This window comes from Lycium barbarum, chromosome 3 (genome assembly GCF_019175385.1).
Source record: "Lycium barbarum isolate Lr01 chromosome 3, ASM1917538v2, whole genome shotgun sequence".
In the NCBI taxonomy this organism is placed as follows: Eukaryota; Viridiplantae; Streptophyta; class Magnoliopsida; order Solanales; family Solanaceae; genus Lycium; species Lycium barbarum.
The window spans coordinates 147,769,142-147,912,865 of NC_083339.1; the positions used below are offsets into that span (position 1 = coordinate 147,769,142).

General features: G+C 34.3%; 11 protein-coding genes and 2 long non-coding RNA genes across 24 annotated transcripts in view; 4 read left to right on the top strand and 9 right to left on the bottom strand.

The window, feature by feature from the left end:
* Nucleotides 1-15,737: 15,737 nt before the first annotated feature.
* On the bottom strand, nt 15,738-23,699 carry LOC132633511 (3-oxoacyl-[acyl-carrier-protein] synthase II, chloroplastic-like). The gene is made up of 14 exons (XM_060349983.1): nt 22,930-23,699; nt 21,560-21,762; nt 21,237-21,440; nt 20,827-20,937; nt 20,617-20,712; nt 20,471-20,516; nt 20,301-20,380; nt 19,777-19,845; nt 19,580-19,664; nt 18,378-18,532; nt 18,151-18,231; nt 17,315-17,374; nt 16,251-17,193; nt 15,738-16,163 (listed from the first exon to the last, which is right to left on the bottom strand). The coding sequence occupies exons 1-13, from the start codon at nt 23,261-23,263 to the stop codon at nt 17,071-17,073; spliced, it is 1,647 nt and encodes a 548-aa protein (XP_060205966.1). The 5' UTR covers nt 23,264-23,699; the 3' UTR covers nt 15,738-16,163; nt 16,251-17,070.
* A 5,510-nt stretch (nt 23,700-29,209) lies between these two features.
* On the top strand, nt 29,210-32,997 carry LOC132633512 (peroxisomal (S)-2-hydroxyacid oxidase GLO4-like). 3 transcript variants are annotated; one of them, XM_060349984.1, is made up of 13 exons: nt 29,210-29,417; nt 29,616-29,800; nt 30,164-30,312; nt 30,381-30,505; nt 30,593-30,639; nt 30,758-30,835; nt 30,930-31,054; nt 31,186-31,243; nt 31,700-31,762; nt 31,988-32,081; nt 32,180-32,280; nt 32,526-32,630; nt 32,709-32,997. In XM_060349984.1, exons 2-13 carry the CDS (start codon nt 29,780-29,782, stop codon nt 32,886-32,888), a joined length of 1,146 nt encoding a protein of 381 aa, XP_060205967.1. In that variant the 5' UTR covers nt 29,210-29,417; nt 29,616-29,779; the 3' UTR covers nt 32,889-32,997. The 3 variants fall into 3 exon arrangements, with proteins under 3 accessions (XP_060205967.1, XP_060205969.1, XP_060205968.1); XM_060349985.1 differs by having other exon boundaries at nt 29,216-29,417; nt 32,012-32,081; XM_060349986.1 differs by lacking the exon at nt 29,616-29,800 and having other exon boundaries at nt 29,214-29,417.
* Nucleotides 32,998-33,692: 695 nt separating this feature from the next.
* On the bottom strand, nt 33,693-34,918 carry LOC132631542 (uncharacterized mitochondrial protein AtMg00810-like). Its single transcript, XM_060347112.1, has 3 exons — nt 34,706-34,918; nt 33,813-34,621; nt 33,693-33,765 (listed from the first exon to the last, which is right to left on the bottom strand). Exons 1-3 carry the CDS (start codon nt 34,916-34,918, stop codon nt 33,693-33,695), a joined length of 1,095 nt encoding a protein of 364 aa, XP_060203095.1.
* A 3,546-nt stretch (nt 34,919-38,464) lies between these two features.
* On the top strand, nt 38,465-44,412 carry LOC132633513 (peroxisomal (S)-2-hydroxyacid oxidase GLO4). 5 transcript variants are annotated; one of them, XM_060349989.1, is made up of 12 exons: nt 38,465-38,664; nt 40,462-40,621; nt 40,695-40,819; nt 40,911-40,957; nt 41,109-41,186; nt 41,276-41,400; nt 41,564-41,621; nt 42,160-42,222; nt 42,406-42,475; nt 42,574-42,674; nt 43,353-43,457; nt 43,565-44,411. In XM_060349989.1, exons 2-12 carry the CDS (start codon nt 40,479-40,481, stop codon nt 43,742-43,744), a joined length of 1,095 nt encoding a protein of 364 aa, XP_060205972.1. In that variant the 5' UTR covers nt 38,465-38,664; nt 40,462-40,478; the 3' UTR covers nt 43,745-44,411. The 5 variants fall into 5 exon arrangements, with proteins under 5 accessions (XP_060205972.1, XP_060205970.1, XP_060205973.1 ...); XM_060349987.1 differs by having other exon boundaries at nt 38,466-38,664; nt 40,468-40,621; nt 43,565-44,410; XM_060349990.1 differs by lacking the exon at nt 38,465-38,664 and adding an exon at nt 39,873-40,242 and having other exon boundaries at nt 40,468-40,621.
* A 951-nt stretch (nt 44,413-45,363) lies between these two features.
* LOC132633514 (oligouridylate-binding protein 1B-like) lies at nt 45,364-52,070 on the bottom strand. Of its 2 annotated transcripts, none has more exons than XM_060349994.1 (12): nt 51,853-52,070; nt 48,873-48,925; nt 48,553-48,655; nt 48,330-48,406; nt 48,189-48,250; nt 47,990-48,077; nt 47,620-47,695; nt 47,503-47,533; nt 47,227-47,343; nt 47,013-47,095; nt 46,576-46,752; nt 45,364-46,061 (listed from the first exon to the last, which is right to left on the bottom strand). In XM_060349994.1, exons 1-12 carry the CDS (start codon nt 51,955-51,957, stop codon nt 45,783-45,785), a joined length of 1,251 nt encoding a protein of 416 aa, XP_060205977.1. In that variant the 5' UTR covers nt 51,958-52,070; the 3' UTR covers nt 45,364-45,782. The 2 variants fall into 2 exon arrangements, with proteins under 2 accessions (XP_060205977.1, XP_060205976.1); XM_060349993.1 differs by having other exon boundaries at nt 47,013-47,098; nt 51,853-52,066.
* A 6,355-nt stretch (nt 52,071-58,425) lies between these two features.
* Nucleotides 58,426-64,395, bottom strand: LOC132633515 (uncharacterized). 3 transcript variants are annotated; one of them, XR_009579668.1, is made up of 7 exons: nt 64,207-64,395; nt 63,686-63,766; nt 62,774-62,819; nt 61,100-61,278; nt 59,797-60,850; nt 58,748-58,859; nt 58,426-58,673 (listed from the first exon to the last, which is right to left on the bottom strand). It is a non-coding gene; the product is annotated as an uncharacterized LOC132633515 (long non-coding RNA). The 3 variants fall into 3 exon arrangements; XR_009579669.1 differs by having other exon boundaries at nt 59,797-59,957; nt 64,207-64,380; XR_009579667.1 differs by having other exon boundaries at nt 59,797-59,937; nt 64,207-64,368.
* Nucleotides 64,396-75,628: 11,233 nt separating this feature from the next.
* Nucleotides 75,629-78,495, bottom strand: LOC132633516 (protein TIFY 10c-like). 2 transcript variants are annotated; one of them, XM_060349996.1, is made up of 5 exons: nt 77,960-78,495; nt 77,192-77,342; nt 76,473-76,927; nt 76,107-76,164; nt 75,629-75,983 (listed from the first exon to the last, which is right to left on the bottom strand). In XM_060349996.1, the coding sequence occupies exons 1-5, from the start codon at nt 78,063-78,065 to the stop codon at nt 75,860-75,862; spliced, it is 894 nt and encodes a 297-aa protein (XP_060205979.1). In that variant the 5' UTR covers nt 78,066-78,495; the 3' UTR covers nt 75,629-75,859. The 2 variants fall into 2 exon arrangements, with proteins under 2 accessions (XP_060205979.1, XP_060205978.1); XM_060349995.1 differs by having other exon boundaries at nt 77,942-78,488.
* Nucleotides 78,496-100,136: 21,641 nt separating this feature from the next.
* On the bottom strand, nt 100,137-104,008 carry LOC132634389 (uncharacterized). Its single transcript, XR_009580132.1, has 3 exons — nt 103,791-104,008; nt 101,495-101,547; nt 100,137-100,543 (listed from the first exon to the last, which is right to left on the bottom strand). It is a non-coding gene; the product is annotated as an uncharacterized LOC132634389 (long non-coding RNA).
* An 8,708-nt stretch (nt 104,009-112,716) lies between these two features.
* On the top strand, nt 112,717-116,415 carry LOC132633517 (pollen receptor-like kinase 3). Its single transcript, XM_060349997.1, has 2 exons — nt 112,717-114,484; nt 115,329-116,415. Exons 1-2 carry the CDS (start codon nt 113,182-113,184, stop codon nt 116,042-116,044), a joined length of 2,019 nt encoding a protein of 672 aa, XP_060205980.1. The 5' UTR covers nt 112,717-113,181; the 3' UTR covers nt 116,045-116,415.
* Nucleotides 116,416-125,601: 9,186 nt separating this feature from the next.
* On the top strand, nt 125,602-128,976 carry LOC132633518 (exocyst complex component EXO70A1). The gene is made up of 3 exons (XM_060349998.1): nt 125,602-126,252; nt 126,928-127,142; nt 127,353-128,976. The coding sequence occupies exons 1-3, from the start codon at nt 125,856-125,858 to the stop codon at nt 128,634-128,636; spliced, it is 1,896 nt and encodes a 631-aa protein (XP_060205981.1). The 5' UTR covers nt 125,602-125,855; the 3' UTR covers nt 128,637-128,976.
* A 2,754-nt stretch (nt 128,977-131,730) lies between these two features.
* Nucleotides 131,731-135,964, bottom strand: LOC132633519 (uncharacterized). Its single transcript, XM_060350000.1, has 5 exons — nt 135,614-135,964; nt 133,834-134,752; nt 133,318-133,413; nt 132,605-132,741; nt 131,731-132,170 (listed from the first exon to the last, which is right to left on the bottom strand). Exons 1-5 carry the CDS (start codon nt 135,811-135,813, stop codon nt 132,002-132,004), a joined length of 1,521 nt encoding a protein of 506 aa, XP_060205983.1. The 5' UTR covers nt 135,814-135,964; the 3' UTR covers nt 131,731-132,001.
* A 1,243-nt stretch (nt 135,965-137,207) lies between these two features.
* LOC132633520 (sm-like protein LSM1B) lies at nt 137,208-140,987 on the bottom strand. The gene is made up of 5 exons (XM_060350001.1): nt 140,619-140,987; nt 138,921-138,989; nt 138,727-138,842; nt 138,574-138,636; nt 137,208-137,667 (listed from the first exon to the last, which is right to left on the bottom strand). The coding sequence occupies exons 1-5, from the start codon at nt 140,677-140,679 to the stop codon at nt 137,590-137,592; spliced, it is 387 nt and encodes a 128-aa protein (XP_060205984.1). The 5' UTR covers nt 140,680-140,987; the 3' UTR covers nt 137,208-137,589.
* A 1,632-nt stretch (nt 140,988-142,619) lies between these two features.
* LOC132633521 (uncharacterized) overlaps nt 142,620-143,724 on the bottom strand; it is a 7,600-nt gene continuing 6,495 nt past the window's right edge. For both annotated transcript variants that reach the window (XM_060350002.1, XM_060350003.1), the window contains exons 12-13: nt 143,593-143,700; nt 142,620-143,080 (exon numbers count right to left, since the gene is read on the bottom strand). In XM_060350002.1, the coding sequence (XP_060205985.1) occupies nt 142,760-143,080; nt 143,593-143,700 (429 nt within the window). In that variant the 3' untranslated portion in view covers nt 142,620-142,759. The remainder of the gene's footprint in view (nt 143,081-143,592; nt 143,701-143,724) is intronic.

A 143,724-nucleotide genomic window follows, 5' to 3' on the forward strand; every position in this document is an offset into this window, starting at 1 on the left:
TTTTTCACATCCTCCGCTAAAACTCTACTGAATCTACTCTTTTTACAATCTCATATTCCTTTCTACATCCCCAGTGTCTCCATAACTCAACACTGGGGCATCTTTGAAGAATTTACATAGTGCCTAGTAGAGTCCTACTTATGAGAATGTTGTGCACCACATTTATAATTAGGAGGCTATAAGCATATGTTCCATTCTCGTCACCTGTCTACAACCCCCGCAAGATTATGAACTCACAAAAACTTTCGAACTACACATGGCCTGATTCTCGTGCAGCCCGAGATATGTAGGCAACTCGAAACTGAGATTCGGCCATAATTTCCCATAATTCCTTCGGTCCTCGTAATATTTCCCATCAATTTTCCTAAACCGTACTTTCTTACAAACCCATATTCGTCGGTCCAAACAAAATTGGCTACTACGTCAACTTCTTCGCCCGAAGATTCTTACATCATCTCCGGTCGAAGAGGGGCATCTGTTGACACCCAATTTTGTCCCTCTCCTATTTCATTTACCCGGGTTTCTAAATTTACTAACGAGCTAAATACTTTATTTTCACTACTATTATTTTCACTACTCTTATTTTTTTTAAAACATTACGAGCATTACTTTATCACAAATTTTAAACGGTTAGTCATCGTTTCATTTTCGGGTCCGGAATCGTTAAATTAATTACAAGACAACACTTTGTAAAATCCTTACTTTCTATATACTAATTACTATTTATCTTCACATAATAAATATGGTACTAGTTATTAAATTAGAAGCCCGAAAATAATTAAAATAGCGGAGGAAGGATCAACAATTTTCAGCCAATTAATGGCTTAAAATACAAATACAATATTATTTTCATACCCAAATAAATAACCCACACTTTTTATACCCAACCCACATTTTAAACCCACATTTTCAGCCCATGTTTAAATTAATGGGCCAGCCCAAACGGACCAGCCCATTACCCGCGACCCGACCCATTCTTAATTTCCTAATCCCTAATCCCTCTTCCTCTTCTCCCTTTCAATCTTCTTCCGCCTCCTCTCTCTCTCTTTCTCTTTTACCTCATCTCCGCCGCTCCTCTGTCTCCTCTTCTCCTTCGCCTCCCATCGCCGCCCCCCCTCATCTCCACGCTTCTGCACCTCCACTATCCCGTGTCCCCCACGTTTCCCGTTCTCCCACCTTCATCTCTGCCATCTCCACCTTTTTTTTGTTCCCCACGCCTCACGTTCTTCTCCATTCACCCACGCCTCTGTCGCTTCTGTCGCCCTTGTCCCCCGCTTCCTCTCTCTCATACGCTCCTCTATTTTCTATAAATAGGTCCTAAGTTGAATCAGTGGGGGGGGGGGGGGGGGATCAAAAATCGACAGAGAAGGATTTTGGAAACCCAAAAAATCCTCTACAAAAACATCAATTTTAATCAACAAAAAGGGAGCCAACAATAACTCTATTTGCCTTTCCCTTTCCTCCGTTTTAAAATTCTAATTACTTTATAGGGTTTAGATTCGGATTCGTCGCGTTCGAGTGTAGATTCGAGACATCGATACCCACTTCACTGCACCCACAAAAGGTCAGTGCGTTCCTTTTATTCCGAATCTAATGTCTGTGATGTGTTCGTGTGTTGTTGTTTCAGTCGATTTAATTTTAGCAGCTTAATCATACCCTGCATGTTCATGTTTGGTGAGTTTAGTTTTTTTCGATTTAGCAAATATTCTTTCCTTAAGTAGTTTCCTTTCAGTTTCAGTAGCTTAAGAAATAGTCGTATGTTTCTTACATGTTTGTTTCAAGTGATCGAACTTCAGTTTAATGATTTGTAGCATTAGGTGTGCTCAAGATTGGTTAATTTGGTTTCGGTTTTAAAGATGTTTGTATGTTCATGTCTCAATTTGGTTTGGGTTTTTTGCAGTTTAATAGTTGGTAAATTTAATATACAAGGGGCTGAAAAGGTTTCAAGTCAGTCGCATGAAGTTCTTATATGTAAAAAAAAAAAAAATGAATTCGAGGTAGCAGTTAAAAACTCTAGTATGATTATTCAAGCTTATGTGCATCCAGTTTGATGTAGAAATTGCGTTGAGCCGCTTTACATTAAGATAATACACCTTAATCTCTTAGCAAAACATTCATATCTATTCTCTGATATCGATCGGGAGTTAAGCATAAAATTGTCTCGAACTCAAATGATTAGTCAATATCTGTTCATTTGTTTGGATTTCTTTGTGGCTCATGATGTATCAATAGAAGTTTAGGGTCTGGTTTGTTCCTCCTAAGTATCGTTTGAACTGCTTTATACTTGTTTTGACTCTCCAGTAACTTACTTAAGACTAAACATTTGAGTCTTGTGTGCTAAATACTTGCCTTATTTTAAGTCAGGCAACTGTAGGCTGGTTTGAATGCCCTGCCATATATGATTAAGGCTGTTTGAAACATCATACTTGCTGGACATTCTAATGTTTCCTCTTATCTGTGTTTTGGTCCTTATATGTTGAGTAGTATAGGGCTCGTTTAGATTAGTGGATTTGATCGCACGATCCTACTATGGTTTCTGTTTTAGCATCCTATGTCGGGAGGATTACTATGGTTTTCTATTTTAGCAACCTTCTGATCTACTATTAATTTAGTTTTTAATGTCCTCTGAGACCATTTGTCTGTTTAAATGAGGTAACACTTCTTGGATACTGTTTCTGTTTGCTGAAAGGGATATCCGACATCTCCATTTATCATGTTTGTCACCGCCTCATGCTTGCCTTCGCATTCCCATGTCCAAATGTCGCTTTAGCCTAAAATATGCTTATGAATTATTGCCCATTTGTACCCTCTTCATAGTTGTGAATGAAATGTTGGCCATCAACCAAAATGTTGATCCTACACTGCTTGCGTTAAACTGTCCCCAGATTTGAAAATCTGTCCCTTAAGTTGCAATTTATCTCTTCTTGCTTCCTATTGTTTGGACCATTTCCTGCTAATTTTAATTCTGTTGCTCCGTGCTTTGTTTTCCTTGTATGCTATATTTGTCACACCTTCATGATATATGCAACCTGTCAGGAAAATTATGCATCGTTCTATAATACTGCCTCTTTCGTTTACGTCAAAATCCTATAGGCCTTTCTTTCTTCTCTCTTTACGTCATTCTCTGTTTCTTTGGTATGTTCTGTAGACTTGGGATAAACGGAGTAAATGCATACGACACTGGTCCTTTACCCTTACTATGACTTGAATCCGACGCATTCACATACTGCCAAACCTGCTTCCATTACGCTTGATGCTTTCCTCTTTGTTTTTCCTTTCCCTAAATTCTTTCTTTCATCCCTCTGTTTTTGTGTTCTATAATCTGGATGTAATGCCCAATGTTGACACTTCCCCATTCTGCCTACACATACTGAGCCATATCACTTGCATAAGGATTTCACACTACTGATTGTAAGGAATTAAGTGTATCACATGCTTAAGTCATTATATTTCACTTTCATGCACCTCTATTTTGTCTGAATCTGTACATGTTTGTTCATTTGGTCTCTGAGGATAGTTGTCTTTCTTATCAGCATCTTAACTGATATGATCAATGTAAGGACTGGCCTAATGGACCCTAAGATGTGTTTACCCTTTGTGAAGATTTAATTGGAATCTTGGTCCATATTAGTCCAATCTGTTTGTCTCACTGCTATGTCCCTCTACAATTTGGTATTTGCTTTCTTGCATCCTGTAAATGCTTCTATAAATGTCTACAATCGCCATAAGTCCTTGCTTTTCTTGTCATGTGTTCAATCAGCCTCATGATACTTTATTTGATCCATGTTGCTGTTCGTTGACTTTGTCCGCTGAACATTAAGTGCTTTTCCTTAAAATTGGTCAAGGCAGTTTGGGCATATGACTGAATGTGTATTCATGTTGCTTTCCTTAATCTTTTCTTCATGAATGTGTATACATGAGATATACTCGACTATACACAGTGTATACATAATCTATCGATTTGTTTTGAGTTATATTTTACATGTTTAAACCCTGTTTATTGATTGTATACTAATCGTTTTTCTTTCGTGTTTATGCATGACTATCGCATATGAGTCTCTCGGACTCGTCTTCCTCCGTGTTTGGTGTTGGGCTAAAAGCCCAACATGGCCTCTTCTTGTCCAGCTTGCCACAGCAACAACAACAAAAAAAGGGATTTTCTGGGCTGCAGCAGCAGTCCATAAATGGACTGTTCCATTTGCTCTTTTTCCTTCTATCTTATTTTGTTGTATTTCTTATTTACCTTGTATGACTAACGTTTTATCTTTTAGGTAATTTAGATAAATTCTAGACATTAAGAGTTTAGTTTAATAATGGGTAGTTAATTCCACAAAATTACATTCATTTCTAGTCATGTTCTAAACTACTTATATAGTATCTATAACATTTATTTGGAGTAGTTTTTAAATAGCATGACTATATATTTGGGTTTAAAGAAACATTTCTCATTATTACCATCCTAGGAATTTGAAAATATCACCAACACACAAAATATGAATCCAATTGTATTTTATAAGCGTTTTCAAGATTTACTCAAATTATACACTTTTTTAGCTGAAATTGGTTAAATAAAGAATAAAATAAAAAAATAGAAAGGAATTCATGGCCTTTTCATCATACTTGAGAATATAAGTTCAGGCATTTTTCATACTATCATATTCATATAATATCTCTTACTTAGAGGTTACATTTGCCACATTATTTTTAAAGAGACTATTATTCATATGCAAATCATTCTATTTTCTACAAATCTTATTGTTGAATAACATTACTATATTTTTCATTTAAGGCCTTAGCAATATTTTTGAGTCTCATTTAACATTTAGAATCTTCTTTTACACAAATTATTACTTTTCCACAAGTATTATACATTTCTACTCTCGTTTAAAATTTTAACAACGTTTATAAGTCGTATTTCAAAATAGCATTAAAGGTACTCTTTCATACGAGTTATTATTATTTTTTATAAATTCTATTTCAAATAGCATTCTTACATATTTATCTATAACTTTAGCCATACTTATAAAATTACTTTTCTTTTTTTTCTATAATACTATATTTATACTTAGCCTAATTAAATTTTAGTCCGGTCGGTTAACCATTGTTAATGGGTCTTAAAAGGTGCCTAATACCTTCCCTTTAGACTAATTGAACCCTTACCTAGAATCTTAAGTTTCGCAGACCTTAAACAGAGTTAGCTTTAAACATAGCTTTAATAAACTTTAGGTGTCCTAATTCACCATAAATAATTAGGTGGCGACTCCTTAAAAAAACAATAAACAGGAATCTCCAATACGTCATACTTCTTTACTTTAACCTCCGGGTTAAAATGGGGTGTGACATCTAGTACCAACAATTAGCAGGTGAAATTCTTAGGTTAGGCCAGAGGCGCTCTAGCTCACTTGACCTTAGGGGCTCTCTTAATTATACTCTCTCCGTCCCAAAAAAATTAGCACTTTTCACTTTTATATGTCTTTTAAATATTTTAAATTATTAATTATGGTGGCTTATAGTACCTTTTATGTAATTTCCAAATATGTAAATTTTATTTCAAAAAAATTAAAAATTCTATATTCAAACATACGGTCAAAATTAAAAAGTTTGACTCTCGAAACGCGAAAAGTGTCAATCTTTTTGGGACAGAGGGAGTAAGACGTTTAGGAATGGGCAAAAAGGACGGTTATAAAGCATCTAGAGAATCTATATTCAGCTAGTCATAACTAGAACTCGTAGGTTAGAGAGACGAGGTTAGGGAGACGACACTAGTTTATTGACCCAGATCATGGCATTAGACCGTTGGGAGGGAGCTTGGCACACTGAGAAGAATCTTCTTAGCACCTGTCGATTTTCCATCACTGGTGAAGGGACGTAGGTCATAAGACTGGCCCTGTTGTACCTGAGCACAGGCCACCACTTTTACCAGATATAGGTCGGAACGACGTAAGACCCCGTCACTAGAACCCAACTTTTAAGCGGCTAAGGTCCAAGGGGCTACCACAGGAAGTAAGCTTCACATGTAACCTTAAGGAATACGGAAAGCAATCCGGAATGTCAATTGCATGGAAACAAATGTTATCTAGGTTGATTTTAATTCTTGTTGCGTTCCACTTTCACTGTGGTAGTTGAACTGGCTTTAAGGATCCTGCTGGTCTCTAGTGCTCAGCCTTAACCAGATTTGTCATTTTCAATTCCTTAATTAAAAAGAATCACTATCATGAAGTTTTGAAACGTGAACTCAATGATATTCTCCTGTAAAATTGAAAACTTAATAATAATAATTTCTTAATTACGTGATTGAAAAGTAATACGTGATATTACTATGTAAAAAAGCAACTTGTGTTTGTTCATTCGAGAACATCCAATATATTCTTTTTTTAAAAGGAATAATTTGTCTTTATGTGGTTTCATTCAAGTTCATAAAATATACTGCTTCTGTGAAGTTGAGAAGATATTCAAGTCAATTCCTATCCAAAAGCGGAAAGAAATAAAAGGAAACTTTTTGCTTTGTTGGTTTTCAAGTGTTACTGGGATTTAGATCCTTTCTAGGAAAGGATTAGACCTAGTAGTATAAATACATGCTAACTAGGATTTATTCAGGACAAAACATAGAACTTAAAAGTATTCAATCTTGTAACTTGCTTTCTCCCTTGATATTAATAAAAGTATCGACCGTTCTCCGTGGACTAGGATCACATCGATTCGAACCACGTTAATTATTGTGTTTTTATAGTTTCTGTGCTAACAATTAGTATCAGAGCCTACATGTTGTGACATCTAGGAGACGAGGAGACTATGGCATCTATGAAGTTTGAGGTAACGAATTTTGACGGGCGAAGTAATAACTTCAACTTCTGAAAGATCAAGATCATATCATTGTTCCGGAGAGAAGGATCAGTCTATGCTTTGGACGACTCGTATCCCGAAAATACAAAAGAGGCCGAGAAGTAAAATATTGAGATGGATGCGTTTAGTGAAATTCAATTATCCTTATCAGACAGCGTGTTATGTGAAGTCAGTACCGAGAAAACAGCTGCGAGTTTGTGGAAGAAACTTGAAAATCTCTACTAGAAGAAATTAGTAACAACTAGAATGTTGTTAAGGCAGCGTTTACATACGTTCAAGATGAAGACAGGTACAACTTTATAGGATCATCTCGATGCTTTTAATAAATTGGCTATGGATCTTACTCATGTTGATATTAAAGTGGGAGATGAAGAACTAGCGTGCACTCTACTGTTTTCATTATCACCAGTGTACAAAGACGTAGTTAATTCAATGATGTACAATAAAGAGGTGGTCACGTTATAGATAGAAAGAGGACCATGGTGAGAGTTTGAAGGTTAGAGGTCACTCGAGCCAAAGAGGGAGAGGCAAATCAGTAGCTAGGTCAAAGTCTAGGAAAATGGTGAGTAGGAAGGATGTTGAATATTAGGGTTGTCATCAAAAGGGTCACTTTGAGAGGGATTACCCGAATAATAAGATTGATAAAACAACAAACAGTGCATCTACAGTTCAGGTGGCTCAGACATCTGGAGAAGATTATGTGCTAACTGCTTCAACAGATGACATTCAGACACACAAGTGGATTTTAGATTCAGCTTGTACCTTTCACATATGCTTCAGAAAAGATTAGTTTACTATCTACGAGCAGAAGAATGGGACTGCACTTATGGGTAACGATGCAGTATGTGAAATAGCAAGCATTGGTTCAGCCCGTATACGGTGTCATGACGGAATCATAAGAACATTGTCTAATGTTCGACATGTTCCTGATATGAAAAAGAATCTGATATCTTTTGGTCCTCTGGATAAGCTCGGATATAAGCATGCAGTGAAGGTGGAATCTGCAAGGTGACTAAAGGTTCTCTGGTCATGTTGAAGGCCAAACTGGAGGGTGGTCTTTATGTACTTATGGGCAGCACCATTCTAGGTACTGCGAATGCTGCAACCCTCACAGTTATCAGATGATGACAAGGCTAAGATGTGGCATATGAGATTAGGTCACATGAGCGAGAGGGGGTTGGCAATTTTGAGCAACTGAAACCTTTTGTAATGTGAGAAGATTAGTACACTTTATTTTTGTGAGAATTGTGTCCTTGGAAAGCAGAAACGGGCCAGCTTTAGCACGGGCAATCACAAAACCGAAAGGGTACTTGACTACATTCATTCAGATTTATGGGGTCCATCTCAGGTTCCATCTAAGGGTGGAAAGAGGTATCTTTTTACTTTCATTGATGATTTTTCACGCAAGGTTTGGGTATACTTCTTAAAGGCTAAACGTGATGTCTTTGAGAATTTCAAAAACTAGAAGGCATTAATTGAAAATCAGTGTAACAGAAAGATTAAGTGTCTTCGAACAGATAATGGCTTGGAGTTTTGCAATGAAGAGTTTGACAATTTCTGCAAGATTCATGGTGTATTGAGACATAGAACTGTTAGGTATATACCACAACAGAATGGAGTAGCCGAAAAGATGAACCACACTCTTCTTGAGAAAGCACGATGTATGCTCTCTAATGCCAAGGTGCCTAAGCAGTTCTGGGCGGAAGCAGTAAATACTGCTTGTTATGTTGTTAATTGTTCTCCGGCGTCAGCGATGGACTTCAAAACTCCAAATGAGGTATAGTTAGGTAAACCGTTTGATTACTCGTACTTAAAAATCTTTGGATATCCCGCATATTATCATGTAAGTGATGGAAAACTAGAACCTAGAGCTCAAAAAGGTTTATTTATGGGATATGCTGAAGGGGTAAAGGGATATATAGAATATGGAGTTTAGATCCTCTTAAGTTTGTAATAAGTAGAAATGTTACTTTTGATGAGGCCTCTATGCTTGATCCTGGAAAGACTTTTATTGAGTTTGCAGGACAAAAAGTTCTTACAACAGAAAATGTAAAACTCACCGAGCAGGAGGATCAAGTGACTCAGGTGGAGTCCGATAATGAAAAAGCTCACATAGTAGTACCTGAAGGTGAACCATACGGTATAGCTACTGGAAGGGACAAATGAACTCCGAAGCCTAATCCAAAATATTATCCTCGACCTTCGCAAGCTAATCTTGTGGCCTATGCATTAGCTGTTCTCGAGAAGGAAATAAAGGATCTGGAACCCCCAAGCTATACAGAAGCTACTATGTGTGGTGAAGCTAATCAATGGCGTTTAGCCATGACCGAAGAGATGGAGTCTCTGCACAAAAACCAGACATGGGATTTGGTGAGTCTACCAAAGGGGAAAAGAACTGTTGGTTGCAAATGGGTCTTTAGAAAAAGGGATGGCATTCCGGGTGTAGAAGATGCTAGATACAAAGCGAGATTAGTTGCTAAGGGCTTTTGTCAGAAGAAGGGAATCGACTGCAATGAGATTTTTTCACCAGTCGTAAAGCATAGCTCAATTCGTTTGTTACTAGCTTTGGTTGCCCATTATGACTTGAAGCTTAATCAGCTTGATGTCAAGACTGCATTCTTACATAGTGAACTTGAAGAGGTGATCCTCATGAATCAGCCCGAGGGTTTCCTTATTGAAGGAAAAGAAGACCAGGTTTGTCAATTGAAGAAATCTTTGTATGGTTTGAAACAGTCACCACGACAGTGGTACAAGAGATTTGATGCGTTCATGATTACTAAAGGTTTCTCGAGAAGTGCATTTGATAGCTGCGTGTATCACATGACGTTATCTGGTAATTCAAATATTTATTTACTGTTATATGTTGATGATATGCTTATTGCTGCTAATAGCATGATAGGGATAAATGATTTGAAGAAACTGCTAAGTAAGGAGTTTGACATGAAAGATTTAGGTGAAGCTGAGAAAATCCTTGGAATGGAGATTCACAGGAAAAATGGTAAGGTACATCTCTCACAGAAAAAGTATATTGAGAAAGTAGTTCAGAGGTTTGGCATGAATAAATGTAAACCCGTTACTTTAACGTTAGCACAACATTTCAGACTTTCTTCTTTGATGGCAACACAATCAAAGGAAGAGGTAGAGTACATGTCAAAAGTTCCTTATTCTAGTACAGTTGGTAGCATTATGTATGCTATGGTTTGCACTCGACCTGATATTGCTCAAGCAGTGAGTGTGGTAAGTCGATTCATGTCTAATCCGGGTAAGACACATTGGGAAGCAATTAAGTGGATATTGAGATATCTTAAAGGTTCTTCGAATGTTGGTCTAACTTTTTGTAGGATGAGAAATGAAGGTTTCTCGGTGCTTGGTTATGTGGATTCTGATTTTGCAGGTGATCTTGATAGAAGGAGATCAACAACGAGCTATATCTTTACCCTTGCAAGTAGTGCCATAAGTTAGAAGGAAACTCTCCAGTCTATAGCTGCTTTGTCCACAACAGAAGCTGAATATATGGTAACAGCAGAAGCAGTAAAGGAGGATATATGGTTGAAAGGTTTGATGTCAGAATTGAGTAGGGTTCAACATAAACCAACTCTAAAATGTAATAGCCAGAGTTCTATTCACTTGAAAAAAAATCAGAGATTTCATGATCGCACCAAACACATTGATATCAGATTCTATTTTATTCGTGATGTTGTTGAAAAAGGCACAGTTAAGGTCTTGACCGTTGGCACAAAGGACAACACAGCAGATATGTTGAAGGAGGTGGTTCCTCTTGTCAAGTTCAGTCATTGTATGAATTTGACAGGATTTCGCATCAACTGATGCGTCAGGATGGAGAACAGCAGGGCAAGGTAGAGCTACTAGTATGTACAAGGTTTCGGTTAGTGTTTCTTGTTTCCTACATGGAGTTAGCTCAAGCAGGCTTAGAGACATTGGACTAAATGACGTTCATATGAAAGCTTGAAATTCATCTTAAGGTGGAGATTGTGAAGTTGAGAAGATATTCAAGCTAATTCCTACTCAAAAGCGGAAAGAAATAAAAGGAAACTTTTTTCTTTGTTGGTTTTCAAGTGTTATTGGGATTTAGATCCTTTCTAGGAGAGGATTAGACCTAATAGTATAAATACATGCTAGCTAAGATTTATTAAGGACAGAGCATAGAACTTAAGGGTATCCAACCTTGTAACTTACTTTCTCCCTTGATATTAATAAAAGTGCCGGCCGTTCTCCGTGGACTAGGATCACATCGATCCGAATCACGTTAATTACTGTGTTTTTATCGTTTCCGCGCTAACACCTTCCTTATAATTTTATGAGAATATGTTTGATTTGAGATATATTTTTATATAGTCATACAAATATTATGTCATCTTTAAAATCACATATATTAAGAACACTGGAGTATTTAGCATAGCCAATAACTTTTTTTCTTTTATAAGTTATGTATCTAATTAAATATTGACATAGAAAATGAAACAAAACGAGTATAATAACAAACTTGTTGCATGAGGCCCGGCATGCTACAGAAGTATTAAATTTAATTTTTTAAAAATATCACTTATGTTACATATTTTCAATTGCATAATTAATTTAATCTATTGGCACGCGCATCATTATCTTAATGGTAAGTCTTTTATAATTATTAGAGTTTTTCAGTCACATAATTAAATAATTTATAAAAAGCAAGTTATTTATGAGGAAGAGTTTGGAATGAATTAGCAAATACAAAGAAATACAAGATTTGATATTCACTAAAAAAGCAAAACTTTGGAGGCTTAAAACAAATAAAGGGTATGTTCTAGGGGTGCTTATCGGTCAGTTTATCGGTTTACGGATTATAGACACGCTTAACCATAGACTCGCTTAACCGATAACCAAACCAATAAGATATTTGTTATCGATTTTAATCAGTTTAGGTCCTTAACGGTTCAGTTTTCGGTTTAACCGATAAGAAAATAATTTTTTTTCTTTCTCTTTTGTTCATATACATTGCGTTCATGCATGAAAGTCTACACAAATTACAAGCAGAAGCAAATTCAAAGACATTATTGCTAAAACAAACATGTTTTCTTTCTGGTCGAGTTTGAGAGAACTAAAGTGTCGCTTGCAGAAATAAGGTTCTCGAACGAAAATTTAGGAACTGGAGTTTTGTATTTAAAAGCTAAAGTCACTAATATAATTAGAGATAAAAAGGTAGTTTTAAAATAATCTTATTGGGTTATCAGTTTAACCTTTCACTAAAACCTCAAAATCGAAAACTAGCCCGGTAGTCCAATAAAAATATTTACAAAACCATTTAAAAATTGTTAACCCAATAATTCGATACGGATAAATCAATAACATTTTTCTTGGTTCGGTTCATCAGTTAAACCGGATTTTTCACACTCCTAGTGCGTTCAGTATGGAGGAAAGCATTTCAAAAAATATTTTTTCAATTTTTTTCATGTTTGGTTTTGTAGAAAAATAAGTTCCTTAAAAATGAGAATAATAACTTTACTAGTGATAGTAGAAAAATTGGCAAGCTAGCATCAACAGGTTTAAAACCCCATGATAGCAATATTGTTTCCGTTTAGAAGGACAAAAATCAGGAATAAAGAGATAGAGATTAAATTAGGTCTTCAATTGGATATTCTTTTTCTTTTACCCCATCCCCCCCCCCCCCCCCCCCCCCCCAAGGCCAGGAGCTTTCCTTTTTTGCTCCGTTGATGACTCGAACCCACAACCTTCGAGTTGGAGGTGGGGGGTGCATACCATTTGAGCAACCCCTCATATCTTCATTTGAATATTCAATGTTGCAGTTAAAACTTTTTACCTATTGGACATGTGTTGGCTAGGTGTTGTACTTATTGGACTGACTAGCTTTAAAATGATTGGACAAATTTGTAGTGAAATGAAACGGAGAACCACCAAAAGATTTGGTGCAGCGGAAGGGGCTACTTCTCTCTTAATCAGAGGTTTCGGGTTCAAGTCTTGGATATGAAAAAATTCTTGTTAGAGAGCGCTTCCCCTGAATGGGCCTTATGCGGTACGAATCTGAATTTAGTAGGGCTTCAATACGGATACCGAACACCAAGTGGAAAACCAAAAAAAAAAAATAGATAAGGGGACAACTGTTGTTTTTTATGAAAAGGACAGAGGAAGAAATACATAATAGTGATTTCCTTAGTAAATACACGTGTTTATTTAGAAGCCAACGGTGATGGTATGAGATAAGACCAAGTACAAGGTACCATTTACATAGCTTATTGTACAAATCTTCACAACCTAAGTTGTCTTTTTAAGATAACATCACAGCCTAACCTTTGGGATATATTAGGAATTTCTCCTAGAAGGCCCCCACTAAAGGTTTGTGAGGACGACAAAAAAATACACGTGTTTATTTAGAAGCTAATGGTGATGGTATGAGATAAGACCAAGTACAAGGTACTATTTACATAGCTCATTGTACAAATCTTCACAACCTAAGTTGTTTTTTTAAGATAACATCACAGGCTAAGCTTTGGGATATATTAGAAATTTCTCCTACAAGGCCCCACCAAAAGTTTGTGAGGACGACAAAAAAATACATGTGTTTATTTAGAAGCTAATGGTGATGGTATGAGATAAAACCAAGTACAAGGTACCATTTACATAGCTCATTGTACAAATCTTCACAGCCTAAGTTGTCTTTTTAAGATAACATCACAGCCTAAGCTTTGGGATATATTAGGAATTTCTCCTAAGAGGTCCCACCAAAGGTTTGTGAGAACGACAAAATATACGTGTTTACTTAGAAGCTAATGGTGATGGTATGAGATGAGACCAAGTACAAGGTACCATTTACATAGCTTATTGTACAAATCTTCACTGCCTAAGTTGTTTTTTTTAGATAACATCACAGCCTAAGCTTTGGGATATATTAGGAATTTCTCCTAGGAGGCCCCTCCAAAGGTTTGTGAGGACGACAAAAAATACATGTGTTTATTTAGAAGCTAACGGTGATGGTATGAGATAAGACCAAGTACAAGGTACCATTTACGTAGCTCATTGTACAAATCTTCACAGCCTAAGTTGTCTTTTTAAGATAATATCACACCTAAGCTTTGAGATATACTAGGAATTTCTCCTAGGAGGCCCCATGTACTCACACCTGGACAATAAATATCCTACGTAATTTTTTTTTCTTTGCCTATTCAGCTGTTGTTTTGACTTTATTTTGAACTACATATGTACTTCATTTGCGCCTTACTTTATCTTATTTTCTCCTTTAACTATGCTTAACTGCACTTTCATTTGCGCCTTACTTTATCTACCGATTTTTTCCTTAAACATGTAGTAGCATTTATACCAAGTTTATAATGTTATGTAGTGGTAAGAAAACTGCAATTGACTCTATATAATTACGAAATAACTTCACATTTGATTTTGAAGATCAAATCTGAAATCATGGGAGCATAAGCAATCAATAAAGTCCATTGGAAGTCCTCATAATTTTTTTTAATGAAAATTCATTATCTTTTTTTACAACGCCAATTAATGAACATAAAGAATGTTAGATAAGGATTATTTTAATCTACTTCATTTTTTATATTTGTTTGATAAGAAATGCACGTTTGTCTCGTCTATTATATATTTTTGCCTTCTTTATCAAAATAATCAAAACGCAAGAAATAAAGGTCTTAAATAACTGAATCATGACTTTAAATTAATAGATTTAACTAAAAAAACATTAAAGGTGTTTTTTAATGAGTACTTTAATATACTATTTTAGTAATCTCATTTGAAAAATAATTAAGCCAAAAACAATAGTGAAGTTCTTTTTCTTCGAAAAAATCTCTAATGATTGTTTAAACGTGTTTTTTTTTTTCCTTCTATGTACAAGAGAGTAAAAGAAATTTAAATTCTCTTATCAATATTCAATAACTGATCAAGTCTCTAGCAAGTTGGTATTTGATGCATCAAGACTGTTCTACATTGGTTGCTTCGGGAAAAGTTTTGCATTATAGGATATTACTAGAACATGCTATGTCAACAACAACGTAATTGTTAACTGATTAAGTTTTCAATACAATCAGCTGATTATGTTAATAGTGACATACAATAATATGTAGTAATTGGCAATTTAGACAATAAAGAAAACAACTTACTGAAATATATTAACGGTGAAAAGATTCTTTACACGATTAGCTATACTCATAAATAAAATCCAAATGACGTATCTTTCCCTTGTCTATTTTTCTTTTCCAAATGACGTATCATTCCCTTATCTATTTTTCTTTCACTTTGTTATATTTCCAGAGCCATTGTTGTGTGGTCTCTTTCGAGCGGTTCCTTCCTTTCTTTTTTCGATGATTTAAAGGCGACAGCTCTTTTCACTAAGGAATTGGGGCTTAGAGCTATGAGCTATAACACATACGCAAGAAGGAAGAATGCCTTAATGGACGGGCAGAGGCGGATCCAGGATTTAAATTTTATGGGTTCAATCTATAGAATTTTAGCATTGAACCCATTATATTTTTAAAATTAGGGGTTCATATCTACTATTTATTGCAATTTTAATAATTTTTTACACATAAATTTAGGCTCCGCGTCCAAAGTTTGGGGTTCAGTTGAACCCCCAACCTTATAGGCTACATACGCCTCTGTGGACGGGTATGCTAAGGAAGGGGAGTCGCTTGCTTGTTTGGTGTGTTTGGAATCGGATTGTTTAAAGCTACCCTTTCTTGAAGAAAGAGAACCTAGGCGCAGGTCTTGGTGTATTTTGACATGATTCTCAATACGCTATCTAAACTAGGAAAGTCGGTAAGGAAAGGTCGGACAAAAAAAGCTCTACTTTGGGTAGTTGGAGCACAGTGGAGGAACTAGAAATTTTTACTAAAGAGTGTCCAAAATATAAAAAAGTAAATATATGACGAAACTAAGGGAGTTCAATATATAGTATATATACATAAAAAAGTTCTTTTTACGTATTTACATAGTGTAAGGTGTCAACATTTGAACGCATGTGGCTCCGCCACTGCTTGAACAATTTTTTTTTCTTCCAGTACATATCTCGACTTTTTGGAGTATCTCGACCATTCAGTAATTGTTACTTTTAGAGTAATCCGGGCTCGGTGGGTCCTTCTTTACAAGCGTATATAAGTAGTTTCCATTCCTAGATATTACAATTTCATTTGGAGAAATAAAAAAAAAAGTGAGCAAATAGCTTCCTTCTTTATACTTTATGTTTTCTTAAAGTCCAAGCAGATGAGATGAGTTATGGGCAGCCTTTGTGTTTTGGCTGCTGAAGTTCATACGTAAGAACAGCTATAAAGATGAACTGAATATCGAAATACCTATTAAGAAAAAAGGTAATACTGTTATGAAATAATAATAAAAATACCAGACGAGATGTAGCCAAATACAGCAAAAAGAAATAATACCTCACTGTACTACTTCACGTCTTTGTTGCACGCTTCCGATAATTGAATATTTTGAAGCTTCATCTCTATTACTAGCTAGATGTATATTCTATCTGGGGCTGTAAATCTACTAAAAACAATAATCCAATTTAGCACAGCATGGCAAAAGGATGGGTGTACAGTTTCCTCGTTCGTCAATTCTAGAAGTTTAGTTTACGTACAGCTTGTTATGGTAAGATACTCCTTGACAACGTTAAATAGCAAGCACCATCTTATTATATTTCCACATCTTAACCAATCGTAAAACAAATCCTCCAAATGAAGCCTTAGGGGTGTATATGGTACGAAAAAAAGGTCAGTTTTTGACAAAATATTTTCCATGGGGTAATAAGGAAAATGACTTCAATCAGACAGCTGAACACACTCATGATCTCCGTTTCTTCCTCTTTTACCATTCTGTTTTGAAAAAGGTCTTTAATCTCCGTTCTTATATCAGTAGTTTAAACCTCATCCTGAACCTTCAAAATAGTACATTTTGCTTGTGTGTGATAATTAACTGTGTGACAGTTCAAAATGTCGTAAAACTTATTGCAATGAATTTATTTAACAGTCTTATTAGCTTAGGAGTTAGGACCAATCGTCAAAATTACTTGAACATTTACCAGACTGCTTAAACTTCTGAAATTTATCACAGAACATCCAGTGCCTGCTTTTCTTTCTGATGACTTGTGAAGATGAAAAGTTAGTTTTCTGGCTTTCGTTGACATGCAGAAATCTTTCAGGGGCTACTTGATGAAAATCAACACAACGTTACATGCTTTAAGCATAATATTTGCAAGCACTAGACATTCTTATAAGGCGCAAATAGAATAGACGAGTTGTGTCCTCCAAAACCAAATGAGTTAGAGAGCGCAACTTTGATATCCAAGCGCTCCTTCTTAGAGCCCACCAGCACATCCATATCCTGATATCATGTTTTGCAACATTAGAGCATAGTCAACTAATTAAAGTCAATTACAATGCAATATTAGACCTGCAAGTGTTAATGGCTTTCTTAATAGCAACAATATTAACCAGATACATACCAAGCCTTTGTCAGGGTTCTCAAGATTGATGTTTGGATGGATCCATCCTGTCTGTATGGCCTATTGTTAAATTCCAAAAACCAAATATTAGCAAACTTCCATCTAAAAGTTGAAGGCTCGGCCAGAGTGCAGAGACAGTTATAATTACTTTATCAGTTAGAAACTTCTTCATACTTCCACGTGGTAAAACGAACTTGCAGATTGCTTCAACACTTGGCATGCCAATCTAAGAACCTTTTTTCCCCTACTGGCATCCAGTACCAATCTATTTTAACTTAGAAAGTCCTGATTCTGATGGGAAAAGCACAAAAGATCATGTATGCTTAGCTTGTGCTGTCTCCGCCCATCTTATAGATCTGGTTGACCTTCAGCAAGTTTTAAGAGATGGGTTTAAGAGTTACTGTACTATAGTTTGATTCACCTGTATCTATCTTTTTTTCATTTATTCACTGTATAGCTGAACCATTCATAAACACATGGATTTAACTCTATTAATGACTAAATGCCCACTTCAATAGCTAAAAGTTGCATATTAAGGCACTACGAATATGTTATGAAGCAAAGCAGCAGCAAGGCATCATTCGAAGAAGTCACATTACATCAGACAGCCGTCATTTTGCAATAAATTGACAACTTAATAAATATATAACAACTATACCTCGGTTCAAAACTAGTGGGGGTAATTCACTAATTCATAACTATTTTCTGACATTAAGTGTTTTGGGAAATAACACACAAGGTACTTTTACTAATAAAAAAACCTACCCCTATTGAGTTTGAAAGTCCAACTAAGCTTGTATGAGCAATTTGTATGCAACAATCTTAAACTTTATTACCTTAACTGTAGCAATGGCTTCCACTGCACCAGCAGCCCCAAGGAGATGACCAATCATGGACTTCGTTGAATTTATTTTAAGCTGACAGGGAAGGAAATCATTTTGAGAGCATTAGAAAGAAGTTGCTGAGAACAAGGTGTATAAGTGTACACCTCCCCCCCCCCCCCCCCCCCCTCTCTCTCACACACACAAAAAAAAAAAAAAAAAAAGGCGTATACGAGCATTACTTCAGCGTTCTTTCCAAAACAATGAAGAATGGCCTGGTATTCTTTCAGGTCAGCAGCTGGGGTTGATGCAGCATGAGCATTTATATAGTTGACATCTTCACGCTTCACCCCAGATTGAGCCAAGGCTTTTTCTATGCAGAGAACAACTCCACTTCCTATTTTGTAAGGCATATATAAGAAATCAGTAAAAATATAAGACTTCCATGCTTTAGAATCGCTACATACATGGCATCAAATCGGCTGATTTACACAAATGTCCCTTTTTTAGGCCACCATTTAGATTTTCCCCTATTTTTAAAAGTTGTGCAAATATAGCCCATGAAAAATTACCCTTCCGGACAATGTTAGACTCAGATATAATGTTTTCTTACATATTGCTCAACCTTGCAGACAAACATACTGTCATTTAATGTTTGCCATAACTTACTGAATTTTAGATCGTGGTCTAATGTTTTCTCATAAGATTTTTAGTTGGCTCAAAAGGGATCATTAGACCATGCTCTAAAAGGTCCATAAATTGCAAAAGAAATAAAAAGATGGTCATTTAATAAATAACTGTCCCCGAAAGGGACAACAAACGAAAATTTCACCATCAAATTCGAGCTGGAATACCAGCAATATGCATCACTACCAGCAGAATAAGGATCAAGGAAAACCCCATCGCTAATTTCAGGATATTAGATGTTATGTGTCATAATAGCATTATGTGTAGGGTACGTGTATACAGGAAGTGAAACTTTAGAAGTATTTGATTATTGATCATGCCTATACTGAACTTATAGGTTAAAAATTATTACTTTCCCATCTCAAAAAACTTGACCTAGTTTCGTTTAATCCCCCACAAAATTTGACCTCTTACCATTAAAAAAATAAAAAATAAAATTCCTTCTAACATTTCAAGCCAATACAAACTAATCTTTCAAATCTGCTGTTGACATTTTTTATTCAACTACCTACGACAATTTCACATTCCAAAATAACACTATTTTAAACACTTACCTATCCATATCACTAAACAAAATCTTTTTAAGACGAATAACTTCTAATCTTTAGGCTAGTAAAACCAGGTCATGACTTTTGGGACAGAGGAGGAAGTAAAACTCGGAATCCAATTTAGTGATTTCATATACAATCTTTCGAGAAATATGAGGCATTGTTAAACTCAATTTTATTGAAGAGCTTAGATAAGTATAAAAAATTACCTTCTGGATGTGGCTCTATCATGTGATAAGCATCACTAGTGAAGCTTCCACCCAAAAGCTCGGCATATATTTTAGCCTTTCTCTTCTGTTAATTAATCAGAATAAAAACACAATACAGCTGCAATCAACTGAATGGATCAAAGTAACACCATGTTATGAGATGCATACTTCTGTGTATTGGTTAAGTAGAGGCATACCTTTGCATGTTCTAGTTCTTCTAAGAGTAGGACACCCGATCCTTCCCCAATCACAAATCCATCACTGTCCTGCTCCATCAAGAAAATAAATGCAGCTTCAATAGACAGCAGCACAATATCAGAAGGATCTTTAAGAGCAAAAACTAGGAGAATGGTTACCAAGCTACTAAGCGGTAAGAAATTTCAGAAGGGAAATAACAAAGTACTAGGAAACATGACTCACAATTGGAAGATACTCCCTTTTCTTTCCTAATTAAAGTAAAAAATATACATTTGTCGAAAGTTGCAATGATCAGTACATTTTCATGCTCAAGAAGCTTATCTTTAGAAGAAAAAAGGCATAGTCCATGCTTAATTCTTCACATACTGACACTAATGCTGCTGATTTCAGAATACATCAAGTACAACAACAACAACAAACCCAGTGAAAAATACATCAAGTAGCCTAATTTAATTTATCCATCAAGAACTTTTGTCAACAGTTGATTGAAAGGGCTAAGAAATAGAGAAATTTGATGCAATACCACATCCCAAGGTCGTGAAGCCCTTGTTGGATCACTATTCCTCTGCGACAGGGCTCCACAAGCAGTGAAACCTCCCAAACCTGCCACCAATCACGGTTTAAGGATGGCAACTTTGAGAATAACAGATAAACTACATCATTCCCCACATTGTTTTACCATATTTAACCAACCTATAGGAATAATTGCCGAGTCTGAGCCCCCACAAAGCATCATATCCTGCAAATATCCATGTTATGATATAGGAAATGTTATTATACTTCACATGGTCTGGAAAATACACACTGAAGACGTGGAGTAAGAGTATTCACCCACTTACTGCTTCACCTCTAATTATATGATTTGCAGCACTTAATATACAGAAGTTGCTTGTTGCACATGCAGTGGAGATTGAGTAGCTTGGACCCATCCAACCCTGCAGTTGGTACAATCAACTTTGGATAAACAGCTCTTTCAATCATTTTTTTTAAATAAGGAGAAACAGTTCTTTCAATCATATTTTGATCTCATCCAATAATAAGTAACTTACCAAATCTATTGCAAGCATAGCGGCTCCCATATTGGTTGTTGCAAAAGGTACACAGAAAGGATTCATCTTTCTGTACGAAACCTGTAAAGCCTCAATGCCATCATGGAAGACCTGATCAAATTGCAAATAATCTATTATTGGGAGATGAATAAAGAGGACTCCTAATATGCTGTAGAATGGTAAATGGCAACTGTAGTACCATGAAATACAATCTGAACTGGACCTCATTAGTGATTACTTGATTTTTACAGATTACGAGTTTTAAGACTCTCCTCAGAACAATTTCATCTCTGCTACAGGACATTCTTTGAAACAATGAATAACAAGAGCTTCTCTTTTATGGTTCTCGGAATGATTATTTGATTGTAACAGGCCATATATCTTAAGCAAGTTAATTTGTAATTTGTTACCTTCATTCCCCCAAGGGCAGAGCCAATTAGGACTCCACATCTAGCCTTATCCAAGTCCTGCAATATATCTTCTGTGACCCCAGCATCTGCCAAAGCTTTCTTTCCAGCAGTAAGCATATACAGCATGAACTTATCTGCTCTTTTCGAAAGTTTGGGTGCAACCCACCCATCAGTCGAAAATTCCTTGATTTCCCCAGCAATTCTCTGTCGCAAAGAAGACTGCTGTCAAACATCTAGAAAGATATTTGGGGTAGTGAAGAACATTAAGCAAAACAGAAGATAGAGAAACAGTTGGACGTGCTAAAGCAATCAAGGCAAATTACACTGGGAAATTCAGAACAGTCGAATGCCTCAATCTGACTTATGCCACTTTTGCCTTCAAGAAGATTACTGTAAAACATGTCTGGATCATGACCAATTGGTGATACTACACCGACCCCAGTCACAACAACTCTCCTGTTCTTCAGGGGTTTCTTCTTTGACGTGGCTTCCTTTGCAGGTTGCACAGCCACAGCCATGGTTTTGTCTATAAATACATCAAATCAAAAATAGCAGTTCATCACATTGTTGGAGTCATGCAATTTAAGCATTTTGCGGAGACATATACTAGACAAGTTTGATAGGCAAGTGAAACATACATTGAATGATATGTATAAACAAAGACAACATGCCTTCATGTCTACAAGTTCCAGTAGGTAGTTCTCTCAGTGTGTGCGAATCTCATTCACATTTTCATCACACAACACAAACACCATTACAAAATAATTAGCAAAAGCTCATATATTTATAGATATTGCTATTTAACGCACCAGTTTCAGATGTTTAGATATTCAAAACGAAGAAATATAGTTTATATTTTACTCCTCGGTCTCATTTTAGGTGGCGTTGTTTGACTTAGCATAGAGTTTAAGAAATTAAAGAAGACGTTTGGCATGTAAGCCAAATATATGCAAAGTACCAAAATCATCATTTTAAATGATTGGTGGTGAGAGTTTCACATGTCTTTTCATTCAAATGAATGGTGGTGAGTGTCTTTTCATTCAAATCATAAAATACGAATTCCAAAAGTAAATAGTTTCCAAAAAGAAGAAATGTGTCATTCTTTTTGTAAAGCACTAAAAAGGAAAGTTTGTCACAGAAATTGGAACAAGTGGGAGTACAAGATAACAACAATAAAGAATTGGGGCCAAATTGCTGGCTATCCTCTTAAATCATCCATAACAAAACTTCACCAAAGAAGGGTTTAATAGATACATTTTGCATATACATGAGGTGTTCAATAGGTCACATGTTGAGTTGAGGTACCAAAATGAAAAAAAAGGGGCAAGTTTGAAGGGCTACTTATGTATTCAGCCAAAAAAAAAAAAAAAGAAACTTGGTTTGATTTGCTAGTACATTAATCTCTCTACATTTCCACACACACTTTGTATGAAAAAAGAAAAACTTTTTGGTGTGGTGATCAAACAATTCATTAATAAATTATTAAAAAAAAAAAAAAAAAAACTTTGAGTTGGACGAGTTGTGTTTATGATCCATTATTTAGTCCAAATTGACCCAAATAACCATTTTGACCCACCAAAATTTAGCCTAACATGGTAATAACATAGAATATCCCCAAAATACAATGGGTAGATTAAGTCAATCTACAAATACAGTAATTAAGTATTATATCAAGAAAATAAAGTGAAATTACCAGAATTGGCAGCAGTACGCATCCTCCTTTGCCTTCGATTCAATGGCACCTCCTTTAACCCAAAAACAGAAAAAGCATTTTCGGCAAAGAAAGAAGATAATCCCTTGGAATTATAATACTCCTCACACGGCTCAAAACCAAAGTAACAAGTCATGAAATTGTGCATTCCAGAATCATTTATAGCCTTGCTAATTGATTTTCTTCTCCTAGCAGACCTACCAAGCAACTTTGAAGACTGAAAAGTTTTCAAAAATTGGTCTTTGTCGCTTGATACAGACATGCAAGCTGCTACTAGCCATGTACACAGTGGAGAGGCCACACAAGAAACCATCATTTCTTGAAATAGTCAAATTTAGAGCATAAAAACACTGACCTATATGTGAATTTCGATCATAAACTGGACATATGTTATCAAGAAAATCGAAAATCTTTGGAATGAAGTGAATTTTGAAGGTGATTATTGGTGGTTTAAAAAAGGAGTAAAACTGAAAATCTTGGATCAGATATTTGTTTTGGAGAGAAATCACGAGTCTTCTATTATAGAGAAGGTCCCATGAAAGTGCTATAAGGGCCGTTTATTTAGGATTCCTACTAGTGTATTTCAAACAGTCAACTTCACCGTACCAAGGAAGTGAACAAAAATAGGCTCGTTTATAATTACGTGCGACTTTAATACTGACTTAATGCTTAAGTAAGCCAAATCCCAAGATATTACTCTGCTATGTCGACTTGGAGCTGCCATCCTTTATGGGCTTGAGCCAGATCTGCAACCTATTTAAAACAAACAAATAAATAAATAAATATAATCATCTTGTATATATCCAACAAAAAAAAGGAACTTGAATTTCGGGTTTCACTCTAAGTGAATAAAATATTCTTCTTCCATTCCAATTTTATAGGAAGGTAATTGCAAAATGCATCTATCCCATATAGAAGGCAGAATAAGCTAATCCCTTAGATATTCTTATCTATCTCATCTCGGTAACCAAACAGACCCCTAAGGTGTTATTTATTATATTTAGTATAGCCAAAAATCTTTTTTTTTTTCATAAGTTTCATGTCCATTCAAACATTAACATATAAAATGAAATGACAAGAGTGCAATGTTATTATATATTCTGAAAAGAACTCCTCCTTTTGTTCATTTTTACTTGTCACGTTTCGCTTCTCGGGAGTCAATTTGGTTAATCTTCGAAGCTAATTTGAATTAAATTAGTTCAATATTTAAAGATTAAAATTTAGATGTTTGAAAACTATATGAAAAATATACTATTGCAATTCCTTTCATATTAATATGAAATTACATCTAAAATATTGATTAAAGTCCATATAATTTGACTCTCAAAAAGCGAAACTCAACAAGTAAAAGTGAACGGAAGGAGTAAGAGTGAATGCTTAAGACTTGTGCCATCTTTTCTTTAACCGAAAATATGAATTTAACTAAACGATTAAAACGTACGTATCGAAAAGGCAAGCTTCACTAATCACTAGTACTAGTCTCGCCCCACTTTACCGTCCTAGAAAAACCAAAGAAGAATGAATGGTTAATGCTTAAGCCGCAGATCCCACAGCGACAAACACTCACATTTCTGTTGAAGTTAGCTAATGATTAAGCTGGCTAAGTGGGTGTGAATGAGAAATGGAAGGAAAAATTGAAATTTGGAGAAGTAACTTTTCTAAGTGTTCTTTCTCCCACATTGGTGGTAGAAAGTAACATATGTGTGCTTATATATAGAAGCACTTCTTCTAGCTCTTAAAGAGTTGAGAAGAGGATTCCCCTTGCGTCGTCATTGCTCGGCTCGACTTCGGATTTGAATTTGGTTAAATGATTGATTGATAATCTTTTTAAATCAAATTTATTTTATTCATTTTCCATTTCTGCTAAAAAAATATAGTATTTCACATGCTATAAATACAGAGGCAATGCAAAGGCGGGATTAAATTCCTTAAGGACACACAGTAAATTCTGTGGACTCGGATATTTAGTTTCTAAATAGTTTTATCATTTCTGATTTTCTGTTTTCGTCATTTTCTTTTCTCATTTTATTGAGATATTGTTTCGTTGTTTGAACCTTCTTTTGCTAACATCGTTTGTTGCTTTGAGCACAGTTTGGATAACAATTTCTAATATGCTTTGGACCCTTGAGAATTCATGGCAAATAGTTTAGTAGTTGCATTGCAATGATACTAATTTGATGCAGCTCCACGAGCACATCACGTTAATGAGTAGTAATACTATAAAATCCTTTGCCTGCTTGTATTCAACAGGTTTCAGTTGACACTCTTTCATTGAAAAATTACATTATATAAATTGATAATTTTGGCTAAAGAGATAATGATCAAACAAACACCTGAACTACCACTTTTTTTAGCTTCGCACCCTAACTATCAAATGTTTCTTTTCTGACTTGAACTATCAGTATTTATGTATTAAAACACACCTCGAAGCTGACTAGGCCAACTATCATTTCCTTTTCCTATCTGAACTATCGCCATCAGATCAACTAGGTGTGTTTTAATACATAAATTGTGATAGTTCATTTAGGAAAAGGAAATAGCTGATAGTTGGGGATTGAAATTCACAAAAAAGTGATAGTTCATATGTGTTTTTAACCATTATCTATTAATTTAAATAAAATTTTAATTTTTTATGTATATATAATATTTATTGAATTCCCTCAATATTTTTTGTATGTTTATTTTTTCATATTTTGACACCTCTTAATAAAAATTCTAGTTCCGCTATAGCTTGCAAGAGAAAGGATAAATGCTTTTGCAGTGGTATATTCCTTTAAGCCGCACATTATGTCTCGTCATTATTGTGTGACGACAAGTGAAGTCGTCTTCGGACTTACGATTATTATTCGGCCCCGGCTTTATTGTGTGTATATGAGGAGAATAGTTTTCAGATCTTTGAGGAAAATTCCCTTGAATAATTCGCTAGGAGGAAAATGATATTTCCTTAACCAATTTCCTCATCTCAACTGTCAAGGCAAACCCCAACCCGATTCCACGCACATCATTTTTTTGTCTTTCTTTTTGTAATTACAATTGCATGTCTAATTCAAGTCTTGATGCCACAATTACAGACCATATTTTGCAAAAACAAAATCACCTTGATTATAAGTACATGTTTATGTTTTAGGATGAGCTAATAACACAATTTGAGTCTCCAACAACTATTCTACTAATTACATATCCACTTGCTCACATCTCAGAGAATTGCGATAGATTTAGAACCAGCGTAAAACGAATTAACCTATGATGAATTTTCACAATGCATAATATGTTGCGATGTGTTCACCGAGGCACGTGTTATATCGGCACCTAACTATATGTCATAAAGAATGTGCAACAGTGCAAGGTATTCCATCACATTGCTGCATGTATATGAGGTAGTATGCTGTTGGGTTGGGACAAGTTTAACAGTAGCATATGCACCAAGACGATTCATTAGCCGACCGCAACACATTTAAGGCTGAAATGCATAGTCTTATTGCTGTTGTAGCAACCTAACTATTACTATATATACCGCGATCACTTCGTTATACTACTATTAAATCTTATAGATTTTTCGGGTTGGGCGAGACTGTAGATATTTAAAACGAAAAGCCATAAGGGAGAACAACTTTTGATAGGCTTGAAGTTGTATTAATAGAGCGAGTTAGCCACTTTTCAATCATGTGATAAATAATCATTGTCATGAAGTTTCAAATTTCACATGTGAAATTCATTAACAATATTATGAAGTTTCACCTATGGAATTGAAATTCTACAATAATAGCGATTTTTTAATTACATGGACTAAAAAGTGATTATTTGTGAATTTTACACCTTGAAGCTATATATCCCTATACAACCGCTAATTCCCTGAAGTTTAATATGAAGCTCAATATAATAAAAAGGCCCCAGCTAGGGGTGTACATGGACCAGATTGGTTTAGATTTTTCAAATACCAATCCAAACCAATTGCATCAGGTTTTTTAATTTATAAACCAAACCAAACCAATAAAATTCGGGTTTTTCAACTTCAGATTTTCTCGGGTTATTCGGGTCTTCATACAAAACATATGACTTTTTCTTCAAATATTTCTTTAGTCCTAGTAAGATACAACTATATAACTAAGGTTTCTTAAGAAAATAACACAAAATGTGAGATGGGGGATGACATCGTATTAAAATATTCAACAAAAAAAAAAAAAATCGGTTAAAATAAGTATTGCTAATTAATAAGCCATAAAGAAAATGACTTTAATCTAACTACTAAGTTATGCTAAAATAAGTATGGCTAATAAGTATTAATTACATGACAAAGAAAAAAATTAAACTATGTATTTTTACGCTCTAAACCAATTATGCAAAACTAAAGAATAAATATTCAATATTATTGTCATTCCTAGTGTTAGAATTGAATTTCTTTTGTTAGCATTAGTGTTGAGTTGGTTTTGATTTGGATTTTATTTGAGTTACTAACATCCATGAGATATAAAACTTATTGACATTCAAAATTCAAAGTTTCAGCTTAAAATAATATGATAAAAGACAAAAAACTATGAAAAAATTTCAGAAATATTTACAAATTACATTACAAATAAATATTTTTATGCATAAATTATTATTTTTATTGAATACACGTAATGTTGGTTCGGTTTGGTTCGGTTTGACTTTTTTTTAGTTAAAACCAAATCAAACCAATTATGATCATTTTTTTTTCAACACCAAATCATGTCAAACCAAACCATTAATCAGATTTTTTTCTCGGTTTAACTCGATTTATCGGTTTGGTGTGATTTGTCGGTTTGCTTTGTACACCCCAACTCCTAAATCAGAATGCATTTTCTTTGCAAATATTGAACCTTCTTTCCAAATTCAATGGAAATTCCAAAAAAGCGGCCCAATGGGCCTCATTCGGGCTTGGGAGCTTTTCTCACTGCGTTGTCCTCAATCATATGAGCCCAACGATTTGTCTGACTATAAACTAGTCCGTGTCAGATAAAAAGACAAATTCTCTCGGAAATCAACTTTATAGAGCATGCACAGAGTTACAGAATGGGAAAATCACACGGATGCAAGTTTTTAAAGAAGTAATTTAAAAGAATTATAATTACTTTCAAAAAATTATACAAATACAATTTACTTCAATTTATTTACATAGTTTACAACTTTTTAGATTCTGTAGTATCTTTGTAATACATATTTTTAGGAGTTACTATCATTAATGCATATACTTTTTTTACTTTTTCTTTCTTTCAAATAGGAAGAGACATGAGAGAATTAATATAACTTTCCAAATAAAATAAAATTAGATAAATACTATTTTTTCTTTTTGGGAAAAACATTTTTTCAAGTCGGGTTTATACTAGATATTCATTTGTAAATATTCCCTATGTGTCTACAATTTTTAATTTGAAAAGAATCTATTTATAATAAAGTTCATTCTAAATTAGAAAATATATATTAATTAAAACTTAGCTTTTCTTTTCTACACAGTGTGACCCCACGACAGCCTAGGAGAGAGAGAGAGTGAGATTTTGGAAAGGAGTAATTATATTTAATACGTTACCATTTATTAATGTAAAATTTTAGGACTAGCCATAATTGAGGGAGGATTGATAGCTTTTAAGGTATACTATGTTTATTACTCTAATGGCACAATAAGTAATATTGAAAGTGATTGTAATTTGTATAATTTACTTTTCTTGTGAAAGTTCCCTAAACTTTATGACTTACCATTTTCTCCCAAATTAGATATTTCTCCTAAAGTTATACTTGTGAAAGTCCCTTTCACCTTTCATTTCCCCCCTTTTCTCTCTGCCTTTCTTTCTTTCTTCATTTCTTTTGTTGTTCTTTATCTGATTTTGACTTTTGCATCATTGCATCGATACGGAAATCCCATGAAGTTACAATTCTTAGGCAATCACATGAAATGGACAAAAGTAGACCCTTTCTTTCACTCGTATAGATTAGAATACTGAGCCGTTTGGATTGGCTTATAAGTTGCTTATAAGCGTTTGGATTGACTTATAAGTTGCTTATAAGCTGTTTTCAGCTTTTTTGAGTATTTGACTGACCAGCTTAAAGTCATTTTATGCTTAAAATAAGCTCAAAAAAATAATTGTGTCTATTTAATTTAGCTTATTTAAAGCAGCTTATAAGCCAAAAAAATAAGTTAGACTACCAACTTATTTTTTTTAGCTTATAAGCTACAAACAGCTTATGAGCATAAGCCCATCCAAACGGGCTCTTACTATAGTATTAAAAGACAAATTAGAAACTTCCAAAATCACTGATTGAAATGCTGCTAATCATTTGCAAGTTGTGTTAAAGAAAGTTATCCAAGTTGATAAGTGGATTGTGCACGCAACCGCAATTCAAAAGGCTATCTCTAATTAGTTCAACTACAGCCATTAGCTAATTGAGCAGTGAACTTCTAAGTGCTAGAAAACAGGGTGTGAGTGGAGACGTGAACTCTTCTCTGTATCCTACAGGTACCATATGCTTTAAATTGCAAACATTAAATTCTGATCTGAGTTTTTGTTTTCTCCATATGTATTTGTTCTTCCTTCTGCAAATATATTATATGTCTCGATACATAGACCGATTCAGAATTTTAAGTTTGTGGATGACAATTGAGTTTGGGATAGGTTATCCATACATATTAACTGGATTTCTTAATACAAATACAGGGTTTGAGCCAAAGTTACTAACTTCTGTCGAGCCTATAACTTCAACGCTAGATCCGCCCCTATCTCAACACGCCCCTCAGGAGTGGAAACATAATTTTGCTTTTTGGGTGGTGGAGAGATTTGAACCTAGGACCTCTCGCCTCCTCTAATACCATATTGAAGTAATGGACCATCTCATCCAAAAGGTTAAACTATCACAGGAGCATATTTTTAATTACTTAAATTATGTCTCCTCAACAACCAGTTTCACAATTTTCTTGTTTGTTGTTTGTTCCTGTCTATGCTTAGCCACAGTATCTGGTAAAACTTTGGATTTCCAAATTGGATGTGATATCCGAGTCTGAATTATATTATGGGCTAGTTCATTATCCTGCTACTCTTATGTGCATGTAGTGTCAAGTACTCCTATCTTTTGATCTTGAGTTTATGTTCTGGAGTAATTAATTTGTTCGATAAATTCAAGTTATACCTAAACAAACCTGAGGGATATTGAACACAAAGTTCAACTATACGAGACGGATTTAATATAGGAATGCTCGTGTGTGCAGGCTAAAATGATAGGGGAACCAGTTAATGTGAACGAATTTCAAGAGCTAGCTAGGGAAGCTCTTCCAAAGATGTATTATGATTTCTTTGCTGGAGGAGCTGAGGATCAGTGCACACTCAAAGAAAATATAGAAGCATTTCACAGAATCACGTAAGTTTGTACGTAGTTCTTGCTCTTGATTTGGAAATGGCAGCGCTACTAACCTTTCTGAAACTCAGTATTCGGCCAAGAATACTTGTTGATGTGAGCAGAATAAACATGTCAACTGTTATACTCGGTCACAAGACATCAGCTCCAATTATAGTTGCTCCAACTTCGTCGCATCAATTGGCACATCCTCAAGGTTCGGATAAAATCAATTAGTGCACTAGTCTCTTAGCGGAACATGTGGTGTGGCTCTTATTCCAAAAAGCTGTTGTATTTATGCCAGGAGAAGTTGCAACAGCTAGAGGTGCTGCAGCATGTAATGTTATCATGGTAAAATATTCATTTCCAATTTTGGTGCCTCATCTAAAAGCTTAAGCTGTTAAAGCACATGTTGATTACTTATTTATATTACGTCTCAAAATGGATGACTGAGTTCTCTTGATTATAGGGAATGTCATTTACGTCCACATGCACAATCGAGGAGGTTGCTTCAAGCTGCAATGCTGTTCGCTTTTTTCAAACCTATGTAACTCTTATTATCCCGAACTCTCATCATCATATATCTTCACTGATTTTTGTGCTTCTGTTAACAGATAGGGAGTTTTTTTTTTTGTCAATAGGTTTACAAAAGGAGAGATATAACAGAACTTATGGTGCATAGAGCTGAAAGCAATGGCTTCAGGGCTATAATTCTCACTGGTGATACTCCGAGGCTTGGCAGAAGGGAGGCTGATGTAAAGAATAAGTAAGTTATATGTCCTTTTATGCTTAAATTCTTTTCAATCTAATCCGGAAGAAGTCTGTTTCATCCTTTTAATACTTAAGGAGTTTATTTTAGTAATACCGTGTTTGATATACTAAGAGTCGGAGTTGCAGGATGATTTCACCCAGGTTGAGGAATTTTGAAGGTCTTATATCAACTGAAGTTGTTTCTGTAAGTAAAACCATAAATATTCTGGCTTTTTACTAAAAGCAATTACTAGACAAAGTACTACTCCCTCTGTCCCAAAAAGATTGTCCTCCTTTCCTTTTTAGTCTGTCCCAAAAACATTGTCACCTTTCTATATTTAGAAACAGTTTAACTTTATGAGATGATTTACAGTCACACAAATATCTAAGGTTTGTTTTGGACCACACATTTCAAAAGTCTTCCTTTATTTATTAAACTTTGTGCCAAGTCAAAAGGGGACAATCTTTTTGGGACGGAGGGAGTACATGTTAAGCTGAAACAGACAAAACTTGAAACTCATTAAAGAAAGACAAAACTTGAAACTCATTAAAGAAACAATCTTAGTTTGTAGGAATAAGCAAAATTCCATTATTCATCATAGATATATAACTTGAATGTAGTGTAGACTATGCTTACTAATCCGCTTATACAATAATGCAGGACAAAGGCTCAAATCTTGCAGCATACGCTGCAGGAACTCTTGATCCTTCGCTTTGCTGGAAGGTACAAGATTTAAAATTAAATATATGCGTTCCTTAATACCACATTAGAAGATATTATGAAAAACAGTCTTGATCCATGAACTCAAATCTCGCAGGGTATCAACATATGGTAAAATATGTAACATAGCTGAGATACAAAGTACATTTGAGAAGTATCAGATCTAGTTTCATGGTTTTTAAAGTTCGATAAGAATATGATCCACTGTGTTCTTTAATCCTTTCACAGTCACATTCTCCAAAAACTTCGCAGGATATAGCGTGGCTAAAATCAATTACCAAGTTGCCAATTCTGATCAAGGGCGTTCTCACTGGTGAAGACGGTATAATTATTATTACTGTACAAAACTTCAAATTCTCCTACCAAGATTCACTAAGTGAGCATTTAATCTTGAGATTTGGCATATTCTATTTTTCTCAGCAATAAAAGCAATTGAAGCAGGAGTTGTAGGAATTATTGTCTCTAACCATGGAGCTCGACAACTAGATTATACTCCAGCTACTATTTCTGTTCTTGAAGAGGTGATTTCCTTCCTTAAATGTTTGATATCTTGTACTAAATAAAGTACACTAAATAAAAGTGTGCTTTGTTTAACAACTTGAGTTTTTAGATGAGATGATCACACGCTTCAACAATTTGAAATGTTAAAAGCTTAAGATTTATAAATTTGAAATTTCCTCTTTAATCCAAATATAGCAAACACATCTTTTTGGCATGTCCTTTGCTTGACTTTCATATATTCCTCCTTAATCTCTAATGGTTTTAGGTGGTCCAAGCTGTTCAAGGTAAAGTACCGGTTCTGCTTGATGGAGGAATTAGGCGAGGAACAGACATATTCAAGGCGTTAGCACTAGGCGCCAAAGCTGTTCTGGTAAACTTAAATGCTTTAAAGAAATGGATTTAACTCATATATGCTGACAGTGTATATAATTTTTATATATTCTTGCAGATTGGTCGACCAGTCATCTACGGCCTAGCAGCTAAGGGGGAGTCTGGGGTAAAGCAAGTAATTGAGATGCTCAAGAGTGAACTGGAGCTGACAATGGCTCTTGCTGGATGCTGCACTGTGGATGACATTACCAGAAGCAATGTTAAGACAGAGAAAGAGAGATTCCTATGTAGGATGTAGTTTTCATCCTCTGTTTCTTAAATGAGTTCAAGATGTACGTACAAAAATGCAGTTAATTCTATTTGATAGCATTGCTTGGTAACCTATAATCAACGGTCCTATTTCTATAGACCTACTTGTTGGACTCTTAACTTCAAATTCCGAAGTATAGGAGACGCAATAGAGTCGGGAAACAACAAATGCCACCGCAGAGCTCAAGCTTAGTTAAATAATCAAGGTGTTTCCTCAGATTTGGCTTCGTAAAAGAATTTTTCTTGTGTTCGCAATATAAGCTTGCCTCACAGTTTATATAAGTTATTTATCATTAAAAGAAAGTACACCCTTTAATTAGTTTGTCTTACTTTCTTTTTTAAGTGTGTTTAAAAATCCAAACCATTTTGAGGTGATAGTATCTGCCTCAGCCATAACCATACATGTTTAGGTGAGTGAGTAAAACTTGTAAGCCAAGAAAGAATGCCATGAAGTACGAAAGTAATCCTGAAAGTGAGCGAATATATTTTATTAATTTTGAACACTGGCATTGTTAAAACACATTGACAATTGGGTCTATGATTACTTGGACCTTGACTTAATTGGGTTCATGCCAACACCGCCCCTCAAGCTGGAGGGTGTGCACACTGCCAGCTTGCCCAACAAATTTTGATGTAGAGGTCCTAGCAAAGCCTTTGTCATAATATCAGCCAGCTGATCAGAACTGCGAGCATAATGAAGAGAGATAAGAGATGAGTGCAAACAATCACGAACATAGTGGCAGTCAATCTCGATATGCTTTGTTCGCTCATGGAATACTGGATTTTTAGCAATCTAAAGAGCAGCCTGGCTGTCACGATGAATAGGAACAGGCTTTGTAATAGAAAGACCAGCGTCACCAAGCAGCCTAATCAACCAAACAATCTCATCTACCACCTTGCGTAAGGCCTATACTCGGCCTCAGCAGATGACAGGGCAATGGTGGGTTGTTTCTTGCACTTCCAAGACACAAGGCAACCACCGAGAGTTATATAAAACCCAGTAACAGATCTTCTTGAAGTGGGACAATAAGCCCAGTTAGAATCAGAAAATGCCACAAGAGAACAATCAGAAGAAAAGTTCAATACAATACCCAAATCAGGAGCAGACATGAGATACTTCAGAACATGGAGAGCAACAAGCACGTGTGGTACTTGTGGACAATGCAAAAATTGACTAAGGTGTTGTATAGAGAAAGAGATATCACGCCTAGTATGTTGTAGAAAATTAAGCTTGCCAATGAGTCTCCTATAAGAACTAGGATCATGAATAAGGTCACCGACATCTGAATCCAACTTGAGAGATGAGTCCAAGGGAGAAGAAATAGGAGTGAAATGAGAACAATGAAACTCCTCTAGTAAATCAGATGTGAACTTGTGTTGATTCATAAGATAACCACCTGAATGAGGAACAATTTCCAAACCCAAAAAATAATGGACAAGACCCAGATCTTTGATCCTAAATTGAGCATCTAAGAATGCTTTGACACTGGTCATTTCAGCAATATCAGATCCAGCCAGTAATATATTATCAACATAGACAACAAGAACAACTAAAGAATCCCCTGAAGACTTGGTGAAGAGGGAATAATCATTTTTGCTAGATATGTAGCCTCTGGAGACTTCATACAGTTTAGAAAACCACTGTCTAGAAGCCTGTTTGAGGCCATATAGTGATTTCTTGAGCTTGCAAACCAAAGGAGTGGATGAAGAGGAAGAAGAAACCTAAAGACCAGGAGGTATTCTCATGTAAACATCCTCATGGAGATCACCATGGAGGAAGGCATAGTTAACATGAAGTTGAAAAACAGTCCAGTTTCTCTTAACTGCTAATGACAAGAGACACTTGACAGTAGTCAATTTTACAACTGGAGAGAATGTTTTAGTGTAATCTATGCTTTCCTTTTGGGTGTCACCTCTGATAACAATTCTAGCTTTATACCTCTCAAGTCTCAACAGTGCCATCAGACCTTTGCTTGATCTTATATACCACTTGCAAGGGATAGCACGTGTAATGTGCATTAACCAGCTTATTCCTTTAGTAGCTTTTAGTTTATGTTACACGATGATTTTGCTCTTGCATACAACAAAACTTTATTGTTCATTATTGTTTAAAACCTTGATTTGAAGCCTTGGATTAAGTTTTCCCCTTTTAATTTCATATGTACTTTCTCTTTATGTTATTTTCTTATTTCTTTCTGGTGCAAAATTAAGAATGAACTTTTAGTATCCATCGATAGATCTTACAACTGTTTTGGCATAAATAACCATAGCATTCACAACAAGTAATCATACTCGCTCAAAATGTTCCCATCGTTAGCTAAATTGGGAAGAAAATAGCTAAATGCCTATGAAAGACGATTAAAAATTTCAAGTGGGGCCAATGCATTCAAAAGATGGAGCCCGTGCTCCCAACATGGTGACTAATTCTTTTTAAAAGTATATTTTCATGATTATTCAGTGTAAATTAAAGGATGTAAAATTATGATGAAATTCAAAAGTGATGCTATTAGAAGGATTAAAATCTCTCAATATAATCTTTTACAAAATAATAAAATATCCACATATTTATTATTAATTTATGAGTTTAAGACTAAACGATGGATGATTTGTGTGACAAATAATTAAATTTAAACATTAAGTTATAAAAGTATTGTCGCCTCCCTTTGGGTCAAGCTATTTAATTTTAATTTTAAATTTAAATTTCGAACATCAAATTTCATAACTTTGAGAGTTAATAAAATAAATTTAAATTTCATAGTGACATTCTTGTTAGAATCTCATTATGGTAATTGTGCCATATATAATGAGATAGATGTAGTACAAAATAATTAGTCTATCCTTAATTTATAATTTCACTATCATAAGTTTTCATTAATAAATTTTAGTTATTTGATATTTTCAATTAAAAATGTTAATGCATCAGTTTCAGTGAAACTTTAAAACTAAAATAAGGATTTTTAGAATATTAAATATTGAAAATTGTTATAGCCCAAGACAAAACAAATGTTCATTATTCCTTTTTATCATGAAGGTAGTAAAAGCCATACAGAGATGTATCACAAATAAATATTACTGAGATGTACAAAAGTTTTGTAGAAGGAAAAATGCAAATATTTGTTAACTGCTGCAGAAATTATTTGATATACAAAATTAATCCCACACATGTTTATAAATGAAATGAAATCAAACAACGAGAGTAAGTTAACTGGCTTGAAAAGAGAATTGAATTGTCAGGCATTTGCAAATAGGGCTCACAGCTAAAAAAACTGAAGCACTCACTTTTTAGCTACACAGGTATTACGGAAAATATCATTGAGACCGAGGGCTTTTCCGTCAATTTACATGGCGGGAAGCTCCTCTCGGATTCACTTCTATCGCTTCTATACTAATTAGTAGGAGAGTCGGCTCTTCATAACCACTCTCTCTCTCTCTCTGAAGGAAGGAAGGATATTAAAGTCATAAGTAAAAATAGTTTCGATTTTGAGGTTATCTCGGTGTTGGTGTTGGATGATGATGAAAACTAATATGGATCTTTCCGATCTATCAATCAGCCGCATGGGTGAAGAAGTTCTCACACTCTCTCCCCGTAGCCTCTTCCTCGGCATATGGACGTTTTTCTCTCAAAACTTCAACGCCGTGGTTTCATCTTTCAAAAAGTTTAGGTGGGCCTGGCCATGGTACCGTGGTGGGCGTACCCTTTATGGTAATGATGTATGGTGGTCTATTTTTGGTAATCTTTCCTGGTTTTGCATGTGCCTTGCTCTATCGAATTTTATGGTTGATCCAAGTCGTAGCATGACCTTGGCGGCTCTCCACGTGATTTTCTCTACGGGGGCCCTAATAACTCATTTCACTTTGATGCACTCGATTGTTTATTGGTATCGCGACATGCCTTTCAAGTTAATGGGTGCCAAGGCGAAATTTATGATTGAGGTCATCCCTATGATAATAGCAGCAGCCTTGCATCACCTTTTGGAATTCAATTATGGGTATCTCCTTCTACTGCTAGTCTTCACAATATATTTTTATACCTTTGCGCACTTCATGCACGTAGCCTATGACATTGGAGGAAAAGACGTATTGTTGGGATTACTAGTGCCGGTTTTTGGTTACATGCTGAACGTAGAATTGTTACTTAGAGCTTTGGCTTTGAGCTTCTGCGTAGGCTTCAGTTTCTATAGATATGTGACATACATATTGTGCTCCTGAAGTACCTGCCCATTCTAAAAAGGAGCTGGAGCGGCTGCCTTGCTGATTTGAAGGTGTTTGTAGAAGGACAAATCTTTAGCATCTCATATATTATAAGTTAGTCTGTTGTCTTTCTTTTTGTCATGTGATGAGTCTTTGATTCACATATTATGTTCTAGCTTTTTCCCTTGTCATTGTTAACCTTATCAAAGGAAAAAAGGCAGAATATTTAGAATCAATTTCTACAGGATCATTGGCCAGCAATTGTGTATTTAACAAAAAAAAAAAAAGTAGGAGAGTCGGTCAACTCATGTGACTCTATGGCCTCATTTGTTTTCATTATGATTAAAACGTTTGAATCTGAATGCACATCTGAATGATTAAGATGTTATCTTTAGGTCTGAATACTGAATGATTAAGACTGTTTGTTTTTTCAATATCTTAATGTGCATAATGTATTTATTTAAAAATAATAAATATACAATTCAAATTAAAAAGTAACTAAATAGTAGAAAATAAAAATACAAATTTAATTAAAAAATATTATTTGATTAAAAAAAATGAAACATTTATGTTTACTAGTCATGATGGAGATGTTTGTAGTCTTTGTAGGTGGTGAGTGGGGGGTGGAGGGGTGAGTGGCTGGTGGGTGGTTGGGGTGAGGGGTGGGAGGTAGTGAGTGCGGAGTTAGTAGGGAGTGGGATTGGTGGGAAGTGAGGGTGGGGTTGGTGGGAAGTGAGGGTGGGGTTGGTGGGGGTAGTGGGGAGTGGGGGTGGGTGGTATGGGGTAGGGGTTGGTGGTGGGGGTAGTGGGGAGTGGGGGTAGTGGGGAGTGAGGGGTGGGTGGTATGGGGTAGGGTTGGTGGTGGGAAATGGGGGTTGGTGGTGTGGGATAGGGATTGGTGGTGGGGAGTGGGGGTTGGAGTGGAGAGTGGGTGGGGTGGGGTTGACGTGGAGGGCTGGGGTTGGAGCTGGTGATAAAAAAGTTTCATACAAAACTACCTCTTAATATCATTAAGACTTGGTTCAACATCTTAATGATTAAGATCTATTTAGACCCAATATGTGTTTAGATCTTAATGCGAATAAATACACTTAATGGCGTAAGGTTTGAACCATTCAGATTCAGACCTTCAATAAGTGCAAACAAATGAGTTCTATATGTGAGTCTTTCCTTATGCATTTAAAATTAAAATGACCAAGATAAGAATTATGAAATCCACGGGAAGATACGAAAAAAGATGATGGACTACAATATTTTACCTTCACTCATTGTCATTTGCCATGTTTCTATCTTAATTGTCAGCACATGCTTTTGTTCTTTTTTATTCACTCCTCTAGCATTTGTATAATCCCTTGAAACAGATGAGAGATTATAATACTGCTAATGATTAGAAAAGGTACTAAAAGACAAAACACACAAACAGATAACTTAGGATATTGCTAAACATGTAACAAGTTCTGTTAGAAAAAAAGCGGTCCTTTAAATGAAATACAACAATTCTTCTAAGCTGAACAGCGTTAAATATTTATGCTGACTTAGTTTTTCTAAGTTCAACTACCACGAAGGAGAAGGAGGTACTGTACTAAAACTGTTTTTTACTTTCCAAAACTCAAATTATTTTTTCCTCCGTATTTGCTTTGTTTCTTACAGAATCCCACAAATTGCCATCTTCCATTAAAAAAAAAAAAAAATCCCCTGTGGAGGATCACCACCCAACTTATAAGTAAAGAGAGACCAATTTAACAAATTTTCACGTTTGATGTTTGTTTCGTAGTGTTATTGGTCACCATTTTTTATACGACTTGCAGTTTGAAATAGTAAGAAAGCTTCTTCCGTTTTTAAAAAGAAAAACTCTGGAGATATATGTACTGCTATATTTTGATCAAATGATGTGATGTCTGAATATGAATCATAAAATGGTCTAGTTCATTATCACGATGCTCTTATATGTATTTAATGCTACCCCTTTGATCTTGGATTTATCTTCCTTGTTACAAAGGATTCGTTCTCTACCTAAAGAATTGAGTTGATTTATCAGATTGTCACTTAATTGATACTAGTTGTTATCTCAGGAAGTCCTTCCTTTGTTGAAGAAAATTGAATTCAAGAAGAAAGGTGACTTTCTGAGATAATAACTATTAGTTGAGCGATCATATGAGAAATCAATCAAAAACTGAGTGATTAAATGGCATACTTGGCAAACTGTTCATTTTTTCTGTAATGGACTGGTACTAATAAAAATGAATTTGCGATTGAAATAGTAATTGAGACAAAAGGCAGATTTATTGATTCAATTGTGGTACAATACAGTGGAATTGAGAATAGAAGAACTAGGAATTGATGGACCAAAATGGAAAGACAAATCCAATTAATCCACAAGCTCCAAGTAACCTGTTAATGGAGATTAGGGTTAGAATAGAAGAGAAGAAGAAGAAGAAGGAAGAAGAAGAGAGAAGAATAGAAATGGGTGAGAAGATCAATACCAGAAAAATGGATAACTGCCTGGGCCTTTCCCCCAAAGCTGTTATTTAATGGCCCAACTAATTATTCTAACTGAATGGATCTCCACCGTTGATTGCCTTCTGATCTTGGCCGTTCCTTTAGGTGACACAGCTGCCCACGTGGATGAGTGACCCAGTGATCCATTGACACGTGTATCTACTTACACCTCAGACTAAAATCCCCAATTCACTTAGAGCCCGTTTGGATGGGCTTATAAGTTGCTTGTAAATTGCTTATAAGTTGTTTTCAGCTTTTTTGAGTGTTTGGTTGGCCAGCTTAAAGTCATTTTGTGCTTAAAATAAGCTCAAAAAAATAATTGGGCTCATTTGACTTAACTTATCTAAAGCAGCTTATAAGCTGTTTGCAGCTTATAAGCTGTTTGCAGCTTATAGGCATAAGCCCATCCAAACAGGCTCTTAATTCTCCTCAATTCGAACCCTAATTTCATTTCCACATTCATTAACATTTTCAAAAGTGGAATTTGTTATATGAAATCTCTGGCCTCACGAAGTAGTAGCTCAATGGTTAGAATGTACCACCCACCTATCCCTGGTTATTTGGGGGATGAAAAGATTGACGCTTTTCCGAGTCTCTTGATTCATTGTTGTCGTACAAGTAGGGATGGAGCTAGAGTTCCAGTTACGAGTTCGGTAGGAACCAGTAGTTTTGGTCAAACACTGTATGTGTTCTAAGAAATTCACTTAATATGCATAAATAGTTTATTCAGAACCAATAAGTTGCCTTTTCTAGAATTCAGAACCCATAAACTCAATAATCCTGTTTTGACACTTTTAATATGAAGTAGATAGAGGAAGATCAAAGATCTTACAATGCGAGGAGTGGAACATATCAATGCTTGTGTTGTGCAGGTGCAGGTGCAGGCTAAATGGCAGAGGAACCAGTTAATGTGAAAGAATTCCAAGAGCTTGCAAGGCAAGCCCTTCCGAAGATGTACTATGATTACTTTACTGGTGGAGCTGAGGACCAGCACACGCTAAAAGAAAATGTAGAAGCATTTTATAGAATCACGTAAGTTTGTAATTCCTTTCTCTTTAGTTGTCAGCGGACGTAAATATCCAGCACTAACTTTTCAAAAACTCAGTATTCGGCCAAGAATACTTGTTGATGTGAGCAGAATAGACATGTCAACTACCATACTAGGTTACAAGACGTCGGCTCCTATTATGATTGCCCCAACGGCCATGCATAAATTGGCACATACTGAAGGTTTGTATTAAATCAATTATCTCCCTAGTGGCTTAGCTTAATGTACTATGTACGCAGTTCTGATTCCAGAAAGCTGTTGTATTTATGCCAGGAGAAGTTGCAACAGCTACAGGAGCTGCAGCATGTGACGTTATTATGGTAATATTTTCCCGAAGCAGATCAATTTCCTGTTCTGCCGTGTGGATACTGAGTTAGGGGTGTCAAATGGGCAGGTTGGGCTGAATTTGTGCAGCCATATTTTCATGGGCTAATTTTGACACCCCTAATTACTGAGTTCTCTTGGTTATAGGGACTGTCATATATGTCAAGCTGCACAGTGGAGGAGGTTGCTTCTAGCTGCAATGCTGTTCGCTTTTTCCAAATATACGTAAATGTTTTCTTAACTATCATGATCTCCATGTATCTTTACTTGTTTTTGTGTATTGAAACAGAAAGTTAAATTTCTTTTGTCAATAGGTTTATAAAAGGAGGGATATAACAGCACTTATGGTACATAGAGCTGAGAAGAATGGGTTTAGGGCTATTATTCTTACTGCTGATACTCCGAGGCTTGGTAGAAGGGAGGCAGATATTGAGAATAAGTAAGTTATATATCCTTCTGCTACCATTCAAGTCTAGCGAACAAAGTTTTTTGCGGTTCTTATATCATCTTATCTGGACAGCATAGCTTCAGAAAATTTTAGGAATTCCTAAAGGTTTTGGTAGTTCTATGTTGATCTAGTAAGAGAAGCGTTAAAATTGCAGGATGGTTGCTCCTCAGTTGAAGAACTTCGAAGGTCTTATATCAACTGAATATGCTTCTGTAAGTAAAACCATGTATTCTGGCTTTATAGACAAAATCACCTGTTAAACTGAAAGAGGAGAATTTGTAACTCATTTAGGAAACAAAATTTATTTTCTCTGACTAAACTGTCCCTAATTGGCTGGTTTTCCCTACTAAATATGGTGTTCTTTCTGAATGACCTCTTTTCACTAGTTGTTATTACGCTTGACTTTGAGAAAACATACTTCTGCTTATTACAATGTACGTAATTGCAATTAAGTGATTAACACAAGCTTTGCCCTAAACCTTGCTTCTCCTTTTCCCCCCTTTTTGAGTTTTTTCTCGTTTGAACCTGAAATTACATCCTCAGTACGATAGTTTGTCTACAGAAGTTATCCTATTTGACTGCACTTATCTGCTACTTCTGTTTGTTGAATATGGTGTACAATGCTTCTGTACTCATCTACGTGCTGCTGCTTTATATGCATTCACGTTCATGTTCATTAGTTTGATATGCAGAAATTCCATTATTCATGTTGTAGATCATGCTTCCTAATCTACTAATAAAACTCTACAGGACAAGGGCTCAAATATTGAAGCCTTTGCTGCAGGAACTTTTGATGCTTCTCTTTGTTGGAAGGTACAAAATTTGAAAGTTTATTCATTTGTTCCTTAATACCACATGAGAACACAGGTCAAAATAAGTAAAATTTCTGAGCTACAAAGAACAAAAATAAGAGAATCAGATTCTCATTTCTTACTAAATACAAATATCATCAACTGCATTCTTTTCTGAACCTTTTATGCTCCAAAAATTTTGCAGGATATAACGTGGTTAAAATCAATTACCAGCTTGCCAGTTCTGATTAAGGGTGTTCTCACTGGTGAAGATGGTATAATTATTATTACTGAACAAAACTTCAAATTCTCCTACCAAATTTCACTAAGTCAACATTTAATCTTGAGACTTGGCATATTCTATTTTTTGCAGCAATAAAAGCAATTGAAGCAGGGGTTGCAGGAATTATTGTCTCTAACCATGGAGCTCGGCAACTAGATTATGCTCCAGCTACTATTTCTGTTCTTGAAGAGGTTATTCCCTATCTTCCTGATATGTTTGATGTTGTCTTTTACAAAAATGTTGGTAAGTTAACTGGACTAGCTTTTTAGACTCTTAACGGTAATATTTTGAGGAGGAAATTAGTTAAAAGGGGTCTTTACAAAATGAATAGAGGTATATGACCCTCTGTATACATGGGCAATTCTGAAATAACACAGAGGCGATCTGTTATATTTGGTATAGGGTCATTGAATAAAATATACTAGGCCTTTGTAAACAATTTAAGCACAAAAGTTTGTCAGTATAGAACTCTCAATGTAAATTGGCTTTTCAGTTTTACATTTATAGCTTATGGAAAGAAAAAGAAAAAGGAAGGAAGCTTTATGATCTTGCTTCCTAAAAATAAAGCCACAGATATAACATACTTTGGAGGAAATATGTAAGTTTTATGACCTGTCAAATATATAGCAAGGATTCCTGGACATGGTTGAATGCGGCTGCCTTAATGTTTGAGTTCCACAGCAAGATCAAAAGGGTCCTTACAGCTAGTTATTGGAGTCATCTACGTGTCTCAAATTCACAAGTTTAATCCTTTGTATTTGAATGGACATCTAATAAAATTTGGTTGAAATCCAAACTCGAGTCACAAGTCCAAGCGGACCCCTATCATTTTACATGTGTATTATACCCACATATCTCAATGGTTTCAGGTTGTCCACGCTGTTCAAGATAAAGTTCCAGTATTTTTTGATGGAGGAGTTAGACGAGGAACAGACATATTCAAGGCCTTAGCACTGGGCGCAAAAGCTGTTCTGGTGAACTTACTTGAAAAAAATTACCTGCTATTTATTCAGTTTTTAAGCTCTACCTTGTTCCTTCCATGGATTTGCTCTTTGACTTAGTCTAAAACATATTCCTCCAGATTGGTCGAGCGGTTGTGTATGGCTTGGCAACTAAGGGGGAGCGAGGGGTAAAGCAGGTTATTCAAATGCTCAAGAATGAACTTGAGTTAACAATGGCCCTTTCTGGTTGCTGCAGTGTCGACGACATAACCAGAAGCCATGTGAAAACAGAAAAAGAAAGGTTCCTTTGTAGGATGTAGTTCCCTATCAAAAGCAGCTTGCTTCAACTCTACAATTGTGTGACATCATACTTGGTGGTAACTTTTTAGGTGAATAAAAAATTTATCAATAAATGTTTCAGCTCTAGAATTGTGTCACATCCCTTATTCCTTTTCAGCTCTAGAATTGTGTCACTTCCCTTATTCCTTTTCATCTTTTCTCTTTTTTTTTTTTTTCTTCTTCAATTGTGGATTGTGCTCAAACATTGAAAGCTGTGATTTGGAATTCTTTAAGGTTTGCCCAGTGCAATTCCACAATTGAGGTCTAGGGAGAGTAGACTGTACCCAGCCCTTACCCCTACCTTGTAGATATAGAGAGGTTGTTTCCGATAGACCTTCGGCTCAAGTAAAGCATTTGAAAGTTGTTGTTTATGGGTGATTCTTATTGTAAATGTTCTCGTTTCCATAATAGTTTCCTCTTTTTGTTGTATGTACAATACCTTGAAGTCTGAATGAGTCATTGGTGAGTAGATTTCCTTTTTACAACCACTAAAATTTGCACGTTGCATTTGCTCCTGTGTTCTCTATGTAGCGTGCCAAGAAAGAAAAAAAAAGATAAAAGCCAAACCCAGACTGCTGAGAGTGATGACTAGTGTCGAAGCTTCAAAACTTTCAGACTCGGTAAGAGAATCAGAGTGTCAAATGCAGACAATACCACACGTGTTTTGGGTTGCCTATATTTAAAAAAGGAGAAATCCTCAAAGACCAGTTAACGCAACTTTTGTTTACTGCAAAGTTTGAACTCAATAAGGTAAATATAGTCACATTGTCACACGTCATGTATTATGCTCTTACCAAAGCTCTGATGACAATTTATTTAAGCATAATAGTAAGGACAACTAATCGTGCGTCACCCTTCTCAGGCGACGCATCCACAACGCAAGGCAAAAAAATCGCTGCTTAATGTGATTTATTTTTCTTCATTTTGATGTATAAAGTTTGTTCTTTGGGACAATATTTTCAACAACGTAAGGCAAAAACACGTTATAAAATGGACTATTCAATGGAAACATCTTTCTGACAACATATAACCTGCAATATCTTTCTGACAACATATAACCTGCCTTATCACGTGCAAACTTGATGGAAGTTCACCTTCAACCCAGTTAGGTTGGTTCTCATCTTCATAATGCATGCAGAAACATATTCAAGTTTCGGCAGGGTGAACAAGAGGTTTGCCTCAACACACTTCAACGAAACAACTAATAAAAGTTCATAGACGATAGGAAAATCGTTGAATTTTGAAATAGAATGTGAAGGAGAAACAACTAAATGGGAACCAATGGCGTAGCAAGCAGATTGTGAAGGAGCAACAACTAAATGGGATGTGATATGGTTCCGAAGGATGAACTGGATATGGACAGTTCCAACAAGATTTCATTCTTGAACAATTTTTTGATTTATTTCATCTATTCCATGACCGAAACAGGGGAGGATACACGTTACACTACGATTTTGAATCAAAAGAGAGATTTCAAGAAATGGCAAATCTATTCACTCTTATCAATAACCGAGCCAAATCTGGTGTATCATAAGAGATTTGCCTTTTCTATTGATTCCTGCGGATTGGATCACAAACAATTCTTGAATGAGGCTAGGGATGAATCGAAAAAGAAATCTTTATTGGTTACCAATGGCATACCAAGCAGACCTATAAACAGAGTCCCAACGAACCCCGACCAAAAGATGAATGTTCCAATAGTTACATCAAAATTCTGAAAACACAACCACAACATGACTATCAAAATATATTCTAAGAAATACGTGACTCCCAAAATATTATGCTACTGCATCAAGCAAGTATGAACAAGAATAATAGAGGAAACATCGCACTCACAGTATACACTCACCCTACGAAATCAAAGACACAAAAATGCACAACTCATAATAATACTCATACATGTGAGGGACCGCATTACCAAGCTTTAATTTCAAAAACTGAACATAAGAAAACCTAGACGCTATAAAACTCATCTAGTCTAGAGGAAGGCAATGAAATGCCAAGCCAAGTTTCTGCACATCACTGATAATACATGAGTTGCTGAGCAGCAAGATTCTGGAAACCACCATCATATATAGCCTGGCTTGCTCCAGAGCCACTCATTCCCATTGATGCTTGCTTCAGAGGATGTTGACCCTGAGGTTGCATGAGGGCATGAACACCAGCCATCTTGCTCATAGCTAGTTGTCGTTCATAAGCCAAAAGGTCAGCAGAGAGACCACCAAATGGCGCAGCGGCTGGTGGTGGAAGAGGATTTGAGGCTGTTCCAGGTGGTGTTGGTTTGTTACCCCAAGAACACTGGAAATACACAAATGAGAAAGTCAAGCTTAAAAGTTATTGATCAAATAGTAGAGCTGAGATACAACTATGAGGGTGTTTGGCGCACTTTTAAGCTTATCTACGTGTTTGGTAACCATCAAATTACTTATAAGCCAAGTGCTTATATAAGCTAAAAACAGCCAAAAGCCAGGTCATCCCCAACTTATGGTTTTAAAGTTCATAAGCACTAAGTATTTTACTATTTTATCCTTATATATTTGGTTTAAATTCTCAAAGTATCTTTCCCAAAAAAAAAAACTCCTAATGCCCTCTTCACTCGCATTCGTTGTTCCTCACTTTCTTTACAAGAATAATTTTAAATCTAAATTTTTTTACAAAAACTTGGGTATTCTAGTCATTCTAACAAAAGAACAATTACTCAAGCACTTTTTTACCAAACACACACATCACTGCTCAAACATTGAAAGCTATGATTGGGAATTCTTCACTCGCATAAAATCAATTTCATACACGTCAAGTAGAATGATGTTACCTTAATCTGTCTTCCACGCAGAATTGATTGGGCATTTCCCATTTGAATTGCCAAAGCGGCCTCATCATGGGTACTGTATCTTACAAAGCCAAATCCTTTATCACGTTGAACACGAACTTCCTCTATCACTCCTGCACCAATGGCATAAAAGTGGCAATGGAGATCGAGTTGTGTCGCCTGAAACAAATGAAAGTAAAAGGGGTGAGTCCTTCCAAAAGCACAATGGCACTTCAAGACTTTTTTTTTTTTTTATTAAGCACCGGGTGTCCGGGTCTCTTTGAGCCCCGACTAATCCCGGGGGTGCACAGGCCCTCGGCAAGGAGTTTCCCGCAAGTGCACCACGGGTAATTCAGGGTTTTACCCCAGTCCGATGGCCCTCAGAAATTGTTTGCATCCAGTGGGTTTCGAGTAGAAAGGTTCGTGTAGGAGTATTTTACCTCGGGAGCAAGATTACCCACATAAACAGTTGTATATTGTGGGTTGTTTTCAGGAGCATCAATATTTGCTGGATCTTTACCATCTTCTGAAACAAGAAAGAGATGCATTAAGAAGGCCAGAACCAATATCAAGAAGAATTAAACCCTCTGAATCCAGCCACCTTCCAAACAAAACCGAACACTAGCTTGTCCTGGATTCGAAAACTGTACACACCTGCTGATCCATTAGCTAATTCCACGACACTTTTGGCTTCTGAACCCTGCTCGTCATTCGAATTAGCACTTTTCGTAGCCCAGTTACAACGTATCTGTCTACTGCCAAGCCATTTCCCTTACAGCATAACACAAGCAATCAGCTATTTGAGAGAGGAGCAACATAAATACAACGGGTAAAATAAAACCTTCTAGTTCTCAAATGCTTTGGAATAATCCAACATGCACATCAATCTGTAATAAACTAAGTGAATGCAGATAACTTTTACGAACTTACCAGTTAAATCATTGATTGCACTTTGGGCATCCTGGATAAAAACAACAAGATTAAATGGGAACAAAGTTGCACATTACCCGGGAGATAATTTGAAACAAAATGCAGATAAAAGGATACCTGTTGGTTCCGGAAAGAAACAAATCCAAAACCCCTAGAACGCCCCGTCTGCTGATCCCACATTACCCTAGCATCACTATCAATTGGAAGGCAAAATTAGAATTAGCTAAAGACAGAGAAGGATGAAGGCAACACAATTATATTCATTTCTGAATAGCATTAAAGACTTAGGGGTCGTTTGGTAGGAGGGATAGGATGGGATGGGATGGGATTATTAGTCCTATGTGATAGGAATTAATAGAGATCTTGGGATAATTAGCCACTGGGTATACATATTTAAGTACACATATCATTTTTTGTGGTGTTGTATTTGACACTTTCTAGACAGAGCACCTTCTGAGGGAGGCTCCTAGGAGTAGGAGGTACTTACGAGCAACTAGGGTAAACCGAGAAGCAAGCAAACAACATGGCATCAGTAACTTCTGGGCTCAGATCACCAACAAATACATTGAAGTGACCTATAAAAAAGAAAAATAAATACTACACAAATTCACAAACTCCAACGCAACATGATAGACTAAATGCAAAATCACAAATTGAACTTATACTAAGACAGGAACGGAACGCACTGGATGTATCCTCCCTCTGTCCACTAGCATATGCCCAGTTAACTTTAATAGGCTGCCCAAACCTGAAAACAGAAGTGTATGAGCCTCAGTAAAAAGGGAAAAGGGCCAAAAGCAAAACACGTGGCTAATAAGCCTACTTACAGGTGCCTTCCATTTTGAGTAACTATAGCAAGTTCAGCTGATCTACGGTCATAGTAATGAACAAAACCATAAGATGACTGCACGAGACAAAGCTAATCAATTATAAGGCAATATGATAGAAAAATGCCAAGGAAATACAAGGAGAAGAAAGGGAAAACATCTATAGAACACATTAAACAGTAGCAACAGAAAACGTTGGCAAGTTGCAGGAGAAAAGATGTACCTTGTCCTTCCTTACAAGTTTGCACCCTTCAATCGGACCGGTACATTGAAAAAGTTCCTGAAGAAGCGTTTCAGACACCTGTGGGTGAATATTCCCAATATACCTGCATTATCTCAGAAATTAAAAACTAGAATTTGTAAAAACGGAAAAAAGAACAAAGGAAAAATTGTTGGATTTATAAGAACCTCCTCTCCAGTACTCAAATCATGATAGTAAGAACATTAACATGTCACCACAATTATGACCGAAATTATGTAAAAGTCAAGACAGGCCAATACAATCAAGAAGACAAACAATTAATAATCCAAAATAACACTCACACACTGCGGCATGTACTTGGATCGAACCCAGGAGGTAGATTTCCACTTGGTATCTGCATCAAAATACGTACAAATAAATAGAAGGGGAGTTGAAATTACCAAAACACAAACTACATGTCAGAAATCCCAGGTAAAAATCAAGGAAAGCACCAAGGAAAAGATAAGAGGGTAGATAAATCTTCCAAGTTAACCAAAAAAAAAAAAGTTCCACTTAAAAGATGTTGTATCCTTCAGTCAATCACTATTAAGTACCCAGCACTCCCGACCAACAAACTCACATAATCACACCCCCACCCCACCACCCACTTTTTTTTTTCCTTTTGTTGACTTCATTCTTGAAGAGAAAAAAGTTAACGAGTTCTTTGGTAAAAGTCAATTCAGACCAACTCATGACCCGCTCTGATGAAGCGGGATAATTGTTTTATTTTTAAACAAAAAAAATTGTTTTATTGCATAGGGGATTTTTTTTTGGGGGGTTGGCGGGGGGGGGGGGGGGGGGGGGGGGGGTTTGCAACGTGGGAATTCGAACCCTTACTAACAAGGTGAAAAGTTCAGGTAGCCAACCAACTGAGCTACTGGATCCCTGAAGCGGGATAATTCCCCTATTGACATAAGAGTTATTTTATAAAACTTCATACTTCACTAACAAGACACTTTGATAAAGGAGGATAGCTCCCCAACTAAAAGTATCTCCAGGAACCTAAGCTACATGCAACTCCAAAATGAAAACAATTTCAGAGGCAATGACATGCATAAATAATATACCACATGAAGCTAGGTTTTGAGCTCAAGACAACCTAATTATCGGGAAAAAAATATATCAGGACAACCGACAACCCATATTTGTAAAGGTGGAAAATAAGGATATGTATAAACTAATAGGTTATAAATGACCACTGGTGATATATCAAGTCATATTAACCAATTAAGTTAATCATAAAATACAAAAGTGTCATAAAAGCTATGAGGAGAAACCTTTAGAACTATAAGATAATTAAATAAGAAAAAATTCTTTACACTTCTGATATAGTTATTAGGTAGAACAAAATGTAGAAATATAAAATATTAACAACTATTGTCAAAGAAGATTAGCTTTGTTGGAACCTGAATCATATGGAATTTCATAAAACGAAAATTTGAAGAAAATACTTCGATAAAGCAGTCAATAGAACATTATGTTGGGAAAAATAAGCACTACAAGAATGCAAGACAGGGTGGCAATAGAAGAAATACCCAAGTCTAAACTTCTCAAACTATTTGAACAAGATAAGACAAACAACTCTAGCACATATGGTATCCGGACAGCAAGTACATCGACCACCAAAAAATATGGCAAAGTGGAAACAAATCAAATGCAAGAGACACAGACGTGAAAAATCTCATTGTGAAGATTAAAAACCACGGGACCTCAACCAAACCAAGCTCCACTAAATCAATCAATAAAAGTTACAAAAAATTATCGGAATTGTTCACAAAACAAGTGTCAACTGGCAACTCAAAACCAACAACAGAAACAAAATTGCACAAAAAAAAAAGAAGAAAGGAGAAATGATTTTAATCTAAATACTAAGTTATGCTAAAGTAAGTATGGCTAATAAGTATTAATTACATGACAGAGAAAAAAAATAAGCTATGTATTTTTACGCTCTAAACTAATTATGCAAAATTAAAGAATAGATATCCAACATTACTGTCATTCCTCGTGTTAGACTTTAATTTCTTTTGTTAGCAGTAGTGTTGAGTTGGTTTTGATTTGAACTTTATTTGAGCTACTGACATCTATGGGATATAAAACTTATTGGCATTCAAAATTTTAAATTCAAGCTTCAAATAATATTATAAAAGACAAAAAAACTATTAAAAATTTTAAGAAATATTTACAAATTACATTAAAATAAATATTTTTATGTATAAAATATTTTTAAAATCGAATAGAATGTCGGATCGGTTTGGTTCGGTTTGACTTTTTTTAGCTAAAACCAAACCAAACCAATTATGGTCGGGTTTTTTTTTCAATACCAAACCACTAATCAAGTTTTTTTTTCTCGATTTGACTCAGTTTATTGGTTTGGTGCGGTTTGTCGATTTGCTTTGTACGCCCCTAGTTAGAACTAATAATGAAAATTAATAGAGACAAGGTTCAAGTTTCGTACTTCTTGATGGTTTGTACTTTTGACTAGAAAAGATACTACAATGACCTGTGCTACCAAAAGTACCAAAATTATTTACGATGCCCATTAATCTAACGGAAACAAAACCTAGAGTGCTAAAAAACGACCAACATAAAGATAAAAGAAAATACGAACATATTAACCAAAAATACATGACAAAGTGGAAATAATCCCAGCATTACTACTACACCCTATTCACTATTCAGTACTATTCTTACACAACCTACCAAAAAACCCCTAAGTTATTTTAGCCGTCCACACTATACATCCAAACCCTAAGTTTCTATCATGTCAAAAGTCAAAACAACACCATAAGTTTAACGAAAAGAAAACGGGTCCTCTTCAAGTTCTTTTTAGAAAATATACTACAATAACATGTGCCGGTATTTAACCTCGAATACCTATTAATCTGACGGAAACAAAACGTAGAGTGCTAGTACGACCAACGTAAAGTTAAAAGAAATACGAACAACTTAACCAAAAATATACAACAAAGTGCGAAACGCATAATTTTCACACCAGGGTAAGCATATTTTTAAGTTGTTTTAGCCGTACACATTATACATCCAAACCCTAAGTTTCTATCATGTCAAATCAACACCATAAGTTTAACGAAAACAAAACGGGTCCTCCTCTTAGCAAATATACTACAATGACACGTGCCACCAAAAGTACCAAAAATTATTTAACCTCGAATACCAAACAAAACCTAAAGGGCTAGAAGGAATAGCGTAAAGGCAAAAGAAAATATGAAGAAATTAACCAAAAATAGACAACAAAGTGGAAAAATTACATAACAGGAAACGAACCTGAGGAGCAGCTAAGAGACCAGGGTTATAGAAGGACTGTTGTTGAAGAAGAGCTTGTTGCATCAACGCTTGTTGTTGTTCTTGTTTTAACCTTTGATTCTGCATTTTCTCAACTTACTACTTCCAGATCGGAGATATAATTACCGGTAAAGAAGGTCGCCGAGTGGAAGAAGAAGAAGAAGAAGAAAAAAAAAAAAGGAAAAAAAGAGAAATAAAACAATGGAAAAGGAAGTAATCGAGAGTTATTTATAGAGGAGAATGGCTATTTTTTAGGCTTTGTTTGTTTGTACGATGAGAACTGAAATAAGTTGTCCAGATTCGAGCCGGACTCTTTTTGTCGAATTCCATAGACTGGGCCTGGCCTTCTTGTTGGACCAACATCGGTTGAGTCCATTTCATGTTGGAAAAGTTACAATCAAATAACATTCTGTATTAGTTTATAAAATATGTAATGTATAAAGTAAGCTAAATATACATATATTATACATATCTATATGCATACCTATACAGCCCAAGTGTATAAGCCATGTATACTTTAGCCGTGTTATAAACTAGATGGCCTTAGTTACATTTAGGTAAGTTTCCCATTCATATTTGGAGGTGTATTTTTCAAGACAAGAATTAAGAAAAGAAAAAAATGGCGGAGCGACCAAATGCGTAATTGTCCCTTGAGAAAATATGTTCTTATGTTTTAATTTCACTAACTAGAAGAGACAATATCATTGAAGGTAGTGACTGCAGGGGCGGATTTAGAGGGTGGCGAGCACCGTCGGCAAATGATTACATTGTATATATAGGATAAATTTTATGTGTTTTATGTACATATATTAACTTTTGTATACCTTGAATATATGCAAAATATTTGCTCAAGCGGTCCAAGGCGTTCAAAATTGTCTCTAGCGTCCTAGGTTTGATTCTTTGGGACAAGATTGTTTTTTATATTTAGCTTTTGTTGTTTTTTCCGAACCCCCGAGGGTAAATCCTGAATCCGCCATTGATAGTGAGCTTGGTTTTTGAGTTATTAGATTAAATAAAACTTAGTCTTTCTAATTCGTATTATATAAAATCCTCATATTTACTGCTTTGACTATTATTGAGTTACATTTTGCAATATCATATATTTCTATTCATACTTCTCTCCTACCATTGGTCCGCTTTGATACTATCTCTAATGAGTATCATGGGGGGCATTATTCAACCTCATAAAAAAAAATGACGTTAATATAAATTACTAGTTTGTTAGAATTAGGGGTGTACATGGATCGAGTTGGTTCGGATTTTTTAAATACCAAACTAAACCAATTGCGTCGGATTTTTAAATTTATAAACCAATAAAATTTGGGTTTTTCAACTTCGGGTTTTTCGGGTTTTTTTCCGAAAAAGTCTTCATACAAAACATATGACTTTTACTTCAAATATTTCTCTAGTCCTAGTAAGATACAACTATATAACTAAGATGTTAAGAAAACAACACAAAATGTGAGATGGGTGATGACATCATATTAAAATATTCAACAAAAAGATAATAAAATCGGTTAAAATAAGTATTGCTAATTAATAAGCCATAAAGAAAATGATTTTAATCTAAATACTAAGTTATGATAAAATAAGTATGTCTAATAAGTATTAATTACATGACAGAGAAAAAAAATAGGCTATGTATTTTTACGCTCTAAACTAATTATGCAAAATTAAAGAATAGATATCCAACATTACTGTCATTCCTCATGTTAGACTTTAATTTATTTTGTTAGCAGTAGTGTTGAGTTGGTTTTAATTTGAACTTTATTTGAGTTACTAACATCTATGGAATATAAAACTTATTAGCATTTAAAATTTAAAATTTAAAATTCAAGCTTAAAATAATATTATAAAAGACAAAAAACTATTAAAAATTTTAAGAAATATTTAGAAATTACATTAAAATAAATATTTTTATGTATAAAATATTTTTAAAATCGAATATACGTAATGTCGGATCAGTTTGGTTCGGTTTGACTTTTTTTAGCTAAAACCAAACCAAACCAATTATGGTCGGGTTTTTTTTTTTTCTAATACCAAACCAAGTCAAACCAAACCACTAATCAATTTTTATTTCTCGGTTTGACTCAATTTATCGATTTGGTGCGATTTGTCGATTTGCTTTGTACGCCTCTAGTTAGAACTAATAATGAAAATTAATAGAGACAAGGTTCAAGTTTCGTAATTCTTGATGGTTTGTACTTTTGACTAGTTGGTGTAAGCCCAGGCCCAATAGATGTAAAATTTATTTTTTCTTATGTGAAGTTGCTTAGAACGTAAGAATCAAAGCATTTATAAACAATTGCAGTGGCATTTTAGGGTGTGTTCGGTATGCAGGAAAACATTTTGTCTAATTTTCTCATGTTCGTTTGGTCAAAAATTTTAGAAAATATTTTTCTCAAAATTAAGAAAAATGACTTTCCTAAAAAAAGGAGGGAAAACAAGTTCATTCCACCAACCACCCACCACCCCCCAACCCCCACCCACCCACCACCCCATGCCTTCCCCCCGCCCAAAAATAATTTTTTTTTTGGAAAAAAAGTTTTGACATTATTTTTGATTTTTTACACCCCCCACCCAAACCCTGCACCCTACCCCCACCCCCCAACAAAAAAAAAATATTTTTTTCGAAAAAAAAAATTTGACTTTTTTTTTGTACCCCCAAGCCACGCCGCACCCTACCCCTCCCCCCTGCACCCCTACCCCCTCACCCCCCCCAAAAAAAATTAATATTTTTGAAAAAAAAGTTTTGACATTTTTTTTGGTTTTTTGCACCCCTCAACCCCCACCCCACCCCGCACCAACCCCCCTCCCCCCCCCCCAAAAAAAAATTTCTTGGAAAAAAAAGTTTTGATATTTGTTTTGATTTTTTGCACCCCACCCCACCATTCCCCCCCCCCCCCCCCTCCAAAAAAAATTGAAAAAAAAGTTGACAATTATAAAAATTGAATGTTTGCGTGGTTAAAAATTAAAACTTTTGGAGGGGGTGATGGGGTATTGGGAGGGGGCATGGGGGTGCGTGGTGAAAAGATTTTTTTGGGGGGTAGGGGGTGTAGAAACCCACAAAAGACAATAAAAAACTTCAAAAAAAAAATGTTGGGGTTGGGACAGGGGGTGTTGGTGTGGTATGGGTTCCACGCAAGGGGGGAGGGGGTTGATGGGGGATGTGGTCGTGTAGAAAATTCAGAAAAAAATTAAAAACTTCAAAAAAAATGTTGTGGGGGGTGGGTGGGGGTTAGGGTGCGGGGGGAGGGGTGGTGTATGGGTTACGGGAGTGGTTGGGGGCATGGGTGTAAAAAATAAAAATAAAATGGAGAGGGGTGGGGGCGTAGGTGTGGGTGGGTAGGAGGGAATAGTGTGTGGGTGGGGGTGGGGGTGGGGGTGCAAAAACTAAAAAAAATAAAAAAAATCAAAAGATTTTTTTTGGAGGGGTAGGGGCATAGGTGGGTGGGTGGGAGTGGGGTGTGGGTGGGGGTATGGGGTTAGGTTGAGTTGGTGAGGCTTGGATGATTATTTTTCAAAAAACGTTTTCTATCAACCAAACGAACATGAGAAAATAAGTAAGAAATTCACTTATTTTCTAAGAAAACATTTTCCTCCATGCGGAAGACACCCTTAGTTCTTTTGAGTTATAGTTCGTTTGAGTTATGTTATCGTACTTGTACTATTTATATGATTACTCAATTGCTTTAGACAAAGCTTTAAATGGTTACATATATATCAGTATATGTATGGCGAACCCAAAACATGTGTATTCCCTTTATTCGGTAAATATTAAAGTAAATCAGATAGATTGTTTTATATATTTAAATTTAAGTTCAAAATTTTAAAACGCACAAAGTACAAATTTGTCTTATGAAAAGTAAAAATATTATTGTTTTTTAAAACTTTATTGAAAAATATAATGTACTTTAATTTCAAATAGCAAAATAGAATAGTTAGATTCATCCACGCTAAATAAGGGGAACAAGAAATTGAATGGCCCTAAATCCTACTTTTTTAAATGGTGCTTGCATAAATAAAATACATCATAATATGTCTAGCTTGAGTTCAGCTTTCCATTAACAAAATTTTGCCATTACATTTTCTGATTTGTAAATTAATTACTCATCAAACGAAAGTAGGCCAGTGGGACCGGAGACAAACCGGCACAATTATGTACACATCTGAAAACGATTTATTTAAGCGAATGCAGCTGGCTTTAAGTGGGCCCAGCTAGCTCTTTCTACAAAACCATAAAACAGGAGGACAAATTGGTCAATTAAGATTGACGGGAAGCTCCAGTAAAAGTAAAATGCATTTTCAACTTCCGAATATAGAAACCATGCCGCACTGGACGCTCGACATGTGATTCAAACTATGAAAGCTTAACTGCAAATTTGAAACTTTTTTCTTAATAAAAACAGATATTTGTTAGAGAAATGCATTGTCCTCATCCATAGGTTGTGTGATGATTTTAAAGAAATTTACAATGTGATGGGATCAATCCACTCATTATCTTAAAGCTTTTGATTGGATACTTATATTTTTTCAAATGAAATCATAGTTAAATTTTAGTGAGACTATCTCTCATCATGTCATACTTCTATTATATAAGTACTAGATTAGGCAACTCATAATGCATGCTATTCATTTTTATTTTTTTTGTGCGGATTGCCCTTCAAACGCACTGGTCTTTAATTTTTGCCCCTCAAATTGCTGGTATTTAATTTTTGCCATTGCTTAAAAAAGTGGTCGAAAATATCTCGAGGTTCTGGGTTCGAACCCCGCTCAGTCCAAAAAAAAAAAAATCGCAAGGCAAATTGCCTTAAGGTCTAACTTTTGCCCAGATTGACCTAATTTTGCTACGAAACTCTGTCTTGCCAATTTTTTATTTTTTTTTACTGAGTCGAGGTTTGAAATCCAAAACCTCAGGATATCAGGTGAAGGGAAAAAATTAAATATCACACCCGAAATAAGGGCAATTGTGCAAATTGCCCCATGTAATTTAAAGTGATATATATATATATATATATATAACTTAAATCTTTCTTATTTCAATTCAACTCGTAATTAGTTTGTTCATTGTTTTTAAAACAATAAATACTTTTAGAATATCTGCAGCTGCAAGCTCCTCCTCAACTCTTCACATCAAATTTTGAAAGAGTAAATGCTCACTGCATTCAAGCAAAACTTTAAAAAATTTGTTTCTTAAATAAAAAGCTTATTTTCTTAATTTTTGTCTAACTTTAACTTTAACTTCAACTTCAACTAATCTTACTTTTATGTACCCCTCCCCGTTCACTTTTACTTGTTTTTGTCTAACATTAACTTCAGCTAATCTTACTTTTATCTACTCCCCCTTTCATTTTTACTTGTTGATTATACTAAAAATAATTTTTTATTTTTACTTGTCCACTTTAACATATTAAGAGAAAAACCTTTTTTTTTCCTTCAGATTTTCAAATGTGTTCTAAACGAACTTCTCATCAATTCATCATTTAATATGTAAAACATTAGAGAAATTTAATTTAATTTTTTTTTTCACGTACACTTGTGCAACAATATTCAATATTTTCTAACAAGAAAATTTGTATAAAAATAAATTATAGTATTTTAAACTTAAAGAAATACTCTGCTCTTGTTCTTAAGCAAAAGCATGAAGTAGTCATACAATATATCATTTTTAAACTAAGTCTTTTTCGTAAGCTGGGGAGTAGAACATCTTATGGTGTTTAATTGTTGAAATTTTGGAATAATGTTATTCAAAACTAATATAAAATATATTTCTCTTCATGGAATATAATTACTTTTGGTGTTTATTACTTTATTTGTGTCTCCCTTAAAAAAAATTACTATATGCTTATTAAAAATTAGCATTGCGTTATTTCAATATAGCATCTCTATTTTTATATCTTATATTATTAGCTTTTTAACATGTGAATAATATATTTTCTTTAATGCTCAACATCATCATTGAACATCACTCCCCATTTACATTTTATCACATTCTAGTTCATAATTTTAATTTTTTTACATCACAAGATAATGAAATTTGGGTTAGAAAATACATTTATATCTTAAAAGATGATATGAGATTTATTCCTATTTTTAGTTTAAATAAGGTTGATCTGAAAAGAAAAAGTAGAGTTGAATGGCAATGAGAATGGATACCTAAGTGCACCAGTGGAAAAGTTGAAATATGGGTTGGGTTGAAAACATTTCCAGACAGGATATGTGGGCCCCCTCTATTTTTGTTGCTCTGACATAAAAAAGTGGGACCATCACTGCTAACAGGGGACATCTAGCCCAGGAATTAAATTAATGAAGCCCTGGGTTTTTTGTGAATCTTCTCCCCCCATTGCATAATGTACAAATGCTCTAAGCTAGCTTATTTCTAAATTGACGAAATTGCCCTTGGTCGTCCTAACTCATATAATATTTCTATTATATACTAGATGGCCTATGCCCGTGCTGCGCACGGGCCCAACACTTCGGATTATAGTGTATCTATGTATATGTAGTTGTGTTTAGATAGTGATAATATATATATATATCAAAATACGATTAATATAACATTGTAGTTTGTGCTCCGTATTTAAAACTTTATTTTATTCGTGTTTGCTATTTGGAAAGAAAACTCAAATTTACAGCATTTATGCCACTCACTTAAATACATGAGCCATAGTTTGGAAAGATAGCTCAATTTGTAGCATTTATACCACTCACTTAAATAAATGAGCCACCCTCACACTTCATCTGGTTTCACGCCATGAGCACAATCCAACTCATTCTTGTGCAGAGAATGATTCGAGTACAATCTGCAAAAAAAAAGGAGGTCAAGTCAATATACATTTGCCAGCAAAATGCACAAATGAAAAAAGCGGAGACTTACCAAATATGTCTTTTTTGAAGGAACAAACTTTAATGAAGTTATTACATTGCAACATGGCAGTGCTTTATATATCTTAAGATAGAAAACCTTCAACGCTTTCAATTCAGCATCCCTGCATGATAATGCAACTTGTTCATACACGAAGCAGAAACAAATATAATGCTTTCTACAAGCTTTATAATTTATCTACAATTGCTTTGTTGAGCTAGATCTGTAAACTTTTCCAATTATTCCTTTCAAGTGGTGAAAAATGGTGAGTTTAGCTTCTCAGATAATCATTTGTCATCACTTAAATTACTACTCCTTTCAACCTTTTTCTGATAAGGTACTAATTCTACTAATTTAAGGGTATAAAGTATTTTGGAACAGTGGTTCAGTTATCAAGTACTAAAGAGAATTAGTGAATTCTCTAGCGGTACCTAGCATATAGTTTATGAATTTAGGTTGCATCAAATGTTTGACAATCTCCTCTCTAACAGTAGCAGTTTATCTCTCTGATTGAAGTTTAGTTTGATTATGACTTGTAAATTGACTTTCTACTAAGGAGTCATTTTAATTTAGCGCAGAGGTCCTGTAAAGCATGTACCAATAATCATCATGGTCGAATAATTATTACCTGTATTCAAGCTGAAAGTTCAGAGGAGATGCCCAAATATTTATCTAAGTAATAGTAGTAAATAAAAAGATTGCGATAAGCTACAACAAACAATAAAGTAATATAAAAAGATTCATCTGATGGTTCAACTACACCAATAATGAAATTCATTAGACATGGTTTACCGCAGGGTAGAAATGTTAAAAGAAGTCCATTCACAATCACAGTATTTAGGACAAACACTTCTGCTCAATGCTATGAAAGCCCAACTCACAGAGCTCACTTCCAAATTTCAGTAAGCATATACTCACCATACCATAGCCAAGATGAATTGTATGTGCGAAATAGTAAATGTGCTAAATTACTAACAGCAAAGGCACATTGTAATAACTTATTATACATTTAGAACCTATTCAAAGCAGAGCATGAGATAATCACATTAAGAGCCACTTACTTGAAATGCTTTCCGAATCATCCCAATATGTCTTGGTTAGCCATGTCAGCTGAATTTACACCAATCAACATGTAATTTTCTCTTTACTAATTCCCAAAAGTAACATTTGATGAGTGTCTGTGAAGTAGCAAAGCAGACAACCTGCATACACTCCCATTTTTCTACTCTCAGACACAAAAAATTGGTTCAAGTCGCACTTGTTTCCAATACAAAAGAAAATTAGAAAGAACAAACGTTTTCAAGGACATAACCAGATAGTCTCTTAAGAATTACATCTTCAAGGACATAAGCAGATAATCTAAATTTTCAAGGACATAAGTAGATAATCTCTTAAGAATTATATATTCCTGAGAAACTATGGATAAGAATGGTACAAAACGTGATACCCCAAGCAAAGGAGTGTTGCCTATCCCCATATTACTCGAAAGAAAAAAAAAAAAAAAAAAAAAAGAGCGGGACGCATATTAAAAATGAAATTGTTTATCTACCCAATCCGAGGAAAGCTCATATCTTTTAATGCTTTTGCAATTAAGCTCATCATCTTTAAAATTCATTTTCTACAAAGGACTCTTTAACTGAGTTTCTCTCAGTATCAAAATGCACTAATCGAAATAGCTACTGCATAAATTGCAAATACTGAACTGCTCTAATAATTGAAAAAGAAGATTAATTCATGCCACTTATATCTTTAGCTTCACATCAGTTTCTGTTGTGGAGCTAATCTTGTATTTTTCTTAGCATTACTTCATCACCAAAAAAAAAAAAAAAGGACCAGCTCAATACAACCTAATCTGTTTGTCTTCTGATAAACCTTGTGGGACTCAATATGATCCTAAGAAATACATTGGAACTACGGATCTAAGCATCATGAAGAGCACTTGAACTCAGACAATTTGTACTTTTAGTTCAAATTCAACCAAGTATTAGGACAATTAAGCATTATTCCAACAGAAGCAACATAAGTAGGCAGAAACGGACAGATCATCCGTTTATTTTGTCCGGAAGGAGGACATATTCTTAATCTGACAAACGATACATGACCATCCTCTCGTTACTGTTAAATAGATTATACAAAAATTAGTTATTACAAAGAAATGAAGTCAACTATTCCAACAAAATTGAAAAAAGATACAAAGATAGACTTATGCGATTAGACGTTTCTATTGGTCAATATATATAAAAGTTGAGTTTTTCGCATGAAAATATCATCAACTTACATAGAAATTGCTCAAATGGTCTCATGCATAAGCAAATCCAGAAATATCTGCTACAGAAAGTAAGATACGCTATAATAACAACTTACCAATCTTTATCGGGCTTTATGTAGAAACAATCAAGTAGACTTGATAAGAGCAGTAGAGAAACAGCTCTTAGCAATGCCTTCAACCTATTAGCCTCTATTGGAGCTTTCTTTTCTCCTCAGATCCAAATAATCGAGAACTCCTTTCAAATTATCTGGAGCTTGATTTGCTCTCTCTTTTCCTACATAAAACATATTAGCGGCAACAATATTTTAATAGAATAGTGGAAAGGGAACACCGATTTGGAACACATTATGGTCAAAGAAAATCTGCTACAGTCGGTAAGTAAAGGATGCTAATTCAAGTTTCATGTCAAAAATTGAACCAGTGTGGCATGGGAGACTAAAAGTAATGAGAGATTATGAATAATCACATGATCAGGTAAGGTTTCTCTTCATATGAAGGGTTTGATTGAAAGTTCATTAAAATGATAGGTCGCATTTTTGTTTTTCTGCTCTCTCATAAACTTCCAGTCAAAATGTTTTTTCAGAAATTTTCTCCAAAAACATTTCCAAAAAATATCTTCAAATGTCGAATACAACACAACCTTTTTACCTTCCAAATCTCTATGCATTAGAGAATAAAGTAATAAATTCAGAGTTTTAATAGGACTCCCTTTGGATACATTACAGAGATTTAATCAATCTACATAAGGTGAGTCAAAAATGACGTTCAAATTCTTTGTATTAGCTAGAGTAGGCAAAGAATCAACTTAATACAATCTTCACAATGCACTTTAAGACTAAATTCTACATCACTTCAATCAATATTTTTAAAACATAAAACTTTTGTATGCACCTAAACAAACGAACAGTCCTAAAAAAAAGGGAAATAACAGATTCAGCCTCCTTTTTAGAAGAACTACTTTCATTTTTGATTGATTTCATTTCCTATAACCTTGCTACTTCTGTTTCTGCTTGCAAGAGTGACTTTGGACATTTGACTCAGAAGATTATTTAGAACTGGTGGGTGATAATCTAAGTTGCTCGGACTTGGGACTCGGGTGTGGGTATCCGATACGGGTACGGATCCGAGTGCCGGATTCGGCAAAATCTAAATTTTAAGATTCTGGGGTGCGGATCCGGTTATGAATACGGGTAAAGGGATTCGGCTAATTCAAAATTATACTGCTATTGTCTGCCATCCGAATTGGCGAACACAAAACCCGACCTTGAATTCTTGATTTCTCTGAAATACGAAGCAGCAAAAATGAGACAAAAGTACTATAACATTGAAGGTATGTCATTTCCCTTATCTTAAATCTGTTTTATCTTTAATTTTGATAAATAAAAATCTCAATTTTTCCCCAACTTGTCGATGGACTCGGGTCAAAGTATTCAGACTTGGTTGACCTTATCCGGAACATATCCCGCTCCAGCTCCTGCTCCCAACTTGTGTCGAGACAGGATCGGCACCAAAAATGGAGAGTCCTCAACTTAGGTGATAATTGAGATATTCAAAAAGTGCATATATTAAGCGAGCAGAGAAAAATATAAAAGTGCTACAGGGACACATAAGAAATTGAAGTTACTATGTAAAGTGACCAAGTTGTTCAATCTTACCGTATTAGGCCTTAGAATTAAGTAAACGAATCATAATGGTTTGTTACTTCCAAGACTAATAAGAAAACTAATATAAAGAAATTTTGAAGTAGAACAACACTGTTTGAGCCTTACCACCTGTAATGTTGATTGCGGGATAGGTTATGCAGCCTTCGACATACTGCAAAGTAAACAATTAAAATAACTTCATTAGTTGCTCACTCAAATACAAAAACAGGAAGATAAATCACAAACAGGTACATGGTGAAGAATGCAAAGAATGAACACTAAAATGAAGTAGATTATACTGAAATTTGACAAAAAGCTCAAACCTAAATCAAAATAATTCATTGTAACACATATACCAAAGAATGAACACAAAAGTAAAGAAGGATATTCTGAAATTTGAGATAAAAAATCTTAAACACAAAATAAAATAATGCACTATAAGGCATATATGAAAGAAAGAACATGAATTTGCAACTGGAAAATTTTAATCTTGAGACCACAAAGCTCATACCCAAATTAAATACATGAGCGAATATCAAAGAACAAACACGAATTTACAGTAGGATATATTGAAATTTGAGATCAAAAAGGTCAAACCCAAATTGAAAAAATGCATTGTAATGCATAAAGAAAGAATATGAATTTACAATTGGAAAAATTGAATCTTGAGAATGGAAAAGCTCACACCCAGACTGCAAAATGAATTGTGAAACAGACATTAAGGAAGTAAGAAGAATTTACAATGAATTTTTCATACTTCAATAAGGTTGGAACCTCGAAGGTACAAAGCTGGAGAATGATCTGGACTATAAATAACGAAAAAGATCAGTCTCAGCAAACTCTGTTCAGCAGAATCAAGTTTCCCTCGAAATAATTGAATTCTTTAATCTCGACAACAAAGGAAACTCCTTGAAAATGGCAAACCATAAGCGCCTACTAATAGCCTTTAGTATTCTACTTTTAAACAAAGAGAGAGCTTAACCCATCATTTAATCAAGCCAAAGTATAGAATAACTCAATAGACAAATGCAACTTTACCTGTTCACCAAAATTGTAACTTCAAGTGATCCCATAACTTTAAAAACCCAATAACAAAGTGAATAGCCATTCAGATAGAACCTACAGAAGGGGAGGAAAAAGGAAGTGAAATACTAAATTATTTGTTGGCTCAAATTGTTGACAAAATAATTATCCCCACAACAGATTGAGTGCAAGGTATCACGGTAAACTTTGACCAAAATTGAAATTTAATGAAGTTAAGGATTTCTGACTTAGAAAGGAAAGCTGCCATTTTTATGGTACATAGCCTCCTTTAATCTTGGTAAAATCAGCAAAACAGTATCTGATCTAAAGGTGGTTGTTCTAACTCTGTCGAATAAATCAAGCCTAAGGTATAAGGAAGCAAAATGCTCGAAGAAGGCATCGATAGAAGTAGAATTACAACAATAATTTGTTTCACCTAAAGTTCATTAATCTTTCCTTCAAACGTCATGAAATTCAGACATGAAAAATGGGAATTGAAGAGAACATGAAAAGTAAAAAAATAATATTAAGAATACCTGAACTTGTCTGAAGGGATTGAAAGAACTGAGCATTTTCCGGAAGTATGGAGAAAATTGGAAGGGATGGGTTTGTGTCTGTTCAATCAGTAAGACAGATGATGGGTTTGAGTCTATTCTAGATTTATTATAAAATGACAAAAGTGCCGTCAATTTTAATTTATTAATTAACAACACACGTTGATAAAATGCCCACAACGGACGACGAAAAGCACCCCAACTGGTGCTTCTAATATAGTAGAAATAAGTGTCCAAGAGGGACTAACATAGCAATGAATACTTGTACCAAAAATAGTTATATATATATATATAAGTGTCCAAGAGCGACTAACATAACAATGAATACTTGTATCAAAAACTATATAAATTATACACTTTAACACAACAATGAATACTTGTACAGCTATATAAATTGTACACTTTAACCAGCAACTTCTTCATCCCACGTGGACATATGTTATAGTACTGAATATTTATTCTCTTCTCATGTATACACGTATGCACTTCAATTTTAATTCTCCGACACATTTATTTCTTCCGTGCACTTTTACTTATTCACTTTTGACTTTTCACGTTCTTTAAAAATTAATAAATGAAGTATTCCCTCCGTCTAATATTACTTGGCCACTTTACCAAAAAGTAAACAAGTAAAAGTGCACGGATAAAATAAATGTGTCAGAGAATTAAAATTGAAGTACATACGTCTATATATGAGAAGGGAATAAATATTAAGCACTATGACATATGTCCACGTGGGATAAAAAGCAGTTGCTTATGTCACACCCCATTTTAACCGGGTCGATTTAAGGAGTATGACGTATTGGTGATTCCTGTTTATTCTGTTTTAAGGAGTCGCCACCTAATTATTTAACGGTGAATTAGGACACCTAGATGTTAACTAAGGGAAAGTTAAAACTAAACCTCAATTAATAATCTGCTTAACCAGTGTGATTCTAGGTAAGGGCTCTATGTTATCCTAAAGGGAAGGGGTTAGGCATCCTTTAGAATCCGTTAACTTACGATTATCCGACCAAACTTAGGTTAATTAATTATATTGAATAAGGTGCCTGAAATTTTAAGAAAAAGACTAAGAAATGTTGCTGAGGTTTATAAAAATATAAAAATGTTGCTTAAGATAAGATTTAAGTAAAACATAATAATTTACATGAAAGAGAATTTTAAATGCTATTTTAAAACTTGTAGAAGTTGATATGGCTTTAAATAAAAATGCTACTTAGAATAAGATTTTGTAGAAAATATAATAGTTTACACAAAAGGAAACTTCAAATGCCATTTAAGCCAAACTTATAAAATGTTGCTAAGACCTTAAATAATAATGCTCTTTGAAATAAAATTTACATATAATATATAAATAGAAAGAAAAAATGCGAATTTGTAACATACTCTTTTTTTGATAACTATGTGAAACAATTTTAACAATTATGTATTAATTAGCTTTGCGCTTTAGAAATACCTGAGATTATGTTTCGTTAACTATATTTGACTAAAGTGTGCATAATTTGGATGAAACCTTAAGATGTCTACAAAATATTCTTTAGTTCCTATCTGCGTGTTAGTGACGTTTTGAGATTCCTAAGATAGTAAAACATGATTCCTTTGACTTAAGAAAAATATGAATTTCATGCTATTGAAAATTAATTATCCTAAATAAAAATGAGACATGAAAAAGAATAGTATTAACTTATGGAATTAATTGTTAGTCTTCCTTAAACTAACTACCCATTACTAAAACTAAGCCTACTAATTGCACTAAGGTTTATCTAACTTAACAAAACAAAATGTTAGCCATGCAATACAAATTAGATGCTTAACAGAATAAAATAGAGGAATAAATAAAATTGAATGGGTTCAGCCCATTCTTTGAACTGTTGCAACCCGTCATTGTTGGGCTTTGGCCCAATTGTATTTTAAACTGCTATGGCTGTTGCTGCTATCTGGGCCTCGGCCCAGAATCCATTGATGTGTCTGATGGGGTTTGACTCGGTAAGGTATCCCGTTGGGCTTTGGCCCAAGAGCGAATGCGGAAGGAGATGAGTCCAAAGGACTCGTATGTGAGGTTCATGCGAAAAAAAATGAAAGAACAAAAAGAGGATTAATATGTGATCAATGAATAGCGTTAAGCATATAAAATGTAAACTAAAGAATAAGTAGTTTGTGTATATTGTGTATGTGCCATGTATATCACGTAACAGTAGCATAATAGCAAAGAGGAAGGAGGGGAGTAGAAGGGTTTAGCAACATCCTTCCTTGAAATGCAGCAGTCACTCATCAAATCGAGACAAACAAATGCAGTAGTAGATTACCCCAAGATATAGTGGCAAACTACAACAGCCAACCACAAAGATAGCAACTCTTAAATGCATTAACAAACTTGTTTAAGTGTGACGCTTATTCAATGGTGGGCAGTTAGAGAAAAAAAATAGTAGCCACGTAACAACAAGTTAGCTCATCAAATGAAGTATCTGTTTATTTCTGTTTTCTTTCTTTTTAGATACCAACATTTGGCCTTTCAATACGCAGCCTATAGATCATTCCCATATCTAAAAAAAAAAAAAACTTCATGAACCTGCGACACTTCAAGTCGATGGAAAGCCTCGTTTCCTTTAGGATATCAGTGCTTAAAGTAGTTTAGGAGTTCGTAACTGACATGAGAGATACTAAAAAAAACATTAAACTTACATGCATAATTGCATTTCTTTCTAAATTTGTTTGCACTCCTCCATAAGAAACAAGTGAAGGATTACTCAAAGCTAGAAATAAAGCTTCCAGTTTTGAGGTCCCTAGGTCATGTGTTTTCATTCAAGCAAAGATTATTTTCCAGTGCTTAAATTTAGCTTCAGGGGAAAGACTTCAAGTTGAATTTACTCCATTATGGACATATTCAAAGAACTTTAACATGCTTCAAAACTCATACTGGTTTAAATAAACATTATACTGGATGAACCTATCAAAAGGCATAATTATGTACGAACTATCTCAACCAGGTTCAACTTTCAGTTCTTAAACAAAAGCAATTAGAAGTGTTCACAATACATATCACAACAATTCTTTTCGTATATTCAGGTCCATAAAAGAAGCAGGAATTACATATTCTTCATGTAGCCTAACAAATAAAGGTCCTGAGATGTGCACTGACCAACACATGAACTCTAGATAACTGTTAACTGGAGTTCAAAATACGATAAGATCAAACGGCTGGGTTAACAGTATTTCAAATTAAACTAAGGCATTTTTACTCCATAAATTAAACCTTTAGTGCACAGAATAAGAAATTGAAAATGACTATTCACACAGCTATTATATTTGCCCAGTACAGGATTTCAAGCATACATCACAAGTTTCCCAGAATACCAGACGAATTCACATTTTTCTACAGGTTGTATTTCAAAATCTCTTGAGTCTTTCCAACACTCTCTGAGACTTTAGAGCTGAACCAAATTGAAACTGAATTTATATCATGGGCCTCATACTTCTGAAACAGAACCACAGGGAACATACAACCGTCTTGATCACTCTCACAGCAAATAAATATCATTTCAGTCTTAGCAAATTCATTTTTTATCTCACAGGCTTACAGGTTATACTTATCGTCAATAGAACACTATAAAGGCAATATTGAATTCAAACAACACATTGTAGAGGAAATAATCATGTTGTATCCAGATAGGGGATCATGAGTGACTTTAAGCTCCAATAATCAAACAGATATATAGGCATGCTTCAAATCCCACATTAGTCTAAAAGGAAATCCAGCTTAACCAAACTAACACAACGTGCTTAGCTAAACATAAGATTAAACTAATCTATCAAGCACACTTAATCAGAATCAAACTAAACAAAGACTGATATGTACACACGTCTCACTATATAGAACTACTAAACATACTTCTGAAACAAATTAAACCCAAACTTGACAGCGGAATATGCTTAACTGATGCTAAAATTAATATCAACAGATAGGGACAGACCATTTGAACTAAAATACAAGGTACACACGCGAAATAAAAAAGACAGGGGATTACCTTCTTCGGAGGCAGCGAAGTGAGGCTTCGAGCTTCCGATCTACCTCGAAACACCACCAAATCCGAAGTTGGTATCCTCTCGGATCCAAAAAAAACGAAAGAGAATAAAATGTTCAGTATCTTTGGAATCGATATTCAGCGATATTGTTACTGCTAAAACAACTGATATTTTGTAGAGGATTTTAGGCCAGTAGGAAAACTTATTTTTTAAGGGATTTTCGATCTGTCAAGATATGGTTTTTCAGGGGATTTTCTTGATTTTAAGGTTTCAATTCTTGGGGGTTTCCTGAATCCCCAAAAATCCCCCTTTTTCTCTTCCCCTCCACCACTATTTATCGGGTTCTTATGGTTTTTGTCTTGAAGAAGGAAAGAGAGGAGCGGGGGGACAGAAGAAGTGGGGAAACAGAGGTGCGTGGGGAGCAGGAGAAGGTGGGGTGTCAGAAGCGAGTGGAGATGATGATGGTGGAGACAGGTGTGGTGCGGCGTGGGGTGTGTCAGAGGTGTCGGTGATGGGGATCACGTGGTGAAGATGGAGGTATGGGTGTAGGTGAGGTAACGTGGGGTATGGGGCGTCGGAGTGATGGAGGAGATGGAGGTGTGAAGGTGACGATGGGGAGGTGGAGATGTGAAGGTGACAATGGGTAGGTGGAGAGAATCGACGGGAAGGTGGGGAGGCGGAAGAGAGAGTGAGAGAGAGGAAGAGAGAGACGGCGGAGGGGCGAAAAATGATAAGGAAACCCTAAAGGGTTTTCCTTATCCTGAACGAAAATGGGCTGGACCCGGTCCATAAAATGGACCAGGTCAATTTTTTGGGCCGGGTATTAAAAGAATGAGCTAGCGAATTAAAACACGGACTATTCCAAAAAATTGAGATCAAAATATGGGCTAGTCAGGAAATATTTATGAGTTGATTGGGCTTTGATTTGGGATCCGATAAATCAAAATACGGACTGAGTGCAAGAAATAGTTTGGCTTCTAAATTTGGATAAAGAGACCCATTTCAATTAATGATATACCGAGGGTGACAAAATATTGCTTAATACCAAAAAATGTGTGATTATTAGACTCGGGTAATAAGATCATATTGTGTTATAATAGCCGTGTAATAATATATATTATTTTCTTCGAAAATCCGCAGCAAAATAAATACTTTTTTTTTTATTTAATTATACAAAGATAAATGCGATGCGTGCGCGTAAGCTGGTAAAATGCCGAAATGATAAAAAATTATGGATTATAATAATAGTAATAAATAATAATGATAATAATAAAAATACGGTAAATAATAATAATTGATAGAATGATACAATAGCGGTATTGATAAGAGGCTAATAATTATAGTAAACATAATATATATTTTTTATTTTTTCCAAAAATATTAGAAGCTTAAAAATAGGTATTTTGGCAGAGAGACGGGACAAAATTGGGTGTCAACAGCTTAAAGTGTATAAGTTGTATAGCTTTTGGTACAAGCAAACTATGCCGTGCGATGCACAGGCCCAACATAATTAATTTGGTTATTCATTTTAGTTAGTCTTTATGGTTTGTATATTTTGCAAAGATACCGTGATTCTCCGTAGTGAGTCTCCATATTTTGTTTCTTTTCCTCTTATTTTTCCCTTTAATTTCTTAATTGTTGTTAAAATTTATCTTATTTTGGTTATGTCTGCATCTTTTTATATTTAGTAAGTTGACAATTCAAATATCCTATATGTCAAGTTTATAATCACAATATTCAAAGATATTTTATTATATTATACTCATTTTTAATTTAGGACCACAAGATTCAAAAGTCTATCTTTATTTCTTAAACTCCGTCACTTTAATTAGCCAGTCTTTAAGGTTTGTATTTTGTAGATATCTTTTAAAAACATTCTAATTGTTATTATATATAGCAGTATATACAAAATGTATTTTATGTACCATCACTTTAGTTATAATTAAAAAATGATAGAATTAAGTATTTGAGATGGAAAGAGTCGGACACAATGAAAGTTGTTCGTCGATGTGAAAAAGAAAATTAGCAAGAATATGAGGGGAAATTAATATTTTCATTATAGATTTTTTCTTTTAAATTCTTTAATATCTTATATGTATACCGACATGTTGATATTCATCTCAATTAACTAACTGTTCAGATCCAAACATAAGAACCATTGTTGTATATATTGGATTTTTAAATAGCAAAACTAATAAAATAGTTTTATTAAATTAATTAAAAACTATGTTAATAAGGGGTAAATTAGTTACATTATAAATTTTTTATATTAACAATTATAGATAAAAAGAATTGTTACATAGAAATTAAATTAAGATTTAATTAATTTTATTTTGGTTTTGTAAATGAACAAGTAATTTGGACATATATTTTTAGTAATGTGGCCAAGTAATATGGGACGAAGGAAGTACTTCATTTACTAATTCTTAAAAAACGTGAAAAGTCAAAAGTGAGCAAGTAAAAGTGTACGGAGGAAATAAATATGTGTTGGAGAATTAAAATCGAAGTGCATATGTGTATACATGAGGAGAGAATAAATATTCAGTACTATGATATATGTCCACGTAGGATAAAAAAGCAGTTTAGTAATGTGGTCAAGTAATATGGGATGGAGTTACTTGTTCATTTACAAAACCAAGATAAAAATAATTAAATCTTTCCCATCTTACCCTTAGTAATAAATGTTCTTGAAAATAGTCAATTTTGATTAGAATGTATTTATTGGAGAGAGATAGGGTTAAGATAGTAAAATATATACACATATTAGTCTCTGCTTAGAGTACAATTTCAGTTGTTTTTTGTACAACTTATTGTTGCTGTGTTCATCCACTTTAGGCGTTTATATATAATATATATATAAGAAATAAAAAAAATTATCTTATTTTGGTTATGCATACCTCTTTTTATATTTAGTAAGTTGACGATATTTGTGTGGAAGAAGGACCAACACAACATTGACTTCTTGTACTAAAAGCTTTATAAATTGTACACTCAATTAATGCTTGTACCAAAAGCTATATAACGTGTATACTTTAACCAACTACTTTTTTATCTCACGTGAACATATGTCATAGTACTTAATATTTATTCCCTTCTCATGTATAGACGTATGCACTTCCATTTTAATTCTCCGACACATTTATTTTCTCCGTACACTTTTACTTGTTCACTTTTGACTTTTCACGTTCTTTAAGAATTAATAAATCCCACGTGGACATATGTCATAGTACTGAATATTTATTCTCATCTCATATATACACGTATGCACTTCAATTTTAATTCTTCGACACATATTTATTTCCTCCGTACACTTTTGACTTTTCACGTTCTTGCTGAATATTTATTCTCTTCTCATGTATAAATGTATGCATTTCAATTTTAATTCTCTGACACATATTTATTTTCTCCATACACTTTCACTTGTTCACGTTATTTAAGAATTAATAAATGAAGTACTCCCTTCGTCTCATATTACTTGGCCACATTATTTGACTTTTCACGTTCTTTAAGAATTAATAAATGAAATATTTCCTTCGTCCCATATTACTTGGCTACATTACTATACTTGACTTTTCACGTTCTCTAAGAATTAATAAATAAAGTACTCCCTTCGTCCCATATTACTTGGTCACATTACTAAAAATATATGTCTATTTTTCTATTCTATATTTTTGCCCAGGGTGGACGAACACAGCAGCTATAAGTTGTACAAAAAGCAACTGAAATTGTATCTAAGTCGGGACTAACATGTGTACATTTCAGAAGTTTAACATTAATACTATCTCTTGTGTGTTTACTTTTTAAGTCTCCACGTGTCCGCAGTGTCTCAAATATCCTTTCATTTTCTTCATTTGACATATACTCCCTCTGTCTCAATTTAAGTGTCTACGTTTGATTAGACACAGAATTTAAGAAATAAAGATAGACTTTCAAATCTTGTAGTTCTAAATTAAAAATGTGTATAATATAATAAAATATCCTTTGAATCTTGTGGTTATAAACATTGACATGTAGGATATTTAAATTGTCAACTTACTAAATATAAAAAGAGACGGACATAACCAGAATAAGATAAATTTTAACAATAATTGAGAAATTAAGGGAAAAAATAAGAGAAAAAGAAAAAAAAATATGAAGACTCACTAAGGAAAATCGTTATATCCTTTACAAAATATACAAATCATAAAAATTAATAAAATTAAGTAACTAAATTAATCATATTGATCCCATTTATCACACGGACATAGTTTGCTAGTGTCTTGTGACTTAAACCGTGAAGCTATGCGCTTCTCTATTCCTGTCTGAAGAATCACTCTCACTCATCTAGAGCCACTCAAAGCTTATTATTGAGACAAATTTACCAATCTCTACTTTAGCCCCACACCCCCACCCACTACCCCAGGTGGACCCCATCTTTAGAAAAATGAAACCTTTATACCAAAAAGGGCCAAGAAACGAATTCTTTAGTCCAGGTATAAATCCTAGAATCGGGCTACACGTCCGGAAAATGTCAGAGAAATATATTAATCTCTTATCGATCAATTATGTAAGAGTCTTTCAAAATTATTTATAATATCTTTAAGGCCAAATACATAAGCAATCCCCTTGAACTTTTCACAATTTTTCATTTAGACACTTCAACTAAAGGCATGACTTACTAGACACTTAGGGCTCGTTTGGTATGATGGATAAGTAAAAATAGTCCTGAGATAAAAATTTAGTGCCGCCTTATTTCACGTTTGATTGGAATTAAAACTCGGGATAATTAATCTCGAGATTAGTTATCCCGAAATTATATTATTTTTTACCCCACATTGAGAGTGGAATAACAATCTAGAGATAACTAATCTTGGGATACTTGTTTTCTAACGAAACGAGCCCTTATAATATATTTAGAATGTGTCAATTGAGCACCTAATGATGACATGGCAAGAGAATGTGGATCTAACTCTTATTAGGCGCGTGAAGTGGTGTAACTTCCTAATCCAATAAATCTTAGTATTTTTCAAAAATCACCATCTCCATTAAAGTAGGCCTGTGCACAAATCAGTTCAATCCGAATTTCTGAACTGATTCGAAACAATTCGGGTAATTCAATTTGTATAATACAATTCGATTTCGATTTACAAATGCAATTGTAAAATATTACGGTTTAATGGTTCGGATACGGTTGACTTCAATTATCAACCGAATCGACTCGAACAAACCGAATTTATATGTCACTAGTGACTAATATGACTAATACTCTAATAGTCTAACTATATATACGCTTAATACTTAATAGTGAAGTAATATTTATTTAACTTCAGAAGTGGTGGAAATGAATGTCTGCATGCACACCTTGCATTTGATATTCATGGCCTTCTTGTTGGCCTCAAGCTGACTTCCCTTTTGGTCTTTCATCTTTTCAGCGTTCTTCTCACGAGTCATCTTTGCCTTTTGGCCATTGCCTCCACCTATGGCTTTGTTTGTTCTTTGATCTTAGCTTGTACAAATTAGAGTTTTTGTTTTTTGTTTTTCTGAGGATGCAAACTGAGTTATTATGCTTGTCTGCTTGCAAGTTACAAGATGCTGGATTGTTAATTTGGTATATGTAATGTGGTGTTGGCGGATTTGTATGCTTGCACAAGTTGTCAAGCTATTGTTTTGCTATTTATATGCTATTATGCTTGCAAGTTTACGGGTTTTTCTTGGTTAATATCTTGGTTATAAGACTGTAAATTTAGGGTCTTAGTATTTTTTGTTATGTTTACTCTAAAACTGAAATGAAAATAGTTACTTGTTTAAATTTCGAATAAACCGAACAAATCGATTTGTGTAATCGAACCGAAATAATAAAAAACGAATCGAATTGAACCTAGAATGGATCGAGTTTGGTTGAGAATTTTAGAAAGTCGAAATTCAAAATTTCAACTCGATGATGGTCAAAACCGAACCGAACCGATTCGTGCACAGACCTACATTAAAGGTTTAGCCCTTCAACACCACAGTCTCCACCATTATTTCCCTTTTATTTTTTCAATACGAAACATGAGATACGAATCTAATCAAAAGAAAGAATCCATCATTAGAGTATTAATAACATGTGTTTGTCAGTTGGCAGATCAATTTTAATGTTGATAATTTGAGATATTCAGAGGTCTTTGCTTTCTTTGCTAGCATTCTAGCAGCTGTATAGTGAGCTTTTCACTCAATTTTTAGAAGCTACTCTTAGTTCAATAAATCCTGCTCGATGTCAATATTTGGAACCATGGTCGCTCGGTCATACTAATAAAGGATGAAAATTGAGAAATTGTAGGATTGGGTGGGGTAAATAGAGGAGGGGATCTCCGAAGTAATCCGTGGCTTTGAAGAAGTAAACGAATAAAACATCAATTAATGGGGTCGGAAATTAAAAAAGAAAAAGAAGAAGTAAGAGGTACAGGTATTGTTTCCTTGAAGATGAAGAAGCGGCAGTATTACTTATGTGGTTTGTGGTGGAACTCCAATAAGTTCTATGCGGAAAAATGAAAAAAAGGCATCGTGGAAATTAAATGTCAAGAAAGAACAAAAAGAAAAAAAATTAGCCATGTGCTGCCCGTTCATCTGTTTGTTGTCACATAAGTAGCAAGTTAACTTCACGCGCTTTATTTTTTCTGGAAGACTGCAATATGGTGCTCACTTGGCACATTCTAAATATACTGCAAGTGTCTAATAAGTCATACCTTTTAATTGAAGTGTCTAAATAAAAAATTATGACAAGTTCAGGAGACTTCCTATGTATTTGGCCTATCTTTAATAACTCCACTCATTTTTTATAATATTTCAAATTGGATATATTCAAATTGGATATATTCAAATTCTTTCACATGCATATTCTTTCCAAGTTCATATTGTGGAAGAAGTGAAATAACTAGTTTGATATTTCCTTTTTAGATTAGAAGTTTCACATCTCATCAGGTCACCAGCCAGCGGCTTACATTATTTGGGAGTACTTTCTTTCATTTAGGACCAACCATCTGCGAGGAAAGGAAGATATTTTTGAATTCCCTACTCTCAAAAGTCAAAACATTAATCAATTTTGCAGTTTCCTCGAAGATTTTTTAGCAAAATGTTAAAGGGTACAACAGCTGTAATAACACTGACAAGATCCAAAGAAAACTTCACATCTTCGTGAAGGCAAAACGCAGAACGGACAGTCTGGTGCACTAAGCTCTCGCTATATGCGAGATTCGAAAAAAAATCGAACCATAAAAATCTATTATACACAGCCTTACCTTGCATTTTTGCAAGAGACTGTTTCCACGGCTCGAACCCGTGACCTCCTGCTCACATGACAACAACTTTACCAGTTATGCAAAAACTGCCATGAACGCAAAACGTGAAAAAATGTGAAACCAAATAATTAATTACGCGTTCTATTTAATAATCGAAAAGTCAAAAACATTCGGTTGGTAATATTAATAAACAATAATCAAGACAAGAAAGAGGATCTGTAAGCTAAACTGTGCTGGAAAAAAATCTTCAAATCACTGATCTAAATATATATTTAATCCTATCTTATCCAATCGTCAACTGAAAAAAAAAAAAAAAAAAAACTTATGGAACTGCAACTGTGAGAGTGGAGTTTTGACTATAACTTGAAATTGAGATCAAGCTGATCTTCACAATCCTTGGAAGATGATTCGCCATTATTATTTGAAGATGACGGTAATGGATTATTATGTACAACTTGGTATGGCGCTCTAACAGTTGCCCTGAATTAGACACCAGGAAAAAAATAAAAAAATAAGTGAGATTCATACCACATATTACAAATACTTTAAGTTATATACATTGTAAGAAGTGATTTGCTAAAAAAGAATTAGATTTTCGCTTACCTATCTTTCCTCTTCTCAAGAAACCTATGTAGTGAAGATCTTCTCGCAATAGGTAGCTCTGAGAAACAAAAGATATAATGCATATTAGAAGCAGTCTTAGAAAATTACATTATGCAGTATGAGTGAATACTGCTCGCTTTGTTCATTTTATACAACATATTTTTAGGCTGTTTCAAAAGGAAAGAAGAAACATTTTTATATTTGGAAATTGTTAACATAAACTTCACATTTTACACATCATGACATGTTTCAGACCACTAATTTTGGTAGGTGCCAAACATCTGCACATTCTTTACCTTTCTTACTTTTGTGTCCAGTCAACTACTGATATATAAAATGAAACAAAATAAGTGACTGGATGCTCACCGGAGCTGCTGCTAGTTCCGGCAGTCTGTGACTGGATTTTCTGGTGTTGTTCCGGCTGTTTTTGGGGTGCAGAAGAAATCGTTCCGGGCTTAAGCTGATCAGCTTTAGTACTATTAGAAACATGGACCGGCTGCTGCTGGTACTGTTGCGGTGCAGCAAAACTAGAACCCGGCTTAAGCGGATCAGTTTTTTGACTATAAGAAGCAGGGAGTTTTTGCTGCTGCGGCTGTTGTGGTGCAACAAAATCAGTTTTATTACTTGTCAAAGAAGCAGATGTGTTAATTTTGTCGATGGTGGTAGTTTGAAAAGAGCCAAATGAACTCTGTGGACATCCTTTACTAGCCAATAACATCACTGCTCTGGCTTTGTCAGCTGGAAAATCATCGAAAACAATCACTTTACCATCATAGAACATAGTCAATTGGGCTGCCTTAGGCTCCTTTGGTGCCTCTTTGCTGAATGAGGAAACCAAACACAAATCAGCATGTGGAATTAGTACCACACATCCACTATATTAAACGGTTAAACATACGCAATCGGACTTCATTAAAAACTACAAAAAGGAAGACGAGGAGTAGTAATAGTTTCAACTTCTAGCAACAATCTAAAAGAATCTTCACACTATCAGACAATCTACAACATAATTGTTCATAAGAAGTGTAATTACTCGATAATAAACTAGATTGCCTGTAACAACAGGTTAAAATAAGGGAACAAACCTCGTGCTGGGCTCATTTACGGCGACCTGCATCTCTCTAGAAGACACTGTTGCAACGGGATCTATGGATTTTTGTTCTTGTTCTTTTGTTAGATCAATAGATGGTTTTTCCATGACGGTCAATAAATCCATAGTTGCAGTTTCAGTTTTTCCTGGAAGAAGAGTACAGTATAAATTAAAGACGGATCCAGAATTTAAGCTTTGTGTATTCAATCTTCAGTGTTTTCAGCTTTGAACCTATTGTAACTTCAAAGTTATAGTTCCATATAGACTATTTATTGCATCTATCGTCAATTCTTATACATAAATTTATGCTCCGCGATAAAAATAAGTGAAAAATTATAAAAAAAAATTGGATTTCTTTTTGGCTTTAATTCTAAATATCTTTCACCAATTAAAAATTACTATCAGATTAAGATAGCTACAGCCAACAAGTCCAAATCTTCTTGGAACACACTTCCCCAAAATATATCATTCAATCCACATAAATCCAAATTCAGATTAAATAAGACTGAAAAAGCATTCCATATATGGAAACTCTATAAACGAACTAGATCTTCTAAAAATATACTTTCTATCAATTGAGTTGATTACTCGTATAGTCATTCAGCTAATTTTTATTATCTCAAAAAGTCACTGAAGAAAATTAAAATCAAAGAGATAAGTGAGTTTCCGAAATAATATAACTATTAGCTGAGTGACATCTGAGAAATAAACCCCTATCAATTCTCCATAATACTGAAAAAATTACCTGAAACTTCCGATTTACCGGGGATTCCAAGATTCAGATCTCTAATAGTAGCTTTCCCTTTAATAAACTGACTCAACAAGTTACAAGTCTGCAGAAAATTCGATCTCTCAGGCGCCTTTGACATATTTTCCGACTAGAAAATCCCCACAAATATCCTCTAAAATTGTAATATGAAACTAAAAATGGAGAGTCCAACTATTTCTGGTAGATGGAGAGTATGTTAGAAGACAAGTGGTATAAAGAAAAGAAAAAGGATACATGAGGAAGGAACATGTGAATGTAATGGTAGAGATGATAAGGTAGGGTAGATAAAGGAAATTACTACACTCAGCTTTTGTTGTCTTCAAAACAACATTGCCATCTCTTCATGTTGAATAGACTTTTTTACACAACTTCATATTAAACACGTTTTAATTGTTCCAAAAAATATTAAACAATAAAATATTGGTAGGGGTAATAATTACTTTACAGGAAACTGAAAGGAACGGACTTAGTGGGGAGAAGAAAAATTCAAATATAGTGGTCGGCAATGGGCCATTGCCGACACCTTTAGAACCATAGAGTACAGTCTATAGGAACACGTGCTTTAAAATTTAAACTTTGTGGATTCTGCTAGATTTTATTGCTATGACGAGTCCTTAGCTTATCAGATATAGCATTAGCCCCCCTTCTATAAAGAACATTTACAATTTATACATGCATTGTAGGACTTCATTTTCCTTTTTTAGTTCAAAAAATTTATGAGGAAAAATGTTGGGAGTAGGCTTCGGCATCCAAAAATGGAGGGGCATATCTACTCTACTTGGCTATTTATGAAGTTATTTTTGTGCCAATATATAAATTAAGGGTATCATTACATTATTTTCAATAGTTCAGGAGCAATATACTATTCCACTTGACTAACTGTAAAGATATTTTCGCCATTTTTCTTACTTTGGATTCTCTATGAGTAGATTAAAATAAGGGAAAAGGGTCAAAAAAGGGTTAAAAAATATCCTCCCAATTTATTTTGGGTCAAAAATATCCCTCTCATCCTTAAAGTTTTCAAATATATCCCTGTCTTGACGGAAATTATCCCCCAAAATAATCCGAAATCATTTTTTAAACTCGCTCCATCATTTAACCTGGCCCAACTAAATAATAACCTATAAGATCCCCTTATTCCCCCAATTCCCTCGAACTTCAAACCTACGTATTGGGGGAATAAGGGGATCTTATGGGTTATTATTTAGTTGGGTCGGGTTTAAATGATGGAACGGGTTCAAAAAATGATTTCGGGTTATTTTGGTGGATAATTTTCGTCAAGACAGGGATATATTTGAAAACTTTAAGGATGGGAGGGGCATTTTTGACCCAAAATAAGTTCGGAAGATATTTTTAGCCCTTTTTCCAAAATAGAGAAGTATTTTTTACCCTTTTCCCTTAAAATAATTTAATCAAATAACTCTCTTAACTAATATCATCAATGATTTTCTCAGTGGATGTGTCAAAAACTTAAAACTCACTACTTTTATATGTATATATATATAATATAAGAGGGGAATGTGAGGACTTTTGTAGTCCTCACAAGAGTTTCTCAAATTTTTAAAAACTTTTTAATTAATTACTTTTATGTCCTAATTTTATTTATTTAAGTAAATTTTTTTATTTTTTATTTTTAAGGTCTACTTTTCAAAAGCTATCGAACCTGGGGACTTTTGTAGTCCTCACAATAATTTCTAATTCTTTTAAAAAAAAATTAATTAATTACTTTTAGGTCCTAATCTTATTTATTTAAGTTAATTTTTTTATTTTTAAGGTCTACTTTTCAAAAGCTATCGAACCTTCTACCTCATTTTTCATGTTCTTTGATTTTCTGGTTCGTGCTCGATATCCGCATTTAAGCCCAATTAATCTAGATAATTAGCACTGTATCGCGCCTATTCGGAATTCGGAGGGAACGCTTCCTCCAAAGATTTTTTCCATATCCATGTTCGAACCCCTAATCCCTAATTAAGAGAGGAGCAGCTCCATCCGCTGCACAAGTTAAATTATGTATTTGTCTTAAAAGTTCATTAACTATGTATAGATTATTTATTTAGAACTAAATAACTTCAGAAAATTAGGATACATAAGTTATAAATGTCAAATTCTGGCTCCGCATTTGATTTGAAGTAAATAATTTTATCAAAATGGAAGTTAAAATATTAAAGCAGTGGAATGAAAATTTTGCTTTTATATAATTGCCCACTTGTGAGACTACAATGGGTATATGGTTGTTGTTGTTGTACACTTGTACTAACACAGATTATATTTTTTTAGTTAAAATATCTACTTTTATATCTTGAGTTTGGACCCGGGCTTAGCACGGGCCTCACATAACTAGTATATATTATAAATCAGGAGTAGCTAATTGAGTCTAACTGAGCTAACCCACTACGAGCATGACTGATTTGAGTGAAATTGAATTCAAACTTTAATCGAAATTGGACTTTTGGTAAAACTTGACTGCATTATTAAATTCCCACGCCAAATCCTCCATTCGGGTAAGTTATATCCTTTTCCCCACTCATATTTTTCTTTTATCATTTTATTTTTTCCCATTTTTTTAATACGGAAAGGAGCCTAAAATATCTTCAAACTATTAAAATTATTACAAAAACACCCTCTATCCACCTTTGAGCTTCCAAATACTCTATCGTCCACCTATGAAATCTAATATATCCCTGCGCTCCACCTACGGGGTCTAATATACCCTTATTTCTAACAACCTCATTTCATTTATGACGTGGCAGCGTTTAATTGGTTACCCCATATAATTAACTAATCTAATTAATTTTAAACTATGTTGATCGGATCCCAACCCACCTACTCAACAAACCGGACCCATCCCAAGTATACCATAAGTATTTCCTGGTAAGTGCGAAAGCAAATGGTTACCCATCACTTATTGCAAATTGGTTTTATTTTTTGAGTTTAAGTTTAATGCACCATCGCTATATAGTTTTTCTACACTATCAGGTAACATTTACCTGCTATAGCAGGTTGTCAATCTATTCTTAATTATTTTTCTTAACGTTGCTTTTTTTATTTTTTTTTATTTACATTCTCTCTTATCCCTTATAAAAAGGTCGTCTTTCTCGTCTCACAAATCACAAGGATCATCACCCACCTATTTTCTCTCTTTGGCTTCTTGTAACCCACATGTTCTAGTTCATCCGAAATCTTTTATTATCCTCCACTAAAGATGCAAAAGGATTATATGGAACTATCAATGTGATTTAAGTTTGTCTCTTTTTCTCCGGTTCTTTTACAAATTTACTTCATAATTGCTATCTTTAGGGCTTCTGAATTAGATAAATGAAGTTAATAAATAGAAATAATTTTATCAAACCAGAAAAAAGTTATAACTAAGACATTAATGGAACCAGATTATATTCGATGAACTAAAGAGTTAAAACCTCCATATCAGTGATTTTGACGATGTTGTTAAGAATAAAACTAAAGAACGTCAAAAATAGTAAATAACTGTGGAAAGAAAATAATTCACGAGTACAACGCAGATATAATTTAGTTAGTATAAAGAGAATTCAACTTGCCTTTAATATTCTGTAGGTAAATTATAATTATATTAAAAAAGGTAATAGAATTACTTAAGAAATTATTGTGGTTATTTACCTTTGAAATCACATGATAGTGTAAAATTTTTTGTCCACTGACGGTACACCAAACTTAAACTCTTTTGTCCTTTTCTTTTGGTTTTTGTTAAATTACTCTTCATTTTAGAAGGTTATATGAGGGTTATTAGCTGGATGAGAATAACTGAGCGAATAATGGATAAACTATTATGTAGCCTCGTATTAGTGCTTGATTTTTTTTAGTGCTTGAATTAAGCATTAGCGTACCACAATTTTTATTGTTTCTAGCAGAAATAAATGATAATTTGATAAAATGGCTTCGTTTTTAGCCTTACTTAATTTGGGGAGGGTCGGATTTGTCGGGTAGGTGGGTTGGGATCCGTCAACATAATTTAAAATTAAATAGATTACTTAATTATATATGGGGTAACCAATTAAATGTTGTCATGTCATAAATGAGATGAGACTGTTAGAAATCAGGGTATATTAGACTCATAGATGGACCACAAGAGTATTTTAGAAGCTTAAAGGTGGATGAAAGATATTTTTATATCTATCCTAATAGTTTAAGGGTATTTTAGGCCCTTTTACTTTTTAAATATTTACTCTGTCATTTTCTGTTTGATGGGTGCAAAAAATGGAAAGTATGGCACGTTCAAGATCGATGGGTACACCTCCATTTCCATTTGTTATATACGACAAAACAAATATAAAAAGTAGATTTTCCTGTCTATTTTATTTTCCTTATCCGGTTGATGTAAAAGTTGAATTTGTAATAGCCACAAAAAAGTTAGCGTCTTTTGGCCGGTACATATTTACCCGCACATGTTATTTATATAAAATTATATAAATTTACTATAGTTAAGTGATTTAACGAGGTGAAATTATATGTTAATTAATTATGATTAAGTGTTAAAAGTCTATATATAAATACATATCATGTATTTATTGACTTGGTGTATACACTATATATGAATATGAAGTTTTTACCCTTCTAGCACGGTGCGTACAAGTTATTATGCTCTTTTTGTTACACATTGAGCGAAGAATATAAATTTACTTTTTTTTTTCTTCTGAATTACGGATTAATGAAGAGATATCATATACTCAAGTGATGAGTAATTTGAAGCTCTTATATAAAATTTTCCTAAGGATTACGAGATCTATAAAGTTTATGGGTTTAACGCTGTTGATGTTGAATTTACTTTAGTACAATAACATAAAGTTGAATGACCACTTATAAAATTATCAGTGTATTGTTAAATTCTCTTTTAGCCCCTGTTTGGCCATAAGAATAATTCACTTTATTCCGGATTTTTTTTCACTTTTTTTTGGAATCAGCGTTTGAGAATTCCGAATACAACTTGAAGTTGTATTGCGAAATACCAAAAACTCAAAAAACTTATTTTTCATTTTTTTTTTACTTTTTTCACTTTTTACAACTACATTTCACCAAAAACTACAATTTTAAAAACTATGGCCAAACACAACTCCAACTCCAACTCTAAAATTCCAAAAAAAAAAAAAAGATTTTTTTTTATATATTTATGAACAAATGGGCCTTGGTTTTATTTGGTCAGTCAAAGTCATGATTTTTTTTTTTGATATTTATGAGCAAATGGGGCCTTAGTTTTATTTCGTCAGTCAAAGTCATTTACTTCTTTAGTGGTATTATTACTTTAGAATCATGTTGATTTATTTTAAAAGTGGAAAATAATTCAATTTAATCGAAAGAAAGAGTTGAAAGGGAAAAAGAAATCAATTCAATGTCGACCTGTGAGATTCAGCCAATCAACCAAATTTTTATACTTAACATTTACTCTAGCTGGCGAAAATGACATTTAGCAACTATTTCTGGTAACTTGGTTTATTCTTTATTATTTTCGGTTTAAATAAAGCACGCGGAGAACGTTGAGTCATCAGTGTGATAACATGGAATCTTATTCCAACCCCACCCACAATTTTTGACTTTTGAAGAATAAAAAATACTACTGCACTACAGTAGTTCATAATTTTATTTTTGAGACCAAGAGTAAACCATATTGGCGCACTACATGCACATTTGTTTTGTTGCCTTTCAAACTAAAGTACTATTTTCCTGCATCTGTTTTTTTTTCTTTTATAAATAATTGTACATTAAAAATCATACTAATTCGGAGTCACAAAGTGTATGATCTATTAAAGAGAAAATCCTTCCTACTAAAATTATTTTTATTTCGAAGTTCGAATTCAAAACCACTAGCTAAGCTAAGGGTGAAGAATTTACTTTTCTGTTTCTTTAGAACTCAAGAACACACCTATATCCTAGCTCGACTCCTATCTTTTGATAAAGTAAGTTTAGATAGAACAAAATAAACAACAAATAATTAAGCTCAAGTCATATCATACGAAATAAAAATAAAAGCAAAAAAAATAAGTTAAATATATAAAATTAATAACATTAGTAGTAATTGTAGTAATAATAAATATAAGTGATAACAAAACACGGGTGCACATAATCAAGGTGTCATCTGTTCCAAAAACAAGCGAAAATATCTTTTCATTCCTTTTCTAATTAGAAAAGAATTTTTCAATTTTTTTGATGAAACGATATTAAAGAAAAAAATTTCAGTTTCAAAAGTAATTCTTTTCAAAAATAATTAAAACCACGATCTTATATAAACAACAATTACTTTTCATAAAAAATAAAACAAAAGAACAAAAAAAAAAAAATCCAGTGCAAGTTAATTAGACCGATGCTACCTACGTATGGTAGATTTCATTGTCATTATATTGCATCAAAGTTATTAAATTATTTTATATAATGTAAAAAATACTCGACTTTACTCACTGAAAATTACTAAACTATTTTTATAACAAAAGTTTATTCAATTTCGCATAAGAATCACTATGAGGAAAGATCATTTTATATGGTACTTAGGCAACATTGAATGATTTTTTTTGTTATAAAAATAATTTAATAACTTTGATGGAATAAAATAAAAACTGAGTAAGCATTATTGAAATCAACCCCGTAAAAAGATTAGAGTAACATTCACAATAACATAAAATTTTATTTGTGAAATTTAAACCTCCCTAATAATGATTATCTTTTTAGAAATAGTATCGAAAAATAGGTTTCTCGCTATTTCTTTGTGGAGCATGAGAAAATGATGGCAAAATGAGCCTGTAGTTTCAGACAAGGGGCCAACTTGCAGAAGGGACCATAACTACTATTTTTTTATTTTTTTTATATAGATGTGAAACAAAAGGAATTAAGGCCACGCAATTATAGCAACCGGAGTAAACACGTTTCATTGCTCCACTAAGAGACAATATATCAATTTCTTTTGATTCATGGAAGCCACGCGAAATATCTAATTTTTAATTTCAAAGTATCACTAATTTATTCAGTCTAATTAAACAACTGCTCATTGACTTTCAAAAAGTAAGAAGGGAGTTTTAAATAAATTAAAACATCTTTTATTTAAACGTGTCAATTCCGAAATATATGTTGCCAAACTTGAACATACTTCAAAAGTGGCTTGAAGGTTTAAAATGGGTTACTTGATTTGATGAAAATTTTGAGAAATTAAGGTTGGTTGGGGGTTGTCATTGGGTCTTCATGGGGAATCTTTAGCCGAAGTTATAACAAATTTGGAGGAGTTCCTCTTGAAAATTTGGATTAAAATTGTGGCTGAAACAAGAACACACATGAAGATGGTGAAGAATATCAAGAATAAGTATTGATTTCTAGAATTTTTAATGTTTTTTTTTTGGGTTAATAATGTGTCCTTTTTTGATTAGGTGTAAATTAAGTTTTTTTTTTAATCTTATTTTTATTGAATAATTTTTCTTTTTTTACTCAAAAAGACTTATGTCCTCATTTTATACATCATTCGCCACGTCAGCAACGTGTGTATTGCATAAACTGTGTAAATTTGACTGATTAAGCGAAAAGTGTCTAATTGGAACAAATTTTAGATAGTATAAGTGCTCAATAGGAACACCCCTAAGTTTAGGTGTCCAAATGGAAGATCGTGTCAACTTCAGGTGTCTCCCGATGAGTTCAACGTTTATTCAATAACTTAAACTCAGAGCTATAATTTATCTGTTTTTTGTCTAAATATTGAAGGAAAATCGTGTTCTTTTATTTATATGTTTGTTAAAGACATCTCTTATATAGTCAACTCATTAAGGGGGTCGGATCAAGAATTGGGTCGGGTTCAGGATGGGTTGGGTCCTAAATAAATCTAAATTTTAATTTTTCTAAAAATTTATAGTTGTCACGTCATTAAATAGGTATGAAAATTGCTTTTCCGAAAAAATGACCATGAAAGCTAACTACACAATATTGAGTGACTTTTGAAAGACACAATAAATTTGAGTGATTACGGTGAACAATTACTAAGTGACCATCCATGCCACTAACTCCCAGAAATATCTAAATTTTGATTACAAGTATTAAAGTTAATTCAGTCGAATTAAACTACTGCTCACTGACTTTGAAAAAAATAAGAAGGAAGTTTCAAATAAATTAAACATCTTTAACCAATAATTAAACGTGTCAGTTCCCAACTATATGTTGCCAAACTTTGACATACTTCAAAGGGCCTTTATTCAATAATAGACTTTTAGGCTCCTGTCTAGGATGCCAAAGTTTGTTCATCATTCAAGTTCTAATTGGTTCATAACAGTCATAAAAATCATATTGACTAGTTACATATAATAATATATAAAATAACTAAAAGGCTACGTCTTTTTTTGGTCACAAAAGTTGTGTCATTTTAAAGTTTGATTTTTTATATTGTCACTCAACTAATGGTTCTTAACTATTAGTTAAGTGACAATATGAGAATTAACCCCGTTATTTCAATAAAATAATTAATTATTTGAAAAAGGATGCTTTATTCTCTAACTTAGGCTTAGGGCTTCAATATGTGAAAGTTGACGTGCAAAAGGCAAACATGACAACTAATCGGAGAGAGTACTCATTAATTAGTACAACTAAATTGAATTTAGTAACCGGAAACAATACTAATTCTAGATCTATTACAATCGATATTGTTGACAATATGGTTGACACTCTTGAACAATTTCGGAGCATGGCTCCAAATGGTCTGTAATTTATTTATATTATAATGCAAGTATCCTTTCCAATAAAAAAAAGTCATAATTATAACACATTCATTCAAGTTACTTTTTCTAAAAAAGATAATTCATGTTATTAGCACAAATCTTATGGGAAAAAAAATTCACAAAACCCAGGGAAAATATTCAAAGAAATGTAGAAATAATTGGGACGTGGCCACTCTATTCGAGCTGCCACATAAAGGAAAAAAGAATTGAAACGAAATCAGAAGTGCTTAAAGTGATCGTGGAATGATGCAAAAGGCATTTGAGTTACGTGTGGGAAAAGAATGCATTGCACCTATATATATATGCTGAATGTAAAATTGTTGAAAGTTCATGGGATAACACAAAAGTGAAGAACATGACCAAAAGTTTATAATGTTAATTACTTCAAGTTGGAGCATTTTAGAAGTTCAAGAATATTACCCTATGGTTTTGATTCTCCGTAACTGTCCAGTATCCGACACTCACTGATCCGACTAATACAAATTCACACAACATAAGGCATTTTAAAGGGGACACACTTGACACTCCCCTTAAGAATTTATCTATTTACAAGGTTTGAACTCGAAGCTTTTAGTTAAGGATGAAGGGATCCTCAATAATATATTCCTGTCGAATTCCTTGTTAGTTGTGTTTTGTTTCGTAATTTGTTCCTTCTTTAATTTCTAAACTTGCTGTACCACAGAGGCTCCGAAGGAAAATAGATAAAATTGAATTACTAAGAAAGAGAATCCAAGTCCTTGCAAGTTGCATCCATAGCTAGACGAAGTAGGAAAATTGACCTTTTTATGCCTTTAAATGAAGTACATGTATATATGTAGTCCATGAATGCTTTCAATTTGTAATCACGTACTAGCTATGCATCGACTGTGTGGACGTAAAATATATCTACAAGATAAGTAATTATAATTAGTTACCTGATACAAATGGTAAGTTAGTAACTAACTAATATCATACGTTAAAACTAGTGAATAGGTCCACGCTTCGCGCGTTTATAAAATGTAAAAATATCTTACAAATATGAAATAAAATTATCAATAGATTAGTAAAATAAAGGTATAAATACTATTGCCTACACTTAATTTAAACATTTGTTTCACCAAGAAAATGAATTTGATAATAAAAATATACAAAAAAGTAGAATTAACATGTGAATAAGAATAAAAATGATACATTTACTGAAAACGAAAGAAATACTTGTCCATTACTCTCACTGTGTACTCCTTCAAACAAAACGTAAATTCACTCTAAACCATTTCGATAATGACTAGCCATATATGCCGTGCGATGCACGGGCCGAACATGTTTATTCATTTTAATTAGCCGGTCTTTAAGATTTGTATTTTGTAAATAACTTTTAAAAATTTGTCATAGTCATGACAATGAAAGTTGTTCATCAATGTGAAAAAGAAAATTAGTAAGAAGGTGACGGAAAATTAATATTTTGATTCTAGATTTTTTCTTTTAAATTTGTTTAATATCTTATATGTATACCGACAAGTTGATATCCATCTCAATCAATTAACTGTTCAGATCCAAACATAAGAACCATTGTTGTATATATTGGATTTTTTAAAAGCAAAACTAATAAAATATTTTTATTAAATTAATTAAAAAATATGTTAATAAGGGGTAAATTAGTTATATTATAATTTTTTATATTAACAATTATAGATAAAAAAAACTGTTACAAAGAAATCAAAATTAGAAAGATATATGTTATATCGTAAATCACCAAATTTTAATTCTGAAATGAAAATATAAAGTAATACATTTTATAAATGTAAAGGAACAATAATCACAGAATGCAAAGGAGAGTAAGATAAGTAAAGTATTAACAAAGAGGGAAAACAGGGATAAAAGTAATTGTCTACGTTAACATATCAAGAGAAAGGAATTTTCGTCTTATTTTACTCTTTACATTAATTACTTATTTTCAAATCATTTTCTAAGGCTATTGAGACTATACACCAATAAATATGTTATAAACATTATTATAATATTGTGATGTCTATCTTTAGGAGGAATTTTAGGGTTTGTGACTTTGGCATCAAGTCAATTCTCTCCCATAAATAGAGAGATTCTCTTCATTGTATTTCATCCCTTATAAGAGAAATAAGAACTCTCCCCTCTTCTCTCTTTCTCCACAATATTCTTCTTGTTTGCTTTATTATTTTATAACACGTTATCAGCACGAGATTCTACCACTATTAGTTGGATTCCAATAAATTGACGAGTTAATTTTTTATTTGGGGTATGCTATTGATCCGTACTCTCCGTCTACGAAATCCCTTGTTGAGGAAGGTTTGAACTTTGAGTTCGTAGCCTTATTTGCTCAACTTAAAAGGTAAGTAGGGTAAGCATCACGTAAATTTATAGCTATATTTACCTTAAATAATTTAGTAGATTTTATTGATTATGTTATTAAATATGTCAAGGACTACAATAAGTTGCACAAAGTTTTTTTGAATATAGCTACTATCTGTATCTATTCTTGTTAATCAAGGAGATTTAACTACTGGACAACACGGAAGGTTAATTAGTTTGCAACGACCCAGATATGTAATATTTAAATTATCTTAATCATGTCTTTATATGATAATTTTTAATTTATGTCTATGACCACCCGAAGTGGTAATATTTTAATAGTCTTATTGTGATTATATTGAGGATAAGTTAAAGGAAAAAAATCATCTATATTGTATGCATATTTCGATTTGCTCCAGAAGTAGCAACATCTTTAAAGAGGTACTAAGCTATCATATATATGATATGGTTAAGGCATGTTCAAATGATTATATTACATTCTCGAAGAATGAGAACTTTTGACAAATGGTACAAATACAGATTCATTCGCAGAAGTGAATGTGATGATATTTTGTAAAGATTATAAATATGAACGTGCACTTGATTATGAAAATATCACGATTTACCTCCAGAAGAGGTAGAACAATTGAGAAGAAAAAATCTTGAAAAAAAAATTATTATATGATTTACTCCGGAAGTAGTAAAGTCTGAAATCTATTCTCGAAGTAGTAAACCTTTAAATTTTACTCCTGAAGTAGTAAACTTTTGAAATTTTACTCTTGAACCTACTGAAATAGTAAACCTTTGAATTTTACTCCTCAACATTAAAACTTTACATAGTTCCGCAAAAAAAAAAAAAGGTAGTGACTGAATTACTAGTAAGCAAGAACAAGTTCCGCTCTTTTCTTATTCATCGTTATTCACTTACTTGTTTGCACTATGATGCTAACTTACTCAGGAGAAAGAGGTCCGTTCATGGACCATGAATAACTTATATGTCAACCAAAGATTTTATTATTCTATATTTTTTTGAAATTGGTTTAAGTGTATTAAAAGCTCATCAACAAGGGTAAGATTTGGCAAATCAGACTCTGGCCACCCAACTTTGATGGAAAAGGTATACAATTGCAATTCTCAAAATCCTTTGGTTTCAAACGTCAAATTTATACTATATTTGGAACTTGCTAAGGGTTTTATGTGTAATTTTTGAAATTGATGTAATATCTATATTTGTTAAAAGGGAAAGGAATCTGATTAGCCTTATTTTTATTTGCAATGGAACTCATAAATTGCCTTCTTTCACTATATTAAGCAGGAATATATTTTTGTCCCTTCCCTTTGCTAGTTTGGTCATATTATGAGAACTTATTCCTGTTGATCATTAATTTGGTATTATATGCATGTTTATGAAAGTAAGTTGTTAGCAATTTGTGGCGGATATAATTAGTTAACTAGATATTTTAAAGTTGTCAGCATTCGAAAATTACTAAAATGTCTTGGTATTACGTAACTTACTACTAAGGAATTGTTCTATATGTATTTTGGCGGTCTAGAAGTATTGGTATAACTTTTGACAAGTAGAAAAAGTTTAGGAATATATTAAAGCGGTGTTTTCTTGTGACGCAGAGAAATAATGAGCTATTGAAAATTATGTATAAAGCTCATCTAAATGACCAAGTTTCATTCTCTGAAGTGAATAAAGAAATACCACAACATACTTCCTGAAGAGATAAAATAACAGAGGATATAAATGTTACTTTTTGGTATAAAGGTCATTGTTGCACATATTGGATGTTTTTATTATGTATCATTAGGAAAAAGGATGTACATTTTGTAGAATATTTTCTACTATAACCACATTAATATATTATGTTTACTTGCTGATTTTCTAGAAGGAAATAATAATTCATACAAAAACTTTCGTGAAGAAAGAAACAACTATGTGTTGTCGCTTTGATATAAAATATTCGGATGTTAGTGGGTATTCTCCCTGAAGGAGATATTTACCATAGAAGTTGATGATAGAAGTACCAAAGACTGTATAACTTAATGTTTACGTTTGTCATGTATGAATTTAAGAATGTCATTATAATATTCATTTGGTTACAACGTTTTTCTTTCATGACACCAGCAGTGTCTAACAAAATCAATTAAGGGCTCCAGAAGAGCCTAATTGTTTGTATACAAGAATTATGGCACCAGTAGTGTCCAAACAATATCTGATTATGGGGAATAAATTAAAAGCTCCTGAAGAGCCAATATATTATTATGTCATTCGTTCGTGATTGTAATATACGAAGTTGTTATGATTGAAACACAGGCTGTAGTAAACCCGAAGTTTACTAAAGTAAATGGCTATCATATTGAAGCTATAAATGATTGGAGGATTAATTATCTTCAAAATCATAGTGTGTAACAGCCCAGGCCACCGCTTTGTAGAAATTGTCCGCTTTGGAGCCTCAGCCCCTCACGGTTTTAAAACGCGTCTACAAGGGAGAGGTATCCAAGCACTTATAAAGCACTCTTCGTTCTCCTCCCCAACCGATGTGGGATTCGCCTAAACCAATGTGAGATTCGCCTAAGGCAAGCCTTACACTCACCCCCTCTTGGGACTCAGCGTCCTCGCTGAGGTTTGCCCCACCACTGGGTTTGCCCCACCACCGGCCCGGCACCGGCTCTGATACCAACTGTAACAGCCCAGGCCACCGCTTTGTAGAAATTGTCCGCTTTGGAGCCTCAGCCCCTCACGGTTTTAAAACGCGTCTACAAGGGAGAGGTATCCAAGCACTTATAAAGCACTCTTCGTTCTCCACCCCAACCGATGTGGGATTCGCCTAAACCAATGTGGGATTCGCCTAAGGCAAGCCTTACACTTCGGGAGGTCGTAACCCCATACGAATTTGGGAATTTGGGAAAACTCATAAAATGAAAGTTGTAGATATTTTTTTTTAGTTATGTTTCGGGTGACCTGACTTCGGGTGGTCGTAACCCCATCCGAATTTGGGAATTTGGGAAAACTCATAAAATGAAAGTTGTAGATAATTGAAATACCTTTCCAACCATATATTATGGGCTTATAGGTGACATCTGGATAAAGAGTTATGGACATTTTAATGCAGAAAGGTCAAGCTGGACAGCAAAATTCGGCCCAACCCGATTCCAAGTCGGGTCAGGCCCAACTCCTTAGCCCATTAAGGGATATTTTCAGCTCCCTTCTTCATTTCCAGACCAAGAAATGTCCAGAACCTCCTAGAGAAAGAGAGAGAAAAAAGTAGAGAGAAAAAAAAACCAAGATTTGATCAAAATCTGAGGCTCCAAAGCGGACAATTTCTACAAAGCGGTGGCCTGGGCTGTTACAGTTGGTATCAGAGCCTAGGTTTGTGATTCTAGGACTTTTGTTGTGACTTGTTGGTATACTTGTTCCTTTTTTTTTCACATGTCTTGTTGAGTGTATGGAGCATATGCATCATGTACATGTCCCTAATGCAATGTGAAAATTGTGACTCGATTGAGATGTGCTTGTCCAAAGTCCTTTGGGTCAACAAGTCGTTTGCGATCAAATCTATCAGGATTTTCCCTTGGTGATTCAAAATCTAGTCTTCCCTGCTGATTTGATTGAAATGCCTTTCCAAGACTATGATGTCATTATCGGTATGGATTGGCTTTATAGATATCATGCGCTGGTTGACTGTAGGTCGAAGCATGTGACCTTTAGAGCTCCTTCACTTTCACACATCATTGTTCAAGGTGAAAGATCATTGACATCTAATATCATCTCCGCGGTTGTGGCAAGGAAGATGGTTAGACAGGGTTGCGAAGCTTATCTTGCTCATATATTTGATACACACCTGGAAAGTCCAAGCCTTAAGGATATACCAGTGGTGTGTGAATTTCCTGATGTCTTCCCTGAAAATCTCCCCGGACTGCCCCCAGAAAGGGAGGTTGAATTTCCTATAGAGGTTGTTCCTGGAACTACCCCTATTTCTATAACGCCTTATCGAATGGCTCCAGCAGAATTGAAGGAGTTGAAAAATGAATTGCAAGAACTTCTTGAGAAAGGTTTTATTCGCCCGAGTGTTTCTCTCTGGGGAGCTCCTGTTCTATTTGTGAAAAAGAAAGATGGGACTCTTAGGCTTTGTATTGATTACCGACAACTGAACAAGGTAACAATTAAGAATAAATACCCATTGCCTAGGATTGATGATTTATTTTACCGGTTAAAAGGTGCTAGTGTGTTCTTAAAAATTGACTTGAGATCTGGGTATTACCAACTGCGGGTAAGGGAACAAGATGTCCCTAAAACTGCCTTTAGGACTCAATATGGCCATTATGAATTTTTGGTGATGCCATTTGGGTTGACGAATGCTCCTGCGGCATTCATGGACCTGATGAATCGCGTGTTTAATCCTTATCTTGATCAATTTGTGGTGGTCTTTATAGATGATATCTTGATATATTCCAAGAATAGTGAAGACCACAGAAAGCACCTTCGAATTGTTTTGCAAACTTTGCAAGAGAAAAAGCTTTATGCTAAGCTTTCCAAATGTGAATTTTGGCTTAGTGAGGTGGCTTTTCTGGGACATATTGTGTCGGCGGAAGGTGTGAAGGTGGATCCTAGTAAGATTCAAGCTATTGTCGAATGGAAACCACCTAAAAGTCCAACTGAAGTAAGGAGTTTCTTGGGCTTAGCGGGATACTATAGAAGGTTTGTCAAAGGCTTCTCCATTATAGCCTCTCCTTTGACTAAACTCTTGAGAAAGGATGTCAAGTTTGTATGGGATGACAAATGCCAGGAGAGTTTTGAAAAGCTCAAATCTTTATTGACACAAGCTCCTATACTTACTCTACCAACGGAAGGAAAAGAATATGTGATATATAGTGATGCTTCTCATCATGGTTTGGGTTGTGTCCTGATGCAAGAAGGGAAAGTGGTTGCGTATGCCTCTCGAAAATTAAAGCCACATGAATTGAACTATCCTACTCATGACCTTGAGCTCGCTGCCATAGTGTTTGCTTTGAAAATTTGGAGGCATTACTTATATGGCGAAAAGTGTCACATATTTACTGATCACAAGAGTTTGAAGTACTTGGGTACACAGAAAGAGTTGAATTTGAGGCAACGTAGATGGCTTGAACTCATTAAAGATTATGACTGCACGATTGATTATCATCCGGGTAAAGCCAATGTGGTGGCAGATGCTCTAAGTCGTAAAGCCCTTGCTAGTTTATCTCTAAGTCACTTGCCTTTGTTTCTTAAATTAAGAGCCATGAATGCTTGTCTTGCATTTAACTCTGATGGCTCTATTGCTGCTAGTTTGCAAGTCAAACCAGTCTACTTGAACAAGTGAAAGAAGCACAGAAGTTAGACGAGAAGCTTGTGAAATTGATCAAAAAAGTTCAAACTGGAGAAAAGCTTGATTTTAAATTAAGGGAGGATGGTGTTCTACTTTATCAAAACAGGTTATGTGTCCCTAAAGATGACAACTTGAGAAAAGAAATTTTGAATGAAGCACATACTTCACCATATGCAATGCATCCTGGAGGTACTAAAATGTACCAAACTATCAAGGAACACTACTGGTGGAATGGTATGAAGAAGGACATTGCGGAATTTATTTCTAGATGCTTAATTTGTCAACAGGTAAAGGCCGAGCATCAAGTCCCAACTGGGTTGTTACAACCCTTGTCGATACCTGAATGGAAATGGGAAGGAATAACTATGGACTTTGTTTCTGGACTTCCATGCACTCAAGGAAATCATGATGCAATTTGGGTTATAGTTGATAGGCTAACCAAAAGTGCTCATTTCTTGGCTATCAGAATGGACTACCCACTTGAACGTTTAGCAGAATTGTACGTTAATGAGATTGTGAGGCTACATGGTGTCCCTTTTTCTATTGTGTCTGACCGAGACCCAAGGTTTACATCCAGATTCTGGACTAGCTTGCAAGAAGCTTTGGGCACTAGGTTGAACTTTAGTACTTCCTTCCATCATCAGACAGATGGCCAGTCCGAGAGAGTGATTCAAATTTTGGAAGATATGCTTCGAGCTTGCATTATGGAATTTGAGGGTAGTTGGGACAGACACCTAGCTTTGATAGAGTTCGCTTACAATAATAGCTACCAATCAAGTATTGGCATGCCTCCCTACGAAGCCTTATATGGGAGAAAGTGTAGAACTCCCCTTTGTTGGAGTGAAGTCGGTGAAAGAAAATTGGTTGGTCCTGAGATTGTGCAACTAACTGAGGATAAAGTAAAAGTCATCAAGGATCGTATAAAAATTGCTTCGGATTGACAAAAGTCGTATGCTGATCTTAAAAGGCGTGAAATTGAGCATCAAGTGGGAGATAAAGTATTTTTAAAGGTTTCTCCATGGAAGAAGATTATGAGATTTGGCCAAAAAGGAAAACTTAGTCCTCGGTTTATTGGACCATATGAAGTACTTGAGAGGATTGGGCCAGTTGCATATAAATTAGCTCTTCCACCGGAATTGGCTAAGATCCACAATGTCTTCCATGTTTCCATGCTTAGAAGATATCGCTCAGATCCATCTCATGTTCTTCCCGTTGAATCCATTGAGGTCAGCCCTGAATTGACATACGAAGAGGAACCAATCCAAATCTTGGCGCATGAGACAAAAGAGCTTAGAAACAAGAAAATTCCATTAGTAAAAGTCCTTTGGAGAAATCATTCTGGCAAAGAGGCTACCTGGGAGTGAGAAGAGGATATGCGAATTCGATACCCACAGTTGTTTTGAGGTAAGTATAAAGTAAATTTCGGGACGAAATTTCTTAAGGGGGGGGGGGGGGGGGAGAGTTGTAACACCCCAAAATTTTCTTTTTTGAAAGTAACACCTCAAATATTTAGAAGAAAAAAAAAAAATTTAGTTATGTTTCGGGTGACCTGACTTCGGGAGGTCGTAACCCCATCCGAATTTGGGAATTTGGGAAAACGCATAAAATGAAAGTTGTAGATAATTGAAATACCTTTCCAACCATATATTATGGGATTATAGGTGACATCTGGATAAAGAGTTATGGACATTTTAATGCAGAAAGGTCAAGCTGGACAGCAAAATTCGGCCCAACCCGATTCCAAGTCGGGTCAGGCCCAACTCCTTAGCCCATTAAGGGATATTTTCAGCTCCCTTCTTCATTTCCAGACCAAGAAATGTCCAGAACCTCCTAGAGAAAGAGAGAGAAAAAAAAACCAAGATTTGATCAAAATCTGAGGCTCCAAAGCGGACAATTTGTATAAAGCGGTGGCCTGGGCTGTTACATAGTGGGTAAGAAGTATATATGTGAATGGTTACCCTTTTTATTCTCCAAATTATGCTACACAAATATAAGCATGATGAAATCACATGTCACGGTAAACCAGAAGTTTATTGTCAAAAAAAAAATAAAAAAAATCATGTCATAGTAAACCAGAAGTTTACTAAAACAAATAGCACATGGCATGGTAAACTTGAAGTTTACTAGTATAAATAATTTTATTAGTCGGCATGAGCGGTATATACTATCCCGATTCAAATATGATGTGCAAATTGAGTATTTGACATATATTGAAGAACTAGAAGATTCTTCAAGGAATTATTTTTGTTGCTTGTTCTCATGATAAGTTGATTATACTGGCTAATGTGTGGATTGAATTCCCTAAATTTTGGAAAAATATAAAAGGTGAATATGGGCCCGTTCACTTGTTATGTGATGTCTTAAATAGATGCATCAATAAGACGGTCACATGTGCGTTTATTGTCAACCCGCAATTTGACATATGCAAAGTTACTTGCTCAAAATAATTGAGTTGAGAGCACAATTTTCAGATTATGTAATCAAGATAATTCATCTTGTTAATGCTAGTTTATACCAAGCTGGTTTGGTGTTGAATGCCTCCGATAAATAGTTAAACCATTGGTTATGAGAACAAAGCTTCATGTGCTGGTCTGAGATATGATATATTGTATGCAACATCACTTGTATGCTTCAGACCAATAAATTATGATAATTCTCTCTTCACAATTGGTTCAAGGTCAGGAACTAGATATTTCCATCTAACAGTTTTTTATGTGTGGTATATGATTAATTAATCTACCATGATGCACAAAGATGGATTCCCCCAAAGATGATGGGATATATGTTAGTTTTTCTAACATAAGGGGGAGAGAATAAGCAGCTGAGGAATATGTTATGAATTATCATTAGTATGATCCTCATATAAAGGATAATTCAACTCAAATGCTAGAAGCATTTGCTGACCCAAAATTAATTTCTAATTTCAGCTGCAAAATGCTCCTATTAAATTCATGTCCCTGAAGGACAGAGTCTACAGCATGCATGAAGCGTGGTAGACTAATCGATTCCAAATGCAATAATCATTGAAAAGAAAGAGTAGCAAATGGTTAATGATCATTTTAAGGAGGCAATGTGCTCTTGAATAGCCTACGACATAATACTTCATGAAACCTCATAAGAGATTTAGGTACCTAAAAATAATGGAAGTTATGTCCTATTGCAAACCGATACAAGATAATATATTGTCGACGATATCTTTGATACAATATAGCGCAATATTGTAAAAGATTATGAGGATCTGAATTCTACGTATATAAAGCATGCTAACGTAGACATTATTACCAAGTGAAAAGAGCATCTTGGTAAGCATAAAGCTTATTTGACCTGCTGTCCAGACACCAGAAGATGTCATATCATTTAAATATAAATAGATGTTGTCACATCCTACATGAATTACTTGACAAAATTCCTCAAGAATTTTAAATGCCTGAAGCATATACAAGTTGTAGAAATTTGTTCATAATTCTTATATGAATTAAGTTAAGCAAGGTGAATGCGATTTTATCACCTTAATGAATATTCACTGACTAAGGGCACAAATGACTCTATTTATCCTTACGTCTTTGTGGAAATCAAAATTTGTGGTGCAAGTTGATGACTTGAATATTATTGAAACTTTTGAAGAATTCTCAAAAGCAGTATATTATCTATTGGAAGAAGTTGAAATGAGAAACTTGCAGAATTCTTTGGTCCTGAAGTGCCATATCTTTATGCAATTAATGCATTTATATATTTTTCTATGACTATGAGGGATTATAGTCATACGATGTTGTTCTACATGACAGTCAAATCATATAAAGGTAACATCTGTTTATAAAGCAAGTCAGGAATGCACTTGGAGTGATTTCAACAATATTATATGCCGATGCAACTCTATCCAAAGATTGAAGATGCAACAACATACATAGCCTAACTAAAGAGTGGATTCATAAAAGGACAAAGCTTATTTCACCAAAGTTGTTCTTCACACACGAGCTTCAGAAGAATGGTGATATCAACATGCAACAAATTCATTAAAGTGATAATATGGTTGATTTGTTCACCAAGTCTCTATCAACTGCAACTTTCGAGAAGATGGTTCACAAGATTGGAGTGTGAAGATTCAAGTTTTTTGATTGAAGTTCTCATTAGAGGGAGTTAATACGCGTTGTACTCTTTTTTCCCTTTCAAGGTTTTTGTCCCATTGGGTTTTTCCTTGTAAAGTTTTTAATGAGGCAACCAAATAACGTATTATTAGAAATGTGTACTCTTTTTCCTTCACTAGATTTTTTCCCACTGGGTTTTTCTAGAAAGGTTTTAACGAGACACATTATCTATCGAAATAGACATCAAGGGGGAGTGTTATAAATATTATTATAATATTGTGATGTCTATCTTTAGGAGGAATTTTAGAGTTTGTGACTTTGGCACCAAGTCAATTCTCTCCTATAAATAGAGAGATTCTCTTCATTGTATTTCATCCCTTATAAGGGAAATAAGAACTCTCCCCTGTTGTCTCTTTCTCCACAAGGAAATAAATATGTGTCGGAGAATTAAAATTGAAGTGTATATGTGTATACATGAGAAGAGAATAAATATTCAGTACTGTCAAAAGTGAACAAATTAAATTGCACGGAGGAAATAAATTTGTGTAGGAGAATTAAAATTGAACTGCATATGTCTATACATGAAAAGAGAATAAATATTCAGCTAGAACACGAAAAGTCAAAACTGAACAAGTAAAAGTGCACGGAGAAAATAAATGTGTCGGAGTATTAAATTTGAAGTACATACATCTATACACGAGAAGAGAATAAATATTAAGTACTATGACATATGTCTACGTGGTATATAAAAATAGTTGAATAAAGTGTACAAGTTATATAGCTTATGGTACAAGCATTCATTGCATGTACAATTTGTGAAGCTCATGGTACAAGTTGGAGGAGCGGTGTTCGTCCCTCCTCCACGCTTATATATAATAGAAAAATATATATTTTTAGTAATGTGGCCAAATAATATGGGACGAAGGGAGTACTTCATTTTTTATTAATTCTTAAAGAACGTGAAAAGTCAAGTATCGTAATGTGGCCAAGTAATATGGGACGAAGGGAGTACTTCATTTATTAATTCTTAAAGAACGTGAAAAGCCAAGTAATGTGGCCAACTAATATGGGACGGAGGGAGTACTTCATTTATTAATTCTTAAATAACATGAAAAGTCAAAAGTGAACAAGTAAAAGTACACGGGGGAAAATAAATATGTGTCAGAAAATTAAAATTGGAGTGCATACATGTATACATGAGAAGAGAATAAATATACAGCAAGAACGTGAAAAGTCAAAAGTGAACAAGTAAAAGTGCACGGAGAAAATAAATTTGTGTAGGAGAATTAAAATTGAACTGCATACGTCTAAGTAAAAGTGCACGAAGAAAATAAATGTGTCGGAGAATTAAAATTTAAGTGCATACGTCTATACATGAGAAGGAAATACATATTAAGTACTATGACATATATCTACGCGGGATATAAAAATAGTTGGATAAAGTGTACAAGTTATATAGCTTAGGATACAAGCATTCATTGCGTGTATTATGAAGCTCATGGTACAGCTATTGAAAGCTGTGTTCGTACCCCCCCCCCCCCCCCAATGGCACTTACATATATTGTACTAGACTATCTATGTTGTCACGATCCAACCCCGTAGGCCGTGACTAGTGCCCGAGTTGGACACTCATATCACCTGTTAACTATAATTATCTACAACTAGCATATCGTGAACTTATTTGTATAAAAAGGCAGGACGTTATTTTAAAGCTGTCACAATTCTGTATGTCATAGGCACCTGTCTCCTGAGGAGTTAAAATTTTCAAATACAACATATTTATCTACGCAAGCCGACAAGGCTGCCACTACACGCAACATCCCAAACATATATATATATATGCAAGCCGACAAGGCTACCACTACGAATGGGTACGCCCCAAACATAAGTCATATTCATACAATGCAACAACAACTATATACAGACCCACACAAATGTCCACAGACCTCTAAGAGTAATGACCGTATCATATGACGGGACAGGTCCCCGCCGTACCTCGAATAAACACATATATATACAACAAAAGGGAGTTATACCACAAGCTAGTCTCCGGAACAAGGGAGCACTCCAAAGTAGCTGAATAGATATCCTAGGCTGGCGGATCTCCGAAACGAGCGTCTGTACCTGCGGGCATGAACGCAGCCCCCCGAAGAAAAAGGGGGTCAGTACGGAATATGTACTGAGCATGTAAAGCATGAAATATAGTAATAAACTCATACTGAGACAAGGTGTGTAGGACCCAATGCAACAAACAGAATTTCATAAAACTTGCCTTTGAACATTTTTCATCTGTATCGTTCTCATATCAATATCAATATAGAGTTTTGTAATCAAAGATGAATAATCATTCTGTATATAACATATATAACGTGTCCCGGCCCTTTAGTGAGGGACTCGGTAATTATAATCATAGCATCATAAACATAAACATATACGTGTCCCGGCCCTCTAGTGAGGGACTCGGTAATAAGGAATATATGCCCTCCTGGCCTCCATCCCCATATCATCATGTCATCATATCATCATATCTTCATATCATCATACCATCATATATATATATAACGTGTCCCGGCCCTGTAATGAAGGACTCGGTGAATAATATAGTAAATATGCGCACGAAAACGTGTCCTGGCCCGGGACTTAGTGAAGGATATAGCGGTAAGCACGAGCAGAATAATAAGCAACCACATACATGCAAATCATCTTTTGAGACTCAATAGATAAGTAACTAACCAGCTCTAAAGTGTCAGGATAATAATCATATTCAGTTCTTTTTAAATCTCATTACAAGCTATAGCAAGGAACATTTCAGATTTCATGTACATGTATCAATTTAACATGGTGTAGCTTTTGAAAGTCAAGTATGCCTCTAGTTGTGCAATTCTTTAAGAGTAGGAACTCCTATACATCATTCATTAGTCAATCATGTAGTAGGCTCGTGACAATAACATTACGGAATGAATAGAATCATAAGTCATGCTTGGAACTAGAGAGTAGAATTTACCCCAAGGTTCATATCATTTCATACTTACGTCTAGGACATGCCAAAAGAAAGAAGGAATATGCTTTACATACCTTTAGCGTTTAGTCGTATTATAACTTGTACTTGTTGCCCAATAGTACTTATCCTATATCAAGATATCAAGAGCTACAATTAGTCTACGAGGGGATTCAATATGTATTTTAGCGTTAACAATCCCTTTCAAACATTTAGACGACGTTCCGTTCGCATTCAAACCAACTAGTACTACAAGCTAATATTGCTAGTCATTCTTTCATGTATCAATCCGAACTTGTTTAAATATGACTTAAGGGAACTTTGGACAGCTTGTACATCATTCAAAACTGTCCCATACTCACGGCCAAACGGCACTGATAAGTTGGTATTTTACCAACTTATCTCTTCTTTAATCTTATATTTTTGCTATGTTTGCTTGAGAAAATAGTGCATTTAATATCATTTGCATCTATTTTACAGGTTTATGTGATTTAGAAGTGATCGGAAGTAACCAAGTAAAAATAAAGTCAAAAAGAGGTCAAATTGGACAAAACTGCACAGTTTTGCAAAACTGTCAAAAGTGGACAGTTTTGCAATAACAGGATAGATTTGCAAAAAACGGGCAGAACTGCAAAAACGAAAATCTGGGGCATATTTTGTCATTTTTTGGACTTGGAAAAATTGGGAAACATAAAAGGAAGACTAGGGGGCAAAACATTTTCATCTTTGGCACAACACACAAGTTCTTGGAGGCTAGGGTTCATCACCAACACCTTGGAAGAGAAGATTTGGAGGCACCCAATGAGAAATTCTTTACCCATTTCTTCTACTCTTGTTTTGTATTGAATATTTATGTGTGTAGTATTTCATTTCAATACTTGAACCTTGTTTATGGAAGTATGCATTGTTTAAGTTTGGATTGAATCTCTTGTTTTGCTTATGTGTTGAATGATTTTATTCCTAATGAAGTGAGTTATTGTTTCTTTAATTAATCTCATTTTGAATGATTCTTAAGGGAGTAGCTAACCCTAAGACTTGCCCATTTATTTCGATTTAAACTTGGAAGAGGCAAACTCGGGATTGGAAAAGATTAATTAACAAGAATTTGGGGTGTTAACCCTCATCTAATGGAAATCGACCTAGGGATAGGCGACACCACTTGTAGCCATATTCAGGTGTTCTTAATGCTCCTAATTGCTTTAGCGATATTCAATTAGGTAGTCTAGTTAGTCTTCGGAATAAGCTAATTTAGAATCATTATCCGAGGCTAAGTAATATAAACTCACCATAATTTGTAAATCATGAAATATATTGGATCGTTACTACAGAGTAATTTCCCTTGTATCCATGCTTGTGGCCATTGATCATTTTACTTGCTTTCTAGGTTAGTTTGCATTTTCGCATTAGTTATAATTTTCTCAAAACCAAAATATTATCAAGTGTTTGGCTTAGTGTAGAAAGTGAAAATTCCTTACTTGCTTGATCGCCTAGTATATTGTTCCTTGTGGAATTCGACCTCGACTCATAGTTGGGTAATTATATTTGCATATGACCGTGCTCATTCTAATTAATAGGGTGGATTTGGACGTTATCAGGCACACACAACACTACCATTTCTATTTCGCAATTTTCCAACTTCAACTACAACGACAACAACACGTTTACAATATTACTTATACGATTATTGGAACTGTTTTAGCATCATATTACTCTTACAACAGCCCACAAACCATTTCAATTTCAACTTGCATCATTAAACTTCACTTTCACTATACATTCATAACAACAACCAACATTCAAAATGCACTAGTCTACTTCTTTCATTAAAACAGTCCACGGTTTGGGACTGTTTTGCTACTTCAACACAATTCATTTCTTTTACACCTCAATTCACATATTCAATATACATACAATACACCACAATGTCCATAACAACAACAATCAAAACATGACACAAAACAGTCCATAAATTTCCCTAAAACAGCCCCCTACACGGCTTCAACACAACTACAACAACTTCATGATTTTCATCCATTTATCCACACCACAACACATTCAATTCATTCCCAATACATGTACAATAAGATTAAGCATGATTCCATCTAAGTATACAACACACGGCCCACTTCAACTTCAAGAAAAACTGTCCAATACCAACATGCAACATCATAAACATACTTCTACAATCTTTGTTCATTTACATATGTTGACACACGTTCAACCCATCAACAACACATGCAAAATGAGACCAAACATGGCTTCACCCAAGCTCACGGCTCACCTCAACTTCAACCACAACAACAAGACAACAACAACATGCACAAATTATACATTCAAATCATCAGACAACACAAGAAAAATGATCATTCTTACCTTGTAACTAAACACTTCAATCGGCTAGCCCTTCACTTTCACTTCTTGAATTTTAACACTTGTTCTTGCTATTCCAATGAATGCTACACGTTAATACACCTATAAGGGAGTTAAATTGCCTAAGAAACTGATTTTTGGAGCAATTTGGATGAGGGTGTTCTCGGCCAGCTTGTAGCCGAGAGCCTCTCTCTCTATCACTATATTTTCTACACTTTGTAAATGTTGAAATGAGCTAGTTAGTTGATAATGAATCAGAATTTTGCCTTATATATGAGTTGCAAGGGTTGGACAAGTGTCCCACTCAATATTTGGGTCAAATATTCTTTGACCATCCCACTATACTTACACGGCCACTTTGGCTTAATTAATGGACTGATTTTTGTTTCCCAATCCCACTTAATAATCTAACCATGGTTAATTTAATCCCACTTTTCCATTAATGCTTCTATACCAAACGAAATTTGTAGGTAACTTGTGACTTGAAACGAAACCGGAAGTTAAAGTCTCTACTTCGAATCTTAAAATAGTCTTGTCTTTAACTTGTCGCGTTTAGTTTAAAACGTCCCAATGTATGAAAATATGGGATATAACATATGCCCGTGCTACGCACGGGCCCAAAACTTTAGATTATAGTGCATCTATGTGTATGTAGCTATGTTTGGATAGTGATAATATATATATATATATATATATATATATATATATATATATATATAAATATACATACTATGTTCAAAACACGATTAATATAACATTGTAGTTTGTGCTCCGTATCTAAAAAATTATTATATTAGTGTTTGCTACGAATACGAAATCGGCAAAAATTTATTAATATTTTTTAAAAGAGAAGATTTGTTTTAAAAAAAAAAAAACTATTTTTTCCTCTCTTTGAGATAAAACAATAGCAATATTTAAGCATTAGTTGATACTTTCAATTTTAATTCGATTAATTTAAAGGTGTAAAATACTTATTATTTTTTATCAAATTTTGATTTGGATAATTCTAATTCAAATTATTAAATTAATTTTACATGTTTAAAACGAAATAAAGTAGAAATTGATTTTTTATTTAAACGAAGAAATACTATTTTTTTAATTTTTGGTAAATATTCTCGGTTTAGCTCATTTTACTTGTCATGTTGTCTTTTGCATGGTTTTTTAAGAAAACGTTGATTAGAATTATAATTTGACTAATTTGCCTTATTCGTTATTTGATCTCCATTTGATATTTTTTTACGACATTAATCTCTTTTCACGTTTATTAGAGTAAGAATAAAAATAAAAAAGTAATTAAATTCTATCTTATTTTAAAATATAACTATTTTAAGTATATTTATTTTAGTAAACATAACAAATAAATGACACAGTGGAATAGCAAATACAACAGTTCAATATCTAGATTAGATCTCAGATTAATATAAAAAAAAAAAAAACTATATGGTTTGACTACTTAACCTTTTGAAGAAAAATAATAATATGGGGTTCATGTTTTTTGCTGTACAATAATTTAATTTCCTCCCGCTAATGGATTGATACGCATGTGACAATGAATCCATCATTATTGACTTAATGGGATACTTTAGAAATTACATGAATATTATTTGATTTTTTAATATGGGGTGCACTTTGTTTTTTGGAGATTATTAGTTTGCACTGGTTTTATGCATATATATATATATATATATATATATATATATATATATATATATATATATATATATATATATATATATATATATATATACTATGTTCAAAACATGATTAAGATAACGTTGTAGTTTATGCTCCGTATCTAAAACTTTATTATATTAGTGTTTGCTACAAATACAAAGTCTGCATTTTTTTTAACATTATTTGTTTTTTTAATGTGCGGTTCACTTTTTTTGTATATTGCTTGATTTTGTTAATATAGGGTCCACTTTTTTTTTCCTTGAGTTTGGCGATGGTGGGTTCTACTTTTTTTTTTTTTTTTTAAATATTAGTTGGTGTTTAATATGGGACTCATACTTTTTTTTAATGGACGGACTACGAATCATGGGTCTTCTATATAGTTAATTTTTAAATATTAGTTGGTGTTTAATATGAGGCTCACACTTTTTTTTTAATGGACGGACGACGAAGCATGGGTCTAAACCCATGCTTCTAAATAGTTAAAAAAAAATGTAAAAGAGCAATAAAAAAAAAGTAAAGAAAATAAATAAAAAACAATAATAAAGAGCAATTAAAAAAAGTAAGTAAAGCTTTGGAGGAAGAGATCCTATAAGAAGATCATAACCAAACGGGTGAATCATCAAGTCGCTAAGTCATGTAGAAATTTATAATTTTTTTTTAAAATACAACCCCATCAGCTCCTACTTTCCAATTAAGAAAACGAAAGGAAAAACTAAAAGCGCAATATAAAAATAGTACTATTCTCAGTAGTGCGTAAAGCCACGATTTTAAAACCTATCAATTTTTTTGAAAATTCTCATGACATTTAAACAAACAAATGCGTTGAATAGAATTGGAAGGAGAAATTTTTCATGAGAGGCCTTAAGTCTGATTACCATCCGAGTATTCTGATTTTCAAGACTTTGATTTTTCTAACCTCAAGTTATGAATAAGACGATTAGAAGTCACATTTATTCAAAAACCTGAGCAGAATACTGTCATCATAATTTAATTTTTCCTCACAACTTTGTAACATATGAACAATATGAATGTTAAACGAAAAACAAAAGGAGAATATTATGATCAACAAGTAAATAATTGATTGTAGGATAAAAAGGGATGATGAAACTCCTTTGATCTTCCAGAAAAATACAGTTTGCGCCTTCTACGCGAACCGACAATTCAAACAGATGCATCTTTGGCTGGTAACGACTTCGTAATCGTCACACATCCTTGTGCATCTAAAATCTACATACAAAGAAGAAAGCAATAGTATTAATTTTAATGAATTGTGTCATGATAGTTTCAAAAATGAAGCGGGAGGCTATAGCAAATGAAATAGGAGACATACCGTGAAGCTTCTTTTGGGTATTTGTAGTGTTCAAAGGTAGATATCAATAAAATACACAACTTAATTATAAAGAAGAAAATGGAATTCAAATAGATTTATTAAGATGTAATGACACCATTATGTTCATCAGTTATTAGGCTGTTTCACAATTCCTTTTGGAAAGAAGGAATTAAACATATAATGCTATTTAATAGGAGATTAATGGGAAGTAAATGCCGTAGAAAATAAACTATCGGTTTTTTTTTTTTGTAAGAGAATAAAGAAAGAGAGTCAAGAAATGACATAAATGGCAATAATAAGAAAAGATATGTTAATTTTTTTTTTGGAGGATTTTAGGACAAAAGATGAGGAAAAAATCCAAAATTCTAAGAAAATAGATAAATAGTGATGCTGGCCAATGAGACATGTCACATCACCTTGGTCATTCCTAGCTTTATATTATATATAAATATAGATATAAATGTGGTAGAGTGACTGTAACACCTCGTAGCTTCGGACGAAGGTTTGACTCATAAGATGATAATATAGTGGAACCAATATGAGGGTTATAGAAAGTGTTTCAGAAACTAATCCAGTCATAAGAATAGTCTTTGGACAAAGCAAAGTCAGAAGCCTTTCTACGGGGGATGTTTTCAAGTGAGTTTGTAGAAGGTCTTACTTCCAACGACCATAACCCCTTTATTATTTGGGAATTTGGGAAAACCTCCTTGATGAAAGTTGTAGCCCTCTAAAATAGATTTCCAACGGTATATTATGGGTCTTGAACAGAGCTATGTACAAGAAGTTATGCCTATTTTACCGAACACTGTGCAGAACCGACACATGTCGCTTGTGGGGGCGCGTGCGATGGACCCGCGTCGCGGGCCGATCGCACAAAAACACTCTCTCTGAATATCGACCTGCAGGGGGTCGTGAGATGCACGTGCGTCGCGGACCCAACGCATAAGAAGTCGGGTTTCGGGTCAAAAGTCGGGTTTACGCGTTTTAAGTTATATTTAAGATTTGGGGTTTATTTCCCCAACACCACATTCACGAAAAATCACCCTAAATTCATAGAGAACAAGTCCCAAACCTCAAGAAACTTCCAAGGTAAGTTTTATCATTATTCTAGGTTGAATTCAAGTCCCTAATCCCTTTCTAACTTGAGTAAACCCTTCCAACGCAATTCAAATATATATACTCTAATAATCTAAGCAAGAAATCATTGTTCCTAAACTAGGGTTTTCAAGAAAACCTATCCCAAGGTTCAAGAATTCAAGACTTTGGAAATCTTCTTCAAAGCTTAAGTCTTTAATTCAAGTTTTGGAGCGACTAAGGTATGTAGAGTTACTATCTACGTGTGGAAACATCATTGTTCTTCCCCACGCCTCATAATCCATAAATTATGATTCTCTGCGAAAACTAGGGTTTCTATACCATGCTCATGATAACCTTAGATCCATGTCCATGATTATATTATGTATAAATTGTTATAATTCCATCATTGAGTTCTTAATATTTCTTTATGATTATTAAGAATCTGTTCGTAATCTATGAAAAATCCATATATCTCATTCCATGGGTTCATGCATGCTAGTTTATGATATATTATGCTATTTTCAAGAAAATACTATACTTGTTTTACAAGTTCATGCAAGCAAGCTATAATTTATGATATCCATGTACAAACAAGTTATATTCATGAAAACCATGGGCAGCAAGTGCCACTTATTTTACATGTTCATGATTTTGGGAGTTGCTTTAATTACCGAGGAAGGCTTCAGATAGCCTGAAACTACGTAGCCACCGTAGGATGAGGATCGCTCCACCCATGTCCCGGACGATCTCTCATAATGACTAGATCCTTTCATATTTTATTAAATCTCATGTTTCCTGGCAAGGACTGAGTGTTCTGCTGGCGGGACGCAAGCACCAGACCATGGATCGATTATAGGTTATTGCTCTCCCTACTTATGATATTTTTACCATGTTTTATATATATGTATGTATTCATGTTCATGACTAGGTTTCAGTTCTTATCATGTTATTCCATGTCCCATGTTATTTCTTTCAGTTGCTTTACATACCAGTACATTCAATGTGCTGACGTCCCCTTTTATTGCCCCGGGGCCTGCATTTCACGATGCAGGTACTGATATACAGGACAACACATCTGCTCAGTAGGATAGCATTCGTATCAGCTTATTGGTGAGCCCCATCTCATTCGGGGTTTAGTCAACTTTTGTTTTATGATTAGTTATGCATCTAAGGTATGCTGGGGGCCTTGTCCCAGTAAGTATGTTTTTCAGTCAGACTCATGATAGAGGTTTCATAAACTAGACAAGTTAGTTATGTTATGTCCGACATTCGGAGTAGTATAGCCATTTTGGCTCATTCATGTTATTTCCGCACTCGTGTTTAAACAAGTATTTTTATTAAGTATTATGACTTACTACGTTTTATAAAGGCTCATCATGCATTCGCGTTATATTCCGCTCATGATGATTCAGCAAGCCATGTGGTTCGCTCGGTCACATGCAGTAAGGCACCGAGTGCCGTGTTTCGCCCAGGCCATGGTTCGGAGCGTGACAGTGACTTTTGAAGTGATATATGTTAAGTGACATTAATTATTGTCACAAAAAAAGAAAAAAAGATTGCGCTAAATAATCTATATCTATATATAATAGAAAGCTAGGCATAGACAAAGTGAGGTGACACCTCTCTATGGCCAGCAATTCCATTTATCTTTTTTCTCCTAATTTTGGCATCCCCCCCCCCCCCCCCCCCCCCTCCCTTTTTTTCCCCATTTATGTGCTATTTTTAAAAGCTCAAAAGTCACTCAAATTGAATTTTAATGTTGTTTAAATCGAGTAATTGCTCATTCTCATGTTTCTTCCCTATTAAATCTCTGCACGAATACACCCACATCCCTTGCCCATTAAATTAACTAATAGCTCGGGAAAAATTAAGTACTTTGAACAATTTGATGAACTCTTAGAGGCCGACAGACATTACTGGTAAGATACCGAAAGAATTCAATATTATCACTCTAAGTATATTTACAATAGTTGTAGAGCTAAACGAGCGCCATTTATCATGTTACTATTAAAAGAATTACTCTATTAATTTTTTAAATTAGAAAGTGATATTATAAGTAATATAGATTGTGTAATAGAGCAAGCTCTATTTATCATAAAAATTATGGTTATTTTGAATTATATAATTTATATTTTTATAACCATTTATCATGTCCCTACATGTAGAAATATTCTAAAGTTATAGAATAACTAACTCTATAATTTTATAACAAGAGGTTATTGCAATTAATTAATTTTAAGATTTTGCTAAAAGAGGCTCATCGTAGGCTAATTACACTGTCTACCGGTATTATAAATGCCTTCTTGGTTGACCGATTGTTGTTATACACGAAACTTAAAAACCCCCAATCTTCCATTTTTTCCTTTTTACTTAAAATCATAACACATGATTATTTATTGTGCTCAATATTAGTAATTTAGATTATTTGATACGCTGAGACACTGAAAGGTGAGAAGAAAAAATAATAAAGGATATAGTGGAAGAAATGTGCCTTTTCTGGAATAGGAGTTTATTCGAGGCAGTAAGATTTTAGGGAGGCATTAAGGAATAGAAATGGTAAAAAAAAAAAAAATGGGAATGACAGGAAAAGAAAATTAAAGGGGGGAGGAAAAAAATAGATAACAGAAATGTAATTCAATGTACAAATACTGCAACTTTGAGTTCCCAATAATTTAAACGTTTTTTTTTGTTTTTTTTAATGATTTAAACGTTCATGTATATATGAAAATTGCACATACATGCACACTTATTGTTTTTCTTTTATCTTTTTTTAATTATATGCTAATGAAAAATGATGTTCATCTAATAAAAATATATTCATATTTATTATTTAATAAATTGTGTATAAATTTAGAAATCATATTAATATACATGAATTTTTTCATCTATATGATGTACAATAAATTCATACATTATAAATTTACTAATTTTATTTATAACCGCGCTTCTGCTTATAATTGAGTGACTTTTAGAGTACTGAATTTCTAAGTATTTTAAGAAACCGTGATCTTCCCAACTTCTTTTCACCCAAAACACCTTGCGAGAGGCGGAGTCAGAATTCGAAGCTTGTGGGTTCGGGGTTCTAATTCTTTAAAGCTACTGGGTTCTAAGTTAATAGTTTGTACATATTTGACAAAAAATTTAATATAAATATATGATTCGGGAAAAAACTACTGGGTTCGATTGAACCCACGCCCGAAGGGCTAGCTCCGCCCGCTGCTTGCGTCCTTCTAGTCTTTGCATAAGTTGCAGTATGAAATGAAGTTTCCGTCGTCAATGCACATTGCCAGAATAATTGAGGTGCGTGTTTTTAAATCTCTTCGCGGAACTAAACAAAACAAATTGAGGGAAAGGAATGTGACAACACTTTTCCTTTCAAAGTAAGAAAGATGCCTCTAGCTCCAACCGCCGGATTACACGTTCTTCATGTGCCAAAAAAAGTTATAGCACAATTAAAGGTGCTTTAGTTTTTCAACGAATTAGTAACTTAATCTAGCTAACTAGTGGCAGGATGATACGAAATGCGACGTGTTTGGAAGGGAATGCTTGGACCCTACATTCTGAAATGTAAACATGTGGAAAGTTCATGGGATAACAAAAAGTGATGAACATGGCCAAAAGTTCATAAGGCTACTTCAAGTTGGGGCATTTTAGAATTAAGTTCAAGAATATATTCCCCCTTTCTTTTTTTAAAAGATACCATATCGAGTATCTGGTCCGCCTAATTTAGATTTTTGTTGCGTAAAGTTTATTAAAGCGAAAAAAACTTCCTATTAGGAATTTCTCCATTCTCAGCTCGAACTCTAACTCTGAGACCTCTAGTATCCCGTCCATCCTATCACAATATTCCTTAATGATATATTATTCTTGTTGTTGATGGACTGACTCTTGCTTGTTTGCTGTGTTTGTTTGTGATTTTGCTGCTCCGATTATTTCTAAACTTGCTGTACAAAAAGACTACAGGTAACTGAAAACAGAATTCATGTCTTTGCATCCACAAACCATAGCTAAGAGAAGTATAGGAAATTACCTTTTATGCCTTTAAATAAATGAGGTATAAATATATCAGTACAGAGCAAGAATTTTGTAAGCAGACCGGGTTGTGTAGTCTTTTGGGAGTATTATTCTTTCCATTTGTAACCATAAATAACTTATAAGGTAATTATAGGTAAATCTATAAGAAAAAACATTAAATAGTAACCTGACAAAAATGGTAACTTACTACATCGACGGTGTAAATGGCATCCTCACTTTTTGCTGGCACGATTCGTTTCTTTTCTCTTGTTGGGTGTCTCCCGTGATTTAGGAGCTGGTTGGACATGATTTCATCTCAAATCACGTCTGAAAATGCAATTTGAATTTCTTAAGTTACAGTTTTTTTTATAAACATAAAAACCTCACAAGTTGTGAAAATCATCAAATTTTTCCCAATTCTGATACAATCTTATCAAATGAGTAAATCATAGTTCATAATAAAATTAATACGCTACTAGAAAGCCTTTAAAAAAAATACAACATTAATTAATCAAACTTTAGTTCAATAAAAAGGAAAATTTAACATGAATAGTAATGTAAATACTCTTTAATACAATCCTCTCACATGGTAAACATGATTGGTAAATGTATTTTACCAACTTGCAGATTAATATTTAACACAAATGGTTGGTAAACATGACTGGTAAATATATCTACCAACTTATGATTTTTTTTTTTACAAAATATAAACGCATGGGTCAAATTTTACATTTATATTTTTTGAAATTATGATTTCAAATCCCAAATCATGCCTTTTTGGATGATTTGGGATTTCATCTCATGAGATGAAATCAGAAATGAAATCGCATGTCTAAACACCTACTTAGTTAGAAAGTATTCTAAATTTACACATTCACATAATTTAGTTTCCAAATTAGTAATTCCTATAATTAATTGTTACTGTAATATTAAATGTCTGGATGACTAAACAGCTATATTTAGCATTAGGAGAACGAGTTATAACTTGTTAAAAACGAGGATTTCAGTTATTCTCGGTTGAATGTCTCCACGTTGACACAAACTCAACGATATTAACGGTTTTCCAATTGTTTCTCACTACAAGTCTCATTGGTCCTTGGTTCTCTGGTTCTTTTGCACCTTGCCACTTTCATTCCCCAATCTTGCAAAAAAGGAGAAAAATAATAATAATACTGAAAAAGACACAAAAACCAGAAATCAACCAAACAAGTAAATTTCTTTTCCTCAGTTAACAAATGAAAAATCCTGAAATTTACTCGGAAAATTCCATTACTGGGACGAAGATTTTCCTGAAATAGTATGGACATTTTTCGTGTTATGATCAAAACATGCCTTTTTTGTATCGTTTTCTTGATCCATTACCCCGCGACAATAATTTCGGTTACGCATACTGAAGCCTTATTGAAGCTGAAAGAATCATTTACAAATGCGGAGGCCTTGGATTCTTGGAAACCTGGGACAGATCCATGTGACAAAAATAATCGTTGGTCGGGTGTCGTTTGTCAGAAACAAATTGTTAGTGGAGTTCTTCTTGGAGAAATGAATTTATCTGGAAATATAGACGTTGAGGCATTATCACAATTACCTGGTCTACGAACACTTAGTTTTGCAAGCAATTCATTTTCAGGACCAATCCCTGAATTCAATCGAATGGGTGCTTTAAAAGGCCTTTATTTATCTGCAAATCAATTTTCTGGTGAAATTCCATCGAATTACTTCGATAAAATGCAGTCTTTGAAGAAGTTATGGCTATCTGGCAACAAATTTACTGGTGAAATTCCATCATCAATAATGCAACTTCAACATCTCATTGAATTGCATCTTGAGAACAATCAGTTTTCAGGTCCAATACCATCTTTGAACCAGTCGACATTACTCTCACTGGATCTTTCCAACAATAACTTGAAAGGAGAAATCCCGGTTACATTGTCAAAATTCAACGCGAGTTCATTCAAAGGAAATTCCGAGCTTTGTGGTGAGAAATTAAGCAAACCTTGTAATCAGGCCCCCACAAATAATAACACAAATGAAATTCGTCGAAATTCGGATAGCAATTCGAAAAGCATATCAATGTGGATCATGATATCATCAATTGTTCTGTTAATAATCATGATCATAGGAATATACTTCATGTGCCGGTACCAACAAAGTCGCCGCGCTGCAATTGAAAGTTTTGAGGAGCCATCACTCGGGAGGCGAATTTCAAGTGATAGCAAAAAATCATTCGAGTTGAGTCGACGTGGCAGCTCTATACGCAGAGGGTCGATAACTGGAAAACGTGTTGGTGATTTAACAATGGTGAATGATGATAAGGGTGAGTTTGGTTTAGCAGATTTGATGAAAGCTGCTGCAGAGGTATTAGGGAATGGGCCATTGGGTTCATCTTATAAGGCCATGATGGCAAATGGACTGACAGTTGTGGTAAAAAGGATTAAAGAAATGAACAAGATAGGAAAAGATGGTTTTGATGCTGAGGTTAAGCGTTTAGGAAGATTGAGACACAAAAATGTTCTAACACTTTTGGCTTACCATTATCGCAAGGAAGAGAAGTTGTTTGTGTATGAATACATTCCAAAAGGCAGCTTGCTGTACATATTGCACGGTAAAGTACCTAGCTCTTAATTTTATAAAATCACCCTATATCTACAATATTTTCTATATCTGTAGTGTATCTCTTAAAAGTTTTTTGCCTGTGTACGCTAGATTAGACATGGCTTATAGGATGCAACTTTGTTGAATCATTCTGTAGTTTTGTACATGTGCTTAGAAGTAGGAGGCCAGAAGCCAAAAATTTCTACAAGTCATATGTTAACAATGTATTCGTAGTCTAGCTGTTAAAGAGTGTTTCATATTATTTGAGGGAATGGGAAGCAGTCTTCTTTGTATAGTATTAGGCGATCTACACATCCATGAGCTATCTTTTAAGTGAGGTCCAAGGTCCATTTGCTTCAGAAGTTATCAGTGTCAGACTCGTCTTCATTCTTGATTTCCCAATATAGGGCCCTCATGTTATATTGGGATTATCCAAACTATATGCTTTTTACAATGCCGCTCTTTGAATTGTATTCACGTTAATACAGTGGGCTAAGTTTCTCCTTTAAAAGTGCTTAGATGATTTAACAAAAAAAAAAAAAAAAGAAGAAGAAGATTCAGCCCACTATACCTCAAAAAGGTCATTTCTACAACTGTCTAGTTATATTCACCATGCACCAGATGTCAAGTCTTGGGTGGAAGTGTTAAGTGTCTCATATTAGTTGAAGACTTGAGCGAATATGTTGTTGTCTCCTTATATGAGTTTGAGTTATCCTTACCTCATGAACTAGTTTTTGAGGTTTAATTAGGCCAAAGATTCATTTTCTTCGCACTAGTTTGTGCATGATTACTTTGTGATGTAACTTGTAAGTATTTCTTATAAAGATTGCTGCATTCTTTATAAATGATCACAGGTGATAGAGGGCTTGCCCATGCTGAGCTCACCTGGCCAGTGCGTCTAAAGATTGTACATGGAGTCGCTCAAGGATTAAATTATCTTCACACTGAACTTGCTTCTACTGATTTGCCTCATGGCGATTTGAAATCGAGTAATATACTCATAAACACAGACCACGAGCCGATACTCACAGGTTACGGATTCTGCTCCTTAATGAACAACGCTCACGCAGTTCAAGCACTAATCGCGTTCAAGTCACCAGAGGCAGTACAGAATCACCAAGTGACACCCAAATGCGATGTTTATTGCCTTGGAATTGTGATTCTCGAGATAGTGACGGGGAAATTCCCGTCCCAATATCTTAATAATGGCAAAGGAGGGATTGACATAGTGCAATGGGTGAAATCCGCAATTGCTGAGGGAAGAGAAGTTGAATTATATGATCCAGATATAATAGTAAGCGCGAAAGATTCAATTAGTTCAATGAAGGAACTGATTCATATTGGTGCAGCTTGTGTAGAGAGTAATCCGCAACAGAGGATAACTATTAGAGAAGTCATTAGGAGGATTGAGGAATTAATGCAACAACAAAGTATTCAAGGCCAAACAGGCCAAACAACAACAACGCCTCAGTCTCAAACAGGACAAACGATTGAGATAGTGCCATCTCTAAAAGATGGATGTGCTGAAATACCATTGTCACAATCCCAACAAGGAACACCTAATAATTAGGAGTTAGGCCACTCCGGTAATTCAAGACGTGGTTAATGTTGCAGCTTCTCCTATGGTCGTCAGACTATTGATAGTTTTTTTTCTTCTTCTTTTTAAGGTTCGTTAACTAGGGATAGTACATATATTACTAAGTTTTCGTTTCATTTTGTGTATTTTTCTCTTCTTTTTTCTTTTCCTATTTTAGATGTCCCATTACCTCCCCTTGTAGAACAAGAAATGATAGGAGCAGCTGCGTCCTGTGGAGAGATGAAAGAGCTTAAAGCTTGCTTTAGAAATGTCAATGCAATACAATTTCCTCTTTCTATTTCATGTCGAGTACTAACTCTTGTATAACAAAAATTTCTGAAGTACGAAATGCGATTACTTTCTCATGTGACTGGACAATAGGGATTTATATAGCCGCTAATTTTTTGGGATCGAGGCATATTAGTATTTGCATGTTTATTTTTTTCACATAATAAATAGAGAAGTACGCAAGACCGAATCGATAACTACAACATAATTCAAAGTAGTGACACTGGTTGAATTATTGGGACAAAAGCTCTCGCAAAGTTTAGGCGTCGGACGGACTATTATAACCTTTCAAAGCCTCGTTTTGAAGTGCCACTAATGAAGTATTGGGCTTCTTTGATTCCAAAGATCACCCTTTCTATTGGGCTTTAGCCTGAGAAAACAAGAGTTGGGTCTTCAGATTTTTTTCTTGGCAAACTTACTCTGACTACCTTATTGTAACTTCCTTCCATTTGTAGCTACCCTTTTAAATATTACCATTTGTAGCTACATTTTGGCAAAATAGTGTATGTTTTCACGTGTATTTGTTGCCAACAAATACATGAGAACAAGGTTAAAAAAAAAACATGATCCTTGATTTTAGCCTTTAATGGTGGAGCTATTAAATTAGATATTAATATATATTTTTTTGATGTATTTTAGTAATTTTTTTTATGTATTTCAGTGATTTTTTTTTTGCCATAATGTATTTCCGTGTCTTTTTTTTTATGTATTTTACTGATTTTTTTTTGATGTATTTCAGTGGCTTTTTTTGATGTATTTCAAATACATTGTGTACATTCCAACTACTATGCAGCCAAATATATTCAAATTTTCGTGTATTTGAATGGATTTCAACATATACATTCAGATACAAGACCAAAAAATTCAAATACATGACAAATACATTAAAAAAAAATAATGTGTTTGGCTATTAACAAAATACACTAAAAAATACAAAGACAAATACATTAAAAAACAGTGTATTTGTGAGATGTATATTTTTGAATGCATTTGTATTTGGCTTTTAACAAATGCACATGGCCAGATCTGAGACACTACCACCACTAAAAAACCCTAATCTCTCCAACATCACCAAAATCCTAATCTGAGACACCACCACCACCAAAAACCCAAATCTGAGACACCACCACCATAAAAAAACCCTAATCTTTCCATCACCAACAAAACCCTAATCTCTCCACCTTTACGTCATCTTCTCCGCCGCCATCTCAAAATCAGTCCATCACCGCCGCCACCAATAATGCACACGGCCAGATCTGCAGAGTGAAAAGAGAGAGAGAGGGGTGAGCACAGAGGGAGACAGAGAAGAGAGAGAGAGGTGAGCACAGAGGGAGAGGGAGAAGAGAGAGGGGGCGGTGCTGCCATGGCGGTGGTGGTTGAGAGAAGGGGAGAAAGAATTTTTAGGGTTTTGAGAAATGAAAATTTTGAAATAGGTAGTGATTGAGAAAAAAGAAAGATATATGTGTTTGAGTATGTATTTTTTGATATAGCTACCATTAGTAATTTAGAAAAATTAATTAGCTACTAAATATAATTAAATAAAAGGATAATTAATATTAATAATTAGGTCTTAAAAGAAGCTACAATGAGTAAAAATTCCTTTTTTCTTTTCCCTTTTCTCTTTTTTCTTTTCTTTTCTGCTTCTTCCTCTTTAATTTCTGATGCCCAGCAAGTTATTCACTTATTAGTGTACTAGTTGCATGAGGCCCGTGCTAAGCTCGGGCCCAAACTCAACATAGAAAAATAGCACTCTCTTCGTTTCAATGTATATGAAGGTGTTACTATTTCGGGTGTCCTTTGATTATAATTTTAAAAAAATATTTTGAATCATTAGTTACGTGGACTTGTAGTGTTTTTCGTTTAGCTTTAGAATATGTAAATTTTCTTTTAAATTATTTATAGAATCTATACTCAAATTCATGGTCAAAATTAAATGGATTGATCCTCGTACTTTGAACACCCTCATATAATTTTGTCCCTTTTATTTGATCTACTCCATGCCAATTCACTATATCTACCCAATCAGCTCGTTTAGTTTTGGTCTTGTTTTGTTTGTTGAAAATTAGTCTTTTTCCAAATTAATTTGTGGAACAATAATTACAGGAAAAAGTTGTCATGGAAGTTTAAGTTATCCCCAATTAATTGTGAGCTATTGAGTTGGTTTCTTTTACGGTCTTGGACAATCCTTACCGCATGAGCTATTTTAAATTTGTGATTGAGTTAGACTCAAGATTTATTTTTTATAATATGGTATCAATGCCTCGATCTCAATTCTTAATTAATTCGATGTTGGGAACACTTTAGTTGACCCACCTAACATGAAGTAGAGTTAAGTTGTCTGAGATCGATTATGATATGTGAAATTAATTTCTTTATATATATGTTGTTGGTCAATCCTCTCTCCATAAATTAAGATTCAGGATACAGTTATTAACAAATACTAATTAGTTTCAAATTTTTCTGTAGAAGCATGTATTGTAATATATAATTAGCCGGCAATACCCCCCCCCCCCCCCCCCCCCCAAAAAAAAAGGGAATAAAATCAAGCGTGGTATAGAGCATATGCGAGGACCATGAATGATGTTCCAAGCTATTTATTATGATTATTTTCGTAATATTGAGATCATGAATCTTGGAGATCTATAATAAAATTAAATATTTGATTTCTTGATCATCTAATATTAGGTTCTTAGGTGCTTCAATCACGTTTTAAGATTGAGATCGAAAATCAGTACGTTACTTGAGTAGATTTATAAATGTTGATCATAATATAAAGACACATAATTCAATTACTTTTCTACCGCATAAATAATTTAATATTTTTAACACACCTCTTAAGAAATTAACTCACCTCTAGAAAGTAAACAGGTATTTTTTACTAAATTATACTTAATTAAATAGATTTATTTAGTATATTTTTTTTATTATGTAAAATTCACTTATCAAAATAAAAGTAAATTTAAAATAAGAATATTAATATCCTCTTGATTATATAAAAAATATTTATTTTAAACTAAACCTAAAAACTAAAAACAATATATAATATGAACTGGATAAATAATCTAATGAGGAGCAAGAGGAGATCCTTAAATAATTATACTACACATTGAATTATAAAAGGCCCATGCGGATAGTGGGCTTCATAAAATGAATGAAGGCAAACCACTACAACACCCACGTGTGATTAAAGGAACCACCCAAGATTTAAAAGTTGGTACAACTCAACACATGTCACTTCTTCATTCTGAGATGTAAGGGACAGAAATGACAAAAATAACCCCGTGAGGACTACGAAATTGATTTTCTATTTAAACGAAGAAATGCTATTTTTTAATTTTTGGTAAATATTCTCGGTTTAGTTCATTTTACTCGTCATGTTGTCTTTTGCATGGTTTTAAGGAAACATGAATTAGAATTATAATTTGACTAATTTACCTTATTCATTATTTGATCTCCATTTGATATTAATCTCTTTTCACATTTATTAGAGTAAGAATAAAAATGAAAAAGTAATTAAATTCTATCTTATTTTAAAATATAAATATTTTAAGTATATTTATTTTAGTAATCATAACAAATACATGACATGGCAGAATAGCAAATACAGCAATTAAATATCTAGATTAGATCTCAGACTAATATAAGAAATAAAGGAAATTGTATGTATTTGCCTACTAAACCTTTTGAAGAAAAACAATAATATGGGGTCCATGTTTTTTGCTGTGCAATAATTTCATTTGCTCCAACTAATGGGTTAATACGCATGTAGCAATGAATCCATTATTATTGACTTGATGAGGATACTTTGGGAATTACATGAATATTGTTTGATTTTTTAATATATGGGGTGCACGTTTTTTTTTTTTTTGACATTTCTTGTTTTTTTTAAATATGGGGTCCACTTTTTTTTATGAGTTTGGAGAGGGTGGGGTCCACCTTTTTTTTATGAGTTTGGAGAGGGTGGGGTCCACTTTCCCCCCCCCCCCCCCTTTTTTTTTATCTCTATAGAAGCATTTTTTTTTAAGAGTGACTGACGATGAAGCATGGGTAAACCGATGATTCTATATAGTAGAAAAATAGAAATATAATAAAGTATTTCTATCTACTTTCTAAAAGAGTTGGTAATATAAAGTATTAAATGTCATTTTTTGGCCCTTAAATAAAAAAATGGGTGGGACCACAAAGAATTTTTTTGCCCTTAAATAAAAAAGTGGGACCAAAGGACGGACGACGATCTTGCTTATAAACCGACTCTTCTGTATAGTAGTAAAGTAATATATATATTGTTCAAAACACAATTAATATGACATTGTAGTTTGTGCTCCGTATCCAAAACTTTATTATATTAGTGTTTTCTACGAATACAAAGTTGGCAAAAATTTATTAATAGACTTATTTAAAAGGAAACCATTTTCCTCTATTTGAGATAAAAACAATAACAATATTTAAACATCAGTTGATACTTTGAATTTTAATTCGATTAATTTAAAGGTGTAAAATATTATATTGTTAATGTATGTAGATTGGGCCTAAACAATACCTATTATTTTTTATCAAATTTTGATTTGGATAATTCTAATTCAAATTATTATATTAATTTTACATGTTTAAAATGAAACAAAGTACAAATTTGATTTTCTATTTAAATGAAGAACTACTATTTTTTAATTTTTGGTAAATATTTTTGGTTTAACTCATTTACTTGTCATGTTTTCTTTTGCACGGCTTTTTAAGGAAACGTCAATTAGAATTATAATTTCACTAATTTACCTTATTAATTATTTGATCTCCATTTAATATTATTTTTTCTTTTATGACATTAATCTCTTTTCACATTTATTAGAGTAAGGAAAAAATGAAAAAGTAATTAAATTCTATCTTATTTTAATATATAAGTATTTTAAGTATGTTGTTGTACAATAATTTCATTTGCTCCCACTAATGGATTGATACGCATGTGGCAATGAATCCATCATTATTGATTTAATGAGATACTTTGAAAATTACATAAATATTGTTTGATTTTTTAATATGGGATGCACTTTTTTTTGACATTGTTTGTATTTTTAATATGAGATTCATTTTTTTTATATTGCTTGATTTTGTTAATATGGGGTTCACTTTTTTTTTCCGTGAGTTTGGAGATGGTGGGTTCCACTTTTTTTTTTTTTTTTTTTAATATTGGTTGGTGTTTAGTTGGGGCTCACACTTTTTTTTTTTAATATTGGTTGATGTTTAGTTGAGGCCCACGCCTTTTCTTTTTAGTGGAAAACGGACAACGAAACATGGATGCAAACCCATGCTTCTATATAATTTAAATAAAAATTATAACTAGTTGCAGTAGGCCCTCAAAATATAAGAATAACACGTAACTTTTATCAAATAATTATAATTTGTGTCACATATGTTTACTACATAATTAATTTAATGTAATTGCAGGTTAAACATATCTTCTCCATAAATTTTCATATTTATTAAAGTTTCTTCGTCATATAATTGGATAATTTTTAGCAAACAAATAATTTATGAGAAAGCAAGTTTGGTATGAAAATTAGCAAATATCAAAGGGTCGTACGTAATTTATTTTATGCTTAAAAGGATTACTTCTTAAGAATTAATTTAATTCTTCTTCATATATACTTTATGCTTAAAAGGATTAGCTCCTAGTTAATCAAACATGATTATAAAGCTAATTCAATTTTGACTGATAATGCTACCTTCATCTTCAATAATATACAACACCATTCAATAAATTTTACTTTTTGTATTTGTAAGCATATGTGATTGCACTAAAGAAGTAAAATTTTGGAAGTTTAAAATAATAGAGAGGAAATGTTGGTGAGGAATATATTATGTAAGATATGTTTAAATGTAAAACAAGACCTAATAAATGCTTCAGTTGAAAAAGAAAATTTGGCGCCAAAGTTACCTAAATTATACTAGTTTAAGAACAAATAATTTACAAGATACTTCCCCGGTTCATATTATATGATGTTTAGGTACTTCCCCGGTTCATATTATATGATGTTTTTAGTTTAATCACACCCTTTAAAAAATCACTCACCCCTAGACTAAAATATCTTTAATTAAATGCTATCAATTTAATATTTATTACTTATGTAACAATTCACTTATCGGAAAGAAGGGTAATTTTAAAAAAAAAAATTGCTTAGTTATATAAATAATTATTTATTTTAAACTAAATATACAAATTAAAACCACCATATAATATGGATTAGAAGAATAATCTAATAAGCACCAAGAAGAGATTTTTAAAAAGTTACACAACACACCAATTATAAAAGCCCATATGGGAAGTGGCCTTTAGTAATGAATGAGACAAAAATGAAAATATGCAAGGATAATTCACAACACCCGCATGTAAGATTCCTATAGGGTACTTTGAGGATGTGAGGACTACAAAAAAAAAAAAAACCCTATTGACACTTATATATAGTAATAATGTTTTGCAAGGGGTAGTCATTAGTAGTTATCACAATTAAAACATGATAAATTCAAGGCAGAATACACCGTCTGTTAAACTTGTCAGTAAATTTGATTTAAAAACTTGTTTTAATAAGGCCTGTTCCGATACATGATAAAGTGCTCGTATTAGACACTTCTGACTCAAAATTTTGAAAAAACTTTTGCGTTATTCTCACGCACTCATTGTGTAGATAAGTTAATCATTTAAAAGTTATTACTCTCTTTAAACATACACAATTAGCATCAATAAGCCGAAATTACTTATATCAAAATAAAAGTTTCATCCTAACACATATAAAATAATCTCATAGTTTATCTCATGATTATTATCCTTATCCCTCCTACCGCCAAACGACCCCTAACAGATTAGTGAAATGGGTGGATCTCCCATTGGCGATGTATGTGTATGTACGGTTGGTTGAATGGGGGCCTCACTGATGATATGTGAATTACACATTACAGCTGGAGACGAAAGAACCAAAAATGTCCACACATCAAGGTTTTTTCTAGTCTGGCAAACAACAATATCTCACTTTTTGTAATGAAGGCATTACATCACACATATTAATTTGTGAATGCACATTGGAAACACTTAGAAAGTGCAACTAGTTGTTTCCAGAACCTTTCTGAATACAGAGCCAACCAGGTTGGTTTTTGTAAACGTATGAGCTGTTTTTTGAGCTGAACACCACAACAATGTACAAATTTAGGAGCAGTGGCGGATTCAGGATTTTCACTCAGGGTATTCGAAAAAATAATTGAACCTAAATATACACTGTAATATATGTTCAGGGTGTTCAAAAGTTAATATATGTACATAAACACATAAAATTTACCCTAAATATACACTGTAATTGTGAACACTCTGGGCTCTTGGTACATCCGCCCTGTTTAGGAGTTCAAAAATTGATCCATTAAACTATTCTACTTGACGTTACTAGTAATAAAGTTATACTCATATTAGGACACACATTTTGAGGTGATTGATTTATAATTTCTTACTCCAAATTGTTTATTGCAGCACTCGTGTGATCCTGACTTGCTTTGCATAGATTGTTTGCCAGCTAAGGAACAGCTTTTAATTTGCTGCACACATAATTTGAATCATTGAATGGAGAAGTGAGTGCACCCAAGCACATAGAACTAGCTAGCTAGCTAGATTCCTCTTTTTTTACACCTTCATATGCATTTTAAATAATATTGCTTCCATTTCACACGAACAAAAAAATGAATTCCAGCTTTCATAATTGTCTCACTCACTCCATCACTCATGCACGTACACCAGCGAGTGCTTCCTTATCCTATAAATTAATCAACTGAAATGGGTGTTTGCTGAAGCAGCTCAACGAGATGTGTGCCCAAGTAATCCCAATATATAGACTTAATTCATAGGCCAGCCAAACTTGTTTTGATTCAGTGTGCCTAAAGTCCATATATAATCAATAATAGATTTAAAATAAACGTTAAATGAGTTATTTTGGGAGGCCTACATCCCATAGAAACTGTTTACTTGAGACCATCAAGATCTCTTGGCCTATAGATTTCGACATGAAGGTTAGAATTTTAGTCTTTCTATATTGAGAGATCTGAAACACTGAATTATGTTGAAGCCATAGCTAAATACGCCATTATCATTTGTGTTTTTATGCGAAAGAATTGTTTAACGTGCGAGCATGCACGCACGTGAATGCTACACAGTCCGTACGTAGAAAGTTGACTTCATTAAATTGCTCATGGTTTAATTTACTCTCATTAATTAATTTTGGCTTTTGCCTTTCTACGTGTATTGCCAGTTGCCAATTATTTTAGGTTAATACAATTACTTAATAGGAATGTAGGCTTTTCCCCTTCATTCACGCCCTTACTTCTTCATGATATATGGGTAGTACCAATCGTACACAAAAAGCACGCAACTTGAACTGGTTTATGACAAAATTAGTCACATATTTTTCAAAATAACACATTGAATTAGTCACATATTTGTAACTGCAAGTCAACAAATTGCTACCTTCTCAGATTTTTCAAAATTAAGTCAACAAGATACAATGTGTTACTACTAGCTTATATGAATCACTTAATTTTATTCGTAAAATTTGGTGAAATTTTCAACTTATTGACTATCTGATAAACTCAACTACTCTGTTTCATTTTGTTTTACCTCTTATTTTGCATGTTGTAATTAGAATACAATTGATAATTAATAGTACCTGTTTTACATCTGTTATGTAAAATCACAAACATCCATATTTACGAGATGAATTCGTCGTACTTTAAATAAATATTAATCTGACATAGAATAAATGACAAATTAAATAAAGGTTCAACCATACTATTACGTTGAGATAAAAATAAGAAAAAGCAAAATATAAGATGGTTAATACTAACATTTTTGGTCTTTCCATTATTGATAAATTTTGATTTTAGTCGTTGCGATTTTTGACAAAATACATTTAATCTTAAATTAATTGAACCATGTACTTTTAAACTATTGGTTTGTGAAAATTGACAAATTTACAATAGATACCAATTGTTCCACCATTTAATTATTCACGTGTTATGTTAAACTTTTCCCTTTACTCCATATATGATAATAATACATTTCTTAAAATTTTTAAATATAATATATTTACTAAATAAAGGGGCCAAAAAACAATTTCAATTTATTGAAGATCAAATGTATAAAATAAGAATTTATCAACAATCGAAATACCATATGTGCTGTTATCAATTAAAAATAAGTTGAGCTATTGTAATTTTCAAAGATCCGTTCGTATTGAAGTCGAGTTTAGTCTAAATTCAGAGAAAACACCTAAGGTCCAACTTTTAACCCGAGAAATAGTAACGACAGTACAGTAACTAATCTTCTACTATTATTACCACTGCCTGAAACTAATAAATTAATAATAGCATTATGATAAAATTCTCGGGGTTCCATTTTTGATTCTTCATCATTATAATTCTGTGCATCTTCTTCACCAAAAAGCTAAAATCCTTTTTGTTCCTTTTCACATATTGGATAAAATTCTTATCAATGGAACCACCAGAAAACGACAGCGTAATAGCATTCGAATCAGCTGAGAAAATAATTCTCCGATGGGATTCAACAGTATCAGAAGAAGCAAGAGAAAAAATGATATTTAACGGCGATCGTAACGAGATCGATCGTTATTTACAAGCCGTTGATGAAATCCAACGGTCAATGGAGTCTACAACATTATCCAACGATCATGATAAAGCAAATAGTGCGATCCAGATCGCTATGGCTAGACTTGAAGATGAGTTTCGTAATATACTTATTGCTCATACAAGTGCAATTGAAGCTGATTCGTTAACTGATCCTAGTCCTTCTTCAGTCAACTCTGGTGAATTCAATTTGCCTGAAGAAGATTACAATGAAACTCCTACCAAGGGCAGATCCAGTTCTTCAGGTACCAGTTCCTGGCAACCTAGTAACTTTTGCTCCTACTCTGTATATGAATTAAAATTTTAGTCAAACTATCACGAATAGTTTCCTACCTGAACTATCAGCTGTGCGAGTTTGCTACATGAACTATTAACCACTATTTGTCTAAACACATCTCAACTATCAGTTGTTTACTTTTTGCTAGTTGAGTTGTGTTTTGATAAATAGTACTCCCTTCGTCATTGTCTTAGTTTGATTTGACACTGAGTTTAAAAAATAAAGGATGGCTTTTGAAATGTGTGCTTCAAAATAAGCCTTAAATATTTGTTTGACTATAAATCATCTCATAAAATCAAATTGTTTCTAAATATAGAAATGTGTCAATCTTTTTGGGATAAACTAATAAGGAACGTAAGACAATCTTTTTGGGACGGAGGGAGTAGGTGATAGTTTAGGGAGGAAAGTTGTTCACTTTTCCTATCTCAACGATCCACGTAGGAAAATTGAACAAGTGATAGTTGAGGTGTGTTTGATAAATAGGCGGTGATAGTTGAGGTAAGAAACTCACGGGCCTGATTGTTCAGGTTGGAAACTCACGAAATAGTGATAGTTTAGATGTGTTTTTGACCATTATCTCAATTTTATAAATATTTGATTGTGAACTCAGTTATTATTGTAAATTAATTTGAGACTACTGTAGGAAGCTATAAACTTCAAGTCCTGGATCCATCTCTGACTTCCACTGACGATGATTCATTCACTAAGGAGTTGGATCATCAAGAGAGTAGCACTAGCAGCTATCGATCTACTAATAGTATCCGCGAAGTTGATCTTATGCCGTCCAAAGCAATAGATGATCTCCGAAGTATCGCCGACCGAATGATTTCTGCTGGATATCTCCGAGAGTGTATTCAGGTAATTCAAGGGTGAGGCTAGTGAAGCCTTTGCTTTAGGCTCCCGAAATTTTGAAGCCCAAACAATTTAAGAATGCTGCATTGAAACAACAAGTACGAAAAAACAAAAACAAATAGGCAAATACTGATTTTTTGGTGTATGTGTATATATTTGAGGACTCAGATTAAAAAGTTGGCCTTAGCCACTAATTTTTTTGAGACGCTCTTGCAGGTATACGGTAGTGTACGGAAGTCCGCCGTGGATTCGAGCTTCCGAAAGCTTGGAATAGAGAAGCTGAGCATTGGAGATATCCAGAGACTTGATTGGGAGACACTGGAAACGAAGATCCGAAGATGGATACGAGCTGCAAAAGTATGTGTTCGCATGCTTTTTGCTAGCGAGAAGAAATTATGTGAGCAAATCTTCGAGGATTTGGGCACGGCGACTGATGATGCTTGCTTTGTGGAGACTATTAAAGGACCAGCAATACAGCTGTTCAATTTCGCAGAAGCTATTAGCATTAGCAGGCGATCGCCTGAGAAGTTGTTTAAGATATTGGATCTTCATGATGCTTTATCGGATTTACTCCCTGATATTGAAGTTGTTTTCGAGTCAAAATCTTCAGAATCTATTAGAGTTCAAGCAGTAGAGATATTGTCTAGGTTAGGGGAGGCTGCTAGAGGGATATTATCGGAATTCGAGAATGCAGTGCTTCGTGAACCTTCGAAAGTTCCCGTCCCTGGAGGGACGATTCATCCCTTAACTAGGTATGTCATGAACTATATAAGTCTAATTTCGGACTATAAGCAGACAATGGGTGAATTGATTGTTTCACAGCCATCGACGGGAGCAAGGTACTCAAATGATCCTAATACCCCTGATATGGATTTCGGGGAGCTAGAAGGGCAGACTCCATTAGCGCTTCATTTGATTTGGATTATTGTCATTTTGCAGTTCAATTTGGAAGGTAAGGCTAAGCACTATAGAGATAACTCTTTAGCTCATTTATTCATGATGAACAATGTGCATTATATTGTTCAGAAGATTAAAGGGTCACCTGAGTTAGGGGAAATGATTGCGGATAATTACGTAAGAAAATTAACGGGGAAATTCAGGATAGCTGCTACCTGTTACCAGAGAGCAACCTGGGTGAGGGTTTTGCATTGTTTGAGAGATGAGGGATTACATGTGAGTGGCAGTTTTTCATCAGGGGTGTCCAAGAGCGCATTGAGAGAGCGGTTCAAGTCGTTCAATGCCTTGTTTGAAGAGGTTCACAGGACTCAGTCCACATGGTTGATACCAGATACACAGCTCAGGGAGGAGCTGCGTATTTCCATATCCGAAAAGTTGATTCCTGCCTATAGATCATTTCTTGGACGGTTCAGGAGCCATATAGAAAGCGGAAGGCATCCAGAAAACTATATCAAGTATACTGTGGAGGACTTAGAGAATGCTGTCCTGGATTTCTTTGAGGGGTATGCTGTGTCACAGCACTTGAGGAGAAGATCTCAGTGAAAGAACATTAGTTTCAAGAATTAGTACTTTAGGAAATTCTTTGAATTTTTTTTTTTTTTAATAGAGTCATTCAGGGGCTGAGGTTATGGCATTCTGGTGTTTCTCGAGTTTGTGCTTTCATTTGTAGTATTCCAGGGTGATGGGCTGCTGAAAACTTCGGGAAGATCAGCTGTATCTATCAAGAAGGGTCAGTGCCTCCTGCCTCTGGGTGCTCTGCCCTGTAAGCATGCTGTTGTTGTATTCCTTCCATACTTTTAGAGTTTGTTTCAATTTGTCCATATCTGAATTGTTGTATTGGTTCACTTTCTTGAAAATTTTATCATAATCATGATTTTGTTAACTTGAGTCCAGAATTTAGTTTATCTTGCATGACTTTTTCAGTGTTAAGGATTTTGTCCGTGGGAATACCCTCTTCTATGTTTATCCTAAATCAAGAATGTGATAGAACTTCTTACACAAAGATAAATAAAATCACGGTCTTACGATTTTAAAGACTTGAAATTGAGCAATAGTTGCTTAATGCTGTCTTCTAATTGTCTGCAAGTCTTTTCTTTCTAAGTGAAATGAAACAACTCTCCGTGCATTTTCAATTTTTTACGCTGGAAATTCGTGGGGCATGAATAGTTGTCTCACTGATTGATATATGACAATGCTGATTCCTTGGTAGTGTTTACTGTTAGTTCGTACTTATTTTATTTTCTCAGCTAAGACGACTGGTGCAGTGGTGCTTATTTAGCTGTCTTGGGTAAAAGCTACTGTAATAATTAGTTTCGTTGACATGATTTTCTCAATCATGGAATGTTTGAACTGGACATATATCATGAATGTTGTTCTTGTAAGCTAGAAAAAACTCCCCATTTGCTACACTGGCATGATAGAAGTGGCTAATCTGTGCTTACAAGCGACAAGGAGCATCTCATTAATCCGGTAGATAAAAGGCAACAGATTCATGCAATCCTTCTTGTTTGTCCTCCAAATGTTTCATCTCGACTGGCCTTCTGTTTGAAACTTTGAAGTCTGCTGCATCTGAGGGTCAAAACTTACAAGGTGTGCCTTCCAATGTTACACATCTTCTTGCTACCTCTTCACTCACCATGTACTCCCCGTTCTAATTATCCATTTCCAACATATAATGTATTATATAAAGGAAAAAGAACTAAGTCAAGGGTGCAGAATCTTTTTGTGGAGACACAATTCATTTTCTTAGCTTTTCATTGTACATGCTAGCTTGTTGGTGGATCCCTGTAGGATCTTGAATCCTTGTGTATCCTCAAATGTGGTAATCTGTGTCCACTGTAGAAATTTTCTTTTATTCTTACCTAATGGCAAGAAATGTCGGATTTTTTTCAGATCAAGATGTTTAATTTCGATTATATTCAATTGTCATTTGTAGATTGATTACTGCAAAACTTGGGTATCTGTTACAAAGATCCATTTCTTTCTTTTCCACTTTAGCTGATATTGCCTCTTTAAAGTACTTGGTAAAATGACCCTTCTCATTTATGATGAGTTAACTACGAAAGATTCTTCGAACTAATAATTCTCGTGCCATGTTGAATGTTCATTCTTCTGTCTCAGTGCCATGTTCAATGTTCATTCTTCTGTCTCAACAGAAAATAGGAAGATTGAGTGTGGGTGTTGTCTATTCCTCTGACTTGAATTTAAAAGTGATAGATGACCTAATTGGTGTCTTTTTCAACGCAGGAAACTGGATCTTTTAAATTTGGAAGTTCAACTAGTGTGATGCTTCATCTGCCATCTATTTGACATCTCTTCCTACTTTTCAATTCTCGTGGGTCCTTATTTGTCTGCTTAGAAAAGAGCCTACATGTTCCATTATTGAATGAGCTCCAAGGGTCACAATGGACCCAAAGGAAGTAAAAAAGAAACCATAATAAGGGGTGTGCCTTTCTGTATAACTTTTGGACTTTAGGGGTATAACAACAAAACAATTACGCCACTATACCCAACTAGTATAGATCTTTACTAACATGACTAAACATATTTCCAACTGATTGGTCTACGCCTATATAGATCTTTTTATTCCATAAATTCTAAAAGATTACAGGTCATTCGAGATAACATTTTCACTCGCCATAGCTTCACATATACTAAACAATGCAACCGGATATTGACGCCTATATAATCAAACCGTTTCAAGCAACCTTCTGTCGTATTATCCTTGATATGTGCTACTTGCACTTTCTGGTGAATGTAATCATCTTTAATATTATTTTATCTCATATAACCACATACCATCTTAATTTCTGCATCTCTGTTACACTTATCTTGTAAATGAACGACTTAACGGCTCAACATTCACTCACATATAACATTGTTGGTCTTATATTCTCTCTATTCTTTCACGCTACAACAAAAGTGTTGTAATGTTTAAAAAAGAAAAGAGTAAGCTATGGATTCCCAGGACGGCGAATTTAGCAAGCAATTTGTGAACAACGACGAAAAAAAGTTGGTATCAATTTCTGGTACTCCTGAGGAGGTTTTTGCATGATCAGCGAAAATCAATAACGAGTGCCAGTAACAGAAAGTATGCTAACTTAGGCAGCAAACACAAGTGACCATATAAAGTGAAATAACTGAAGGCTATCCACTGTACCTAAATTTTCATTTTGTTGGTGAAGATTTGATTCTCCACTTTGAAATTCCCTTCCCCCAGTCCCAATTTTAAAAAAAAACGTACCGTGAGCTGTATCACTCAACTATAATAAGTTAATATAATTTTACTATGAACACCAAGCTCAGGTAATTTTTTATGTTTTGAGACCCCAATGAGAAATCATAGCTGATTCCTGGATATCTCTTTGCCTCGTAGTTATGTTACCTTCAAGGGCTAATTCGTAGTCTAGTACCAAAAAATCAATAAACGATGCAAATGGTACTGTCGAGGCTTAATATCAACAAGCAATTCCAAGTCAAAATCAACATCCAAGACTTAGAATATCTCTTTTGATTCCCAAATCAGGGACCCGCCACTCCGCCAGACGTCGACCATAAGTGAAATTTCCAATTTATTGAAGCCATTTTGATGATACAGGAGGAAAAAAAGAGTTAATATTTGGTTTTGGTCCACAAGTAGGGGAAGTATTACCTCTTTAAATATAAGAATATAATTGGAAGATAGACAAGCCATTATCTAATTAATTGTACCATGGATGTAACATCTTATAAGATTAACGAACATGACTTTTAAGGAACAACAACTACAAATTCGTTTTAACTAATGGCCCTCTCCTGATTAACCTTCGTACTTTTTATACAGACAACACCGATTACATGATTCTAACAACAATTTACCCAACTGACGGTACCTTTCTTTACCATACTATCAAATATTGTGTCTTGCTTTACTCTGTCTTGTCTTCTACATCATCACCATTAGATAACTCATTGTTACCCAGTGCTGGCCTCACTTCAGCTTGGCTTCTAACATCCTTTGGTGGCAGAGGGGAGGGCTTTATGAGCGTCAATGTAACGTCCTTGTCGAACTCTTCACCGTCATCGGAGTAGGCGTATCTGTTACGTTGCCAAAAATAAACCAGTTAGTGTTGAGCAATAGAATGAATATTGCCAAAAATAAAGCCATTATAGCCAGCTATTACCGTAAGTAAGACTCGCTATTTGGATATTTTGACTTCTTATAGTGATGAAAATAGAAAGATGCTATGAGATGTTTGAACAGAATAGTACAGGAAAAGATAAACAATGAAGGTTTGGATCTCATTTTCTTGTTTCTAAGAAACCCAAAAATATAAAGCGGCACCAAATTACACACTGATTAAGTCAACACTTGGCATGGATACCACGTTCAGAGGCAGATATGATGAAATGATTGGAACTAGAAGCGTAACAATAGTACATCAAGAGCTTTTATCATAATTATTCTACCAGGCTGTGAGAACTCTGTAAAATGCATATACGTGCATAATAAGGTAGAAACTGGGTAATACCTCATGGAGTTTTGAGATGGCGCCCAAAGAGCACAGATGATGCAAAGGAGAGAGAAAGATAGCACTTGCCAGAAGGCAGGAATAATCCAGGCATTTTGCCATCGCTCATTGTACACATCAGTGGACTTGAAGTATAGCTGCCAAAAGGGTAAAAAAAATGGTTATTGGGTTGAGGCAAATGGCAAACTAAGAATCTATAGACGTGATTACACTTAATTTCTAGTAGGTATCCTTTCTCTCGAAGGTACCACATGGAGTTGAGGCAAATGGCAAACTAAGAATCTATAGATTGTCAAGGCTTCTTTCTTGACTAGCTAAAAAGAATTAAAGGAGAAAAACACTTTGATTTATGATGCTTTGACACATTCACCTGGCCTAAAACATATGAAAATGAACGTGAATAACAGAGTGATTGCAACTCAACATTGAAGGGCCTAGTTATGCTTTTACTTTCCAAATTTATTGGAAATTTAGGTGCCCTCTCCAGAGAATTGGATTGCAGGCCAAATTTGGTGGATTATACATGTTTCTCTGTTTGATGTTAAGTAATTCTACAAAAGTCGCCCTGTTCACTTCAAGCAGACCAGTTGACAATAAGGTCCTTATAACAGGTTCCCTTTATTAAGTCGGACTCTTCGAACAGGCAACAAAGATATTTGACAAAAGTAACTTAAATAAAGAACCAGCCACATCATTTAGAAATTGAAAATTACCTCGTAGCACGTCCATCCAACAGATACAATAACAGCGACAGCCAATGCATTTGTGAACTTGCGATAAATGTCTAATTTGGCCAACAACCTTCTAGCCTGTCAGATCCCAAATCCAGCAACTGAATTAGCACTAATGGAGCTTAAATTGAATTATACTAATAACCGAATGACATCATATCATGATCAACCCCAGCCCCAAACGCCCCAAGACAAGGAAAGGATAAAAGCTTTCCTTTATTGCAAGAATTAGGCACTACACCCAACAAAAAGCCACCACTACTACACCTTTTCGAACGAACTTCATGATTGCAATAATATGTAATATAACATAGAGCTACTTAGCTTAACAGCCAGAAGTGTATTAATATCAACCCAGATGGTAAGAATGTGAACTTCTATCACCTATAGATCTCTGCTCACGCAGTAAGACCTGAAGCTAGTAAGAAGTACAGAAACAAAAACCTTCTCTAAACTAGCAAATGGAATCAAAGTGAAAAACAGAAGTCGCCAATGTACCTGAAGCTTGTTCAAAGTTGCCGACAGGGAGGTGAATATCCACAGGATAAAGAAAGCATCCAAACATGCCACAGGAATTACGAAAAATAACCTTGCTTTTCCTGATAAATCACTGACAGCACCAACATTTTCTACCAGTTCAAGCACTTCAGAAGCCACAAAGAATGTTCCTCCAAGCAAAAGGACCTTTGATGTGAGACCACCTAGGGTAGGTCTAACGACACCATAGCCCATAGAGACCATCAGAATGACCAAACGTGAAACTGTGCGCTTCACTGTACCAAAAGTCACAGCCCATACAGTGGTACCAGTGGGCCTGACTCCAGTTTCATTGAATTCAGCATAGTCAAAGTACCAAAATGCCATTTCAAGCATGCCCAGTGTTATAACGAGTGTAATACAATTTTGTAAAGGAATAATTTCTCTCCAGAATCTTGCATACTGCGAAAACCAAAAGATCCCAAGTAACACAAATGCAAGAGACATGAACCCATAGAAGTTCATAAGAGGAGCCATTCTACCAGGTAAGTAACCAGTAGGATTCTTCCATATGGTTTTCCCTTCAACAGTAATTTCCTTAAGATTTGGTTCACAGTGAATAAAGTACACATTATACATCCCAGTTTTTGTAATCGGGATTGATCTTGACTGCAATGCTACATCAACCCCATCATTGCTGAATGAGGCACTAAAAACTTTAGGCCATCCGGGATTATTAGCAGATGGACGGTGAATGATTTGCCCTTGTGTGCAAACTCCAAGTTTTGCAAGATCTGCTGTGCAACAAACAGCTCTTTGGCCACCATAGGCAGAGCCCCCAATTGTCTCTCGATCATCCACCTCAAAAACAATTGCATGAATTGGGTCTGAGCTAAAGTTTGAGAATTCTTTTGGCCTCCGAAATACAATCTTTTCGAACCTGTTAAATATGAGAAAGGTCAGAATTCTACAGACCCCTACACGCAACTGAGTAAAAACATGAACAACCATATTCATTTCCAGAGTCTGGCATGAACCAGAAAATGCATAAGAGCACGAACAAGCTCATTAATTTCCATTGAGCATGAATTTTCTTTTTTTTTTTAAAAAAAAAAAAAAAAAAAAGAAGAAGCACAAAAGTGTTTATTTTTTAAAACAATCCATGCTCAATATCCATCTTGTTGTATTTGGCCTACGAACTACTTAATATGGTGAGAATAATATATAGTGAGAAAGCGCAATTCATATATCCACTTTCACCCAACGATGGATTTTTTTCATACATGAAATCTGAATTAACAAAAAGAATTTGACATTGATGGTTGAGCTACAATTGCATTTAGCAGCAGAAAATAAAAGACGACATCACTTTGATAGTAGCGCTAAATATTAGGCTTTTAATCACATCCTACTTAGAGAATATTACTAACTAGGTAACTACACAAATCCAAATTGAGCTGATGCTATGTTTTTAGCAGCAGAAATCCAATGTAAATCTCTGAACATACCCGAATCCTACTATGACTAGGTAACTTACACATACCCGAATTAAGCAGAACAACACCAGTAGCTTTACTATCTAAGTAAAAATCTCTGATCCTTGCAATTTAACCTTAAAACATAGAGTTATACGACATAGATAGTTAAAGAAAAATGACATGACAACAGATCTTGATATATTAACCGGTTTTGACTGGATGGTGAATATTACTAACTAGTAGTAGCAGTTTTTACGTCTACATAACTCTGAATATTCGTCATATGATAGATCTAAAAATTGAGTGGAGAGAGTGATTATTACCGAATGAAAGAGTCGGAGTCGGAGGTAGAAGGAGATGATTCAGTGAGGTTAGGAACAGAGGAGTAAATTCCTTCGCTACCTCCGTGGACTACAAATGCATTGCCCTTGCTCACGAATTTCTCCCCACTGTAGTCATGCACTGACGCTTCACTCACATGGACCAACCATACCACGAATACAATTGACTTAAACCACCACATTTCCCCAATTCACAGATCAGTGCAAATGCTCACTAGATCTGCTGCTGTTGCTCCAGAGAGTTTTGGACCCACCAGCGACTACGTTTTATTCACTCCTAAATAAATATTCCTTTAATTGAGGTATAGTAGCTTGTGTAATGTGTACGCCCATCAAATGATTCTTTAATTTATATTATTAAAATAATCAGAAAATAAATTATTATACCGCGGCGGTCAGATTCTCTACTCTCTAGTGTAGTAGTATAAAATTGAATTTCTATGTCTATAGCTGGCACATGTACAGTAAGGAACTTCGAAAAAAACAAAATAGAGAAAAAGATGAAAAAAGAGGCTCAGCTCATCCTCATCTTTTTGATATAATTAAGGGGTCGTTTGGATGAAAGCCAAACTAAGGGATTAATCATTCATGAATTAGTAACAAAAAGATTAATTTTATAAAAGATAATAATGTGAGGTTTGTAATGCATAAATTAGTGACATAATAATTACTTTTTATTGGATGTTTTGTTCATTATATATACCTAGTATAATTTAGGAATTGAAAAGGTTTTAAATCAAAAGTAATTAGTGTGCTTTTGTTCATTTTATTAATTCGATCCAAGCACAGACAATACTGATTCTGTATTTTATTTCACATAAAATTAAATACTATAAATTTATTGATTAACTTATGCAGGTATTATGCATAAAGAGAAGTAAAATCCTAACCAAACATTACATTACATTATGCAGGATTTTATGCAAAGACCGACTCTCCTTAAAACACCAACCGAACAATGTACTCTACTATACTGAATTTTATACACGAATTAACTCTCTTAAAAGACGAACCAAACTACCCCTCAGTTTAGCTCCGTATCGAAGTCAGTATCATCATCAATATTAATTGTCACTTGTCCCGTACTCCAGTTTACTGCCTACATTAGTTTAAATTGTTATTTATACTAGTAAAAGATAAACACAGTCGTTGTCGGCGCTGTCGGTTGATGCTTCTTCAGTAGTACTGGGCTACTGGCAATTGTTTCTTGCTCGTACACATGATCACAAGTCCCCAAGTTACACCGTTCACTCAACTTTCTTCTCATACCAAACAATAATCTTCCAATCTCTATTGAACTTGCACTTGGAATTGCCAACTTCAGAGTAAATGACAGCTATATGTTGTTGCTTTAGGACGAGCCGAATTTACACTAATTTTTTCAATAATTTACCACAAATTTGATCGTGCCCAAAACAGTCAGTATAAACCACCAATACCTAAAAATAAAGAGCATAAGATTTGAGCAACATACCCAGCACCCAGTGTAATCCAACAACTGGGGTCTAAGAGGGTACGATGCACACAAACCTAACCTCTGCCTTTGAGTATCAGATTTGAGCAATGCGCTTACACGTAAATAACAAAACTACGTAGCAGTAATTGTTATCTGAAAAGGCAAATGCTAAAATTCCCTTCTCACAGCATATACAGTCTACCACAAAACTAAAGTTCCTCCAGACTAGCATTAAAAAGAAACTGGAAGAACTCAAGACTTGTTTTACCATCTTTATGATCCATCACCAGGTGAAATGCCAGCTCACACTTACTCAAACATATAACTATAAAAGAAAAATCCAATTACGGTGCAGATGTTACAATGAACACTATTATGTAACAGAGAGCACAAGCCAAAGAGAAAAGAGGAATCCCAGAAAACCACACAGCAACAGCGATAATATTTGCAGAGGGCATGGCATTATCCCAAGCAAAATCTCCAATATAAGCAACACGAAACCTCAATCCATATCAAGGAATTCCATTCTCTTTCTCATCGAGCCTTTAAGATCTGTGGCGTCCCTTTCAGCTTTCTGCGCCTGATGATGGATAGATGATATGCATTATTAGTAATAAATCAAAAGTCTCAAAAAGGAACATAGCATATACAATGATGACAATACACAAGAAGCATCAAATAAATTGGTCCAGTTCCTATATTCTATAATGTGTACTAGTCTTATACGAACTAATAACATCTTGTCTTATCTATGACAAACTGATCAACAATTTAAAAATGGTTAGCTTCACCTTAACCATGATTTTGCACTTGAAAGAACAGATTTATAAACTAGAAAGATGGACATGTTTCCTCTTTGAAAAAAATATGAAAACAGGCACACACAAAGGATATAAGTTATATACAACTTACATTCTATTAAGGAGGATTATAATTTCTTTCTTTGTTTTGCAAAGGGGAAAAGGCTACATACTGTACTTCACGTAAAAGCTTATCCTTTTTTTTATTTTTACGGAACCCGCAGCCGCTACCCTTTAGGTGCGCACAGAATAAACCCCGCTCCTGTGCAATAGCCCGCAAACCACACAAGAGAGATAAACCGCACTAGGCAAGCCATGTGCGACGAGCTCGACCCCGAAGGCAAATCCCTTACGTTCAATTATCCTTTTCTTTTTTACCAAGGGTGATTTCATTAATAAAGGGGCATGTAAAAGCTATCCTTTATGCAACTTTGCATAATACCTTCATCTTTATCTATTCCACTCCCCCACCCCTACTTCTAAAAAATTAACTGCTCATCCCTAAATTTCCAAAACTTGGCAAAATACTTTCAGTTTTTTTTTTTTTTTCCTAAATTTTCACCAATTTTCAGATATAGTCTCTTCTATATATAAGTTGCCTCACATCCCAAACTACACAAGTCATGTGCCTGCCACAAGTCCAATAAGCATATGCGGTAGTGGAACTAATAATAACAGGATCTTACCCTTCGTATCTCAGCTTCTGAAACACGTGTCATATGGGGAGGAAGTTCCTCCTTATCTACGTCCTGACCAATCATAACAACATTATATAAACCAAAGGGTATAAGATTATGGGATAGCAAAAAAGTTTTGTATTGAGAGAAAACAAGACATACCAGTTCACCAATTAACACAACATTTTCCCCACGTATAATATAAAGACCTAATGGGATATCACAATATAGATCACCAACAATAGCACGCTCACATGCACCTTGAAGAACAGCATTAGCTGCAAATAACAGACGGAATTTTTGTCAGCTGGTTAACTGCTGCCGTTAAACAAAAAGTAATGACAGGAGACACCTACCAAATTGGTCAAAAGAACAAAGTGTTCCTAAAAGCTTTCGCCCGTCTCGCAGCAGCACAAGAAGCTTCTCTGTGAAAGATATTAAGTCAACTCAGAAAAGCAAGAAATAGCGCCAGTAAACCTATAAACAGGTTTAGCTATTGCTATTAATCTATGAACACATGGACTAACATAAAAAAAGTTCAGCCCAATTATTTTTTTAATTAACTAGCACCCAAGTATTATAGCATTCCATTAATTAACTAATTGCTCAAGAGTCAGAAACAACTACTTCTTCAATTTACAGGAACATGCCTCTAACGTAGAATAGCAGGTATCATGGCTTACGGATCACATAAACCTATAATGATTGTGGTTTCTACCATTCAAGCAGCCAAGATGCGAACACATGAGCAGCACAAGAAAAAAGGGTCAAAATCATTCTTTTTTATAATGGTGGTGTATGGTCCAGCTTGCCCTCACATCAACTATTCCACCAGATACCTGCTATCTCCCACCAACACAGGTATCGGGTAACTCTACTCACTAAAGCTTAGATACATTGAAAGAAATCACCTAGTGTTTTTTGTTTCTGTTGGGCTTTGAGCACTGGACTTCAAGATTTACACGCACTTCATTGGCCACTAGATCATACCTTTGGATGCAAAAAAACTAATTGCAAACCACTTATTTCTACAATTTACACAAATCTCAAGATTACCCTCAACAACCCTTACTAAGAAAGTGATTGTTGAGTAAGCTGTTTTTCAAGCACAAACCCCTTGTATATTTGTTGAGTGCAACCTGTTTTTCTCAAGCCCCTTGTATAATTGAGTGCTTGAGTGCAACTTTTTTTTTTTCCAAAAAAAAAAAAAAGAAGAAAAGAAACTCGTTTATACAAAGGGCTTGAGAGAAAAAAGAGTTGCAATCAAACACTGAATTGTACAAGAGGATTGGACTTGAATGACTTCTTTTATCAAGGCTTTCATTGAGTTGTCAATAGACTAAATCCGAAAGAAATGCAAACCACTATGTGCCTTTCGTGGCTCTGACTCATAGACAGTAGAAAAGATGTATCGTAAACAATTAAAAGATCCGTTCTACCTCAAAGAAGGAAATTTCAAATTTACTTAGGATTTGGTACTTTGGTGATTATGGAGTATACATGAAAGATCACGCATAAAGCATATCTACAGGGTAGGAAACATGGTTGCAGATGGCTTAGCAAAGCAAGGTTGCATGATGGAGACCTTTGAAGGCTTAAAAATCTATGATTTTCTTCCATCTTCAGTATTGACAACTTTTGAGAACGACTACTTGGGAACTAGTTAACCAAGAGACTACAAGCAATGTAATCGTGCGTAGCATTAATTTATCTTTAGGACCCAAAAAAAGTTCACTTTCAAATCTTGTTGATAATGCAATATCTTCTGGGTATACTCTCCCCTCGTATGAAATATTGATTATGTCTGTTTAACGCTAAGGCACATCAGAGTTCATGAATTACCACGACATTACAAGATACAAGCAAACAATGATATGTGTTTGATTAATAAATATCAGGAAAACATCCCAATACTAAACAGCCTAAAAGAACCTTGCAAGATCAGTACCAAGATTTAGCAAGAACAAAAATTTTAACACAACAAGTACAAAATTGTAATAACATATACAACTTGATCCATATAATTGATTAAAAAAAAAGGAAGAAAAACTGACTGTCAAGATAGCTTGCAAGAGAAGTAGAGGTATAGATATCTTCTGGACTTGCCCAAGACATTGATGTGATTTCAGTATCCCAAAAATGACCAAAAAATTTCAGATTTCAATTCAATTTGCATTGGTAGCTCAGATTACCCTCTTTATAGTGCCCTAACAGAGCTTCACTGAGGACATATAATATAAATTAAAAATCCTAATTCTACTACCACTAAATGAAGAATTAGAAAAAACCTAAACCCAAAAGAATCTGTTGACTTTTTGTTGCTTAAATCGAGAGAAACCCTAAATTTGGCCAATCCCCAAATTTGGGGCAGAGGCGCATACAATTTCAAGAGTCATTCGATCTGCTGAGTACTAAATTAAAAAGTGCCAGAGCCTTCTCTTGCAAAGTTATTTATATTTAACCCCTTAAAATATGATTGTATTTCTTATGTGACCTCTCCCTTTTTACATTATTCCGTTCTTTTTCCTTTTCTTTTCTTTTAATCAATGAAACTTGACTTGCTTTGTTTTGTTTTGTATTGTATTGCATTGCATGGCATTGCTTACTACATTGTCACATAAATATTTCAACATAAGTGTATTGACTAAATATATGAATAAAATAATAATCTAATGAGTGAATTTAATAATGTTCATTTGAAGTAAATTGTATGTGACTTACATTTTCTTCGGTGGATTGTACCTTATACTTGGCACATATAGAAAAATAAGATTTAAATAGTGAAACGGATTTATTTGTCTAGACCAGTGTTTAAATATGTCTAAAGAGTTTGTCCCAAAGTCCTATAGAAGTGTGCATGATATTGTGGTTTTACCTTTTACTAGTGACTATAACATGATGTTTAAAAAAAAAAATGAAAATTAACCTAACCGTGCCGATACCGAAGAGAAACCGACATGATGGGACGGTTTCCAAAAGTCTAATTTTGGTTCTACAAAATCAAAAAATCGAAAAATTGATATGGTATAAATTTTATAAAATAACCATCTGAACCATATCATTGACACCCCTACGCCTCGCTGAGGCAACGTAAAACGCATCGCCTTATACCCCAACCTTTTAAAACACCGGTCTAGACGAGTAGTTATTGGATATTTCATTCAAAATTAATCACTTGCATTTAGAAATATACGAATGTTGGTCAACGACAGATTTCATTTTACAATAAAGTTAAACACTTAATTTTTAAAAAAGCTACACAAACATGAAACTGTGCCTGTCGTGCATATGAGCAATTCAGACCTTCTTTCACTATGGATAAAAATATGTCGTTGGTATTAATAAAAAGAATTTCAGTATAGCGAGGTTTGATCTTTTATGACATGTAGCTAGATACAAAAGGTAAGAATACATTTATAGTGTAAAAAACAACTGGAATAGGTTAAGAGTACAAAATTACTTACGTTGTCATTTTATGCAAGTAAAATCCATATGTCGGCTGGTCCATAGACAAAGATTATACTCCAACAAGACAATAAAAGATCTTTTTTTTTGTGCAGAGCGCCCTTCAAATGCACTGATCTTTAATTTTTGCCTCTCAAATTGATGTCCTTTAATTTTTGTCCCTTTCGACTAATACCGCGAGGTCTGGAGTTTGAATTCCGACTCAATAAAAAAAAAAAAAAAAAAATTTCGCAAGTCAGAATTTTACAACAAAATTAGACCTGTTCAGACCAAAATTAGGCCTTAAGACAGAGTTTTGCCTTCAAGCATAGCAATGTTTTGCATTTTTGCAGGCAAAAACTCTACCTGAATTCAAACTCGGCCTGAAGGTAGCAAACTTTTGCCTGAGGCAGAGTTTTGCTACTTTGCGAATTCAAACTCTATCTTGCAAAAAAAAAAAAAAATTTTAACTGAGCGGGAGTTCGAACCCGAAATCAAGGAGTTCAAGGGCAAAAATTAAAGACCATCAATTAAATTTGTAAAAATTAATGACCACCCCAAAATAAGGGCATTCCAGCGAATTGCTTTTGGTAAAGTGAGTACTCTTCAGCTTGTATAATTTGTTTCCTTTATTACTCTATTACAAGTAGTTTGCTACATCTGGAATGAAATAGATTTATACAGCTATACATAAAAGTAATGCCAGAGTCACATTTCTGACACATATGTGGTTGTGCAGTTTGCTGACATATTAGTTGCATTCTCCACAGACTTCAAAACAAAAACTAATACACTCAAAACAAGCAAGCGCTGCACAGAGTTGTCCTAACGTAACAGCACATCGATCATTAACCCGAGAACAGAACTGTATGAAACACATGCAACAGCAGCAATCACATAGTTTGCCACATAAGCTTGAAGCCGCAGCGAATACCATTTCTGAAGTTTCATGCAACTTTGGTTCTGCTGCTTCCACAGGAAGATTGTCTACAGTGGCCTTCAAGTCACCAAAACCAACACCGAGTGCTCGAAGGTATATGATCTTCTCGACATTCAAGTGATCAGAGGCCTTCTGCATATCCATTTGTTATCAATCAATGTGAGAGCTTTTATTTTCATTAACTAATTCCACATGTAAGCTAAAAAGAATGCATTACTGCAGTTTAAGAAATGCATTCTGGCAGTTCACTAGTACAAGAATGCTAGTTTATATTTACACGTCTGTTCAGATATAATTACCTCATACTGGTCAAAATAACTTATGAACGGAGCGTAGTTTATCTCCGCTTATTCTACAATATAGAAGCATCCTTATTAACTTTAGTTGTCCATGGATAATGTAAACTGGTTGTGCAGATAAGTTATCAGGAGATTATGCCAATTCAATTGAGCTCAAGAGAGTTTCTAGAACGTGTACAAGTCATTATATATTTCAAACATCCAAAAGCATATAATGAGCTTTTGATTCTCAGAATCCAAATCTTTATCTGATATGCATGTTTTGCTTTACAATTTTACTTTTAGGAAGTGATGCACACGAATCATGAATCACTAATCACAGAAGATGGATAGTGTTAAACATACCTCATCTACTGCCTCTAATTTAGAGGTCTGCTTCTCCTTTTTATTTTCAACCAAAACTAAGTTGGTGTACTCTGAAGGCACCCCTGTTTGCAAGCTCAACTTCACAACCTAGAAGCAGAATTATAGTTTAGT

Bases quoted from the DNA above. Each gene is read 5' to 3' on its own strand.
- LOC132633511 (XM_060349983.1), bottom strand. From the start codon at position 23,263: ATGATGGTTTCTTGTGTGGCCTCTCCACTGTGTACATGGCTAGTAGCA. The intron at 20,938-21,236 runs GTAACAAATTAC...CAATTTGATCAG, and splicing joins CTGCCCTTGGGGGAATGAAG to GTCTTCCATGATGGCATTGA. The intron at 17,194-17,314 runs GTATGTATCTGG...ACATGATATCAG, and splicing joins AGAACCCTGACAAAGGCTTG to GATATGGATGTGCTGGTGGG.
- LOC132633512 (XM_060349984.1), top strand. From the start codon at position 29,780: ATGGACCATCTCATCCAAAAG. The intron at 30,836-30,929 runs GTAACTCTTATT...TTTTGTCAATAG, and splicing joins TTCGCTTTTTTCAAACCTAT to GTTTACAAAAGGAGAGATAT. The intron at 31,055-31,185 runs GTAAGTTATATG...TCGGAGTTGCAG, and splicing joins GAGGCTGATGTAAAGAATAA to GATGATTTCACCCAGGTTGA.
- LOC132631542 (XM_060347112.1), bottom strand. From the start codon at position 34,918: ATGCACATTACACGTGCTATCCCTTGCAAGTGGTATATAAGATCAAGC. The intron at 34,622-34,705 runs GTTTTTCAACTT...CCTGGTCTTTAG, and splicing joins CAGTTAAGAGAAACTGGACT to GTTTCTTCTTCCTCTTCATC. The intron at 33,766-33,812 runs GTATAGGCCTTA...TTGGTTGATTAG, and splicing joins CTGTCATCTGCTGAGGCCGA to GCTGCTTGGTGACGCTGGTC.
- LOC132633513 (XM_060349989.1), top strand. From the start codon at position 40,479: ATGGCAGAGGAACCAGTTAATGTGAAAGAATTCCAAGAGCTTGCAAGG. The intron at 40,622-40,694 runs GTAAGTTTGTAA...TCAAAAACTCAG, and splicing joins GAAGCATTTTATAGAATCAC to TATTCGGCCAAGAATACTTG. The intron at 42,476-42,573 runs GTATAATTATTA...TATTTTTTGCAG, and splicing joins TGTTCTCACTGGTGAAGATG to CAATAAAAGCAATTGAAGCA.
- LOC132633514 (XM_060349993.1), bottom strand. From the start codon at position 51,957: ATGCAGAATCAAAGGTTAAAACAAGAACAACAACAAGCGTTGATGCAA. The intron at 47,344-47,502 runs GTAAGTTCGTAA...TTATGCTGTAAG, and splicing joins TGCAATCAATGATTTAACTG to GGAAATGGCTTGGCAGTAGA. The intron at 46,753-47,012 runs GTAAAATACTCC...CATTTGTTTCAG, and splicing joins TGGGTAATCTTGCTCCCGAG to GCGACACAACTCGATCTCCA.
- LOC132633516 (XM_060349995.1), bottom strand. From the start codon at position 78,065: ATGTCAAAGGCGCCTGAGAGATCGAATTTTCTGCAGACTTGTAACTTG. The intron at 77,343-77,941 runs GTAATTTTTTCA...CTCTTCTTCCAG, and splicing joins CGGTAAATCGGAAGTTTCAG to GAAAAACTGAAACTGCAACT. The intron at 76,165-76,472 runs GTGAGCATCCAG...TTTGTTTCTCAG, and splicing joins CGGAACTAGCAGCAGCTCCG to AGCTACCTATTGCGAGAAGA.
- LOC132633517 (XM_060349997.1), top strand. From the start codon at position 113,182: ATGGACATTTTTCGTGTTATGATCAAAACATGCCTTTTTTGTATCGTT. The intron at 114,485-115,328 runs GTAAAGTACCTA...AAATGATCACAG, and splicing joins CTTGCTGTACATATTGCACG to GTGATAGAGGGCTTGCCCAT.
- LOC132633518 (XM_060349998.1), top strand. From the start codon at position 125,856: ATGGAACCACCAGAAAACGACAGCGTAATAGCATTCGAATCAGCTGAG. The intron at 126,253-126,927 runs GTACCAGTTCCT...AGACTACTGTAG, and splicing joins GGGCAGATCCAGTTCTTCAG to GAAGCTATAAACTTCAAGTC. The intron at 127,143-127,352 runs GTAATTCAAGGG...ACGCTCTTGCAG, and splicing joins ATCTCCGAGAGTGTATTCAG to GTATACGGTAGTGTACGGAA.
- LOC132633519 (XM_060350000.1), bottom strand. From the start codon at position 135,813: ATGTGGTGGTTTAAGTCAATTGTATTCGTGGTATGGTTGGTCCATGTG. The intron at 134,753-135,613 runs GTAATAATCACT...CATATTTAACAG, and splicing joins GACTCCGACTCTTTCATTCG to GTTCGAAAAGATTGTATTTC. The intron at 133,414-133,833 runs GTACATTGGCGA...GGGATCTGACAG, and splicing joins CAACTTTGAACAAGCTTCAG to GCTAGAAGGTTGTTGGCCAA.
- LOC132633520 (XM_060350001.1), bottom strand. From the start codon at position 140,679: ATGTCTTGGGCAAGTCCAGAAGATATCTATACCTCTACTTCTCTTGCA. The intron at 138,843-138,920 runs GTAGGTGTCTCC...TGTTATTTGCAG, and splicing joins TTGTTCTTTTGACCAATTTG to CTAATGCTGTTCTTCAAGGT. The intron at 137,668-138,573 runs GTAAGATCCTGT...ATCCATCATCAG, and splicing joins CAGAAGCTGAGATACGAAGG to GCGCAGAAAGCTGAAAGGGA.